Raw genomic sequence first — 144,179 nt, 5'->3', positions numbered from 1 at the left:
AATTTTACTTTTTACTTTCCAAATGTAAGGAAGTATTGTAAACGGGTCCGTCATCCGAGTCTCTACTTTTACGTTTTCTCGACCTTTTATGACCCATAGAGTACGAAAAAATGGATCTCCCGTTTCCGTGTGTGTGTCTGTCCGCCGTCCGTGACGATTTTTGTTAGACAGATAATCCCCGAAACTACTGGACCAATTTTTGTCAAATTTTATATGTAAGAATATTACGAATATCATGTTGATGGTAAAACGCTAACCGAACATTGTCAAGTCATCCGCACCAACAATGTGATGATGACCTCAAAATTGTACATAGTAAATGAATAGGTATTAAACTGTTTAGAATAATATAGTCGTACAGGTATAGTTTATGAACCCATGTTGAGTTTTTACCCGAAACGACCAGATTTTTGGAAGAAAAATCAAAATTATATAACAATTGTGTGTTGCAAGTTAAAAGTTACATTGCAAAATATACAATTTTAATTTTTTTTCCAAAAGTCTCGATGTCCAGTGTGAAACCGCAGTACGGTAATATTGTAAATTTTGGAATGTCAATCAGTCCATTGGTGGTGGGCATGATTAGTCAACTTTTGGTCAGCGTTTTACCATATACACGATATTCTTAACATAAGTATAAAATTTAATAACAATTCGTGCGGTCATTTCGAAGATTATAGTCTAATAAAAATTGACACAGACGATGGAAAGTCAGACCTCAGAGAGACGGAAGCGGGAGACCAAATTTTTCGTACTCTAGGCTTCATGAAACGTCAAGAAAACATGCAAGTAACAAGTCGCTTAATAAACTCAATTACTACACATGTGACTGTACTATAAGTGAAAGTAATTCTAAGTTCCGGAATTTAAGATTAGACTTTTCAAACAGTATGCTACTGTTCCTAAAAGCTAACTTCCATCGTTTGCAGGCTGTAAACTCACCTGAATTCTAATTCTAAGGCGATTTTGACACGTTTCGAACGCTATTACTGACAAAAACGTCTTATAACTTTTACTTCCCGAGCGTAAGCGAAAGAAGTATTGTAAGCGAGTCCGTCGACCGACTCTCTACTTTTACGTTTTTTCTAACTTTCATGACCCCTACAGTACGAAGAAATAGGTCTCCTGTTTCCGTCTGTCTGTCTGTCCGTTTGGCTGCCGTCCCGAATTTTTATTAGACAGATAATCTCCGAAAGTACTGGGCCAATTGTTGTCAAATTTTGTATTTATATTAGGAACGTCATGTAGATGGTAAAACGCTAACCCAAATTTGTTTAATCATCCTCACGAATAATGTGATGATAACATTTCACAATTGTACATAGTAAATGGGTTTTAAATTGTATAAAATAACATAGTCCTACACATGTAGTTTATGACGCCCTGTTAAGTTTTATCGAAACGTCCAGATTTTTGGGAAAAGAATCAAAATTATAAAACAACATTTTGCAATTTAATTTTGAATCTGCAAACCTGAATGCTTTGAAATCCTGCAGACGTTATAAAGTTATGATTATCATGATAAATTTTTAATCAAAATTATTTGTTTATCGCCTCCGAAAGATTGATGACGTCAGCTCAAAATTTTGCCGAATAAATCCTTTCGGAAAAGTCTAAAATATGATGAGTCTATATTTGGGAACAACAGTTCCCCCAAAAACAAGTAATCTACCTGAATACATGTCATATTTATGTAAATTTCTGTATAAATCCTATCCTTCCTCCTATCTTATCTTTCGTCTACCTGCCCTATGCTCCAACTTGCTCTTCCAGTTTCTAGAATTTTCTAAACTCTTTCTTTAAGTTCTTTCACCTCTCCAAAACCGTATCTATGTTTCGACAATTCAAACACCATTCCTTTTTCTTCCTCGAGCTCTCAACCCGTAAGCATCTAATAAAAATCTGAAAACCGTAACCGTCGCTATTTCTTAAAATCCCCAACGATACCCACAATTCCATTCATATTTTTTGGATTTGCATATACAGGGTGATTCAAAAAAATTAATGAATGTGCGAATTTATTTTCTTGATTTAATCAGGAACTACAAAACCAAATGCCTTCAAATCTTGGATATGTTTTAAAGTTATCATAGGCATGGGAAATTTTTAGTCAAAATGTATTTGCTCATTCCCCCTAAAAAAAATGATGACGTCACCTCAAAATTTTGCTGAATAAATCCTATCACAAATGTGTGTGTAAAATATGATGAGTCTGTAGTTGAGATTTATCATTCCAGTCATATTTTTTGATTTGCATATACAGGGTGACTAAAAAAATTAATGAAAGTATGAATTTATTTTACTGATTTAATCAGGAACTACACTCACCGGCAAAAAAAGCGAATCACCCAAAGTTTGTATTGAAAATGGTTCCTTTTTTAAACGTTTGGCTACAGTCAATATCAGTTTTGAAAAAGTCACACAAAATATACTAACACTAGGTTTTTGGTTCTTTTTTGTACATGATATGAACCTCAAATCTGAAGATGATAAGTTTTTTCCAACAATGAGATTTGCAGTTGTGACGTTTAGAGGGCATTAACAGACGGTTTGTCATTGATATTTGATGAAAACTGTGTTTTTGTCAATTAACATGAGTATTGTGGCCATTAATGCAGCACGAGCAATTGCTCTGATTCAGGATGGTTGAAGTTAACGGTACGTTGCCAATACGTTAGGGGTATCACAAGTGAGCATTCACAGAACTGTACGACGGTTTAATGAGACTGGATCATACAGCGGAAGACCTGATTCGGGTCGCCCAAAGAAAACATCGGCTCGGGATGACCGTTTTTTAACGCTGACCGTGTTCCGTAATAGCGATACGACCGCAGTTGAGGCCAGAAATCAACTTGAAGAAACACGAGGAGTTAGTGTAAGTGAAAGAACTGTAAGAAAAAGGTTAACTGCAGCTGAATTGAGGGCCCGTAGACCTGCAAGTGGCCCAGAACTTCTCCCACGACACAGAGTAGCCCGACTTGCATTTGCTCGAGAACACGTTAACTCGGATCTTGCCCAGTGGGGCCAAGTACTCTTTACAGATGAGTCGCGTTTTTGTCTACGTTCTCCTGACGGCCGTCAAAGAGTATGGCGAAGAAGAGACGAAAGGTAGGCTCAGTGCAATATTGTTTCCAGACTAAGTTTTCATGGAGGTTCAGTGATGGTCTGCGCAAGAATTTCTGCCGAGGCTCGCACGGAACTTGTAGTGGTGGATAGAGCCACAATGAATGCTGATCGATATGTAGCAAATATTCTTCAAGAGCATGTCGTACCTTTTGCTCCTTTTATTGGCGATAATTTTATTCTAATGCATGATAATGCTAGACCACATATCGCTAGAGTTGTACAAACCTACCTCGACGAATTCGGGATTTCACGTATGGAATGACCAGCACGCAGTCCCGACCTGAATCCAATTGAGCATGTGTGGGACATGTTAGGTAGACGTATCAGAGCACGTGTGCCGGCCATACAACACATAAGAGATCTTGCAAATGCGCTAGTTGAAGAATTTGACCAATTAGCCCAGGCTGAGATTAGACACCTCATAGAAGGCATGGGAAGACGTATGGCAACCGTAATGCAAGCTAAAGGCGGCAACAGTCGTTATTAATGATATGTTAAGTAGTCTTTTGTTGGTTTAATGTAATGGATTTTTTGGTATTTTTTAATAAACTCGTAATTGTTGCAACTTCAGCGAAGGTCCCGTTACCTTCTCATCTCCTTTGTCCTAGATAAACTAATTTGTCTTATAAATGTGACGCACACCAGAATTTATTGAAGATTTCTACAAAAATACTAATGATTCGATTTTTTTGCCGGTGAGTGTACAAAACCGAATGTTTTGAAATCTTGGAGATGTTTTAAATTTATCAGAAGCTTGTAAAATTTTGATCAAAATGTATTTACTCATCCCCCCTAAAAATTTGATGACGCCATCGCAAAATTTTGCTGAAAAAATGCTTGAATGTGTAAGGAATATACTTGTGATTTATCACTGCATTAATATTTTTTAGAATTGCTTATACAGGGTGTCTGAAAAAAATTAATGACTGAGTCAATTAACTTTATTGATTAAATCAAGAATTACAAAAATCTAATACGAAAAAAGACATAATAGGCTTGCAGTCGTCACGTTCCCGACAGCGAGAGAAGTACTGTCTAAACTCTTTAGGCCAATTTTTTAGCTTTGCTCATACAGGGTGACTCAAAAAAATTAATGAATCAGTCAATTTCTTTAATTGAATAAATCAAGAATAGCAAAACTGAATATTTTGAAATCTTGCAGCCGTTTTCAAGTTATTGAAGCATGGTAAATTGTTGATCAAAATATATCTGTTTAGGTCCCCCAAAAAACTAATGACGACATTTCAAAATTTTGTAGAATAAATTCCACCCAAAATGTGCAAATGTCTTCTTATTGGTGGTCGATCATTGCACTCATATTTTTTAGATTTTCTAAAACAGGGGACTCAAAAAATTAATGAATGGGTCAAATTTATTTTATTGATTAAATCAAGAACGCCTCACTCCATTTTCCCAGAAAATTTTGGGAATACAATACTGTTATTTTTAATATTTTACACTGCATCAATCCAAGTGATATACATGTATTTGTAAAAATGACGTCATCACAAAACGTTGCTTTTAGCAACAGTAGCAACTTAAATTCGAATTTGAAGACGATTTAAGCAACAATAGCGACTCGAATTATAATTTCAAGACGATTTTGAGACGATTCAAACACCATTAGTGACAGAATGTTTAATGAAACACAGGTTCAACACATAGAACTTTTATAAACACCTAATGACGTAAGTCAAAGAATTCGAGGATGCTGAAATTTTAAAAACAATAATCAGGGCTAACTGAGGAAATCGAGCTTGGAATCTCCTACATAAAAAAAGAATAAGAAAAAAGAAGGGCTCGGACTGTGTCCACAATGGAGGGCCATATCTCGAAAATCTTGTGTGGTTACTATAAACTAGCATCAAATCGGCTCTTTTCAGAACCAACAGTAATTTCGACAAATAAAGTAACAGTAAATTGGTTGGAGAAACATGTGCACTCTACACTAATGTTGGTTAGTGGTTACACAAAAACCTAAATTCTGCGATCCCATATTACATACGACTGCAAAAATTGTATAATCACAAATACATGTTTCAAATTAAAGCTGGTTAGCTGGTTGCTAATCTTATTATTACTGGTACAATGCCTCAACAGAGTGAAAACTCCAATTACACTAGTTTACAAGGTTTTATATCCAAAGACAAAAATAGTTGAATCTGAAGGATTTGGGTTCAGGAAAATCAAATCTGAAAGCAGAAAAAATCCATCACGTCAGGTTTTTGAGACATTTATATAAACATATCCCGTATTTCTCTTCTTTTATACAACTCTTGTTATTTTTTTGTTTTTAAATAGATATGAACATATAGTTCTTTAGCAAATTTGTTTCATTTTACAAGATCATCTACGTCAATAAATAACATGAGTGTCAATTTTTCAAGCTACTAGATTGTCATCAATATTTTATTTAAAATTTTTCAAGTATTTATTTTAGAATAATTGGTTGCTTTTGATTCCTCTACGGGACGTGATAATAAAAATGTGAGCTTGGTCTCAGAAAGATCTTTTAAAAGGATACAAATTTGCTCAAAGAAATACAGGTTTATCTTTAAAAATAAAGTAGTTACAGGGGTTGTATCAAATAAAAGCAACACCCAGTATATATTATAAACATTATGACTGAAAATTAAAAATGATTAACACTAGCGTTTCTTTTATTGACGGTACTGTCAGTTTTCCTTATAATAGACCAACAGTAACACATTTTCGTCCCAAAATCCTTAATACCTTCTTTTTAAGCATATTTGAACAGGTCTTCCCGCTTTAGGTACATATTATAATTTTACCACAAACGTAACAAAACTGATTTGCACTTACTTTGCACGATTTCAAAGACATGTTTTATGCCACAGTATTAACATGAATCAATTTAACCTAACGTGAAGGTAACAGCAAAGTTCATTATTTTGGATTTTTGAAAAAACCTGACGTGATAAGGATTAGTATCTATTTTTGGATTTGTTATCAGTAAGTAATTTAGAAGTAAAAAATATTTTTTTTATTTTTGGATATGAAGAAAAGTTTAAATTTGTAAATTAGTGTTATTCTTAGGCAAGGAGCATAAATATTAACAAGAAAGAGTGGAGTGAAATTAGCAAGTTTAAAATCCTAAGCACATAAATGAAACACAATGAATGCTAGACAACTTGATGGAATGTGCTGTACTGATGAGATCAAACAAGATAGAAACTGCAGGTTACAGTTTTCCAACACGTTGTCTAGCCTTCGGTGTGATTGCAAATTAATGTATTTTAAATTTGTCGCTAATTTGATGCCATTGGACGTAACAGTCGATACGTATGCGTATACCATGTTTTCTTCTACCATGCGTTGGACATATGTATGACGGCGACGTTGCCAAGTTTCAGAGGTCAGAACGTACAGTTTATATGCCGGAGGTAACAACATACTAGCAGTGTATAAAGGTAAGCGACGTCAGCGCCAACGGTCTACAGCTGAACTAAAATAAAAAGTTGCGACTATGGGATGCACGTTATGACCTCCAGACGAAAATTGAAAATCAAGCTCCTAGCGCCTCCTAGATGATTAAAAAATTATTTACAAGGCAAAACGTTTCTACCTCCGAAACCGGAGGTCAGAACGTTGTAGATGAGGTGACAACGTACTATACGTATATACGGTTTCGGAGGTAGAAACGTTTTGCCTTGTAAATAATTTTTTAATCATCTAGGGGGCGCTAGGAGCTTAAATTTCAATTTTCGTCTGGAGGTCATAACGTGCATCCCATAGTCGCAACTTTTTATTTTAGTTCAGCTGTAGACCGTTGGCGCTGGCGTCGCGTAGCTTTATACACTGCTAGTATGTTGTTACCTCCGGCATATAAACTGTACATTCTGACTTCTGAAACTTGGCAACGTCGCCGTCATACATATGTCCAACGCATGGTAGAAGGAAACATGGTATACGCATACGTATCGACTGTCACGTCCAGTGGCATCAAATTAGCGCTAAATTTAAAATACATTAATTTGCAATTACCCCGAAAACTAGACAACCTGTGGGAAAACTGTGGCCTGCAGTTTAGATCTTATTTGATCTCATCAGTACAGCACATTCCATCGAGTTATCTAGCATTCATTGTGTTTCGTTAATGTGCTTAAGATTTTAAACTTAACACTCTTTTTTGTTAATCTTTATACTCCTTGCCTAATAATTGGAGTTTTCACTCTGTTGAGGCATTGTATCAGTAATAATAAGATTAGTAACCAGCTAGAAAGCTTTAAATTGAAAATTGTATTTGTGATTATACAGTTGTTGCAGTCGTATGTCATATGGGATCGCAGAATTTACCTTTTTGTGTAACCACTAACCAACATTAGTGCAGAGTGCACATGCTTCTCCAAAATGTTGACCAGTACCAATTTACTGTTACTTTATTTGTCGAAATTACTGTTGGTTCTGAAAAGAGCCGATTTGATGTTAGTTTATAGTAACCACACAAGATTTTCGAGATCTGGCCCTCCATTCTGGATATAGTCACAGCCCTTCTTTTTTTATGTAGGACATTCCAAGCTCGATTACCTCAATTAGCCCTGATTATTGTATTTAAAATTTCGGCATTCTCGAATTCTTTGACTTTCGTAATTAGTTGTTTATAAAAGTTCTATGTTTTGAACTTGTGTTTCATTAAATATTCTCTCAATAATGGTGTTTGAATCGTCCCAAAATCGTCTTGAAATTAGAATTCGAGTCGATATTGTTGCTTAAATCGTCTTCAAATTCGAATTTAAGTTGCTACTGTTGCTAAAAGCAACGTTTTGCGATGACTTCATCAACATTTTTGTAAATACGTACACGTATATCAGCTTGGATTGATGCAGTGTAATACTAAAAATAACAGTACTGTATTCTCAAAATTTTATGGGAAAATGGAGTGAGGCGTTCCTGATTTAATCAATAAAATAAATTGACCCATTCATTATTTTTTTGAGTTCCATGTTTTAGAAAGTCTAAAAAATATGAGTGCAATGATCGATCACAAATAAGAACACATTGCACATTTTGGGTGGAATTTATTCTACAAAATTTTAAGATGTCGTCATCAGTTTTTTGGGGGGAGTAAACAGATATATTTTGATCAACAATTTACCATGCTTACAATAACTTTAAAACGTCTGCAAGATTTCAAAGTATTCAGTTTTGCTATTCTTGATTTATTCAATAAAATAAATTTATCGATTCATTAATTTTTTTGAGTCACCCTCTATGAGCAAAGCTAAAAAATTGGCCTAAAGAGTTTAGACAGTACTTCCCTCGCTGTCGGGAACGTGACGACTGCAAGCCTATTATGTCTTTTTTCGTATTACATTTTTGTAATTCTTGATTTAATCAATAAAATTAATTGACTCAGTCATTATTTTTTTTCAGACACCCTGTATAAGCAATTCTAAAAAATATTAATGCAGTGATAAATCACAAGTATATTCTTTACACATTCAAGCATTTTTTCAGCAAAATTTTGCGGTGGCGTCATCAAATTTTTAGGGGGATGAGCAAATACATTTTGATCAAAATTTTACCAGCTTCTGATAAATTTACAACATCTCCAAGATTTCAAAGCAATCGGTTTTGTAGTTCCTGATTAAATTAGTAAAATAAATTCATACTTTCATTAATTTTTTTAGTCATCCTGTATACGCAAATCCAAAAAATATGACTGGAATGATAAGTCTCAACTACAGACTCATCATATTTTGCACATACATTTATGATAAAATTTATTTAGCAAAATTTTGAGGTGACGTCATCATTTTTTTAGGGGGGATGAGCAAATACATTTTGACTAAAAATTTCCCATGCCTATGATAACTTTAAAACATATCCAAGATATCAAGGCATTTGGTTTTGTAGTTCCTGATTAAATCAAGAAAATAAATTCGCACATTCATTAATTTTTTTGAGTCACCCTGTATATGCAAATCCAAAAAATATGATGGAATTGTTGGTATCGTTGGGGATTTTAAGAAATAGCGACGGTTACGGTTTTCAGATTTTTATTAGATGCTTACGGGTTGATAGCTCGAGGAAGAAAAAGGAATGGTGTTTGAATTGTCGAAACATAGGTAGATTCGGTTTTGGAGACGGCATTTATTGTCCATTTTAAGACGTTTTTTATATTTTGATTTTTAGAAAAAAATATGCAATAAATAAAACGCTGAAATAATTTTATTTTTAATGACGTCAATAATTCGTTACAAAATGACGAATGAATCTAACGGATAATGGTAAAATGGTTGCATTGACAAAAACGTACAGCCTATCAGGAAAATCTCGTTGTCAATACTTTTTACAATGAAGCGAAATGTGTATGTGTAAATAGTAAGTTACCAAAAAGTATCGTAGTATTACAGGCATCTACCGGTATATAATATCCAATATTAATGTTATATATGTATATATGAATTCATTGTATTTTTTTTAGCTTACAAAGAAATCTGCTTGTTCTAATATGCAAACATAATCTTGTAATTCGTCAAAATTTGTTTAGGTGTGGTTTTGGCGGCATAATTTCTGTTTTTGTTTTCTTTTTCAGTTATCAGATTTGATGACGTTTCCATGTTGGAGATTTTTTCACTCGTTTCCTTTAGTATTTCTTTCGTTTCGCACATGTGTTTTGTATTTGTTTCAAATCTAAAATAAAATTATGTTCATTAGCATTAGTTCATAAAAAATTGCAGTAACATACCTTTGCAATATTTTATAGCGCCTCATTTTCAAAAACAATCACCGTATTTTCTTCATAATCAGTGGAAGTATCTTCAGTGATTAATGGTGGTCTTTCCAGCTTATCTGAAAAAACTACTTTTGTTATCTACATACAGTTATCAAAAATAACAGAAACACGTAAAAATTAATTTGATTACTTTATTAGATATTAACTTACCTACTATAAATAAGTAAAACCCACACTGAATGGCATAAATTTGCACAAAACTGCGTTAAAAATGAAGTGAGTAACGGATACACGAGAAAGTTTCGGTGGTTGAGAACCAACTGGAAATATTGGAATACTTCTCTGTGAAGTGCAATAAACATAAATACCGACAAAAGGGAAAGTCCGAATGCACACCCGAAACATCTGATGTATTGTATAGTAAATACGGATAAGAATAAATTTAATAAAACTGAATATTAATCACTCTCGAATTTTTTTGGTAACCGTCATCACTTTATAAACGTCTTTATAAAATCAAAATTCAACGAAGGAATTCTTCAAAACCTTGTCCCGTTTTAGGGACAATGGACAAATAATTTTTATGACTTTGTTTGTGCCGTAGGGTCTTTTCACTATTATACGCTCAACCCCGGATGTTCTATTTATAATTTGCCAAGCAGGTACTTGCAAAATAACACTTCCAGAGTAAACAAGTTTTCAGAAATAATTATTTTATTAGAAATTATTAGAATGAAAAACTTGTCTTTGGTGTATTTCTAATTAAGTCGTTGTATTTTTTGCTCTAAATATAATTAAGCATTATGAAGGCCACTTTTTAAAGAATACGACGACCCACGTCTAATTGATCATATAATCTATAAACAATGACGAAGAAAGGACGGCCTTTTGACGTCATTAATTGACGTTAGAAGTAAGTCATAAAAAGTAGTTATATAGTGGGGGTTCTAGACCAGGTCAAATGAGGTCAAACTGGTCCAGCTCCCCCATTACTTTTCATCGAGCGGTCATTGACTTTTCGTTTGTTGTCGACCTTGTCGGTGCACGTGGCTGACCTTGCCAGCTGGTCCAGCTCCCCCATTACTTTTCATCGGGCGATCATTGTCGCTGCACGACCTTGGGCGTTTATTGCCCTCGTTCATTTCGAGATGTATCCCCTCTTTTCGTTTAGGTCGGGGAGGGATCTCGGACGCAATCTCGCATCCCCACTTCTATTTTATACTGGTATAAAAGTCGATGGATTCGTCTGTAGGAATTAATTAGTTTTTTGAATTCAATTATTTAACACTTTGTAAAGTTGAAATGTCATCTTTCATTTCTACCTTGAATAAAGAGTCTCACTTGCAAGCTTTTGTGAGTGCGAAAACTTTAGAAGAAAATAAAAAAATTTTAACAAAAAATTTTAGTAAACTGTCTACAAAGTACGGTGACAAGATATTTGTGGAACTTGAAGAGTCTAGAACGATACTTCCACAGAGATTTACCGAAAAATTCACCGATTCAGTGATCAGCGATCTGAACCAGAAGATTGTGAAAATTATTTATTGTTATTTTTTTCTTGTTATTATTTAATGCTTGAGGGGATGAGCTTTTAAGTAAATTTTTATAATTTTTTGTTTAGTAAATCTTATGTAGGATTAGAATTTTTTATCATTAGGAGGATGTTATAATTGAAGATTTATTTTATTTATTTTATTTTTATTTTAAATTTTTACTAAAATATTGGTTTTAATTTTGTTTGATATGTAATAATGATTAAATTAGTATATATTTTGTGTGTGAGTAAATTTGTTTTTTTAGACGATAAAAAGGAACTCGGCAAATAGTTGTTTCCACCTGTTTATTAAAAACATGTCTTTTTGTTGTTGATTTAAGGTCAGGCCTGCCCAATGATTATTTAAATGGCCGCAGTACTTTGACTGTGCAAAGGTAGCATAATCATTAGTTTTTTAATTGGAAGCTGGTATGAAAGGTTTGATGAGAAATAAGCTGTCTCTTTATTGTAATTAGAACTTGATTTTTGAGTAAAAAAGCTTAAATTTTATATAAAGACGAGAAGACCCTATAGAGTTTTATAGATTTAGTGAGTATATGATAGGTTTTTAGTTTTTTATTAAATTTATTTTGTTGGGGTGATATAAAAATTAAATTAACTTTTTATTATTTTTACACTAGTTAGTGAGTATTTGATCCTTACTTTTGGATTATAAGATTAAATTACCTTAGGGATAACAGCGTAATTTTTTTTGAAAGTTCTTATTGATAAAAAAGTTTGCGACCTCGATGTTGGATTAAGGTTAATGAGTGGTGTAGCAGCTGCTTAATTAGGTCTGTTCGACCTTTAAAACTTTACATGATCTGAGTTTAGACCGGCGTCAGCCAGGTTAGTTTCTATCTTTTATGATTTTAAAATATTTTAGTACGAAAGGACCATTTATTTAAATTATATTTTTATTTTGAATTCTATTATTATTTTGGCAGATTAGTGCGATAGATTTAAAATCTTTTTATGTAATTTAAATTACAAATAATATTGGTTTTGAAGGATTTATTGTTGATTTTAATTTCTTTGGTTTTGTTAATTATCTGTGTTTTAGTAGGGGTTGCTTTTCTTACCTTGCTTGAGCGAAAGGTTTTGGGTTATATTCAAATTCGTAAGGGTCCTAATAAGGTTGGTTTTATTGGGTTGTTACAGCCGTTTGCTGATGCAATTAAGTTGTTTACTAAGGAACAAACTTTTCCTGTTATGTCAAATTTTAATATTTATTATTTTTGTCCTGTTGTTAATTTATTTATTTCTCTCTTTTTGTGAATGATAATACCTTTTTTAAGAGTGTGTTTAAATTTTAATTTATCTTTATTGTTTTTTTTTTGAGAGTTTCTAGATTAGGGGTTTATACTATTATAATGGCTGGCTGGTCTTCTAATTCTTCTTACTCGTTATTAGGAGGTTTACGTTCTGTTGCTCAGACTATTTCTTATGAGGTGAGGTTGGCTTTAATTATGATATCTTTTATTTTTTTGTCTTTGAGTTTTAATTTGCTTGATTATTATTATGTTCAGAATTATGGTTGATTTATTTTTTTGTGTTTGCCTCTAAGTTTAATATGATTGATTTCGGGATTGGCTGAAACTAATCGTACTCCTTTTGATTTTGCAGAAGGTGAATCTGAGTTGGTTTCTGGTTTTAATGTTGAAGAGGGGGTTTTGCGATAATTTTTCTTGCTGAATATGCAAGAATTCTTTTTATGAGAATAATCAGAGTTATACTTTTTTTAGGGGGTGATTTAAATTCTTTTATTTTTTTTGTTAAGTTGGTATTTGTATCATTTTTTTGGTTATGAGTTCGAGGTACTCTTCCTCGTTTTCGTTATGATAAGTTAATGTATTTAGCTTGGAAAAGTTTTCTTCCTTGTTCGTTAAATTATTTGTTTTTATTTTTTGGATTAAATTGATTCTTTCATATATTTTCAAAATATATACTTGTTCAAGTTCATTAGTTAGTTAATAATTTTGTCTCAAATTTTAAATGTTAGAGGATTAATAATGTAGTGTAGGAAGTATAGGACGGTAAGGGTTTGTCCTGTAATAATGTAAGGGTCTTCTACAGGTCGAGCCCCAATTCAAGTTAATAGAATTACTATTGATACTATTGATCAAAAAAGAGTTTTATTTAAGGGGTAAAATTGTCTTCTTGTAAATTTTTTTTTGTTTGTGAAAGGAAGGATGTAGAGGATAGCGATTGATATTGCTAAGGCGATTACTCCTCCTAGTTTGTTAGGAATTGACCGGAGAATTGCATAAGCAAATAAGAAATATCATTCTGGCTGAATATGGACGGGAGTAACAAGGGGGTTAGCTGGTGTGAAATTGTCTGGGTCTCCTAATATATAAGGATGAAGAAGTGAAAGTGCGGTTAGAGTTAATAATATGAGAAGAAATCCTATTACGTCCTTGTAAGAGAAATAGGGGTGGAATGGAATTTTGTCAATGTTTCTATTTAGTCCTAGAGGGTTATTGGATCCTGTTTGGTGAAGAAATAAGAGATGAATTATTACTATGGCTGCAATAATAAAAGGTAAAAGAAAGTGAAATGAGAAAAATCGTGTTAAGGTGGCATTGTCTACTGCAAATCCTCCTCACACCCATTGGACAATAGTGGATCCTAGGTAAGGAATTGCTGATAGAAGATTTGTAATTACGGTTGCTCCTCAGAATGATATTTGCCCTCATGGGAGTACATATCCTAGGAATGCAGTTGCTATTACTAAGAATAAAATCGTTACTCCTACTATTCAAGTGTGAAGTAGATTATATGAACCATAATATATTCCCCGTCCAACATGTATGTAAATACAGATAAAAAAGAAGGATGCTCCGTTAGCGTGAAGTGTTCGTATTAATCATCCTTGATTAACGTCTCGACAAATATGTGCTACTCTATTAAAAGCTATTTCGATATTAGGGCAATAATGTATTGCTAAAAATACACCTGTAATAATTTGGACTCCTAAACAAACTCCTAATAGGGATCCATAATTTCATAAAAGGGAAATATTAGAAGGAGTAGGAAGATCGATTAAGGAATTATTTACAATTTTGAAGAGGGGAGAATATTTACGTATTGCTTTTTTCATTAGTTTATTTGACGAATAGAACCTTGTTTGAAATTGGTAATTTTGACTGTGGCAATTAGAGCTAGTAGAAGGTAAAATATTATGAATAATAGAATTATTCTTAATGGAAAATTGATAAATTTATTGATTGTTAATATGAATTCGGTTTTTTGATTAAAAATCAGGAGTTCGTTGTTTGAAATTAATAATTTATTGATATAGGATGTTAATCAGGCAATAATGGGTAAAGGGGTAATAATTATTAAAATCTTAAGGTTTGTTTTAAATTTCTCGTTTGATGCAATTCTTGTTATATATATAAAAAGAATTAGTATTCCTCCAATTATAATTAAGAATAGAATGTAAGAAAATCATATATTTTGATTTATGAATCCTGTAGTTAGTCTGATTGTGATGGTTTGTAATAACAAAATTGATCCTATTGATAAGGGGTGTTTTATTATGATAAAAATAGAGGTTAAGATTATGTTTGTTGCGATAAGAATAGATAAAATTTCAAGAAATAGTTTATTAAAATATTAATTTTGGAGATTAAAGATGAGTGTATGTTCTTTCTTGATGTTTTTAAAGTTGAACTTATTTTTAGTTTACAAGACTAATATTTTATATTCAATTATAAAAACTAATGATAATTTTTAAGTTTACGAGATTTTTTATGTTTTTGGGGGGTTTACTAGTTTTTTCATTGAAACGAAAGCATTTACTTTTAATATTGTTAAGATTAGAGTTTATTATTTTATCTATTTATTTTTTAATGTTTTTTTATTTTAGATTTTTGGGTGGGGATTATTTTTTTAGTATGGTTTTTTTAACTTTTAGAGTTTGTGAAGGAGTTTTAGGGTTGTCTGTATTGGTTTCTTTAATTCGTACTCATGGAAATGATTATTTTCAAAGATTTAATGTTTTATGATAAAATTTTTATTTTCATTAGTTTTTATGATTCCTTTATCTTTTTTTTTTGATTTTTGATTGAATCAGGTAGTATGGTTTGTTGTTAGTTTATTTTTCTTGTTTGGATTTGTCTCTGTTGGTTTATTTTCTAGAGTCTCAGGTGAATTAGGAATTGATTTATTGTCTTATGTATTGATTTTGCTTAGTTTTTGAATTTGTATTTTAATGATTATGGCAAGAGAAAAAATTTATCTTAAAAATAATTGATATGGTTTATTTTTATTTGTTGTTTTAATTTTAATGATTTCATTATTTTTGACTTTCGGGTCTTTAAATGTTTTCTTATTTTATTTTATTTTTTTGAGGTTAGGCTAATTCCTACATTAATTTTAATTGTAGGATGGGGTTATCAGCCTGAGCGTTTACAGGCTGGGATTTATTTGTTGTTTTATACTCTTTTGGCGTCTTTGCCTATAATGGTTTCTTTATTTTTTTGTTATGATTGTTTCGGCTCTTTACATTATTATTTTTTTAATGATAATGTTGATAGGTTGATTATTTACTTACTTATTAATTTTGTTTTTTTTTATTAAGATTCCTATGTTTTTTGTTCACTTGTGACTACCAAAAGCTCATGTTGAAGCCCCAGTTTCGGGTTCAATGATTTTAGCTGGAATTATACTTAAATTAGGAGGTTATGGTATAATACGACTTATAATTATTTTTTCTTTAATTGGAATAAAGATTAATTTATTTTTTATTAGTTTGAGATTGGTTGGGGGTTTTTATGTGTCTTTGATTTGTTTACGTCAAAGAGATATAAAATCTTTGATTGCTTATTCTTCTGTTTCTCATATGGGATTAGTGTTGGCTGGAATTATAACTTTGAATTATTGAGGGTTAAGAGGGGCGTTAGCTATAATGGTGGCCCATGGTCTTTGTTCTTCTGGGCTTTTTTGTTTGGCTAATATTTGTTATGAACGTTTGATGAGACGGAGTTTATATATTAATAAGGGATTAATTAATGTTATACCTAGCTTGTCTTTACTTTGATTTTTACTTATTTCTTCAAATATGGCTGCTCCTCCTTCATTAAATTTGATGGGTGAGATTATGCTTATTAATAGAATTGTTGGTTTTAGAATATTTAATATATTTTTTTTAATATTAATTTCTTTTTTTGGGGCTGTTTATTCATTATTTTTATATTCTTATAGTCAACATGGGATGATTTATTCAGGTTTGTATTCGTTTTTTACTTGTAGCATTGATTAAATACATATAGATAGACCCATGCTATTGTTTGGAGCGAACAGGCCAACGGCCGGCGAACAAGAGATGGCGCACCAACAGTCGGCCGTCAAACGCCGGCGAAAAGCTTGGACACCAATCGCGCGCGTAGATAACCCAAATCGCAGCAACAATACATTTAATAAAGCTACCACTCGACAGAGGGCGACGAAAACAATGTGTAAAAATCTCTAGTAAGCATTTATATAATTTGCAACGTTGCCAGATGAGCCTAACACAACTTTGCCGTTATTTCTAGTCGATTAGATTTTATTTCGTTTGAAAGTTTCTGGTGAATAAATGGAATTATTATAATGAATAAACAATGCAAACAAATTATTACTTGTTATTTTAAATACTTGTTAGTGTTGATGAAAACATAAATGGTAATTAAAGTTATTCTAAATACGGTCCGGTCCGGTAGCTCAAATTTTACAGTACGAGTGATATGTTTCAGGACGAGTAGGTAGCCGAGTCTTTAATTTCGAAACGAGTACTGCGAAAAGAGTTACCGGACGTATGTTGTTATGTATTTTATTTCATACTGTCAACATACTTTTTTATTCGATAAAATTATTATTTTGAGAAAAAATCCAAATCGAGTCACTTTTTCTGACATTGTTAGCAACCGCTCTTTGGTAAATGTTTTAATTTGTTTATTCGTGCAAATCAGCATCATATGTTTAAACACATAGTACTTATAACACTTTACAGGACTTATTGTTTTGTATAATCCGACTCGATGGACGAATGTTTTGTGCAATCCGTCTCGAAGGACCAATGTTTGTGCAACTCGGCTCGTCCTACCAGTATTTTTTGAAATCTGGTTGATACGACAATGTGATACCGAATTGTACTTTGATATTGCTCCAAGGACCTTTGTTTTCTGGCGTGCGAGATAATAGACAGCGTTCGGTTTCGATGTTTAATACAGGACGGTTACAGAAGTACTAAATTTACATTTGTATTTACAATAACAGGTAAAGCAAAAGAGACCCAAAAGGGTCAGTGGCCGCTTCCGGAAATGTAAGACTTGTCCTTTTTGGCCACGGATTAGAAGAGTGTCTCTTCTACCTCCGTGTTTTTGGCTCAATTTTATCGGACTTGTCCGTTTTTTTGATTTTACCGGAATAGTTCGATCCAGTAAAACGTCAAACTTGACATAGTATGAAGTAAAATAAATAAATTTTATGATGTAAATACAATTAAGTGTATCGATAATTCGCTACTGAAAATTTATTGAAATATAATTTGTGTTAAAAAAAGATTTTTGTGGTTTTATGGTTTATTAAATGTAATTAAAATAAATAATATCAAGAACTTGTATTATATATCAAAAACATTCATTGTAAGTAAGGAAATTATGTAAATAAACCATAAAACCATACAAAATTTTCCTGCGACCTCTATTCAAAATCCCAGTTTACCAATAGGAATTAAGGCACAAAGATGTTTCACTAAATTTATTACCGATTTTTCAAGAAAAGTATGCTTATAAGCCTATAAGCGTCTAATGGGTTAAAACAACAAATAATAATCACAATTTATTTGTTTTATGTGTTCATTACAATAATCCCATTTATTTACCAGAAACTTCTAAATGAAATAATATCTGGTTGACGAGAAATATCCGCAAATTTGTGTTAGGCTCATCTGGCAACGTTTTCGGTAGGTAGGTATCAATGGAATAATGCGATTAGGTATACTGACCGTTTTAAGGAGTGCTCGTCCAATAGTGCGTAAACTAAAAGATTTGGTAATTTTCTTGGAAGAGTTTGTTTCTTCAATGAAAATTTATGGTTTTTAATTCTTCGGCCGCTTGAAAGTCTCGCCATGTGAAAATAGATTATTTGATAACCTGTTTCGTAATAATTGTAAATACGAACAAAAGCATATTTGCATATTCTAAACAACTGGCCATATCGATTCCAAACTTGTACAGATATGTTTTTTATTGTTTCTGTTTTCAATGAAATAAATTTTATTTGCAAATTACCTAATGTCTAACGACATATCACGCATACATACTACCCCATTTACTATATTTTCAATCTGTGCATTTTTCGCTTCATTCGTAGGAGCCAAGTAAGAAGTATCAGTGAGACCGGCGGACTTTCAATGGCTCGTAAATGAAAAGATTTAGTAAAGTTTCCTAGAACAGTCTGTCTCTTCATAAAAAAATTTAGACATTTTTACTATGAAATATAGGTACAATACGGTATATTCCACTGTTTGTTTTCTTTGAGATACGACTAGTTCTTGTGCCGAAGTGAAACACCAAAAAGTCTAAAGTCCGGAAATCAGAGTGAATTTTAAAACACATAAAACGACTTCTTTATTTATTTAAATATTGTCCTGTAACGTCCTGTGACGTGGAATGGAGTTTCTTAATGTACAAAAGTATGTTAGATAATAACCGAAAAATTTTCTTGATTAAAACTAAAGGAAACACAATTATTACTTGGAATAAAAATAAAGAATATCAAGAACTTGTGGTACGTATTAAAAATATTTAATTTCAAATAAGTAAATTATGTTAATAAACCATAAAACCACAAAAATCTTTTTTTAACACAAATTATATTTCAATAAATTTTCAGTAGCGAATTATCGATATACTTAATTGTATTTACATCATAATAGTTATTTATTATACAAGCGGTTAAAGTGAATGTTTAATGAGCGGCCAGTTTAAGGCGAGAGCGGCGTATGCCGCGAGCGCCTTAAGACCACGAGTTACACATTCATTTTAACCGCGAGTGTAATTTTTATTCAATTTTGACAACCCCAAGTCCCAAATTGTGAAAAAATTGGTGATTCAAAGTTCACATTCGAGAAAAGTCAGAATTGACAGCGACCAAATAAAAGTTTTATATGCGTAGAATTTAGGTTACAATATCAGGTGTGTGTGTGTAGTATGTGACTCTGGCGACGGTGTTTGTTTATTTTAAACAAACTAAAATTATCGAAAAATTGCAAAATCATGCAAGATTCCAACGGCAAAACTTGCTCCCAAAAAAGAGCAAATCAGAAAGTGTATCAAAAGTTCCTTAGATGGAAAGAGCAGCAAGGCATTGGAGAAATTACAGAAATGGTAACCATGGTTTTAAAACAGCAAAATAAAAATTTTATTTCGCTAGCGGTTTAAAAATTTTATGGTGCTACCGGATAAACCAAAGCTTTAGTGGCCTACTGACGGCAAAATAAACGTTTGTTTACATGTCAAAATTGAATAAAATTTATTTATTTTACTTTATACTATGTCAAGTTTGACGTTTTACTGGATCGAACGATTCCGGTAAAATCAAAAAAACGGACAAGTCCGATAAAATTGAGCCAAAAAGGACAAGTGTTCCATTTCCGGAAGCGGCCACTGACCCTTTTGGGTCTCTTTTGCTTTACCTGTTATTGTAAATACAAATGTAAATTTAGTATTTCTGTAACCGTCCTGTATTAAACATCGAAACCAAACGCTGTTTATTATCTCGCACGCAAGAAAACAAAGGTCCTTGGAGCAATATCAAAGTACAATTCGGTATCACATTGTCGTATCAACCAGATTACAAAAAATACTGGTAGGACGAGCCGAGTTGCACAAACATTGGTCCTTCGAGACGGATTGCACAAAACATTCGTCCATCGAGTCGGATTATACAAAACAATAAGTCCTGTAAAGTGTTATAAGTACTATGTGTTTGAACATATGATGCTGATTTGCACGAATAAACAAATTAAAACATTTACCAAAGAGCGGTTGCTAACGATGTCAGAAAAAGTGACTCGATTTGGATTTTTTCTCAAAATAATAATAATATTATCGAATAAAAAAGTATGTTGACAGTATGAAATAAAATACATAACAACATACGTCCGGTAACTCTTTTCACAGTACTCGTTTCGAAATTAAAGACTCGGCTACCTACTCGTCCTGAAACATATCACTCGTACTGTAAAATTTGAGCTACCGGACCGGACCGTATTTAGAATAACTTTAATTACCATTTATGTTTTCATCAACACTAACAAGTATTTAAAATAACAAGTAATAATTTGTTTGTATTGTTTATTCATTATAATAATTCCATTTATTCACCAGAAACTTTTAAACGAAATAAAATCTAATCGACTAGAAATAATGGCAAAGTTGTGTTAGGCTCATTTGGCAACGTTGCAAATTATATAAATGCTTACTATGAGATTTTTACACATTGTTTTCGTCGCCCTCTGTCGAGTGGTAGCTTTATTAAATGTATTGTTGCTGTGATTTGGGTTATCTACGCGCGCGATTGGTGTCCAAGCTTTTCGCCGGCGTTTGACGGCTGACTGTTGGTGCGCCATCTCTTGTTCGCCGGCCGTTGGCCTGTTCGCTCCAAACAATAGCATGGGTCTATCTATATGTATTTAATCAATGCTTGTAGGTTTCGAGAATTTTTATTGTTATCATTGCATTGAGTTCCATTAAATTTACTTGTTTTAGTTAGGGATTTTATGGTTTTATGGATTTATCTAGGTACTTTAAATAAAATTTTGATTTGTGGAATCAGAGATATACTATAGTATTTTAGATAATATTGAATATTTGTTTAATTTATTTTTATTTTATAACCGTATTTAGATTGATTTTGTTTTTTGTTAGAATTAATTTTATAATTTTGGATTTGACTTATTTTTTAGAATTTAATTTGGTTATGATTAATTCTTCGTCGTTTGTAATGACTTTTATTTTTGATTGAATGTCTCTTTTGTTTATGAGTTTTGTATTGTTTATTTCTGGTATGGTTATTTATTATATTCGTGAGTATATAAGAGGAGATTTATATTTAAATCGTTTTATTTTACTTGTAGTTATATTTGTAGTTTCAATAATGTTGCTTATTATTAGTCCTAAAAATTTAATTAGAATTTTATTGGGCTGGGATGGCCTAGGTTTGGTTTCTTATTGTTTAGTTATTTATTATCAAAATGTAAAATCATATAATGCCGGTATGTTAACTGCTTTAAGAAATCGAATTGGTGATGTTGCTTTATTAATGGCCATTGCCTGAATATTAAATTATGGTAGATGAAATTATGTTTTTTACTTAGAAGAATTGAAGGGTAGTTTTTATATATCTATAATTTCTTATTTGGTTTTGTTGGCTGCTATAACTAAGAGAGCTCAGATTCCATTTTCTTCTTGGTTACCTGCAGCTATGGCTGCTGCTACTACTGTTTCTTCTTTGGTTCATTCTTCTACACTGGTAACTGCGGGTGTGTATTTGTTGATTCGTTTTAATTTTGCTTTTAGAAGTTATTTGATGTATTTATTGCTTTTTATTGCTATGATGACGATGTTTATATCTGGGATTGGGGCTAGATTTGAATTTGATTTAAAAACAATTATTGCTTTATCAACTTTAAGTCAGTTAGGATTAATAATGAGTATTTTGGCGTTGGGTAGATATAAGTTGGCTTTTTTTCACTTGCTTACTCATGCTTTATTTAAAGCTTTATTGTTTATGTGTGCTGGTAATGTTATTCATAATTTAGGTAATTGTCAAGATATTCGTTTTATGGGCGGGTTAGTAAAATTTATGCCTCTTACTTGTGTGTATTTTAATATTTGTAGTTTATCTTTATGTGGTTTACCCTTTTTGAGAGGATTTTACTCTAAGGATTTAATTTTGGAGGTAATGTCAATAGGGTATTTAAATTTGTTTGTTTATTTAATTTTTTATTTATCTATTGGGTTTACAGTTTGTTATAGAGCTCGTCTTGTTTATTATAGATGGGTAGGTAATTGAAATTTTTTTTCTTTAGGAAGAGTTTCTGATAGAGGGGTTATTATACTTAGGTAAGGGAATAAGAGGTTTAATTTTACTTGTTGTTTTTATGGGTAGATTGTTGGGGTGAATTATGTTTCCTTTTCCTTATGTTATTATTTTACTTTTCTATATAAAGTTAATGGCTTTAATTATGGTTTTTTTAGGAGCTTGAATTGGATATGAAATGTCAAAGTTTAATTTAAGTTATAAAAATATTTTTGCGGATAACTATGGTGTTTCTTGATTTTTATCAGGTATGTGAAATATGCCAGTAATTTCTACTTTTGGAGTTAATTATTACCCTGTTGTAGGAGGTTCTGTTCTTTATAAGACATTTGATCAGGGTTGAACTGAATATTTTGGTGCTCAAAAAATTTATGGTCTATTAGTGAGGGGATCTTCATTTGTTCAAATTTTAATGTATAATAGAATTAAAATTTTCTTTGTTTTGATGTTGTTTTGAGTTATATTATTACTTATACTTTAACTTGGATAGCTTATATAGAGCATGATATTGAAGATATCACGGAAATTATTAAATTTTCAGGTATTTATAAATGTTAATTAATTTTACATTGAAAATGTAATGTTTTTTTTAAACTATATAAATAGAAATATAAACATGTTAATGCTTTTTATTAAGTTAGAAGCTTATTTTTGTATATTTCTTTAATTGGAACTTAGTTCAGTTTTATCATTAACAGTGATATACCTCTATTTTGGTTTCAATTAAAAATAACGATTATTAAAATCAAATTTTTAGGTCGAAACTAAATGCAATTCTTTGCTTCTTATTTAAGATAAATTGATTAAATCAATTATTTTTAAGTGCAAATTAAATGTTATTATTAACTATTATCCTAGTTTGTTCAGTTAAGGGCGCCTTGTTTTCATTCGTGAAATAGGCCAATTAATAAGATTGCAATGAAGACTGATGTTGTAATAAAATATGATATAAGAGAGTTTGATTTTAGAGTGATGATTATTGGTAATAATAGGGTGATTTCTACGTCGAAAATTAAGAAAATAATAGCAATGAGGAAAAAATGTAGTGAAAATGGTAGTCGAGAGGAAGATTTGGGGTCAAACCCACATTCAAAAGGAGATCTTTTTTCTCGGTCTGTAATGGTTTTTTTAGATGTTAGGTTTAGAACTATAATTAGGATGAGTGTGATTAATCTAATAACTGTGGCTATAATGAATAGAATTTGGATTATTTATACTATTTTCTAGATCTTTTGATTGGAAGTCAAAAATAATTTTTATACTATATAAATATCTACCTCATCAGTAAATTGAAATGTAAAGGAATAGTCATACTACGTCTACAAAATGTCAATATCAGGCTGCGGCTTCAAATCCAAAATGATGAATTTGTGAAAAATGATTGTTAATATGACGAATTAAACAGACTAGAAGAAAGGTGGTTCCAATAATTACATGAATTCCATGAAATCCTGTAGCGACAAAAAATGATGAACCATAAGCTGCATCTGAAATTGAAAATGAAGAATCATAATATTCGAATGCTTGAAGGGCTGTAAAATATAGTCCTAGTACTACTGTTAAGGTGAGACCTTGAGTTGTTTGTTTGAAATTATTTTCTATTAGTCTGTGATGAGCTCAAGTTACAGTTAGTCCTGATGTTAATAAAATTAATGTATTTAAAAGAGGGATTTGAGTAGGATTGAAAGGTGTGATTCCCTTAGGTGGTCAAAGTATACCAATTTCTACTGTTGGAGCTAGTCTGTTATGAAAAAATCCTCAAAAAAACGAAATGAAGAAAAAAACTTCTGATGTAATAAAAAGAATTATCCCTCACCGAAGACCTATTGTTACTACATATCTGTGGTGGCCTTGAAAAGTTGCCTCTCGTGTAATGTCTCGTCATCATTGATATATAATTAATAATATTGAGGCAAATCCAATAAATAAAAGTGAGTTGTTATAAAAATGGAATCATTTGATAATTCCTGATATAACAATTAGGGCTCTTAATGATCCTAAAATTGGTCAGGGTCTAGCTTCAACTAAATGAAATGGGTGGTTTTTGTGTGACATTAGTTTACTTCTCTTGAGTATAATGTTCTTAGAACGGCGAATACGTAGGATTGGATAATGGCTACTGCTGATTCTAGTACTAATAGTAAGATTTGGGTAATTAGAAGAAGATTAATTATGTAAATTGATATTAAGTTTCCGGTATTTCCTAGAAGGGTTATTAGTAAATGGCCAGCAATTATATTAGCAGATAGCCGAATAGCTAGAGTCCCAGGTCGAATAATGTTTCTGATAGTTTCAATACATACTATGAAAGGTATTAAAACGGGAGGTGTTCCTTGGGGAACTAAATGGGCAAATATATGAATTGTATTGTTAATTCATCCAAATAGTATGAAGGATAGCCATAAAGGAAGAGCTAGGGATAGGGTTAATGATATATGTCTTGTTCTTGTAAAAATGTAAGGAAATAATCCTAGGAAATTATTAAAAAGAATTAGTCTAAATAAAGAGATAAATATTAATGTTGCTCCCTTAATTTTTGGACCAATAAGAGTTTTAAATTCCTTATGCAAGGATGATGTAATTTTTATTCAAAGTATATTTAAACGTGAAGAAATTAATCAGAAAGAAGTAGGAATAATAAGAATTCCAATTAAAGTTCTTAATCAGTTAATAGAGGTGATATCTGAAAGAATAATAGTTTAATGTGTTAAATATAATTAAGATTGAGGAAAATCAAATTATTAGAGTTAATCAATTTAGGGGGGCTATTTGTGGAATTAAAAATTAATATTTTATATTTACTTTAACTTGACAAGTTAATGTTATTTATTAACTAAATTTTTCATTAGAAGTAGGTGTTAATTTACTATTAAGTGGTTTAAGAGACCATTGCTTACTTTCAGCCATCTAATGAGATTTCAATTATTTTGGAAATTCATTTAATAAAGTATGCGGGAGAAATTCTTTCTGCAACGATTGGTATAAAACTATGGTTTGGTCCACAAATTTCTGAACACTGTCCATAGAGAAGAGTAGATCGAGTGGAAGTAAATCTAGCTTGGTTTAGTCGTCCAGGGGTTGCATCTACCTTTACTCCTAAGGATGGGATTGTTCATGAGTGAATTACATCCGCTGCCGAAACGATTATTCGAATTTGTGATATAAAGGGAATTACTATTCGATTGTCAACATCTAATAGTCGAAAATTGAAGTTATTTATTTCTTGAGAGGGAATTATGTATGAATCGAATTCAACATTTTTGAAATCTGAGTATTCATATGATCAGTATCATTGATGACCAATGGTTTTGATTGAGATTGTGGGGTTGTTAGTTTCGTCTAGAATGTAGATTAGTCGTAAGGAGGGAAGTGCAATAAAAATTAATGTGATGGCAGGTAGGATGGTTCAGATAATTTCAATTAATTGTCCTTCGAGAAGAAATCGATGGGTTAATTTGTTGAAAAATAGGCCTGATATTATTTGTCCTACTAGAATTGTAATAATTACTAGAATTAGAAGGGTATGATCATGAAAGAATGATAGTTGTTCTATTAGGGGAGATGCTCTATCTTGTAACAATAATAATTTTCATGTTGCTATTTCTAAAAAAAGTTTAAACTTTATATATGGGGTTTAAGTCCATTGCACTAATCTGCCATATTAGAAAGATGAGGATAGTATAGGAAGTTCAGAATATCTATGCTCGGCAGGGGGATAGTCTTGGAATCATTCAATTGATGATGTTATGTTTAGGGGAATTAGGGTTTTTCGAGATGCTGAGAATGTTTCTCAAATAATAAAGATTAGGAATATCACTCCAATAAAAGAAATAATTGATCCGATAGAAGAAACAATATTTCACATGGTATAGGCATCAGGATAGTCCGAGTATCGGCGGGGTATACCTCTTAATCCTAGAAAATGTTGAGGAAAAAATGTAATGTTAACTCCTACAAATATAGTAATAAATTGAATTTTACATAGCTTAGGATTTAAGGTAGTTCCTGTAAATAGAGGGAATCAGTGAACCAAACCTCCCATAATTGCAAATACTGCTCCTATAGAAAGAACATAGTGGAAATGGGCTACAACGTAATATGTATCATGAAGTATAATATCAATGGATGAATTAGCTAGTACTACTCCAGTTAGTCCCCCCACTGTAAATAAAAATACGAAGCCTAGGGCTCATAATATTGAGGGGGAGTAATTAAGTTGTGTTCCGTGAAGGGTTGCTAATCAACTAAAAATTTTGATTCCTGTAGGAACAGCAATGATTATAGTAGCTGATGTGAAGTAGGCTCGAGTGTCAACGTCTATTCCTACTGTAAATATGTGATGAGCTCAAACTACAAATCCTAAAAGACCAATTGCTATTATAGCATAAATTATTCCTAGGGTACCAAAAGCTTCCTTTTTTCCTCTTTCTTGTCTAATAATGTGGGAAATTATACCGAATCCTGGTAGAATAAGAATATAAACTTCAGGGTGTCCAAAGAATCAAAATAGATGTTGGTATAAAATGGGATCTCCCCCTCCTGCTGGATCAAAGAAGGATGTATTAATGTTTCGGTCAGTGAGAAGTATAGTAATGGCACCTGCTAGTACTGGAAGTGAAAGAAGAAGAAGGACTGCAGTAATTACAACAGCTCAAACAAACAGGGGCATTCGATCAAAAGTTATTCCTTGTGGTCGTATATTAATAACTGTAGTAATGAAATTGGCGGCTCCTAAAATAGAAGAAATACCTGCTAAATGGAGGCTAAAAATTGCGAGATCAACTGATGCTCCTCCATGGGCGATATTGGATGATAGTGGGGGATAAACTGTTCATCCAGTTCCTGCCCCTCTTTCTACGATTCTTCTTATTAGAAGAAGAGTTAATGATGGGGGTAGGAGTCAGAATCTTATATTGTTTATTCGTGGAAATGCTATATCAGGGGCTCCTAGTATCAGAGGAACGAGTCAATTTCCGAATCCTCCAATTATAATAGGCATTACTATGAAAAAAATTATAATGAATGCATGGGCTGTAACAATAACGTTATAAATTTGGTCGTCACCAATTAGAGACCCTGGGTTTCCTAATTTTGCTCGAATCAGAAGTCTAAGAGAGGTTCCGACTATACCGGATCATGCACCAAAAATGAAGTAAAGTGTTCCAATATCTTTGTGGTTGGTAGAAAATAATCATTTATTCGGTAATATGGCTGAGATTAAGCGATAAATTGTAAATTTATTTACGGGTTTGAACTCTGTTACCAGTTTAAGAATAGAACTTAAACCCGTAAATAAATTTACAATTTTTTCGAAAGGTTTATGTTTCTGTTGTTTAAACTTATTTAAATATAAAATGTAATAATAACCGTATTTAAATATAATTCCTATTCTATAAAGCTTTTATTTGGTAGAGCTAGTGTTTTTTTTTTTCGTTTTGGTTTAATAGTCAATAATGATTTTAAATTGCAAATTTAAAGGTAAGTAATTTTTTAAACTTGAGTATCAAGGCTTAGAATGTTTATTCTATTGGTAACTTTGAAGGTTACGAGTTTAATTTAACTTAAATCCTTATAAGATATTAATGATAAGGGTTGATAAGATTAAACTAAGTAGGGTAATGATATTGATTGTTATCAGGTTTTTGTTGTTGAATTTAATTGTAGATGTTTTTGGTTCGTTGATACTAATAATTATGGAGGATATTATTACTCGAATGTAAATGAATAGCATGATTAGGGTAGTAACGATTATTAGGATAGTAAGAAGGATGAAGTTGTTTTCAGTTATTCAGTTGATTACGATTCATTTGGGAAGAAATCCAATAAAAGGGGGTAGTCCTCCGAGAGATATAAAGTTTATTATGATTGAGAATTTGGTTATTTTTCTATTGTTTATGATGTTGATAATTTGATTTAAATAAAAGGATTTAGTTGTAGCGAATACTGCAATGATATTAATATTTATGATTGAATAAATAATAAAATAAATTGATCATGTAGCTAGCGATATTATTGATGTAGATAATATTCATGCGATATGGTTAATTGAGGAGAATGCAAGAATTTTATGTAGGCTAATTTGATTGAACCCTCTAATTGTACTTGTTAAAAGTCTAATGATGATGATAGAAACAAGGAAAAGTTCATTTAGGTTAATATTTATAATTAGTATTATTGGGGCAATTTTTTGTCAAGTTAGCAGAATTAAGGAATTGGCTCAATTTAGGCCTTCAATTACTTCGGGAAATCAGAAATGGAAGGGGGCGGCTCCTAATTTTGTTATTAATGCGGTTGTAATTATTATTGAAAAATAAAAATTTATTAAGGGGTTAATAAATTCTTGAGTTGTCAATGTTATTATAACTGCTATTAAGAGAATTAAGGATGCCATTGCCTGTGTAATAAAATATTTTATTGATGATTCTGAGGAAAATATGTTTTTTCTGTCTGAAAATAGGGGAATTACCGAGAGTAAATTGATTTCTAGTCCTATCCACATTCTTAGTCATGAGTATGATGAAATTGCAATGAGAGTTCCTATGATTATGGAATTAATAAAAACAATTTTGTAAATTTTAATTAAAAAGGGAAAGGTTTTACTTTCATTGACAGGGTATGAACCTATAAGCTTACTTAGCTTACCTTTTTATATCTTAGTATAAGACGTATAAGGGTTTTTGATGCTCTAGGAAATAGTTTGATTCTATTAGATATAATGAAGGTATTTTTATACATAATTTATTCTATCAAAATAATTCTTTTATCAGGCACTTCATTGTTAAAACTTTGTTTATAAAAAAAAAGTTCAAGGGGAGAGTTAATTGGGGTGAATTTTTTCTTTTGTTATTATAAAATTGTTAGAAAAAAAAAATGTAATTTAAACGTTTTTTTTTCAGGGCCATTTTTCCTGATTTTTTATTAACAAGGTAATTATCATGATAATTCTAAAATTTTTTAAAAAAGTTTTGTTCAGGGGTGCTCAAATAATTAAAACTTATTAAATAGTAGAGAAGAGTTTACAATTATATATACATGACGTAAACTGATTATTATAATGAAAGTATATTTGTATGTAGGTGTATTTAATTATTATATAATACCAATTTATATATCATTCTTATTTAATAATAAAGACTCTAAAAAAAAGAGAGAGAAATTTAATAAAAATTAAATATTATCATTAGATACTTATATTATTATATAATAAATTATTTATATATATATATATAATTCAATTATAGAATAGTATCTTAAATAATAATAAATTTATCTAATGTTAATTGGATACTCATAAATTATTTATATAAAAAAAAACCTACTAGCTCTATTATAATTAAAGCTTTATAGAATAGGAATTATATTTAAATATGGTTATTATTACATTTTATATTTAAATAAGTAATTATAAATATAGAGTTAGAAATTTGTCGTTTATAATTAAAGAATTAAAGGGGGCGTGAAAAAAGTCTAGGGAGATAGTTCATTTAGGGTTAGACCTGGTCGGCGTGTAGTAAAAGTTTTATTTTGGCTTAGGGTTTTTCTTGAGGATTGGTATATATATAAGTTTTAGCTTAAATTGGTTTTAGATAGAGATTTGGGTTTAATTGGTAGTACATAATTTTAAATTTTCATTATTTTGAGATTTAGCAATTGTTCTTAACATAAACAAAATTTGTGCCAGCAGTAGCGGTTATACAAATTATGTAAGTAAAGTTTTTCGGGATTAGTTAAAAGTTAATTTTTTGGATTATAATTTTGATTTTTTAGGTGAAATTTAAAATTGAATTATTTTCTATATTAGTTTTTGAGGCTGTAAAATTTGTTTGTAGACTAGGATTAGATACCCTATTATTTCATATGTGAATTTTTGTTCTTTGATTATTAGTAGTTATGGTCTTTAAAATTAAAAAATTTGGCGGTATTTTAGTCTGTTCAGAGGAACCTGTTTTTTAATTGATGGTCCACGATAATTTTTACTTTAGTTTTTAATTTGCATATCGTCGTTTATAAAAATTTTAAGAGAATAATAATTTTTATGATTTTTGATTATAAAGTATTTCAGATCAAGGTGTAGTTTATATTAAAGTTAAAATGGGTTACAATGAAATAATTTTTGGCTTTTTCAATTAAAATTTAAATTAAATTGGATTTGATAGTAAGTTCTTTATTTATGGGAATTGATTTAGCTCTAAAATATGCACATATCGCCCGTCGCTTTCATTTTAAAGTGAAATAAGTCGTAACAAAGTAGGCTTATTGGAAAATGAGCCTGGAATGATCAAATTAGAGCTTGAGAGAAGCGTTTTATTTACACTAAAAAGTTAATTGTGAGATTCAATTTAATTTGAGTTTAGGGTGTTGTTTATTTTATTGTTGTTAAATTTTTATTGGAAATATATTAATTTTTATTATTTTTATTAGAAAAAATTTTGTTAACTATAGTTTATTGTATTGTAAGAGATTTTCTTTTAATTTTTATAAGTAGATTTAGTTTATTGTACCTTGTGTATCAGGGTTAATTAATTTAGTATTAAATATTTGGTTTTCCCGAATTTAGAAGAGCTATAAGTTAATTTATTTTGTTGTGGAATAACCATTTATAATTGATTTATAGTAGTGAAATGTTATTCGTTTCTAAATTTATCTGGTTTTTTAGGAAATTAATTTAATTATTTTAATATTAGGAAAATTATTTATTGTTATTTTTTTCTTGTTATTATTTAATGCTTGAGGGGATGAGCTTTTAAGTAAATTTTTATAATTTTTTGTTTAGTAAATCTTATGTAGGATTAGAATTTTTTATCATTAGGAGGATGTTATAATTGAAGATTTATTTTATTTATTTTATTTTTATTTTAAATTTTTACTAAAATATTGGTTTTAATTTTGTTTGCTATGTAATAATCCCCAAAATTTTATGGGAAAATGGAGTGAGGCGTTCCTGATTTAATCAATAAAATAAATTGACCCATTCATTATTTTTTTGAGTTCCATGTTTTAGAAAGTCTAAAAAATATGAGTGCAATGATCGATCACAAATAAGAACACATTGCACATTTTGGGTGGAATTTATTCTACAAAATTTTAAGATGTCGTCATCAGTTTTTTGGGGGGAGTAAACAGATATATTTTGATCAACAATTTACCATGCTTACAATAACTTTAAAACGTCTGCAAGATTTCAAAGTATTCAGTTTTGCTATTCTTGATTTATACAATAAAATAAATTTATCGATTCATTAATTTTTTTGAGTCACCCTCCATGAGCAAAGCTAAAAAATTGGCCTAAAGAGTTTAGACAGTACTTCCCTCGCTGTCGGGAACGTGACGACTGCAAGCCTATTATGTCTTTTTTCGTATTACATTTTTGTAATTCTTGATTTAATCAATAAAATTAATTGACTGAGTCATTAATTTTTTTCAGACACCCTGTATAAGCAATTCTAAAAAATATTAATGCAGTGATAAATCACAAGTATATTCTTTACACATTCAAACATTTTTTCAGCAAAATTTTGCGGTGGCGTCATCAAATTTTTAGGGGGATGAGCAAATACATTTTGATCAAAATTTTACCAGCTTCTGATAAATTTACAACATCTCCAAGATTTCAAAGCAATCGGTTTTGTAGTTCTTGATTAAATTAGTAAAATAAATTCATACTTTCATTAATTTTTTTAGTCATCCTGTATATGCAAATCCAAAAAATATGACTGGAATGATAAGTCTCAACTACAGACTCATCATATTTTGCACATACATTTATGATAAAATTTATTCAGCAAAATTTTGAGGTGACGTCATCATTTTTTTAGGGGGTATGAGCAAATACATTTTGACTAAAAATTTCCCATGCCTATGATAACTTTAAAACATATCCAAGATATCAAGGCATTTGGTTTTGTAGTTCCTGATTAAATCAAGAAAATAAATTCGCACATTCATTAATTTTTTTGAGTCACCCTGTATATGCAAATCCAAAAAATATGATGGAATTGTTGGTATCGTTGGGGATTTTAAGAAATAGCGACGGTTACGGTTTTCAGATTTTTATTAGATGCTTACGGGTTGAGAGCTCGAGGAAGAAAAAGGAATGGTGTTTGAATTGTCGAAACATAGGTAGATTCGGTTTTGGAGACGACATTTATTGTCCATTTTAAGACGTTTTTTATATTTTGATTTTTAGAAAAAAATATGCAATAAATAAAACGCTGAAATAATTTTATTTTTAATGACGTCAATAATTCGTTACAAAATGACGAATGAATCTAACGGATAATGGTAAAATGGTTGCATTGACAAAAACGTACAGCCTATCAGGAAAATCTCGTTGTCAATACTTTTTACAATGAAGCGAAATGTGTATGTGTAAATAGTAAGTTACCAAAAAGTATCGTAGTATTACAGGCATCTACCGGTATATAATATCCAATATTAATGTTATATATGTATATATGAATTCATTGTATTTTTTTTAACTTACAAAGAAATCTGCTTGTTCTAATATGCAAACATAATCTTGTAATTCGTCAAAATTTGTTTAGGTGTGGTTTTGGCGGCATAATTTCTGTTTTTGTTTTCTTTTTCAGTTATCAGATTTGATGACGTTTCCATGTTGGAGATTTTTTCACTCGTTTCCTTTAGCATTTCTTTCGTTTCGCACATGTGTTTTGTATTTGTTTCAAATCTAAAATAAAATTATGTTCATTAGCATTAGTTCATAAAAAATTGCAGTAACATACCTTTGCAATATTTTATAGTGCCTCATTTTCAAAAACAATCACCGTAAGTTCTTCATAATCAGTGGAAGTATCTTCAGTGATTAATGGTGGTCTTTCCAGCTTATCTGAAAAAACTACTTTTGTTATCTACATACAGTTATCAAAAATAACAGAAACACGTAAAAATTAATTTGATTACTTTATTAGATATTAACTTACCTACTATAAATAAGTAAAACCCACACTGAATGGCATAAATTTGCACAAAACTGCGTTAAAAATGAAGTGAGTAACGGATACACGAGAAAGTTTCGGTGGTTGAGAACCAACTGGAAATATTGGAATACTTCTCTGTGAAGTGCAATAAACATAAATACCGACAAAAGGGAAAGTCCGAATGCACACCCGAAACATCTGATGTATTGTATAGTAAATACGGATAAGAATAAATTTAATAAAACTGAATATTAATCACTCTCGAATTTTTTTGGTAACCGTCATCACTTTATAAACGTCTTTATAAAATCAAAATTCAACGAAGGAATTCTTCAAAACCTTGTCCCGTTTTAGGGACAATGGACAAATAATTTTTATGACTTTGTTTGTGCCGTAGGGTCTTTTCACTATTATACGCTCAACCCCGGATGTTCTATTTATAATTTGCCAAGCAGGTACTTGCAAAATAACACTTCCAGAGTAAACAAGTTTTCAGAAATAATTATTTTATTAGAAATTATTAGAATGAAAAAACTTGTCTTTGGTGTATTTCTAATTAAGCCGTTGTATTTTTTGCTCTAAATATAATTAAGCATTATGAAGGCCACTTTTTAAAGAATACGACGACCCACGTCTAATTGATCATATAATCTATAAACAATGACGAAGAAAGGACGGCCTTTTGACGTCATTAATTGACGTTAGAAGTAAGTCATAAAAAGTAGTTATATAGTGGGGGTTCTAGACCAGGTCAAATGAGGTCAAACTGGTCCAGCTCCCCCACTACTTTTCATCGAGCGGTCATTGACTTTTCGTTTGTTGTCGACCTTGTCGGTGCACGTGGCTGACCTTGCCAGCTGGTCCAGCTCCCCCATTACTTTTCATCGGGCGATCATTGTCGCTGCACGACCTTGGTCGTTTATTGCCCTCGTTCATCTCGAGATCTATCCCCTCTTTTCGTTTAGGTCGGGGAGGGATCTCGGACGCAATCTCGCATCCCCACTCCTATTTTATACTGGTATAAAAGTCGATGGATTCGTCTGTAGGAATTAATTAGTTTTTTGAATTCAATTATTTAACACTTTGTAAAGTTGAAATGTCATCTTTCATTTCTACCTTGAATAAAGAGTCTCACTTGCAAGCTTTTGTGAGTGCGAAAACTTTAGAAGAAAATAAAAAAATTTTAACAAAAAATTTTAGTAAACTGTCTACAAAGTACGGTGACAAGATATTTGTGGAACTTGAAGAGTCTAGAACGATACTTCCACAGAGATTTACCGAAAAATTCACCGATTCAGTGATCAGCGATCTGAACCAGAAGATTGTGAACGGCTTGAAATTGTACTTGGTAAATAGAGGTCCGATCGGTCGAACCATCAATATCGAATTTATCGATGAATGAAGAAGGCATTGGTTCATGTGGAAAACAAATCAAGTGCAGTTAGACTGCTTCGTCGTAGATTAGAATTACATTTAAAACGAATTAGTTATTTAAAAGAAGCAATTAAAATGTATGAAATAAGGACTAAATTGAACAATCTTAAGCTGTAATAGAAATTATAATAAATATTTAATTCGTTCGGTGTATTATTTTCCCCAGTCTCATGTAAAAAATATTTGATTGCAAACCGTCATGAATAACAGACGTGTTTGTTTCGACAAAGTTCCGGTTATTTTCTTAATAAATGATAAAGAAAGCCGAATTAATACTTGGTTATACGATGTTAAAAGATTTCAAATGAATGTGGAACGTTTCGAATTGCAAATAAAACCCTTAATCGAAAAAATTATGGAGAAGAAACGAAAATTTAGAGAAACAATCGAAAAATTGGATTCAGAATTGAAAATTATTCAGCAAAGAAAATCAGTTAAATAACTGTACATATTGCGGTTAAACCACTGCGTCCTAAATTAGATTTAAATTTAAAACTTATTAGTTTCTTAAAATGTATAAAGTACGAACTTGTTTGTGTATGTAATGGGTTGGTATGGGATTGATAACTAGACGTTACACTAACTGTAGTTTATTTATCACTTTTGGTCGTTTATAATAACGCGGTGAGAATGACTATGTCATTACAATGTACTTATTTTTATTGTTATTTTTACATTTTTGTAGTTCCTTTTTATACTTTTTGAAAATGCGTTTTTAATGGTAAAAGTATATACGTCACTGAACAGAAGGTGACAGAAGGTTACATTAATTGACTTTCACACTAAGTGGATCTTAATAGCTACTTACAAAATAATGAACAAAAATAATAAAACATAGATAATGAGGAGATAGGTACATTACACCTCCCCCCTTAAAGAAGAAATTAGTCAAGGATTGATTTCTTAATTAAATAGAGATTCGGGCTTTATTGTACTCGTATAGGTTCCCTTCAATTTGTCGTTTATTTGCCCAGCTTGGCGACGAATTACCGACGCTTCTGATGGTGCTGGACTCGGTGGACGACTGTTTCCAAGAATTGCAATGTACTCTGGAGCTGATGGGTTTGAATGCATCGGAACGCTTTCAGGAACTTGGATCGGTTTCCTTCTTTTCATCATACGTGGAAGGAACCTAACTTTCTGTCTTTTAACATATTTTAAATAGAGCTAATAAGTGGTCCTGACTACAACAAGCAAAATTAATATTTTGAATACAATGATAACAGTGTATGAAACCAAGTTGGGTACATTTGGTATTAGTGATTCGGATATGATTAAGTTATTGGTCTCCTGCTCTAACATTTTTAATTTATGACTTACTAGATTCAAATTTTCCGTGTTTAATTTATTTAACGTTAATGGTGTTACAGAAAATGTTTGGTTCAAAACGACATCTGGAAAAGTGAAGTTTCGAGTTTTTAGTTTCGGTAAAATATGAAGATAAATGTTTTTTGTGTTGGATTGTTGGGATTTTATATTAGTGTGATGAGTATATAATTTGCAATTTCGTTTACACTAGCACCAAATTTCGGTGTATTTTAGATTAAGAACGGTGGATGATGAATAGATTTGAAATTGTGGTTAGTTGTCTGAAAGGAAGATTTTTAATTAATTATAATTACAAAGTTAGTGTAAATTAATGAGTTTAGTATATTTTTTTTTGGGTTTATTGTATTAATTTTCGTATCCGTTAGGAAAATGATTATAAATTCTTAGTTTATTACCATGAACCTTTTGTTTTTTGTTACCGATGAGCAAGGTATAATTCACGGGTGAGTTTATTTCAATTATTTTGTATGGGCCTTTATAATTTGGAGTGAGTTTTTTTGATCTGTTGGGCTTAGATTGTTCATTTAATAGGTAGACCTTGTCACCAATTTTGAAATTTTGATTATTAGATTTTCTATCATAGCATTGCTTATTATTTTCCTTCGATTGTAAAATGTGTTTTCGAGCAATTTCGTGAGATTTCTGTAATTTTAAGGTTAAATTATCAATGTAGTCATCGTAAGTATATTTAAATTCTGGATTTTTCGTTATACTTGTTGGTAAATTAGCTTTGGTTCCATAAATTAATTCAAAGAGAGTGAACTTGGTTGTCGTATGAACAGTCGTATTATATGAAAACATCGCAAAATCTATCCATTGGTCCCAATTTGTTTGATCTTCATCGATATAAGGTTTCAGATAATCGGCCAATGTATGATGGCTTCGTTCTAAAGCTCCATTACTTTGTGGATGATAGGTAGTACAATTGATTTGTTTAATTTTGAATAATTTAGCGACTTGTTTCAATAAATTTGAAGTGAAATCTTTACCTTGATCTGTAACTATCATTGAAGGAATCCCATGCTTACAAATAAATTCGTGAACTAATCTTTGAGCAATTGTTTCGGCTTCATGATTGGGTATAGGATAAGCTTGAGAATACTTAGTTAAGTCATCTTGTAGAGTTAAACTGAATTTGTTTCCGTTTTCAGTTAATGGCAGAGGTCCGACAATATCTAAAAATATTTTTTCAAAAGGAGCTTCACTTGTTGTTGTAATGACCATGGGTTGCTTATTCTTTTTACGGACTAATTTATTTTTTTGACATGATTCGCAAGTTTTGACAAAATTTTGTTTCACGCGATGATAAGTACGGTGGAAACCTGAATGTTCTGAACTTGGGTTTGAATGATTTTCAATTAAAATGTGTTTAATCTCGTCTAGATTTCGGGGAGTGATTAAATTGTTAAAAAAAACTTTGATTCTAATATCGGTATTTTTAAAAACATATCTAATAATTGAACGCACCTTATGCCAATGTAATTTATCAAGGGTTAATATTGGTCTGGCTAGATTTATTGTATTAATATTGTCTTGAATTAGATTGTTTTTTAGTTTTGAAAATAGGTTAAAAAGAGTTTCATATGATGAATTTTCCCAATAGTACGATTTAGTAATCATATAATATTTTTTTTCATTTTCAGAGATTTTGATTATTTTATTTGATTCTAACTGCTGGCTCTGCAAGAGTTGTATGTGATTTGGATACTTTTTGATAAGTTCGATTTGATGAGGGTCTCTGAATTCTAAATCACTAGAAATAGTCAATGCAATATTATCAGAAAAATCTATAGGATCGCCGCTAATTTCTTCGAGATTATTATTACTTAAAATCGTGGTTTTTAGTTTATGTAAGAATTCTGAATATGTATCATTATTTTGCTTATCGTTTGCTGTTATCTAATTAATCGTTACTGTATTATCTTCAATGGGATTTCGGCTTAGGGCATCCGCGATTTGGTTTAGTTTTCCGGGTCTGTAAATTATTTCATAGTCATACTCTTCTAGAGCTAATCGCCATCTTATTAATCTTGATCCTGGATCTTTTACGTTAAACAACCATGTTAAGGGACGGTGGTCAGTAATAATTTTGAATTTTCTACCATAAAGATATGGACGGAAATGTTTAATACTCCAAACAATAGCTAAAAGTTCTTTCTCAGTTGTAGAGTAGTTTAATTCTGCTTTATTCAAGGTTCTACTTGCATATACGATGGGCAGATCGAGTGGAACATTACCTTGAGATAAAACTGAACCGATTGCAGTATTACTAGCATCCGTAGTTAGACAAAAAGGTTTGGAAAAATCTGGATATTGCAAAATAGGTTCATTAGACAAAGATGATTTTAATGTTTCGAAAGAATTTTGTTGTTCGCTTGTCCAATTGAAAATTTGATCCTTTTTTAATAACTTAGTTAATGGTTGAGCAATTTGTGAGAAATTTTTAATAAATCTGCGGTAATATCCGGCAAGTCCAAGAACGGCTTTAATGTCTTTTACGTTTTTAGGAGTCGGATAGTGTAGAACGGCTTTAACTTTGTCAGGATCTGGCTTAACACCATGATCGGTAATTTTGTGACCTAAATAAATGACTTCGCATCTTAGAAATTCGCATTTATCCGGTTGAATTTTTAGATTATGTTCGGCTAGTCGTTGAAATACTTCTTTTAATCTTTTATTATGTTCCTCTAACGAATGACCGTGAACAACGATATCGTCCAAATAAACAAAACATCGATAATTTTGAATTCCTGCTAGGACCGTGTTCATTAAACGCTGAAATGTTGCGGGCGCGTTTTTAAGACCGAAAGGCATCCGATTGAACTCAATTTGACCGTTAGCAGTTGAAAACCCTGTTTTTGGCGCATCTTTAGGGTCCATCAATATTTGATGAAAACCGGATGTTAAATCGATTATTGAAAAGTATTTGGAATGTCCCAGTTGATCCAATATATCAGAAATATTTGGCAAGGGATATGAATCACCGATTGTTACATCATTTAGTTTACGATAATCTATTACAATTCGCCATTTCCTTTGTCCGGACGCGTCTAATTTTTTCGGTACAACCCAGATGGGTGAATTCCACGGGGAAGTAGAAGGTTGTATAATATCTTGTTCTATCATTTTATCGATTTGCTTATTTACTTCATCTTTGTGAATTTCAGGAAAACGATAACTTTTTGTGTGAATAGGAGCTTCTGATGATGTGGGAATATTATGGTTAATTGAGTCCGTATGTGTTAATATGTCCCCATCAAGATGAAAAATGTGATTATATTGATAACATAATTTGGTTAATGAATCCTTTTCTTCTTTATTTAAATGGTTTGTTCTTAATAATGAGGAAATTTGGTTTAAACGTTCGGCCTTAGAATTTTGCTCGGGGGTATTGATGATATTTAATTCTGCGATTGTTTCATTAATTTCGGGTAATGGATCTAGAACGATGTCAATTGCCTTCACGTTAATAGTCTTGTCTGTCGTATTAAGAATTGTAGTGACGAATAGATTATTATCATCAACTTTTACTAAACTTGGGCAGATATGAACACCTTCTAATAGATCTAGTTTAGGACAAGTGCCTTCTTTGATTTCTCCATTCAATGCATAAGCTTTTACTATAGTTTCTGAACGTGGTGCTAACTGAAATTTGACATCAGGATTAAGAGAGTTAGGATTAGAATGTGCAATTGAATTTGACCTGGAGGATTGATTTAATTGTTTATTCTCTTCTATAAAAGGCTCAGTATGATGTAGTTTAAAAAATTTTCTTCCGACATAAAATCTGTCTCGTTCGTAGCCGATTAAGCAATTAAATGCCTTAAAGAAATCATTACCTAAAAGACCACTGAAAGGAACTTGGAAAGAATCAGGTACTACATAGAATATATGTTCGAATTTTGAATTTCCGATATAAATTTTAAGAATACAACGACCTATTGTTCTCATTGGTTTATTCGGATCTGAATCGATTCCCTTTAAAGTTACTGGGTCATCAGTATTGCACCAAACATCATCCCTAAGTTTAGATAATTTTACTAATGAAATATCAGCACCAGAATCTATGAGGAATTTATAATTATTATTTAGTAATTGGTTCGACTTCAAATAAACATAAGAGGTTGAAGAAAGATTTAATGTTGAGATTCGGCCTGAAGATGGGTGTGTTTCAGGGCGGCCGTTTGAGTCCCTGAAATACCCGTTAAGTTTAAAGACTGATTTTTAAATTGGTTATTGTTCTTATTTTGATTAGTGATAGTGAAATTTTGATTTCTTTGATTGTTAAATTGTCTTTTCCTACATTCATAAATTACATGACCTGTTTTTTTACAGTAATTACAAAATTTTGGTCCAGGAGGAAGAGAATTAAGTTTCTGATGATAGGAAAAATTGTTAGAACTTGATTCATTGGAAGTGTTTTTATAAATATGATGGATGTTTCGATCATTGTTCTTATTTCGACAATTTGTTAAAACATGTCCCGTTTTCCGACAATAAGTGCAATATTTATTATATGAATTACTTGCAAAGTTATTACATTGAAATTTCCGGATTTCGTTTTGAGATATTAGTTCTTGCTCTGCCCACACAGCCAAAGCTACTGCTTCTTTAAAACATGCTGGTTTTTGACATTTAACTAACAATTGCAGATTTTTGTTCAATCCGCTTAAAAATACATTTAAAGCTTGATCTTTTAAGAGTTGCACGTTGGCTTGTCGGGCTTCCCGAGTTAAATTTGAATCTAGGCAGTTTATTAATTTTACATAACAATTTTCTACTCTAGTAGAGAATTCGGCAGATGATTCATGATTCTCTTGACGACACGAATTTAGTTGGAGTTGCCACTGTCCCATTGTCCTTTTATCTCCGTATAGGTCAATTAAATAAGATTTTAACTCTTTCCAATTAGTAAACTCACGATTTCGCGTTAGGGCTCTGGCATTTCCAATTAATTTCATTTTGATTAATTTAAATAACTTATCGTGATACTCGTTCTGAATTAGTTCCATGGCTTGATCGCAGTTATCTATGAATTCGTAAAGTTGATCGGACGAACCGTCGAATTTACAAATCATACCGGCGAGAGATAAATATTCTGGATGCGACATTGTTACTGGAGGTTCTGGATCGCGAAGAGTTTCTGGATTACGAGGAGTTTCGATATTTTCTAAGTTGATTTCCGGAGTGTTGAAACTTACAGCAGTATATTGGCGTACTGGTATCCCATAATATAACCAAACACCACACAATTTGTTTTTGGAATCTTCTTTTTTTCGGTATCCCGCCGCTGCCACCAGTTTTTGTAATGGGTTGGTATAGGATTGATAACTAGACGTTACACTAACTGTAGTTTATTTATCACTGTTGGTACCACTGGTACCAACCCCATGTTTCTACCCCCACCCGTTTCACTGTTCAATTCAATGTATATTTCGAACGGACTACGAGTCTGTCTGCAACCACCCTCTAATAAACAACGCTACATAATTCAACGAATAGTATTTTTACTTCCCGAGCGTAAGCAAAGGAAGTATTGTAATCGAGTCCGTCGGCCGACTCTCTACTTTTACGTTTTCTCGATCTTTCATGACCCCTAGAAGACGAAGAAATAGGTCTCCCATTTCCGTCTGTCTGTCCGTCTGTCCGTCCGTCTGTCCGTCTGTCCGTCCGTCTGTCCGTCTGTCCGTCCGTCTGTCCGTCTGTCCGTCTGTCCGTCTGTTGTCCCGGATTTTTATTAGACAGATAATCTCCGAAAGTACTCGACCGATTGTTGTGCAATTTTGTACTTATATTAAGAATATCATGTAGATGGTAAAACGCTAACCAAAATTTGTCGAATCATCCCCACCACTAAAGCGATGACGTCACTTCAAAATTGTACATAGTAAATGGGTTTTCAATTGTATAAAATAACATAGTCCTACACATGTAGTTTACAACTCTGAATCGACTTTTCACCCGAAACGTCCAGATTTTTGGAAAAAAAATCAAAATTATAAAACAACATTTTGAAATTTAATTTTTAATCTGCTAACCAGAATGCTTTGAAATGTTGCAGATGTTTTAAGGCTATAAAGAGCATCATAAATCTTTAGTCAAAAAATATTTGCTTATCCCCTCCAAAAACTTGATGACGTCAGCTCAAAAGTTTGTGGAATAAATCATATCTAAAATGTACAAAATATGATGAGTCTGTACTTGTGATCTATCACTCCATTCATATTTTTTGGATTTGCATATACAGGGTGACTCAAAAAAATTAATGAATGCGTAAATATATTTTATTGATTTAATCAGGAACTACAAAACCGAATGCTCTGAAATCTTGCAGATGTTTTAAGGTCATAAAGAGCATAATAAATGTTTAGTCAAAATATATTTGCTTATCCCCTCCAAAAACTTGATGACGTCAGCTCGAAAGTTTGCCGAATAAATCATATCTAAAATGTACAAAATATGATGAGCCTGTACTTGTCATTTATCACTCCATTCATATTTTTTGGATTTGCATATACAGAGTGACTCAAAAAAATTAATGAATGCGTAAATTTATTTTATTGATTTAATCAGGAACTACAAAACCGAATGCTTTGAAATCTTGCAGATGTTTTAAGGTTATAAAGAGCATAATAAATTTTTAGTCAAAATATATTTGGTTATCTTCTACAAAAAACTGATGACGTCAGCTCAAAAGTTTTCCGAATAAATCGTATCTAAAATGTACAAAATATGATGAGTCTGTACTTGTGATTTATCATTCCATTCATATTTTTGGATTTGCATATGCAGGGTGACTCAAAAAAATTAATGAAGGCGTGAATTTATTTTATCGATTTAATCAGGAATTACAAAACCGAATGCTTTGAAATCTTGGGAATATTTTAAAGTTATTATAAGCATGGTAAACTTTTGTTCAAAATGTATCTGTTCATCCCTCCTAAAAAAATTGATGACGTCACCCTTAAATTTTGCTGAATAAATCCTATCTAAAATGCAAAAAATATGATGAGTTTGTACTTGTGATTTATCATTCCATTCATATTTTTTAGATTTTCTTAAGAGGTGGTTCAAAAGAATTAATGAAGTCAATTTATTTTATTGATTAAATTAAAGGCAAGACTTATTATTAGTATTACACCCCAACCAACCCAATTTGGTAGACACAAAATTTGTTAAAGGAAAAACTCGGTTGAAACATAAGGGTAGCACGCTTATTTACATCGACTTTAACATTACAGACCTGCATTTGTTTTATGCGTTCACTTGATTCCGCGAATGTGAAATAGACATGTTTATAATCAACCAATTGTGAATTTCACCGTCAAGAATTAAAATAAAACCCAATGTTTTATATAATAAGCGGAAGTCGAAGCAATAAAACCGACGGTCGTTTTGTTTACAGTTTCTGTGTTTGGCTCTCACGTATGCTGTTACGCCTGTCATCTTAAATTAACAATGTTTATACATACACGATTTTCAGTTGCCTCTGATACGTAGGTATACGTGAGTAAATTGTTTCGTTATTTTATTGATTATTACAAATCAATATTCAAACGACCCAATTCATTTTCCCGAAAATTTGAGAATATAATAATTTTATTCTTAGTATTACACTACATCTATCCCAACTGATATACGTGTCCTTGCAAAAATGTTGATGACGTCATCGCAATTTTTTTTTAAATTCCCACTACAAAAATGTAATGAGAAAAAAAACACAATAGGCATGCAGTCGTCAAGTTTCCGACAGCGAGGGAAGTACTGTCTAAACTCTTTAGACCAATTTTTTGGGATGTACCTTCGTACATTTTATGGTCCGTCGAGCCGGATACGATAACCAGTGCAGTTATTTGTAAAACTCGCGGCTAGTGTAGTAATTCGCAAAACTCGCGTTTAGTGCAGATAGTCGTAAAACTCGCGTTAGTTCAGTACACGCATCTTCAACGTTATACGATCACCATTGCAGTGGTCAAAACAAGAAATCAATCAACAATATACGATCACCGTTGCAGTGATTGCTTCAAGGCGAAAATTCATTCGAGGGAAGACCGAACCATCGAAATTCAGAGGACAGACGAAGCATCCACTTGGTTGTAAGGTCAGATCAATTCCTTTTTTCCTTTGTATGCCCCTCACATTATTCGTATTCAAACAAGTTTCGCCGTTGTATTCGGTACGATATTTTGGATACGTTTGCCTGCTACTCATTGCAAATCGTCGGCATTTTTGGCAGTTTTTATCCCACTATTAGCATGGCAAACAATTTAAAAGAGCTGAAAAATCAATGTAAAATCTTAAAAGGGATGATCACGCGAATTCAGAACAGTATCAGCGAACAAGACGATATTCAGGAACTGGAAATGCGGTTAAATAATCTTACGGACAGTTTACAGAAATATAATGATGTTCGAGCGCAGATTGAGGTGTTGCAACTCGAAGATATTAGTAAAGATGAAGAAACTTGGGACGTAGAAAATGATAGGGAACGTGCCCAGGTTGAGAATCAGTTTTATAAAACCGCAGGTCAAATTAAATCGTTAATAATGAAATATAAACCTAGTTCATCAAACCCGTCGCATAAAACAAACGCGACCGTTATTAATTTCAATAGTTCTAATTCCATGGATAGGTCAGAGTTAATTGCAAATTTAAAACCATTGCCGTTGCCGATATTCACAGGTAAGCACTGTGAATGGTTCACATTTTATGATTCATACAAGTCACTAGTTCACGATGATAATTGTATCTCTGATATCAGAAAATTCCATTATCTCCGCGGGTGTTTAAAGGACGAAGCGTTCAGAGCCATCGAATGTGTCGCAGTCTCAAGCGATAATTATGCTAGTGCAATTGAATTACTAAGGCAGAGGTTTGAAAATAAACGAATTATTGTCCAAGATCACATAAACAATATTTTGAATATTCCTAATATATTAAAACAATCATATTCAGATCTCCGTCAATTACTTGATACAGTTAATAATAACATCGCAGCGTTAAAGGTGTTAAACCAACCGGTAGAAACATGGGATTCGCTTTTAATCGCTATAATTACCGAAAAATTGGACTTCGCGACCAGGCGGGAATGGCAAATCGGCTTGGATAAGGATCTTCCTACTTATAAAAAATTCAATGAATTTTTAGAAAAGAGATATCAGGTATTAGAGGCTTTAAATGCAATGAAACATTCAAGTAACAATAGTGAACCAAAATTTAGTTCGACTCATTCTAAACAAGTGAAGCAACCGTTTAAATTTTCTCAAAGGCCAGTTCAAAATTTATTTTCAACAAATGTCGTGACAAAAATTATGTGCTTAATTTGCAAGAATCCGCATGGCATTTTCCAATGTACTGAATTTTTGGGTAAATCGGTGACAGATCGAATGAAACAAGTAGATGAATTAAAACTTTGTCATAACTGTTTTAGAACCAATCATAATGTAACACAATGCAATTCGCCAAAACTCTGTAAAACTTGCGGTCAAAAACACCATACTTTATTGCACATTAATAATTTCTACTTCCGCATTGCATGTATCGACACCTAGTCAAGTCCTTTTATCAACAGTACTTTTATTAATTAAAGATAATAACGGCAAACTGCATCCATGTCGTGCCTTACTCGATCAAGGTTCAGAAGCTAATGTGATAACTAAAAACTTGTGCAAAAAATTGAATCTAAATCCAAGGGGTATAAATACCTTCATATCGGGAATCAATGGCTCAATAAATTCTGTTACTGAGCGTGTTAATATAACTGTTAAGTCTCGAATTAATGAATTTGAAATCTCCTTTAATTGTTTAGTTATGCCTAAAATTACGGAACGCACACCAGCACTGTCATTTGATAAAAGTAAAATACGTATACCCCCAAATATCATTTTAGCGGATCCCGACTTCGAACAATCACGCGAAGTAGACTTACTTATCGATGCTGAAATATTTTGGAGCCTTTTGATTGGTAATCCAACTCGGTTCAAACCGAATCAACCATTTTTACAAGAAACTATTTTTGGGCATATAGTCAGCGGGAAGGTTTCTACAGTTGAAAATCGCAACCAAAAATTATCCTGTAATCTTTTATCATTATCTGCCGATTTACAACTAAATGAACAGGTAGCAAATTTTTGGCAACAAGAAAGTGTCGATGAACCCAACTTCGGCGAATCGTGTACAATAGAATCTCATTTCCTTGAAAATACCCATCGGGATGTACAGGGCAAATTTATGGTAAGGATGCCATTCAAAGACCAGGCTACTTTGGGTCATTCGCGCGGATTAGCACTCAAACAATTTTACAGTCTTGAAAGACGCCTGGCAAGGAATCCTTTACTCAAATTAAATTACCAAAATTTTATGAGGGAGTATTTGGCGTTAAACCACATGGAACTTGTCCCAACGAAAGAATTAGGAATTCCCAAAACCTTCTACCTGCCCCATCATCCGGTCTTTAAACAAACACCGGATGGTCCTCAAATAAGAGTGGTATTCAATGCGTCCATAAAATCCTCCAATAACTTAAGCTTAAATGATGTTTTAATGACGGGCACTACAATACAAGGGGACTTGTTTTCACTCCTTTGTCGGTTTTGAACTTACCAGTACGTCCTTTCCGGGGACATAACAAAAATGATACTTGTTGACGAACAGGACACAAATTATCAAAGGATATTTTGGAGAATTAGTAACGATGAACCAGTTCAAACATTTAGGTTGAAAACGTTAACATACGGTACAACCTGTGCACCATATTTAGCAGTACGTTGTCTGCAACAGCTAGCGGCGGAAGCCCAAAATACTTATCCTTTAGCCAGCGAAATAATAAATCGGGATTTTTATATGGACGACCTTCTAACAGGCAGTAATTCAGTAGAGCAAATTGTTCTAATCAGGGATCAACTTTCACATATTTTAATAAAGGGGGGATTTAAGCTTTGTAAATGGGCGTCAAATATACCGGCCCAATCAGTTGTGGCTGAATCGGAACCCTTAACATCAGTTAGTTGGAATAAAGAAAGCGAAGTTAAGGTTTTAGGATTTTTCTGGCATTGTCAAAATGACGAATTAAGATATCAAGTCAACATTCCACTAATTGAATCTGAACAAATTTCAAAACGGCACATATTGTCAAGCGTGGCTAAAATATTTGATCCTTTAGGGCTAGTTAATCCAGTAATTGTAAAGGCCAAAATTCTACTACAGGGTTTATGGAAATTAAAATTGAATTGGGACGAACCGGTACCGCCCACATTTCAAAATGATTGGACAAAATTCGTTAACGAGCTGAAGGATCTAAGGAATTATAACATAACACGCAAATTAATAATCTCCTATCCCTATATGGCTGTTGAAATCCACGGTTTTTCGGATGCTTCAACAAAGGCATATGGCGCAGCCATTTATATAAGGGTTATATATCAATCAGGTGACGTTTCAATTAGGTTGGCATGTGCAAAATCTCGCGTCGCACCATTAAACACAGTGACTTTACCTCGTTTAGAACTAAACGCCGCGGTATTATTAATTAAATTGTTTATCAAGGTAAATAGCATTTTGAATCTAAACATAGATCGTAGATATTTCTGGACTGACTCTACCATTGTCCTCGCATGGCTAGCAGAATCTCCAAATAATTGGAAACCATATGTTGCCAACAGAGTAGCGTACGTGAAAAAACATAGTTTAATCGCAGAATGGCATCATGTTTGTTCTAAGGATAACCCCGCCGATATGGTTTTTAGGGGTCTATTTCCACGGCAATTAAATCAATCTACTTTGTGGTGGCATGGGCCGACTTGGCTACGCCAAACATCAAATAATTGGCCTAGTCTTTCAGATAACGAATACGAAGAAGTTGCGCTTAACACAGAAAGGAAGTCGTTAGTTACTATTAATGTCGTTAATATAGATCCAGAGTTACCAGTTATATCCAAATATTCATTATTTGAAAAATTGCAACGGGTCATATCATACTACTTACGATTTATTAAAAATTGTAGGCAGCAAACTAAAATCAAAGGCGCATTGTCGGTAGAGGAATTAAACGAGGCTCAAACAATAATAAGACATATGCATGAGCGGGAATTGCACGCAGGTACCAGCGGGACGGTGACAGCGGTACGACAAAAATTCTGGCCATTGGGGGCTAGGGATACCACTAAGAAAATAATTCACCATTGTACGAAATGCAGTCGCGTCAATCCCAAGCCATTTACTCAGAAAATGGGCAATCTGCCGAGGCAAAGAGTACAATTACGCGCCCATTTCATGTGTCGGGCGTTGATTACGCCGGACCCTTTTTGATAAAGGAAGGTCGAACTCGCAACGCCAAAAAGGTTAAGGCATACATCGCTCTATTTATATGCTTCAGTACCAAGGCAGTACATTTGGTGCTGGTAGGAGATCTAACTAGCGAGGGTTTTTTAGCGGCCTTAAAACGGTTTACTTCGCGGCGAGGTAAGGTAGCGGAAATATTTTCCGATAACGGCACGAATTTTGTAGGAGCCGAGCGGCAGCTCTTTCGTGCCCAAGCCTTCCAAAACAAAATAACCGAGCGATTGACCTGCCAAAACATAAAATTTCATTTTATTCCTCCGCGGTCCCCACATTTCGGAGGTTTGTGGGAGAGAGCGGTCAGAAGTGTTAAACAGCATTTGCAAAGGGTAGTAGGTGACGCTAATTTAAATTAGGAGGAATTTTACACGGTTTTAACAGCAATCGAAGCTTGTTTGAATTCACGACCTATCACACCCATATCCTGTGACCCTAACGATCTCGACGCCTTAACGCCGGGTCAATTTTTAATTCGGGCACCCATTACGGCCCAAGCTGAGGAAGACCTCACAGTGATCCCAAGCAACCGATTATCTCGATGGAGAAGAGTTCAACAGCTACAGCAACATTTTTGGAAGCGTTGGCATAAGGAATATCTATCGCAGCTACAATGCCGACCAAAGGGTTAGCGAGGTCCAGCAACAGCCATCGACGTCGGCACATTGGTGGTGCTAATGGAGGAAAATCTACCGCCCATGCAATGGAAACTGGGACGAATTGCAGAACTTCATCCTGGTGAAGATAGTGTGGTGCGCGTAGTGACCGTAAAAACCGCGAATGGCCTGTTTAAGCGATCTGTGAAAAAGGTGTGTGCGATACCGCTGGAAACATAAGCGCGTCAGCACTATTATTTTCAAGGACTTTAATTTGATAATTTTGTTACGATTATTTTATTGTATTGTATATATATTTTTTATCGAAGAATTGGCTTCAACGTGGGGGAGCATGTTGGTACCACTGGTACCAACCCCATGTTTCTACCCCCACCCGTTTCACTGTTCAATTCAATGTATATTTCGAACGGACTACGAGTCTGTCTGCAACCACCCTCTAATAAACAACGCTACATAATTCAACGAATAGTATTTTTTGGGATGTACCTTCGTACAATCACTTTTGGTCGTTTATAATAACACGGTGAGAATGACTATGTCATTACAATGTACTTATTCTTATTGTTATTTTTACATTTTTGTAGTTCCTTTTTATACTTTTTGAAAATGCCTTTTTAATGGTAAAAGTATATACGTCACTGAACAGAAGGTGACAGAAGGTTACATTAATTGACTTTCACACTAAGTGGATCTTAATAGCTGCTTACAAAATAATGAACAAAAATAATAAAACATAGATAATGAGGAGATAGGTACATTACATGTAATCTTAAGTTGTAATTGAAATTATAATAAATATTGTTTATTTCGTTCGGTGTATTATTTTCCTCAGTCTCATATAAAATTATTTAATTGCGAATAACCGCAACGAATAAAAGCCGTGTTTGTTCCGACAAAATTCCGGTTATTTTCTTAATAAATAAATGTTCATCAGCAACTTTCCGCCGATTTAGGTAAGTTTCTTTGCACTCGAAATCTCGTACGTTAATACGTTACAATCAGTTCAACGTAAAAATAATTACTTATGCAAAACACGTCCGTGATTATTAGAATAAAATATCAAATGTCGGAAGGCGAGTGTGTGTTGTTTAAAATTAAAAAATGTTTGCTTACGACATTGAAAACAGGCAATTAAATTATCCGTTGTCCCTCGAAAACATTCATATACACGCACACATCACAGAAGCCACCATTTAGTGCAACAAAACCACCTTTTTCCCAAATCTTTTCACGGTAAAATTCATAAACCGAAACACGCCGCCCGTCATTATTACAACACAGAATTAAATAACGCGATGCTGTTTCAGCAAATTCTTACGGAACTGGACGCTTTTATCTCAATAGACAGGGACGTATTCGGAAATATTAAAAAAAAGAATTATCGCTTGAGGGTGCCAAAGGGCAGAAAGTTTGTTAAAAAAATAAAAATGCATCCCTATAAACTAATGACACATTTGTGTAAAAATAAATGTGGGTTAGAGGTGCAATAATTGTTTAAATATAAAAAAAAATGTTTTACTCGAAGACGGTAAGAGATATGAGGTTCGTGCAAAGAACAAAAAAGTTCCTAAAATACGAAACACATGCACCTGTGTCCGCGGTTTTTAGTTTGAGTTTAACATTTTGGAGAAAAGGGCAAAAGTTTGTAGCGCCAAAACCGTAAAACTTAAAAAAAATATTTTTGCAACAAAATATTTCTGAGTGAACAGTCTATAGGTCCACTTAGCAAAATAAATATTTTTTGCTACCGTTTAGTAGTAATAACGAAAAAACGTCATAGTTCGTAAGCGGTAAGAGGTAGCATGTCGGCTCAGGGGAACGGAGAAAAGCTAAAAAAATTAAGGCATACGTTGAACAAAAAAAATTTTGAAAAAAGTTGAAAATAAGGGAGAAAAGGGCAAAAGTTTGTAGTGTCCAAATGGTAAGAAATAGAATATCGGTTGTACCTATACATCAAAACCTTCTTCTGGAACGAACGCATAAGTTTGCTCAAAAAAATCGATTCTGTCCACGTCAACCTTGATACAGGAGCCATTTTTAGTTTTTTCGAGGTCGCTACGTAAAACTTTTTTCAGGTCGAAAAAAAGACCATCGAAAAAGGATTCGAATAAGCCCAACATGCAACACTTAAAAAAAAAAAAAAGCGAAATAGGTTGTTCTTTATATTTATTGTTATATGACTACTACCATCACAACTAAATATACTAAGACATTAAAAAAAAAATTTCAAGTTAACCAAAAACCGCTTTTTGTTGAATTTTATATGAAAACATCAAAAAATCATTAAAAAACGAAAATCAAAAACCTATAAACGATCATCAAAAATCACTGCTGTGGTGGTGGATCATGATGAGTCATATCGTGCTGCTGGACAAATAATTTAAAACATATTAAATAACTTATTGTAGTACTGATGCTGTTAAATAAATATGTTAAAGGACATTAAATAAAACTATTAATAGTAACTAATTGTTTTATTGAATCATACATTTGTTTGAGTATTGTATTTACTAAAATAACTGAAACAAATTAATACTAAATAAAGTAACAGACAAAATACGATTGCAAAAATAATTGCTCCTACTGAAGTAAATATCCATATCCATGGTTTTGCCAAACAATATTCTGTAACATTTGCACAGGTAGAATTCTTGTATCCACTATAATCGTTAATGATGGTGTAATTCGGTGACTTGCATCGAGTGTTGTCTTTGAAGACTAATTCTAGCCGATATTGCAGTTGGTTCGAGGAAGATACATTTTTTGAATAAAACATACGTAGTTGTTCATGCCCATTTTTAATTTCTAACATTTTTCTAACAGTACATTCTTTACTACTATCAATAGTTTGTAGATAGACATCAGTAACATTGCTATCAGTCAATAAATAAAATTCTTTCTGAATTAGAATGGTTGATAGAAAAAGTGTGCAGTTTAAGCCGAACATTGTTTGGATGAAATGAATAGTTTGTTGTTGCGGAATTCTATATATATAGCAACACCCATCACCAACACCATTAACGAGCAGCCAGGTCCCAACATCCCACTATTACAGTCATTATCGTGAATATGACAAAAAATGAAGCAAACCATACACGATCGTTTCTTAAACAAAAATCAATGACTTCCTTTGAACTGCGACTGTTCTTAGTATTTTCTATTATTAACCAATTGGAAAATTGGTGATTTTCTTCTTCTGTTTTTATCTTGTACGTCAAATGATTCTGCATTGTTATATTTTTCGCATAGAAGAGATGATAACTGGTTTCGATTAGATTGATCGGTGTCATTTTTTCCCAAAATTCTTTTTCGTACGTCTGAATTTACAGCAGACTTATATTTGAAGTGGTGTAGATATACAAGTTGTTTTCAACAAGCACACTTAATAGTATTAACACATTGCTAGGCAGAAACATCTTAGACTTATCTTCTTGTACACATCGTTGATATTTGTAGGGAAGAAGTTTTTAGAGGTGGTAAATGATGGTGTAGTAAATGATGGTGGTGGGGTGATAGCGATAGAAATAACAAATTATTGTTTCCTTATATATTTGTTAAATGTCGCATGGTAGGTGTTTAAGGCTGTTCTATCTAAAAACAGGGACCTATCTAACTTTGGGACATAGGTCCCTGAGAATTCGTTGTCCCAGTTTTCCACTTGCAGTGGTGTTGGCGGTGGTTGGCTGAACCACTTTGATGGTGGTGGGTGTGGCGTAGATGGTCTTGGAAGTGCAGTCTCCCAGAGTTTTCGCTCCCTTTCCCAGGCATTCCGGTGGCATTTGAAAATATGGTTTCTCAGCCTATTCTCTAAAAAGCCTGTGGCTGACATCATAGGGGCAGATAACAAATTTCTCTATACAGAAAAAAAAAAAAAAATTTCAGAACTTTAAATACTACAAAAAAAATATATATATAAGCTTACCCATTTCTGTCGTTAATTAATTATTATCATATGTACTTGCAGAACACTTATTAATCTGTTCTTTTGTGTGATTTTTAATTTATACACTATATTAATCCCCACCCCTACTTTTTTCCCTCCATTTTTATTACAGTACAGATTTTCTTAAGAACTTTAAAGTTGATGATTCAGTTGCTTTCCTCATGTTTCATTTTTCGCTGACTTGAATTTATTTTTTACGACCACGTTTTCAACTACGACTTGCAAGTTGTAACTTGCAAATTAATTCTCATATAAACAAGAAACTAGTCAACGGGAAATAGTAGTGTTTCTTTTTTTCTGCTGTGGTGAGCAAGTTTCACGACAAAAAATGAAATCACAAGAATCAGTGACGGCTATATGTAAAAACTCTCATAAGCTGATTCATGAATACATAAGTAAAATCAAAACAATCGAAGAAACTAAACATTTTTTAGTTTATATCAATACCAGTATTAGAATAATTAGAAAAAGCACTCAAATGTAAAATCCATCGAGAAAATATGTTGGAAAACGCAAATTCCTTAGAAACAAGTTTGGCGTATTTGAAATTTTATCGCCTAAAGCTTTTAAATAAGAAAAAACAATTATCTATAAAAACTGGTGAAGGCTATATTAAAACAGACAAATTTAAACCGGTGACTAATGTAACATGGCAGGATGTCGAATCCTGTTTTCAACAACGAATTCGTACAGGATTTATAAGTAACCACCACATTAAAGATCCTCTTCAGTTTTTTCAACAATCTTTTAAATGCTTTATGTTTAGAATTAAAAAAATTGGTCTAAAGAGTTTAGACAGTACTTCCCTCGCTGTCGGAAACTTGACGACTGCATGCCTATTGTGTTTTTTTTCTCATTACATTTTTGTAGTGGGAATTTAAAAAAAATTGCGATGACGTCATCAACATTTTCGCAAGGACACGTATATCAGTTGGGATAGATGTAGTGTAATACTAAGAATAAAATTATTATATTCTCAAATTTTCGGGAAAATGAATTGGGTCGTTTGAATATTGATTTGTAATAATCAATAAAATAACGAAACAATTTACTCACGTATACCTACGTATCAGAGGCAACTGAAAATCGTGTATGTATAAACATTGTTAATTTAAGATGACAGGCGTAACAGCATACGTGAGAGCCAAACACAGAAACTGTAAACAAAACGACCGTCGGTTTTATTGCTTCGACTTCCGCTTATTATATAAAACATTGGGTTTTATTTTAATTCTTGACGGTGAAATTCACAATTGGTTGATTATAAACATGTCTATTTCACATTCGCGGAATCAAGTGAACGCATAAAACAAATGCAGGTCTGTAATGTTAAAGTCGATGTAAATAAGCGTGCTACCCTTATGTTTCAACCGAGTTTTTCCTTTAACAAATTTTGTGTCTACCAAATTGGGTTGGTTGCGGTGTAATACTAATAATAAGTGTTGCCTTTAATTTAATCAATAAAATAAATTGACTTCATTAATTTTTTTGAACCACCTCTTAAGAAAATCTAAAAAATATGAATGGAATGATAAATCACAAGTACAAACTCATCATATTTTTTGCATTTTAGATAGGATTTATTCAGCAAAATTTAAGGGTGACGTCATCAATTTTTTTAGGAGGGATGAACAAATACATTTTGAACAAAAGTTTACCATGCTTATAATAACTTTAAAATATTCCCAAGATTTCAAAGCATTCGGTTTTGTAATTCCTGATTAAATCGATAAAATAAATTCACGCCTTCATTAATTTTTTTGAGTCACCCTGCATATGCAAATCCAAAAATATGAATGGAATGATAAATCACAAGTACAGACTCATCATATTTTGTACATTTTAGATACGATTTATTCGGAAAACTTTTGAGCTGACGTCATCAGTTTTTTGTAGAAGATAACCAAATATATTTTGACTAAAAATTTATTATGCTCTTTATAACCTTAAAACATCTGCAAGATTTCAAAGCATTCGGTTTTGTAGTTCCTGATTAAATCAATAAAATAAATTTACGCATTCATTAATTTTTTTGAGTCACTCTGTATATGCAAATCCAAAAAATATGAATGGAGTGATAAATGACAAGTACAGGCTCATCATATTTTGTACATTTTAGATATGATTTATTCGGCAAACTTTCGAGCTGACGTCATCAAGTTTTTGGAGGGGATAAGCAAATATATTTTGACTAAACATTTATTATGCTCTTTATGACCTTAAAACATCTGCAAGATTTCAGAGCATTCGGTTTTGTAGTTCCTGATTAAATCAATAAAATATATTTACGCATTCATTAATTTTTTTGAGTCACCCTGTATATGCAAATCCAAAAAATATTAATGGAGTGATAGTTCACAAGTACAGACTCATCATATTTTGTACATTTTAGATATGATTTATTCCACAAACTTTTGAGCTGACGTCATCAAGTTTTTGGAGGGGATAAGCAAATATTTTTTGACTAAAGATTTATGATGCTCTTTATAGCCTTAAAACATCTGCAACATTTCAAAGCATTCTGGTTAGCAGATTAAAAATTAAATTTCAAAATGTTGTTTTATAATTTTGATTTTTTTTCCAAAAATCTGGACGTTTCGGGTGAAAAGTCGATTCAGAGTTGTAAACTACATGTGTAGGACTATGTTATTTTATACAATTGAAAACCCATTTACTATGTACAATTTTGAAGTGACGTCATCGCTTTAGTGGTGGGGATGATTCGACAAATTTTGGTTAGCGTTTTACCATCTACATGATATTCTTAATATAAGTACAAAATTTCACAACAATCGGTCGAGTACTTTCGGAGATTATCTGTCTAATAAAAATCCGTGACAACAGACGGACAGACGGACAGACGGACAGACGGACGGACAGACGGACAGACGGACGGACAGACGGACAGACGGACAGACGGACAGACAGACGGAAATGGGAGACCTATTTCTTCGTCTTCTAGGGGTCATGAAAGATCGAGAAAACGTAAAAGTAGAGAGTCGGCCGACGGACTCGATTACAATACTTCCTTTGCTTACGCTCGGGAAGTAAAAGAACGGAAAAACTCAATGCTTAAGGTAAATGTAATTTTTTCGGCAAATTTTATTCAACCGCACTCTGGTGAAACAGACATTAAAACATTTTCAACAAAAAATCAACACATTGATCAATACACAAATTTAAAGGAATGGTACGAAGAAAACGTCATTTATAAAATTATGAAAAAATTAGAGGAATTTGCAGAAAAGGATTCCGGTTGGGCGTTGTATGAAATTTTAGGATTGAAAATTAACATAAATAAATACGACCCAATTAAATTCGGCTATTCAACTTTTGTATCCACACCAGATTTTATAAAAAAAAACATGCAGTAATTAATGTACAAAATAATGATGAATATTGTTTTCTTTGGGCCATAGTTTCGGCTTTATTCCCTATCGATAAACATTCAGACCGAAAATCATCGTATCCTCATTTCAAAAATGTGTTGAAATATGATAATTTAGACTTCCCAATCACAATTAAAGACATTTAAAAATTTGAGGAACTCAACAATCTTGCCATTAATTTATACTGCATCGAGAAGAAAAAAATTTTACCTTGTCGTTTAAGCACTAGATTTTCAAATTCTTATAAAGCAATTAATTTGCTTATGCTACCCGCTGAAAGACAAATACAAAATACTAATAACAGTAATGATAACTTTGAAGATCAACAATTGCTCTATCATTTCGTATGGATCAAAAATTTGTCAGCTCTTTTAGCTACGCAACTTTCCCTCCATAAATGTAAATTTCATATATGCGAAAGATGCTTAAACCATTTCACCACAGAGGAATTGCTCCAAAAACATAAAACTTCATGCCAGAGTATTAATAAATATTCCATGAGACTGCCAACAGAAAACGAAAATTACTTGTATTTTCAAAATTATAGACATCAAGAAAAAGTACCTTTTACTATTTATGCAGATCTCGAGAGTATTCTTCTTGATTGTACCAAACAGCATATGTCCACCACGAATAAGACCGAAACTTATCAAAAACATATTGCGCACAGCATTGCATACTATTTTCACTGCTCATATGATAATTCATTTTCTAAATTTCGTTTGTATCGAGGTAAAAATTGCATTCAATGGTTCGTTCAGGAGTTACATCGAATGGCTCATTTTTGCAACGATAAATTTCAGAACGTTATTTCTATGGAAACATTAACTACGGAAGAACGTGAGCAGTTTGAATCCTCCCAAATATGTCATATATGTAAAAAAGGATTTTCGGAAAATAACATAAAAGTACGCGATCGTAGTCATTTAACTGGAATGTATAGAGGCGCTGCCCATCAAAGTTGTAATTTTTAAATTATAAAGATATTTGTGTTATACCCGTGGTCTTTCATAATATGAGCGGATATGATGCCCATTTTTTTATTAAAGAACTTTCAAATTCAATAAAAGGTGATATTAAGTTACTTCCCATTAACAAAGAAAGATATATCTCGTTTACTAAATTTGTCGAAGACACGAAAGTTAGTTTACGGTTTATTGATTCTTTCAGATTTATGCCACATAGTTTAGACAAACTTTCCTCCAATTTAGATAATTCTCAGAAAATTATTACGTTGGCAAATTGTAATAATATGGAAGAATTTGATTTGTTAAACAGAAAGGGAGTGTTTCCTTACGATTATATAAACTCCTGGGAGAAACTACTTGAAACAAAATTGCCCGAAAAGGAGGATTTCTATAGTCGCTTATACGATGAAAATATTAAATATGAAAATTATTCCCATGCTACCAATGTCTGGAATACTTTTAATATTCATACATTAGGAAAATATTCTGATTTATATTTAAAAACTGATGTGCTTCTTCTAGCCGATGTATTTGAAGCTTTTCGAACTACTTGTTTAAATACTTATCAACTTGATCCGTTGCATTATTACACGGCTCCGGGCCTAACATTTGATGCTATGTTAAAAACAACAGAAATTAAACTAGAACTTTTAACGGATATAGATAAAGTTCTATTTGTAGAAAGAGGTATTAGAGGTGGAGTTTCGCAGTGTTCCAATAGATACGGTAAAGCTAATAACAAATACATGCCAAAAGAAGAATATGATCCTTCGAAAGATAGTACCTATTTAATGTATTTTGATGTTAACAACCTTTACGGAGCGGCAATGTCTCAATATTTACCGTATGGAGAATTTGAGTTTGTAGAAAATTTCAATATAGCTGATATCTTAGATACCCCAGAAAATTCGGCAATCGGTTATATTATTGAATGCGATTTAGATTATCCAATAGATTTACATGAAATACATAGTGATTTACCATTAGGTCCAGAGCATATGATACCGCCCATTTCAAGATCTAAACTTAAGAAGTTATTGTTGACTTTATATCTCAAGACATTATATTATTCATTATCGGAATTTAAAAATGTATACAAAATTTGGTATGAAAATAAAATGTGTACATCGTGTTATGAAATTCAAACAATCTGCGTGGTTAAAGGAATATATAGATTTAAATACAAAACTTAGGCAGCAAGCAAAGAACGATTTTGAAAAAGATTTTTTTTAAATTAATGATTAATGCTATTTATGGTAAATGCATGGAAAATGTAAGAAAACATCGCGATATTCGATTGATTAGTAAATGGGAGGGAAGATGGGGAGTTCGTCCTCTTATATCTAAACCAAATTTTCACAGTTCTGTTGTATTTGACGATGATTCAGCAATAATCGAAATGAGTAAATTAGAAGTATTTTTGAATAAACCAATTTATGTTGGTTTTTGCATTTTAGATATTTCTAAAACTTTTCTCTATGAATTTCATTATGACTATATTAAAAAAACATTTAAAAATAATGCTAAGTTACTTTATACCGACACTGACAGCCTAATTTATGAATTTCACGTAGACGATATATACAAATATATTAAAAAAGATTCACATCGATTTGATACTTCTGACTATGATTTATATAATATTTATGATATAGAACTGAAAAATAAGAAAGTACCAGGTTTAATGAAAGATGAAAATAACGGTAAGATTATGCTAGAAATTGTGGGTCTCAGATCTAAAATGTACGCATATAGAATTGCAAGTGACGATTTCAATAAAAAATTAGTTAAAAAATTCAAAGGTAGTACAAAAGCATCACTTAAAACAATAACGTTTGAAAATTACAAAGAATGTTTATTTAATAATCGAAGTTAGGAAAAATCACAAAGACTCATCAAGTCCAAACATCATACTGTTTACACAGTAAAACAAGAAAAAGTAGTTCTCAGCCCCAATGATGATAAAAGGATTGTCACAAGATTTGCAACGGATACGAAACCTTGGGGATATCATATTTCGCACGTAAGTTAAAAAAAAATTGGTCTAAAGAGTTTAGACAGTACTTCCCTCGCTGTCGGAAACGTGACGACTGCATGCCTATTATGTTTTTTTTTCGCAGTGGATTTCAAAGAATTCGGTTTTGTAGTTCCTGATTAAATCAATAAAATATATTTACGCATTCATTAATTTTTTTGAGTCACTCTGTATATGCAAATCCAAAAAATATAAATGGAGTGATAAATGACAAGTACAGACTCATCATATTTTGTACATTTTAGATATGATTTATTCGGCAAACTTTCGAGCTGACGTCATCAAGTTTTTGGAGGGGATAAGCAAATATATTTTGACTAGACATTTATTATGCTCTTTATGACCTTAAAACATCTGCAAGATTTCAGAGCATTCGGTTTTGTAGTTCCTGATTCAATCAATAAAATATATTTACGCATTCATTAATTTTTTTGAGTCACCCTGTATATGCAAATCCAAAAAATATGAATGGAGTGATAAATTACACGTACAGACTCATCATATTTTTACAGTTTAGATAGGATTTATTCGGCAAACTTTCGAGCTGACGTCATCAATTTTTTGAAGGGGATAAGCAAATATATTTTGACTAAACATTTATTATGCTCTTTAGAACCTTAAAACATCTGCAAGATTTCAAAGCATTCGGTTTTGTAGTTTCTGAGTAAATCAGTAAAATAAATTTACGCATTCATTAATTTTTTTGAGTCACCCTGTATATGCAAATCCAAAAAATATGAATGGAGTGATAGATCACAAGTACAGACTCATCATATTTTGTACATTTTAGATATGATTTATTCCACAAACTTTTGAGCTGACGTCATCAAGTTTTTGGAGGGGATAAGCAAATATTTTTTGACTAAAGATTTATGATGCTCTTTATAGCCTTAAAACATCTGCAACATTTCAAAGCATTCTGGTTAGCAGATTAAAAATTAAATTTCAAAATGTTGTTTTATAATTTTGATTTTTTTTCCAAAAATCTGGACGTTTCGGGTGAAAAGTCGATTCGGAGTTGTAAACTACATGTGTAGGACTATGTTATTTTATACAATTGAAAACCCATTTACTATGTACAATTTTGAAGTGACGTCATCGCATTAGTGGTGGGGATGATTAGACAAATTTTGGTTAGCGTTTTACCATCTACATGATATTCTTAATATAAGTACAAAATTTCACAACAATCGGTCGAGTACTTTCGGAGATTATCTGTCTAATAAAAATCCGGGACAACAGACGGACAGACGGACGGACAGACGGACAGACGGACGGACAGACGGACAGACGGACAGACGGACGGACAGACGGACAGACGGACAGACGGACAGACAGACGGAAATGGGAGACCTATTTCTTCGTCTTCTAGGGGTCATGAAAGATCGAGAAAACGTAAAAGTAGAGAGTCGGCCGACGGACTCGATTACAATACTTCCTTTGCTTACGCTCGGGAAGTAAAAAGTGGGGATTGCCATATATAAGCAATTAAATTTCACAGATGATTTATTCGATGTTGGTTATTTCATTATTACAACAATGTCTGACTTGAGACAATTTGTTGATCTACAAGCATTTTGTGCATCCGAAAGTGTGTTCAAAACATATCTTAAAGCCGCTGCGAGTGGTCGAACGAAATTAAATTTATTCCTTCATCTCATTGATAAAAAAGATTTTATTGTACCGGACGAAGTGTTTAAATGGATTGCCGAAAGTGAAAGTGATTTTTATACACTTGACATTTGTATTCTGCTACAAAGAAAGCAATGTGTCGATGGTTACATTGATGCATTTCTACATGTATGCGAAAGAGACCAAATTGAAAATTTAAATTATGCTGCTTTGGAGTTTTTGATGACCACCAACTATTTGGACAATACTCTAACGTATAAATGTTTTATTTATAAATTATTGAGTGATAATCGCTGGCAGAATCTTCGAGATATATTCTATCCTGTTGAGAATATCCGGAAAAATTATCGAAGCATCGACCAGTGCGTGGATGAATTTATGTGTCGGGCTGCGTATTTGGCAAACCATAAAGCGCTCAGTACTTTCTATGAGTCTTTAGCAATAATAAATTACGATTCTTTCGCATTTCAACCTTCTCAAAATCAGGAGCACCGAAGAATTTTCAACTGGATCAAAAAGAACATTGTCAAAGGAGAAGCCAATCCTGAAATACCATTAGGATGGACGGAGGGACCTGATTCAACTAAATGGCCCTCGATTAAGTTAGATGATTATAAGAAAACTTTACATGTAATTTCTGGTAGCCATGAATAAAACACACAGAAATGGGTTATATGTAGTTTTATTTACCCCCAAACATAATAATACAATAACAGGTTAAATTATTTACAACACTCTGACGACATCTTGTGCGGGGATGTATTTTACCATTCGGTCGTGAAGAATAAGACAGTAGGCTGTAGTGTCTGCAGGAATACCAGAGATCGTCTCAAACCACAAAGTGATTGTAACGGGGCCTCTCTTCAAAGCTTCCGTTTGTTTAGAACAGTCGATTACTATTATAGGCGTCTTTTCTTTAAATTCATCCTTATCGAATAATGGTTCGCTGGTTTGTTTGGATAAGAACGATGTCTGGAATTCTTTAAACATATCATAGAGAATTGCATACCGATTATTTGTGAAATCAACATTCAGGTTGTCGTAGGGATACATGGTATCATTAAGGTACAATTTTACATCTCTCAGATTACAATGATCAAACTGACTCAAAATTATATTAAAAACATCGTTGATACAGACGTTTACAACGAATATTTAAATGATTTTGATGAATTACCCAGAAAATATATTGACGAAATGCATCACGATGCAGAAAGTAAATTTTATCACAGAACAGGCGTAAGACATGACACTTTCTCAGAGAAATTTTATATTGGTTCGAAGGAAGTACAATTTATAGGTCCAGATATAAAAATAGACAATGAAATCTTTAAAGGGACTGCTGGAAGTTATGAACTTATTTTTAAAAAGAAGCCTGTTCATTTTACTACGGAAGACAAGGAAATTTACAAAAAAATTTTAGAAAAAACCAATGCATATCGAAGAAATTTCGATGAAAATGATCGAATATTGGGTACAAGTTCGATGAAATACAAAAATATTATAGGACCATTATTCTCAACTCTCACGAAGTATAAAAAACCGAAGAAAGGTGGTCAAGTACTATTTAAAGAAGTAAACACAAATAAAGTTGATTATGTGTATTGGGAAGATCCAAATGAATTAGTTGAAAGACTGAAGTTGTTAGTCGCTTCCCAGACAGCAGGCCATTCTAATGTGACTCGATCTTGAAATGTGTGGCAATTAGTAACTTTTATGAAATAGAAATATATCTGTGTCCTTGTTATGCTCCGTCTTTTCGACAGCAGGTATTTTTTGCTTCCAGTATGGCGATCCTGTTACTGTCATTTGGCCATCAATTGCCTTGGTGGTAACACGTCTTCCACGACTGTTTGCTGGTTACCGGTGACATTTTCTCGTTGAATAGGGCTGGAGTTACTTTGGGACTGGAATAGTGTTCTTTCCGGTCCTTTAATTCGATAATTCTAGTACAGTCTGTCGTAACCTCAAATCGTAAACACATCAAACGTTCGTTGACAGTTCCTACATTTGATAGCGAAAATTACTAGCCTCGCGCTATCTTTGTTTAACACATAGGTTAGGTTCCTCTCTGTCGAATCCCGACCACAGGCAGTTTGCCGTACTTTCTAAAAGTAATAGTAGATCTAGTGACTTTAGGCCATTCGGGTCATCAAAACGAAATCGTTTCTATAATAGAAGAACTACACGAAGCTAAAATTATTGCTTAATATGACTCTGGATAAATTCGGGCGTCATTTGTTAAAACATGCTAAACTTTCAGGTTCTATCGACAATGATATGATTACTATTTCAAACTATATGTTCTATAATCTGATATTTCGCATCGAATCCGATAAAACCGTGGAAAACACGTATGTATTAAATTCTAAAGAAACGCACTATACGTTTCCTTTAGAAATTGGAACCCTTACAAAATTAAATATTACCAGTAATGAAATAAATGTTTATGTAAATAACAAATTTTTTAGTAAAGAAGAATTGAAAGGATTTGTACTACGTAACGGTGATCGAATATCGTTCAAATATGCTGTAAATAAAACAGAAAATGTACCAAATTTGTTCGCAGAAATGATAATAAAATGTCCTGTTAATTTTGAAGAATCGTTAGTTAGTGCCGAGAAAGCACATTATATACATAAGACTGATAAAAATGAAACGCAAGAAGGTGTATGAGCCAACTCTCATTAAAAGAGATATTGTTGCAGAATTGCACAAACATGTAAGAATTAATTTTAAACGACGCAAGGTTATAATAAAAGGTATTAATGAAACATTACAAGCAGATCTAGTGGAAATGATACCGTATGCTAAGATAAACAGAGGATACAAATATATACTTGTTGTTATTGACTGTTTCTCAAAATACGTGTGGGCTGTCCCAGTAAAGTCAAAAGATGCTCAACAAATCGCCACTGCAATGGAAACAATTTTATCCAAAATCGTACGGTTACCCAAAAATTTACAAACAGATCAAGGAAAAGAATTCTACAACGTAAAGTTTCAAAATCTTATGACGACATCTTAAAATTTTGTAAAATAAATTCCACCCAAAATGTGCAATGTGTTCTTATTTGTGATCGATCATTGCACTCATATTTTTTAGACTTTCTAAAACATGGAACTCAAAAAAATAATGAATGGGTCAATTTATTTTATTGATTAAATCAGGAACGCCTCACTCCAGTTTCCCATAAAATTTTGGGAATACAGTACTGTTATTTTTAGTATTACACTGCATCAATCCAAGCTGATATACGTGTACGTATTTACAAAAATGTTGATGAAGTCATCGCAAAACGTTGCTTTTAGCAACAGTAGCAACTTAAATTCGAATTTGAAGACGATTTAAGCAACAATATCGACTCGAATTCTAATTTCAAGACGATTTTGGGACGATTCAAACACCATTATTGAGAGAATATTTAATGAAACACAAGTTCAAAACATAGAACTTTTATAAACAACTAATGACGAAAGTCAAAGAATTCGAGAATGCCGAAATTTTAAATACAATAATCAGGGCTAATTGAGGAAATCGAGCTTGGAATGTCCTACATAAAAAAAGAAGATAATCCCCGAAACTACTGGACCAATTTTTGTGAAATTTTATACTTTGTCAAGTCATCCGCACCAACAGTGTGATGATGACACCTCAAAATTGTACATAGTAAATGAATAGGTTTTAAACTGTGTAGAATAATATAGTCCTACAGGTATAGTTTATGAATCCATGTTGAGTTTTTACCCGAAACGACCAGATTTTTGGAAGAAAAATCAAAATTATATAACAATTGTGTGTTGCAAATTAAAAGTTACATTGCTAAATATACAATTTTAATTTTTTTTTCCAAAAATCTCGATGTCCAGTGTGAAACCGCAGTACGGATCATACACCACAAGTGCAGGAATATCGTATTTTATAAAATTAAAAAAAATATTGTAAATTTTGGAATGTCAATCAGCCCATTGGTGGTGGGCATGATTAATCAACTTTTGGTCAGCGTTTTGCCATATACACGATATTCTTAACATAAGTATAAAATTTAATAACAATTCGTGCGGTCATTTCGAAGATTATCAGTCTAAAAATTGGTCTAAAGAGTTTAGACAGTACTTCCCTCGCTGTCGGAAACTTGACGACTGCATGCCTATTGTGTTTTTTTTCTCATTACATTTTTGTAGTGGGAATTTAAAAAAAAATTGCGATGACGTCATCAACATTTTTGCAAGGACACGTATATCAGTTGGGATAGATGTAGTGCAATACTAAGAATAAAATTATTATATTCTCAAATTTTCGGGAAAATGAATTGGGTCGTTTGAATATTGATTTGTAATAATCAATAAAATAACGAAACAATTTACTCACGTATACCTACGTATCAGAGGCAACTAAAAATCGTGTATGTATAAACATTGTTAATTTAAGATGACAGGCGTAACAGCATACGTGAGAGCCAAACACAGAAACTGTAAACAAAACGACCGTCGGTTTTATTGCTTCGACTTCCGCTTATTATATAAAACATTGGGTTTTATTTTAATTCTTGACGGTGAAATTCACAATTGGTTGATTATAAACATGTCTATTTCGCATTCGCGGAACCAAGTGACCGCATAAAACAAATGCAGATCTGTAACGTTAAAGTCGATGTAAATAAGCGTGCTACCCTTATGTTTCAACCGAGTTTTTCCTTTAACAAATTTTGTGTCTACCAAATTGGGTTGGTTGGGGTGTAATACTAATAATAAGTGTTGCCTTTAATTTAATCAATAAAATAAATTGACTTCATTAATTTTTTTGAACCACCTCTTAAGAAAATCTAAAAAATATGAATGGAATGATAAATCACAAGTACAAACTCATCATATTTTTTGCATTTTAGATAGGATTTATTCAGGAAAATTTAAGGGTGACGTCATCAATTTTTTTAGGAGGGATGAACAAATACATTTTGAACAAAAGTTTACCATGCTTATAATAACTTTAAAATATTCCCAAGATTTCAAAGCATTCGGTTTTGTAATTCCTGATTAAATCGATAAAATAAATTCACGCCTTCATTAATTTTTTTCAGTCACCCTGCATATGCAAATCCAAAAATATGAATGGAATGATAAATCACAAGTACAGACTCATCATATTTTGTACATTTTAGATGCGATTTATTCGGAAAACTTTTGAGCTGACGTCATCAGTTTTTTGTAGAAGATAACCAAATATATTTTGACTAAAAATTTATTATGCTCTTTATAACCTTAAAACATCTGCAAGATTTCAAAGCATTCGGTTTTGTAGTTCCTGATTAAATCAATAAAATAAATTTACGCATTCATTAATTTTTTTGAGTCACCCTGTATATGCAAATCCAAAAAATATTAATGGAGTGATAGTTCACAAGTACAGACTCATCATATTTTGTACATTTTAGATATGATTTATTCCACAAACTTTTGAGCTGACGTCATCAAGTTTTTGGAGGGGATAAGCAAATATTTTTTGACTAAAGATTTATGATGCTCTTTATAGCCTTAAAACATCTGCAACATTTCAAAGCATTCTGGTTAGCAGATTAAAAATTAAATTTCAAAATGTTGTTTTATAATTTTGATTTTTTTTCCAAAAATCTGGACGTTTCGGGTGAAAAGTCGATTCAGAGTTGTAAACTACATGTGTAGGACTATGTTATTTTATACAATTGAAAACCCATTTACTATGTACAATTTTGAAGTGACGTCATCGCTTTAGTGGTGGGGATGATTCGACAAATTTTGGTTAGCGTTTTACCATCTACATGATATTCTTAATATAAGTACAAAATTTCACAACAATCGGTCGAGTACTTTCGGAGATTATCTGTCTAATAAAAATCCGTGACAACAGACGGACAGACGGACAGACGGACAGACGGACAGACGGACAGACGGACAGACGGACAGACGGACAGACGGACAGACAGACGGAAATGGGAGACCTATTTCTTCGTCTTCTAGGGGTCATGAAAGATCGAGAAAACGTAAAAGTAGCGAGTCGGCCGACGGACTCGATTACAATACTTCCTTTGCTTACGCTCGGGAAGTAATAAAAATTGACAGAGACGATGGAACGTCAGGCGTCAGAGAGATGGAACCGGGAGACCAAATTTTTTGTACTCTAGGCTTCATGAAACGTCAAGAAAACATGCAAGTAGCAAGTCGCAAGTCGCTTAATAAACTCAATTACTACACTTGTGACTGTACTATAAGTGAAAGTAATTCGAAGTTCTGGAATTTAAGACTAGACTTTTCAAACAGTATGCTACTGTTCCTAAAAGCTAACTTCCATCGTTTGCAGGCTGTAAACCAACCTGAATTCTAATTCTAAGACGATTTTGACACGTTTCGAACGCTATTACTGACAAAAACGTCTTATAATTTTTACTTCCCGAGCGTAAGCGAAGGAAGTATTGTAATCGAGTCCGTCGACCGACTCTCTACTTTTACGTTTTCTCTAACTTTCATGACCCCTACAGTACGAAGAAATAGGTCTCCTGTTTCCTGTCTGTCTGTCCGTTTGGCGGCCGTCCCGAATTTTTATTAGACAGATAATCTCCGAAAGTACTGGGCCAATTGTTGTCAAATTTTGTATTTATATTAGGAACGTCATGTAGATGGTAAAACGCTAACCCAAATTTGTTTAATCATCCTCACGAATAACGTGATGATAACATTTCACAATTGTACATAGTAAATGGGTTTTAAATTGTATAAAATAACATAGTCCTACACATGTAGTTTATGACGCCCTGTTAAGTTTTATCGAAATGTCCAGATTTTTGGGAAAAGAATCAAAATTATAAAACAACATTTTGCAATTTAATTTTGAATCTGCAAACCTGAATGCTTTGAAATCCTGCAGACGTTAAAAAGTTACGATTATCATGATAAATTTTTAATTAAAATCATTTGCTTATCTCCTCCGAAAGATTGATGACGTCAGCTCAAAATTTTGCTGAATTAATCCTTTTGGAAAAGTCTAAAATATGATGAGTCTAAATTTGGGAACAACAGTTCCCCCAAAAACATGTACAAATCCTATCCTTCCTCCTATCCTATCTTTCGTCTACCTGCCCTATGCTCCAACTTTCTCTTCCAGTTTCTAGAATTTTCTAAACTCTTTCACCTCTCCAAAACCGAACCTACGTGTCGACAATTTTTAAACACCATTCCTTTTTCTTCCTCGAGCTCTCAACCCGTAAGCATCTAATAAAAATCTGAAATCCGTAACCGTCGCTATTTCTTATTAAAATCCTCACCGATACCCACAATTCCATTCATATTTTTTGGATTTACTTATACAAGTTACGCAAAAAAATTATTGACTAAATCAAGAATTGCAAAGCTCAATACGTTGAAATCTTGAAGACGTTTTGATGTTATGAAAGAATGGTAAATTATTTATCAAAATATATCTGTTCATCAACTCCAAAAAATTGATGACGTCATATCAAAATTTTGCAGAATAAATCCTATCTAAAATGTGCAAAATATGATCAATCTATAATTGTAATTTATCACTGCATTCATATTTTTTTAGCTTTACTTATAGAGGGTGACTCAAAAAAATTAATGAATCAGTGAATTTATTTTATTGAATAAATTAAGAATAGCAAAACTGAATACTTTGAAATCTTGCAGCCGTTTTAAAGTTATTGAAGCATAGTAAATTATTGATCAAAATATATCTGTTTACTCCCCCAAAAAACTGATGACATCTCAAAATTTTGTAGTATATATACCACCCAAAATGTGCAAATGTGTTCTTATTTGTAATCCATCATTGCACTCACATTTTTTAGATTTTCTAAAGCAGGGGACTCAAAAAATTAATGAATAGGTCAATTTATTTTATTGATTAAATTAGGAACGCCTCCGTCCATTTTCCCAGAAAATTTTGGGAATACAATACTGTTATTTTTAGTATTATACTGCATCAATCCAAGTTGATATACGTGTATTTGCAAAATAATGTTGATGACGTCATCACAAAACGTTGCTTTTAGCAATAGTAGTAACTTAAATTCGAATTTGAAGACGATTTTGAGACGATTCAAACACCATTTGTGATAGAATGTTTAATGAAACACAGGTTTAACACATAGGACTTTTATAAACAACTAATGACGTAAGTCAAAGAATTCGAGGATACCGAAATTTTAAATACAATAATCAGGGCTAATTGAGGAAATCGAGCTTGGAATGTCCTACATAAAAAAAGAAGAAGAAAAAAGAAGGGCTCGGACTGTGTCCAGAATGGAGGGCCAGATCTCGAAAATCTTGTGTTGTTACTATAAACTAGCATCAAATCGGCTCTTTCAGAACCAACAGTAATTTCGACAAATAAAGTAACAGTAAATTGGTTGGAGAAACATGTGCACTCTACACTAATGTTGGTTAGTGGTTACACAAAAACCTAAATTTTGCGATCCCATATTACATACGACTGCAATAACTGTATAATCACAAATAAAATTTTCAATTTAAAGCTGTTTAGCTGGTTGCTAATCTTATTATTACTGATACAATGCCTCAACAGAGTGAAAACTCCAATTATTAGGCAAGGAGCATAAAGATTAACAAAAAAAGTGGTGTGAAATTAGCAAGTTTAAAATCAAGGGTTTTTTGAATGTGGGAAACATTTCCGGGGTCCCACTCATCACTACTTCCACCGCTGTATGGTTCGGATGATGGAGCTAAAATGTTAAGATTCAAAATATAGGCAGCTTATTAGTCTTATTAGCCTAAACTAGCGGAACTATGATTTAACAATTTTTTTTTCTTAAAAAATTACGTGAATAATTATTGCAATCTGTTAGGAATACAGAAACTAAAATTTTAAAAGTTAATTTCTACAAGTGAATCGGATTTATTACGGAATATATGTTGTCAATGTCCTTTTACGGAATAACTAAAATCCTGGTAAAATCAATTGTTTAATATTTTCTGAACCATCATAATGTTTTTAAAAGGTTTAAATACATATATTCGATGAAACGTTAAATTATAAAGTTTATAATGTTATAAAAATTGTTACATAACGCTTTCTGGTGCCAATATTCGTTAAGTGTCTGCAGAAAAGACTTTTCAATTTAGGATGAAACTAATACTTACAATAATTAAATTTTCTAACAACTTTTATTTTACTTTTTGGAGTCGTAAAAACTGGTTCCTGACTGGTACTTGGCGGAAGAGTTAAATTCCCAACTAAAAATATATAATTTAAAATTTGTCAATCATCGCAATCATTCATGTCATGGGGCGAATGGCTACTTTAATGTGTTCTCAACGTTTCATGACTGTATCGACTTTTATTATAACAGATGATCTCCAAAACATGCTGGAATGCCAACCAATCTAATTATCGCCACCAACAATGTGATGAGGTCACCCTTAAAACTGTGTATAGTAGGTGTTATTCAAATTTTATAAAGTAACATACTCCTAAATGTATACTTTTTGGATCCGCATTGTTTTTTAACCTTACAAACCCAAATTTTTAGAAAAAAAAACACAAAATTGTTTGTAACCAAATTCTCTAAAATCTTGCGAACGTCGAAATATTGAGTCTATACTTGTAATAATATTAATAATAATATAATATACTTTTCCCGACATGTACAAATATCCCGTCTGGGATGTAATGTATGAATAAAATTATTATTATTATTATTATACACTTTACACATATAGTAGCAAAACCTTTGATTAAGACATGTCCTGCGAATTGGTGGGAATGAATACAACATGTAATGAATATTGGTGTTACGGTTACTTTTCGCAAGCATGGACAATATTACGGTTACTGTGAGCGAACAATGATTATAATATTGTTACTTTTAACGAGCATTCATTTAAAACATTCTGTTTCATACCAAGGTTCCTTAATAGTGACTAGGTTAGTGCACACAGCGAGTTTGTGGACAGACCTGTTACAGAGGGAAGGGGGGGCCACCACTCGTGTAGCCGTGGTTACGTCCTGGCTACAAACGTTTTGTCAACACAATGCCAGTTTAAACAAAATCGCTCTTGGAAAAAGTGACTAGATTTAAAATTAATCGCGTAGGAGGGACTTTCAACGTCATCAACATGTCTCTTCAAGGTCATGATACACTCTAACCTAATCACTATAAAGGGACCTTGGTCACCTTGTTTTCATACTAAACTGTCAATTAAGGGAAAACTATGAGTTCGGTTTCTATACCGTAAAATTTTATTCTAAGATTTTGATTTATAACAGATTTGCCCTTTAGTTAAATTTTACAAATAAAATGGAATACAAATTTCAAACACATGTGACTTCGACACATTGTAGACTTGCAGCCTCTTTCGCTAACAGTGCTTGTATGTCTCTGATGTGAATCTAGTGTGAGTAACAAAAGCTGCCCACTCCACAAAGAAGGCAAGTCTACGTTACAAAACTGTCATTCTTTCTGGTGCTAAATTTAAATTGAACCGGGACACTACACATTTAAATTAGATGTCATTTTCATTCCCCCAGCTAGTAGATCATGTCTTAACAAAATGTTTCATTAATCGGCGCTCTCGTAAAGTAACTGTTTAATGACGAACTGAAGGTTATAAATTAAAAGTTTTACAGCATCTGCTCTGAGGTATCGTCATAAAACTGTCAATGAGGATGATTACAAAAAGTTTCGTTAGCTTTTTACCATCTACGTGATATACATTATACATATATACAATTTGACAACAATCGGTCCAGTAGTTTCGGAGATTATCTGTCTAACAAAAATTGATACAGACGGTGGACAGATAGACAGGTAGATAGACAGACAGTTAGACGGACAGACAGACGGAAACGGGAAACCTATTTTTTCGTACTCGTAAATATGAAAGTAGTCAGTCGCCCGATAGATTCGTTTACAATACTTTCTCAGCTTACGCTCGGGTAATAGAAATATAGAGATAATAAAATACTAGTCACAGCCCAACACATTGAGAAAAAAATAAACGGCTACGTTTGGCATTGAACAGATAAGTGCAGGGTCGCTTGCTCGTCTGAAGCTCACTCAGCCACAAAACTTGATATTTAACTTTACTCGTACGAGATTACTACACCTTGTAATTTTTTTTTGTAAAAATTTGTAGAACCTATTCTCCATTTTGTAAAACCCTTACGGGAAAAACTCAAAGCGGATTCGTACATCACAAGTATAGGAGTGAATATATTATTGTACAACAATTAAATCATTTTGAAGTAGAATTTTTTGAGATAATGTCATCAAATTGTTGATAGGAATGATTAGCCAAATTTTGATTAGCGATTTAACGTCTACATGATATTTCTGATATACATACAAAATTTTTCAAGAATCTGTTCAGGATTTTCGGAAATTATTGATCAAATAAAAATGGGCCCAGACAGATAGACAGACAAATGAAAACGGGAGACCACTTTTTCAAGAATATTTGGATGAAGTCTGAAAACAGAACAATTACTAGGTACTCACAACTAAGCTTTCTTGATACAAGCCAACTTTTGCCAATACTGCGGATCGACCAGAATAAGCTAAGGCTGTGATTCTTTTGCTTTTGGCCCAGGCTATGGCTGCGGTATAGCTCTCAAGCGCTTCTACATACCTATTCTGTTTGAAATGAACGTTGCCACGTTTTCGTATTTCTGTCGAATTTGAATCGTTTTTGTTGCTTGTCAGCACTGCCTCTTCGTACATTTCCCACTGGATATTCTGGTTGAGCAATAAGTTTACCCTTTGGAGGTTACATGTACACTTTTCGAAACTATATTTTACTTGTTGGAAGATAGTTTCCATCTCATCCATTTTGGGGGTAATGATAAATTCAACTATGGTTAATTATGGTCGTTTTGATCATGTGATGGAAAATTTACATAACAACGCGTTTTTTTTATAATGGTTTGAAATATTCCACAACTGTGGCTGTTAATTCTGATTATTTTCCAAAAGCAGGATCGCCAACAGTTGTCAACGTCAGACGTTAAAAAGAGGAGTAACAAAAAGGAAATTTTTGCGTGAAACCAGCATAAATGGGTAAGGTTAGACCGAGTTAGATACGGTTACGTAACATTGAGCTGTAATAGTATAACTGGAGAGGGAGAGGGAATAGCAAAGTCCCTACTCCCTTTAAACATAAGACGATATGGCAGCCATATATACTAATATATACTAATGCACATAATTACCATTTCATTGAAAGTTCAACTTACTACTTGGTAAAAAAAATTGGTCTAAAGAGTTTAGACAGTACTTCCCTCGCTTTTAGAACCGAGTCCTTATGTCTGTCATAGATTCTTCTCATTAGAGTTCTGTAATGAGATATTTCAATAAATTCGCTTTCACACTGGAAGTCACGGCTCGTTCGTAATTTGATCAATAATAACTTGACTGATTTATTTTTTTTTTGAGTCACCCTGTATAAGCAGATCTAAAAAAAATGAATGCAATGACAAATTACAAGTATAGTCTGATCATCTTTTGCACATTTTCGAAAGAATTTATTCAGCAAAATTCTGAGGTGACGTAACCAACTTTTTGGGGTTGATAAACAGATACATTTTGATTAAAAAGTTAAGATTCTTACAATAATTTCAAAACGTCTGCAAGATTTCAAGTATTCAGTTTTGCAACTCAATAAAATAAATTGACTCAGACATAATGACCAGAGACATTTTGGTTAGCGTTTTACCATCTACATGATATTCGGGCAGACAGACGGATAGACGGACAGACGTCCAGACAGACGGAAATGGGAGATCTATTTTTTCGTCTTCTAGGGGTCATGAAAGATACATAATTCGCATTATAAAGTGTTTTATTATATCTCACTATCACATAAATCACATTTTTAATGATAATATTCTTATATTAAAAAATTGGTTTAAAGAGTTTAGACAGTACTTCTCTCGCTGTCGGAAACTGGACGACTGCATGCCTATTGTGTTTTTTTTCTCATTACATTTTTGTAGTGGGAATTAAAAAAAAAATGCGATGACGTCATCAACATTTTTGCATGGACACGTATATCAGTTAGGATAGATGTAGTGTAATACTACGAACAAAATTTTCGGGAAAATGAATTGGGTCGTTTTGAATATTGATTTGTAATAATCAATAAAATAACAAAACAATTTACTCACGTATACGGCGCCGACGTGTACTAGGAGAGTCAACTGAAAATCGTTTATGTATAAGCATTCTTAATTTAAGACGACAAGCGTAACATATCATACGTGAGAGTCAAACAGAGAAACTGTAAACAAAACCGATAGTCGTCTAGTCTAGAGATTTTTATTGCTTCGACTTCCGCTTATTACATAAAACATTGGGTGTTATTTTAGTTTTTGACGGTGGAATTCACAATTGGTTGATTATAAACATGTCTTTATCACATTCGCGGAACCTAGTCAGCCCACAAAACAAATGCACGTCTGTAATGTTAAAGTAAATGTAAATAAGCCTGCTACACTTATGTTTCAACCGAGATTTTACTTTAAAAAATTTTGTGTCTACCAAATTGGGTTGGTCCAATGTAATACTAATAATAAATGTTGCCTTTAATTTAATCAATAAAATAAATTGACTTCATTAATTTTTTTGAGCCACCTCTTAAGAAAATCTAAAAAATATGAATGGAGTGATAAATCACAAGTACAGACTCATCATATTTTTACGCTTTAGATAGGATTTATTCGGCAAACTTTCGAGCTGACGTCATCAAATTTTTTGAAGGGGGATTAGCAAATACATTTTGATAAAAAAGTTAACGTGCTTATGATAACTTTAATACATCTCCTATGTTTCAAAGCATTCGGTTTTGTAGTTCCTGATTAACTCAATAAAATAAATTCACGCATTCATTAATTTTTTGAGTCACTCTGTATATGCAAATCGAAAAAATTTGAATGGAATGATAAATCACAACAAGAGACTCACCATATTTTGTACATTTTAGATAGGATTTATTCAGCAAAATTTTGTGGTGACGTCTTAAATTTTTTAGGAGGGGACGACCAAATACATTTTGATCAAAAATTTACCATGCTTATGATAATTTTAAAACATCTTCAAGATTTCAAAGCATTCGGTTTTGTAGTTCCTGAGTAAATCAGTAAAATAAATTTTGCGCATTCATTAATTTTTTGAGTCACCCTGTATATGCAAATCCAAAAAATATGAATGGAGTGATATATCACAAGTACAGACGCATCATATTTTGTACATTTTCGATAGGATTTATTCGGCAAACTTTTGAGCTGACGTCATCAAGTTTTTGGAGGGGATAACCAAATATATTTTGACTAAAGATTTATGATGCTCTTTATTGCCTTAAAACATCTGCAACATTTCAAAACATTTGGGTTAGCAGATTCAAAATTAAATTGCAAAATGTTGTTTTATAAGTTTGATTTTTTTTCCAAAAATCTGGACGTTTCGGGTAAAAACTGAATTCGGAGTCGTAAACTACATGTGTAGGACTATGTTATTTTATACAATTTAAGACCCATTTACTATGTACAATTTTGAATTGACGTCATCGCATTAGTGGTGGGGATGATTAGACAAATTTTGGTTAGCGTTTTACCATCTACATGATATTCCTAATATAAGTACAAAATTTCGCAACAATCGGTCCAGTACTTTCGGAAATTATCTGTCTAATAAAAATCCGGGACGGCAGACAGACGGACAGACGGACAGACGAACGGACAGACGGACAGACGGACAGACAGACGGAAATGGGAGACCTATTTCTTCGTCTTCTAGGGGTCATGAAAGATCGAGAAAACGTAAAAGTAGAGAGTCGGCCGACGGACTCGATTACAATACTTCCTTTGCTTACGCTCGGGAAGTAAAAAGGGACCTGGTGTTTAAAATTGTCTGTACTGTTTCGACACTTAAATACATGGGCTGATAGACATCCTTAAATTTGGGCTCGAACTTTACGACCTTGTTTTTACACACGAAAGCTGTATATTTTTGTAAATCGCACAAAATCACCTCAAATTCTACATCACGCGTCAGAGGCACAAACTCCGTTAGCTTCTTTAAAAACTCAGAAAATTCTTTTTGGTTAAACACCACGGAACTTGTAAATTGTGCATTAAACATTTTAACCACTGGTCCATAATCCGAAAACGGCTCGACGCCCACACTTATAAATTTGGACCCCGATTTAGTAAGAGGGAGCACTATATCATCCACAAGTCGGTACCTTTTATTTTTGTTATTCTGAAATTGGATTAATGTAATACCCCTACATAATTGTATGATTCCACAACTTTTAGGTAGAACACACCACGGTCACCTCATTTGCATATTTTCTCAACAAGGGTTTTAAATCCGTCTAATCTCTCACTAGTGGCCAACGCTATCATACATTCTTCAGGAAAGTGTATGATTTATGATAGGGTTGGTCACTATTGAGAGATTAGACGGATTTAAGACCCTTGTTGGGAAATTATGCAAATGAGATAACCGTGGTGTGTTCTACCTGAAGGTTGTGGAATCGTACAAATATGTAGGAGTATTATCTTAATCCAATTTCAGAATATCAAATAAACGATGGAGTTTGGATTTTCTACAAAACTGCCTAACTTGCTGCAGCAGTTATAAATAATTACTGCTAATCCCAAGTTATGAAAATGAATATGACTATGAAAAGAATGGATTAAACTTATGTCCAGAGCAAATTATGAAGATTATATAGATATTTAGATCGTGTGTATGTATTCAATTACTTATACTTATATCTTTATTTTATAAGCTCTTCTAAATTTATAAATGTAGATTGCGATAGAAATCTCTGTAATCCCTATTCAAACCAACCCAGATCCATTAGTCAGCATTCACTAATTCCAGTACCCCTCTTAGCTTATCAGGTAGGCAGAAACATCATATAAGATTTTGTACAGAAAAATATGATGTGATCACTTGTTATCTTCGTTTGACGAATAACTGACCGACTGGTCTGTTCTGTTCTGTGTGCTTTTAGTGAATAAGTTAGTGTGACAAATTAAATTTTACAAGTAGTAAGTAGTAGTTAGTAAGTTTTAGGTATATTTTAGGTAGGTTTTAGGTATAAATAATTATTTTTTTAATTAATTAGGTGGATTAAATATTACTTTTCTTAAAATGAATTTTCCATCAAACAATAAAAAATATCCTAGCATTAGCGTAAAACGGCGCTAAAGTAGAAAACAATTGATGAGAAATAGGGGAAGAAATTAAGAAAGTGATCAAAATGTGATAATGTTCAGTTAGTGAGTGTGGCGGACGACTTCACTTTCAACATAGTGTGACTTACAGGACGAGTGTTTTCTTTGCGGAGAATGAAAGCAGATGTACGCAAACTGTCAACAGTTATGTTCCTTCGGGACGTAGAATTGTTGACATAGGTCATTTATTGTTACCTTTGAAATCTATTAATCACAGTATGTCAGGTTGTACTTTCGCTAATCTGAATGAAAATCGTTATGGTTTTAAAAAAGTATATTTTCTTACAAATGTAATATGTGTGGCAGTGGCGGCTCGTGACTGTCTGATGTGGTGAGGCGATGATAGAAGTTTGACAATAATAGTAATATTACTTGGTCTTACTAGTTAGTAATGATAAAAGTCTTGCCTGAATACCGGTCATTCCCGGGTCAGTGGTAGGTCCTAATAATAATAATAATAATAATAATAACACCCATAACACATTGAATCAACAATGTTTTTACAAGTCAAAATTTTGTTGAAAGTAGCACTTTCTTGGAGGGATTCGGGAATAGTTGTTGTGTTCTTTTTCTAAACATTTTAAGCCCATGAAATTTTTAATATGTACTTTGGAACTTTCATGGAACTTCGCACTTCGGATGAAATTCGTTAAATCATTGTATCCCGGGATCAGTGAGTATAGAGTTAAAAGAGAGGCAACCTTATGAACAAGTGCGGGGCTAATGCTCCGTCTTACCCCTCACTTTACTTCATCCACAAACGTAATAGTGGATAGTGGCTCTCCCTCCTTTTTTCTTGTGAACTACGTTAACAGTAGTCTGGATGAACACCAACTCATCAGACTTGTGGCCAGTGCGATTACGTTAAAGCAAAATAGCCCATCCCCAAATGAACGGTGGACTGGTGAAAGGTTTTTGTCCAATTTTAACCAAATTTCTGCTTTTCTTTAATTATTATTGTTATGATAAGCACATGTTGACAACATGGCAGTAAATCCCAATTTTTGGAGGATGCCTGGTGTATGCGTTTAAATTCATCCTTTATTTAAATAAAAAAATGAACGGCCATTATAGTGGATATAGTTATTATGATATTTTTATTATTTTTCAGTTTTTCGACCGTTTTATATTTCGATTTCTCAATTTTTCAACTTCTCGATATTGTAATTTTTCATTTTTAAAATTCTAGATTTTTCGATTTCTCGAGTTCTCAGTTCTATATTTTAATTTTTTTATTTCCCCAATTTTTAAATTTTCGATTTTTCAATTTTTGAGATCTCGAATTATCAATTTTTCCATTTTTAACTTTTCGATTTGTCGATTTTGGCCTATTTCGGTTTCTCAATTTTTCGATTTTTCGACTTGTCGACTTTTCGACTACTCGATTTCTCCATCTTTTGATTTTTCGATTTCTCGATGTCTCAGTTTTTGAATTTTTCGATGTTTCGATTTGTCGGTTTTTGATTTTTACTTTTCGATTTTTCGGTTTTTCTGTGTTTAGATTTTTATATTATTCGATTTTTCAGTTTTCCAATTTTTTTAGTTTTCGAGTTTTGATTTCTCGATGTGTTGATTTTTTAGTTTTTCGATTTTTATATTTTAGATTTTTCAATTTTTATTTTTTTTTATTTTTTGATTTTTAGATTTCTCCATTTTTCAATTTTACGATATTTCAATTTTTCAATGTTTTAAATTTTAGGCTTTTCGATTTTTCAGTTCTTCAATATTTTTTAATTTTTCAAATTTTGACGTTTCAGAATTTTCAGATTTCCGATTCCTCAATTAATCTACTTTTTTCGACTTTGCTTTTTGAATTTTTGATTTCTCAATTTTTCAATTCTTTAACTTCCTAATTTTTGAATATTTTGTTCAATTTTGTGATTTTTCAGTTTTTCGACTTTTTACTGTTTGAATTTTCAATTTTTCGTTTTTTAAACTGTTAGTTTTCAGTTTTTAAAATATTAGGTTTTTCGATTTCTCGACTTTTCAGTTCTTCTATCTCAATTTTTCAATTTTTGGAATTTTTAAATTTCTGATTTTCCATTTTTTTTATTTTTCGATTTTCTATTTTTTTTTAATGTTTCCATTTTCCATTTTTTTTGTGGGTATCGTTGGTGATTTTTAGAAAAAGCGATGGTTACAGTTTTCAGATTTTATTTAGTTCCTTTTACTGTTTGAGAGTGCCAGGGAGAAGAAGATCGAAGGGTGTTTGAATGGTCGACAGGTAGGCTCGGTTTCAAATAGGTGGTAGTAGGTAAAGAAAGAGTTTAGAAAATTCTAGAAACGGAAAGAGAAAGTATGTAGGAGCGTAGGGCAGGTAGACGAAAGATAGGACGTATTTACATTTGTACATACAAAGATTATGAATGCGCTCAGGTAGAACACCTGATTTTGTGGGAACGGTTGTTCCTACATTTTAATTTTTCGATTTTCCACTTTTTTTTAATTTTTCAATTTTCCAATTTTTCGATGTTTCGAATTATTCAATTTCTGTTTTTAAATTTTAATTTTTTTTAATTCTTTATATTTAGACTTCTCGATTTTACAATTTTTTGATATTTGAATTTTTCAAGTTTTAATTTTGTCATCTTGGTTTTTCGATTTTAAAAATTTTTCGATTTATAGATTTTCCGATTTCTCAATTTTTTCAACATTATCAGTTTTGGGAACTTTTCAATTTCTTTTTTCAATTCTGAACGCTTAGAATCGACATGGCATGAGCGCGCTCTGGTCTGTGGATCAAACATGTTCCCAGGCGACGACTTATCAAAAATTGTTATCGCTAATTCCACTAGAAGTTTAATATTTTGTGCGAAAATGGAACACTCGAATGAAAATAATTGCCGAAATGTGTTTGCCGAATTTTATACAGACCGTATGCATTTAAAAAAAACTTTCACATTTAATCACTTTTTCCAAATGGGGATATCAAAAAGGACAAATTATAACTCTAGAGAATGGTAATTCGATAGAAAGATGGCCCAGAAGAGGAGAGAAGAGTCAGAACCACGGCAGTAACCATGTATTGGAACATTATAACTAGTAATTTAGTAATATAATAGTGTAAATAGTGTGTCCGATTTTTAACATCCATACTCACTAACCACGGTAAACTTGGAATGCCATTTAGAAATTTTGGACAGAAATTTAAAATCGGCAAAAAGTACGTTACTAAGGGAGAATAAAATCATATTTGCAAAGCGAAAATCAATTCCCGTAAATGTTCCGAACGTCCCTCAACTGCGACCAATTGAACGCTTTTGAAGAAATCTAAAGTGGAATTTGTGTGAAAAATGTAGGGTAGGAACCCTTCATACATATAGAATTAAGCAGTGTGTATTGCTGAAAATTTGGCAGAAAAAAATATTGGCTTTCACAAATTTAATGCGCCGCGCCGTGTTAAAACAAAAATTTGTGAAGCAAGTAGATATGTTGCAAATCGTACTCTATAAAGTTGTTTTATAAATGTTAACAGTTGCATTTTTAATTCGTCATTCAATAATAAAGTTATGCTAGTTTGGAACTTGCGCAGATTTTTGGTCCCCACACCCTTATTTGATTCGAATCGCAAAGTGTCAGTAATTTTCCGCGCCGTCCGACTTGTTAAATTTCAAACTAAAACGGCTGCAAGAGCGATTCACTTACAGTAGTTGTGTTGTACAAGCTCAGACAACAACCCGTAAAATGGTATTAGTAACAACCATTGAAGGTTAGAGGGCTTTTGTCGCATTTTGGGGCGCCATCTGACCGCCAATATTAACTCACTGGTACGCATAAAGATACGGGGTTGCCGGTCTTTTAAATATATAGTCACTGCCGGGATGTTGTGTAAATATTACGGCAGAGCCATTTATATGTTTGGTAGGTACCAAGTTGATTTAAATGACTTGGAGTACTGACGACTCTGTCGCTTATCAATGGAAGTTAAATGAATTAACGGTTTTGACTGCTCGATATTTAGCAAAATTTGCCGACGTTCTAGCTCGGTTCGCCGTGAAAACGGCGTTTCAAGAAGCAACATGACGATGTCGTACTCGGGATTCATTTTTCACTCACCTGTACCTATGAAAGAGACAATAACACAAAACACCAACACGTGGGTTTTTATTCACGTTCATGCTAATTACCCACGCACCCCGCAACCCTATCGTTCTGTAAAATAAATGGAAAAATGGTTTAATGAGTACGCCGAAATTGGCCGAGAAGCACCGAAGATATCGCCTCAGTTCCGAACGAACGCATGTATAGGAGTATAGGAGCTGAGTCATCGAAATCCGTGTCTGTGATTGGGCTTCGCTGGTTCAAGTGAACCGACGTTCTCGCCGCTTCAGTTAAAGAACTAGGGGCATAAATCGTACGGTATTCAACGGAAAATATCAGCAGGAAGCGTAAAAAATAAAAAATCATGTACAGATTTCCCATTTCAACATATTTTTGTAACTAATGCATTGAAAACTCTTTTTTAATTATAAATTAAGTCAATCTGTTCTTAAGATATTATGCTGTGAGGCGCCGCCTCACTTGCCTCATCTGACGAGCCGCCACTGATATTAGATAATTTTAGTACAGAAAGCGGTGATTTAAAAACAAATAATGTTAATAATGGGGCTGTTTGCGGAGTGATAGCAATGGGAACCGGTTACTCTAAACTTACAGAACTTTGTTCAGCCTTGGACATACCTCAAATATCTGAGAGAACATACACTAAAGCAGAGCGCAGGATTTTAAAAATTAGTCAGGAACTTTGTAAAGAAGAAATGGTAAAATCAGGCTAAGAAGAATATAATAATAATAATAATAATCTTTATTCATGTTATATGTACAAAGTACTTACACACGTCAAAACAGTACACACAATATATATGTATATATATATATATATACAGGGTGTCTCAGAAATAAGTACATTAATTTTAATCAGTTATAGAGCTCATTGAACTCAACAACTTTTTTTAGTAGAGTTTTGTCAAGAACTTTTTAATTATCAAGTTAAAAATTGTTAAAGTTATACCCCAATTAAGGTTACCCGCCCATGGATCCTCAGTCACCCATGGACACTAATAATTATTATAATTAATAATTTATGGTCAAAAACAGTTGCTAGGATACGTATTTTCCTAATCTTGTCAATGTGACAAACATTTAGAGAGAAATTGAAAATCCTGGTCTCTAATGGCGTACGGAATTTCATCGGCCCAAATGTGGGTGTTGAACACCTTCCCTCGTGTAACCGACCTCATCAGTTGATGGTATAAGAGATACAAAATTTGCTTGTTCGTTTATTTTTCTATTAACCCACTCACAAAAGTTTTGCCTACGTGGTAAGTCTGTAAGTTTCAATAACTGAACTTTCTGGTCCTGAAAGGGGTACATTTGTTCTCTGAGTATCCTCCAAATACTACTCTCCGATACATTACACTAGACAGTGATACGTGCTAGGGCCCGGTCAAGCTTCGACACTCTTCAAAACAGCCTCTTCAATATTAGCAATTCTATTACTACGTAACTTACCCCGATCCTGACGTGCAGGGTTAAAAGATCCGTACTCTCGAAAATGCTGCAACGTTCTTAAAATTGCGCACATTTGGCAGACGATTTGGGAGGTTTTCTGAAAAAATTCGTTGGGCGCGAGTGCCGTTTCCCCGAGCTTCACCGTACGTTAAAACGATATCGGTGCATTCCAGATTTGAAAACAAAGCCATTTCAACACATTTAGTTTACCTATAAATTAGAAATCTGTGCCAAACAAACTTTAAAGAGACAACGTTTAATAAAAACATTGACATAAAAATGATTGTCAGTGTCAAAACGGTTGCTACGGTACCTTCTTCATTGTTGTAGTGTTGCTATTATTTAAGTTATTATTTAAGGTGAACATAGACGGCTCGTGAATATATGGGTGGGAAAATTCGAAATTCGACTTGAGTTTTCGAAAAAATGCTAGATAAAAAAGTTGTTCCGCTTAACAAGTTCTGTTACTGGTTAAAATTAATGTACTTATTTCTGAGACACCCTGTATATATACGTATCCAACCGTCGTTACCAGACCCAACATATTAAACAGACGTTACCAAGCCCGGCTGTTTTTCCGAGTATAATATAATAAATTTAATGGTTTTTGCAATAACAAACTTAAAAAAAAGTAGAGGGGTAAAATTATCCCTTGAAAAATGTTAACACCATATTCATCCAACGTTACCAGACCCACTATGTTCAACAGCTTTCTCAGTCCCGTTTCAGTATAAATAGCACAGTAAACCGACGTTATCAATCCCGACATTGTTGCCACATTAAATTTATGGAAAATCGCTTCACATTGTATTGATCTGTAAAATTTCTTGTGTATCTTGAAAGTTGAATTTACAACCAGTGGATATGCAAAAGTGTCACAAAAGAAAATAATAAAAACCAAAAATATATCTTATCTGCCTGTCTTTTTTGACGCCAAGGCGATTTTTTTTATTAACAGATATGCAAGTTTGATAGACATTAGTAACATTTTCTTTTTACTAGTTGTACATGTCTATCGAGTTAGTTCAACCAAAATTTGGATACCTATTCCCACCTACAATTTTAAGAAAATTTATAAAATAACATAATTTTACACTTGGGATTTATTAATGCAATTTTTATTTGACTTTAGGCTTACAGATTTGTAAAAAAAATGTTAGCACAAAAATTTTCTAGTTTATTTCATAAAGTTTTTAAATGATATCTAAGCTTTTCTTACACAACATAAATCACAAATTAAGATTTTTTAATATTAAAATCCTAAAAAAATCGAAATTTTAACCACAAAATGGTACAATATGTGTTAGAAACTTTAAGATTGATTTATAGATCTAAAATTGCATATTTTTTAAGAGTAACTTTAATATTTCAAATTATTAATTAAAAAATTTAAGAACGCTAAACTAGTTATAAAAAGACCCTCTTCAAAAGAGTTACAATGCTCCATAGCAATTATTTAATCAATACTTGTTAATAAGGGCGGTTAATAATCGCCTATTAACAAACGAGTTGGTTGCAATACTTCTCCGGTGATTGCAATTTCATAGACGAAACTGCTGAAAATCAGTTTCAAATTTCATGATATTTAGAACATTTAAATAAAAAATTTCACACCAAGTGCGCGGGGGTATATCTGATTGCTGTATTAACCCATTAATATATATCTCGCTTATTAATAGCCGTAATTAATGAATGATTTCGAGACAGAATCACCAAAAAATGTTTTAAGCCTAGCTGGCAACTTTAGAAGCACAACAAAATGCTCTATAATTTTCTGTAATTTTAAGCTTGTCTCTGTCTATGTTGTTAAATAGAAAAAAATAATTTCACGAATTATCGGTAATCTTAGTGTCAAAACTCAATGCATAAAACGTTTGCAAATTTACAGGCCCTCGAAGGATCTAGATCCCTTAATAATACTTAGCCTGGCAAACGCTACAATGAAATTAGTGCATGTGAAGTCCATGTATCATTTTAGTTTTCGTGTACATATTTTGTCTGAACCATTTGAATTCTGCAAAATAATCCTTATGCTTGCTGAGACACATTTTAAGACTTTCATCTTTCTCTAGATTGTCTGTTTCCCATCTAAGTATACCGGGTGTCCCACGTAACAGTTTCGGGCGCAATAACTCAGGTATTTTTGAACGGATTGTTATGAAATTTGAAATGTAAGTATTTTGATAGGTGAGGATTAATTTGAACCGGTGAGAATAATCATTATCTTGAAAAAGTAAATTTTCCATGCCTTAATTTAATTTTGAAATAATTAAGTTTAATTAATTTGCATCACTTGATTAAACATGAAAAATAAATACTGTATGCAAAAATTCATCTCCGAAATACGTCTGGTTAGCCAAACCGATAAATTATTGCGAAAATAATTCCAAAATTATTAAAGGATAGGTAGCTATGGAACAAAAAACTGCTATCCTCGCATTTTACACACTCTTGCGGGTATTTGATACCTGTTTGCCAAGCGTTATTGTTTGAATTTTAAGAAAATACTAATTTTCAGTCATTAATTTTTTTGAGACAGCTGTATAACTAAATCTAAAAAATATTAATGTAGTGATAAATCACAAGTATAAAGTCATTATATTTTGCATATTTAAGATAGGATTTATTTAGCAAAATTTTGAGGTGATGTCACCAATTGTTTTTTAGGGTGGATGAGCAAATACATTCTGATCAAAGATTTACCATGTTTATGATAATCTTAAACATCTCCATGATTTTAAAACATTCGGTTTTGCAGTTCCTGATTAAATTAATAAAATAAATCACGCATTCAATATTTTTTTTGTGTCATCCTGTTTATGCAAATTCAAAAAATATGAATAAAATGCGGATTTATACCGCAAAATTTTGATGTTCATAATTTTGATTTTTTTCAAAAATTCTGCACTTTTCGGGTAAAACTCAATACGAAGTCATAAACTACATGTGTAGGACTATGTTATTTCATACAATTTAAAACCCATTTACTATGTGAAATTTTAAAGTGACGTCATCACATTGTTGGTGAGGACGATTAGACAAATTGTGGTTAGCGTTTTACCATCTACATGATATTCCTAATATACTCGTAAATACAAAATTTGACAACAATCGCCCCGTACTTTCGGAGATTATCTACCCAGTAAAAATCCGGGGCTGCAGACAGACGGACAGACGGAAATGGGAGACCTATTTCTTCGTCCTGTAGGGGTAATGAAAGGTCGAGAAAACGTAGAAGCAGAGAGTCGGCCGATGGACTTGATTACAATACTTCCTTTACTTACGCTCAGTAAGTAAAAAATCAACTAATTGCGAAATTCTAACGAACAGAAATAAATAAAACATTTACCGACAAATATATTCATTAAAAAAAATTGAATAAAAACTAAATGTTGCTTTAAAAAGATTGTTGTCGAAATCTACCAATAGATGTACAAATTAGATGTAGCTAAAAGAATGATCTCTTTCAATTAATATTAAGTGAGGATCAATTAATTTAGAATATAATCAAGTTCCTATCTTCAAATAAAAATTAAGTAAAATATGGATACGTAGATCATTATAGCGAATTTGAAAATAAGAGAGGATTAAAAAAAACTACACTTACAGAAGTATACAATTTTGCACTTTTCAAATTATATTCAGTTAAACGCTTTGGTGACCTGACCTGACCACGTTCATTATAACTGTAAGTGCTCATTCACAATGGGCATAAAGCATAAGGATGTCATAAGCATTAATGCATAAGAATTTATGTTTAGTGCTCTATGCTTCTATTCGTTTACAATGAGCATAATGCTTAGGACATCCTTATGCTTTATGCCTATTGTGAATGAGCACTTATGCTCATTGTGAACGAATACAATCATAGAGCACTAAACATAAATCCATATGCATTAATGCTTATGACATCCTTATGCTTTATGCCCATTGTGAATGAGCACTAAGGCATAATTATGCAAAATTTTGAGGAGTCGTTTTCTAATTTCTGAAATTAATTGTCAAATGTTGTATAATTTTTATAATTTTTCAAAAAATTTACATATATCGTCTACTAAATATAAATACAACGATCTGATTTAAAAAAAAATATTTTTTTAAATTTATTGTTTTTATCTACGACATGCAACTTTTGTTTTTTAAATTACACCAAACACCCTGAATATTTTTTTAAGATTCATGTAGAGATTTTTTCTAAATTTATTGATATATCATAGTGTACATAATACGTTAATATTTTCAAACATTAATAATTTAATACATCATATTTGCAATAAAATGTCTTGAGTTAATAATGTTTTCATATAGAAGTTTAATTTTCAAATTTAAAACTCCTATACATTAATAAGTGTTATAAACCGTGTTAAACTTGCTATGTAACAAAAATTTTGGTACATTTTTCAGTTACAGTTACCTTGCTATAAAAATTAAATTAATTTTTACCACAGCTTTTTAACAAAATGCGAAACATAGTACATCAATGTATTCAGAAAAAAACATCACAAGAATTAAAAAAAATATCTAGGATGTCATTTAAAAAACAAAAGTTGAATGTCATAGGCAAAAAAAAGAAAATTAAAAATCAGTTTTACAATTAAGATCGCAATACATTTAAAATGATTTAATTTTATCTATTCAAAGAAATAAGATAGCCACGGTCCCGGGCTATTTTTTTTTTCGAACATATGGTATATTTCAACTAAAAAACCTTATTTTTATTATTTTTATTAAACATAAGGCTGAATTATGTATTTAGTTAATAAGCATTTTACTCCCGTCTCCACGATAATCCTAAACTGTATCTTGAATTTCAAAATAATCTGTATAGTATATAATTTTGGAAATTGTCTCTAACAAGAACGGCGGACAAATGGCAATGAAAGACATAATTTTTCATATTCTCGGTCTAATAAGAGTTATGTAACATCGAGAAAACATGAAACTAGCCATTCCTCAAACGATTCATTGTAAAAATTCTTTATTAATTCAAATAACATATTTTTACTTCATGCAAGCAGTCAGATACAAGTAGAATACGAAAAGTACTCATGATTTTCTTAAATACTGAACTGATCTGCTAGAATGCAGTGTTGCAGATTTACGGATCTGGTAACGTTGGTCCGATGTGGACGATTTTATGCAGGCAGATATTATATACAGCTAAGCGACACGACGCCCTCTGCAGAAAAGGGGAATGAACTATTTCTGTATAAAATTTGACGTTCAACAGTTTTACCAGACCCACTTTTTTATTTCAATTTTTAATTGTACTGGGTCCAAGAAGGCGATATACATGGTTAAACGTTATCAGACCCGAACCCGGGTCTGGTAACGTCTCAAAAGGTCTGGTAACGTTTACTAGATATAGCGAGTCGGGACTGTGTAAGCGGTATAACAACTATATATATATATACAAAAAACGTATCAACGAAAAGACTGATGATTATCACACCTCAATACTGTCAATATTAAATTCAAGATATTCGGAAAAATGATAAAACGGATGGATTTTTAGAAACTTTGAAATAAACTTTTTAAACGATAGTGCATCTAACTTGCGTACATCAGCTGGCAAATGATTGAAAAATTTCACACAGAATTAATTTGATCCAGTTCGTGTTTTACTTATTCTATGATATCGAGCAACAATGTCATTATTTCCTCGTGTTTCATAACCATGATGTTCTTTCGGTACTGAAAAATCTGTCTCATTGTTTTTTATGTATAACAGACTCTGCAATATATATGCACTTGGTAGTGTAAGTACCCCTAGTTTCTGAAAAAATTTCCTACAATCTGCTCTATAGGGAATACCACAAATTATACGTAAAGCTCTCCGCTGCAATTTGAAGATTACATAACTGTGGTAAGAGTGGCCCCAAACCAATAACGCATATGTTATATGCGTGTGAACAAGTCCGTAGTACGCTGTAATAAGAATTTTTTGTGAGACTTTGTCATACATACTCCTGTGTAAGAAAATATTTTTTGAGAGTTTTGCTGCCAAAAAGTCAATATGGGATTCCCACGAAAGTTTTCTGTCAATATATACTCCCAAGAATTTTTCCGCTGTACTTAACGTGTCATCTTCATGATGTGGTCTTAAACTAAAAGTTAAACGTTTACATTTATCATGATTTAGAATTAATTGATTAGCTGTGCACCAAGTGTTTACATTGGATCGAGTAATAGAAGAATGTAACTTTAATTCCTGCAAGTTTGTGCTGGAGGTACTAATTGTCGTGTCATCTGCAAATAAAACAAATGAGCTTATATTTGAACATCGAGGCAAATCATTTATGTAACAAAGAAATAAAATCGGTCCTAATATTGAACCCTGCGGTACTCCTGCAGTGACTTTCCTTTTAGCCGATATTTTATTTTCAGTGACAACTACCTGTGACCTATTTGTTAAGTATGAAGTTATTAACTCAACACTTTTTGCATCTAAGCCATATTGTTTCATTTTTGCCAACTAATTCAGGAAAATCAACATCGAAATTTGAAATGTTCATGTCAAATGAACAAAAATGACGAAGATGCTAGTTCTGAAGAGGAAGAACAAGAAATACTAGGAATTCTAGAAACTTCCTCAGACACCATCATCGACACAACGATAAAAACAAATGATACCGAAAATAAAAACCATCAGCGTACGAATCGAAAGAAACGTAAATACAAATCGACATCGAACCAGTTAATGGATACGAATGACCGTAAGACAGATGGTATAAAAAATAGATTCATTGTGGGAAATGCAGAATGCAGTGAAGAAAATCCAGTAAACTTCAGTGCAGCTTTAAAGTGTGCGTGGGTACATGTAGGGAAGGTAAAAACTGGGACAACCATTGAGGATGTTAGGAGTTTCTTGCAATTGAAATACCCAGGGAATGATTTTGATATAGAAGCTATGCCACAAAGACCAAAGTCACGTAGTATGTCTTTTAAGGTAGGAGCTAATTTTGAATTACTAAGTGAGCTCTATAAACCGGAAAATTGGCCGGCTGCCGTAATTGTGAAGAAATTTCAATTCAGATTTTTTCGAAAAGACGGAGCAGGAGTCTTTAAGTAGCTTTGCAGAAACTCAACAGACTACTAACAAGGACGATGTACGAAAAATGCGGAAAAAGCGTTTGACGTTAAATAATAAGCGCAATAAACATAAAATTTTACCTAATAATTGTGATGTTGGATCAAACTTTTTATTATTACATCTAAATATTCAATCTTTACAAAAAAAAATTAACGAACTTGATGGATTTTTAATAGATAAAAATTGGTCTAAAGAGTTTAGACAGTACTTCCCTCGCTGTCGGAAACTTGACGACTGCATGCCTATTGTGTTTTTTTTCTCATTACATTTTTGTAGTGGGAATTTAAAAAAAAATTGCGATGACGTCATCAACATTTTTGCAAGGACACGTATATCAGTTGGGATAGATGTAGTGTAATATTAAGAATAAAATTATTATATTCTCAAATTTTCGGGAAAATGAATTGGGTCGTTTTGAATATTGATTTGTAATAATCAATAAAATAACGAAACAATTTACTCACGTATACGTATCAGAGGCAACTGAAAATCGTGTATGTATAAACATTCTTAATTTAAGATGACAGGCGTAACAGCATACGTGAGAGTCAAACAGAGAAACTGTAAACAAAACGACCATCGGTTTTATTGCTTCGACTTCCGCTTATTATATAAAACATTGGGTTTTATTTTAATTCTTGACGGTGAAATTCACAATTGGTTGATTATAAACATGTCTATTTCACATTCGCGGAACCAAGTGAACGCATAAAACAAATACAGGTCTGTAATGTTAAAGTCGATGTAAATAAGCGTGCTACCCTTATGTTTCAACCGAGTTTTTCCTTTAACAAATTTTGTGTCTACCAAATTGGGTTGGTTGTGGTGTAATACTAATAATAAGTGTTGCCTTTAATTTAATCAATAAAATAAATTGACCTCATTAATTTTTTTGAACCACCTCTTAAGAAAATCTAAAAAATATGAATGGAATGATAAATCACAAGTACAAACTCATCAAATTTTTTGCATTTTAGATAGGATTTATTCAGCAAAATTTAAGGGTGATGTCATCAATTTTTTTAGGAGGGATGAACAAATACATTTTGAACAAAAGTTTACCATGCTTATAATAACTTTAAAATATTCCCAAGATTTCAAAGCATTCGGTTTTGTAATTCCTGATTAAATCGATAAAATAAATTCACGCCTTCATTAATTTTTTTGAGTCACCCTGCATATGCAAATCCAAAAATATGAATGGAATGATAAATCACAAGTACAGACTCATCATATTTTGTACATTTTAGATACGATTTATTCGGCAAACTTTTGAGCTGACGTCATCAGTTTTTTGTAGAAGATAACCAAATATATTTTGACTAAAAATTTATTATGCTCTTTATAACCTTAAAATATCTGCAAGATTTCAAAGCATTCGGTTTTGTAGTTCCTGATTAAATCAATAAAATAAATTTACGCATTCATTAATTTTTTTGAGTCACCCTGTATATGCAAATCGAAAAAATTTGAATGGAATGATAAATCACAAGAAGAGACTCACCATATTTTGTACATTTTAGATAGGATTTATTCAGCAAAATTTTGTGGTGACGTCATAACTTTTTTAGGGGGGACGACCAAATACGTTTTGATAAAAAATTTACCATGCTTATGATAATTTTAAAATATCTTCAAGTTTTCGAAGCATTTGTACATTTTAGATATGATTTATTCGGCAAATTTTCTAGCTGACGTCATCAAGTTTTTGGAGGGGATAAGCAAATATATTTTGACTAAACATTTATTATGCTCTTTATAACCTTAAAACATCTGCAAGATGTCAGAGCATTCCGTTTCGTAGTTCATGATTAAATCAATAAAATATATTTACGCATTCATTAATTTTTTTGTGTCACTCTGTATATGCAAATCCAAAAAATATGAATGGAGTGATAAATGACAAGTACAGAATCATCATATTTTGTACATTTTAGATATGATTTATTCCACAAACTTTTGAGCTGACGTCATCAAGTTTTTGGAGGGGATAAGCAAATATTTTTTGACTAAAGATTTATGATGCTCTTTATAGCCTTAAAACATCTGCAACATTTCAAAGCATTCTGGTTAGCAGATTAAAAATTAAATTTCAAAATGTTGTTTTATATTTTTGATTTTTTTTCCAAAAATCTGGACGTTTCGGGTGAAAAGTCGATTCAGAGTTGTAAACTACATGTGTAGGACTATGTTATTTTATACAATTGAAAACCCATTTACTATGTACAATTTTGAAGTGACGTCATCGCATTAGTGGTGGGGATGATTAGACAAATTTTGGTTAGCGTTTTACCATCTACATGATATTCTTAATATAAGTACAAAATTTCACAACAATCGGTCGAGTACTTTCGGAGATTATCTGTCTAATAAAAATCCGGGGGCAGACGGACAGACGGTCAGACGGACGGACAGACGGACGGACAGACGGACGGACAGACGGACAGACAGACGGAAATGGGAGACCTATTTCTTCGTCTTCTAGGGGTCATGAAAGATCGAGAAAACGTAAAAGTAGAGAGTCGGCCGACGGACTCGATTACAATACTTCCTTTGCTTACGCTCGGGAAGTAAAAATGTAGATTTTATTTGCATTAATGAACATTGGCTCCATAATGATGAAATTTCAGCATATACATTTCAAAATTTTACGTTAAAATCCTTCTTTTGTAGATCTGTAACGTGCCATGGGGGTGTAGCCATATACTGTTGTAATGATAAAACAGAATATTTCAGCTCCGTCAACAACGTCTGTACATTATCTGTAGAAACCCACTGTAAAATTGCAGCTATTGAAGGCCTTATTTTTGTAATGATATCAGTCTATCGACCTCCCTCAGGTAATTTAAAAACATTTTATGAAACAGTGTCATCGTGTTTTGCAAATTTTAATGACAAAAAATAAATATATCCTAATTGCAGGTGATTTCAATGTTCATTTTCATGAACCTGATAAAAAAGCTCTAGAAATGTTAAATTTTTTTAGCTCCTATGGTTTAACAGCAACAAATAATAATAAAACTAGGAAAAACAGCTGCTTAGACAATATATTCACCAATTTTACAATTGCAAAAACTAAAACTTCAGTTATAAAAATTGGTTTTTCAGATCATGATTTTCTTTCTTTCAGTTTCAGTATACCTAGTCTTCCTCAAATAACAAAATATATAAACTATAGACCTATTACTTCTATCGGACTCTATAAGTTACATTCATACATGGAAGATCTAGACTCAAATTTGGTATTTCATCACAACAGTAATAGTATAGAGTTACAGTTTTATAATTTCATTAGGACTATTGTTTCCAACATAGAACGCTGTTTTCCACTGAGAACAAAAAAAATTAAAATAAACGATAAAAAATCGAAAATTCATTCGTTCAATCAAGACCTAAAAAATATGCGTGAAGTTCTTTGCACCATTGAAGAATTTAACAGAACGAATCCGTCGGAACAATTAAAAGCATTTATTAAAAAATATAGGCAATATTATCGTTCATAAATAATGAAATCAAAAAAAGAAGCACATGACAGATTCATTTCAGAATCGAATAATCCAATTAAAGCAATGTGGTCGCTTATTAATAATAATAACCAACGTGAACAAGTAAGTAACTGCAAAACATATATTTATACAAGTTTGGCAGAGAATATCGTAAAGAATCTTCCAAAATGTCATACAGATTATAGAAAATTTTTGAATAACAAAAAGGATTTAAACTTCTCTTTTAAAGAAGCTTCTTTTATTGAAATAAACGACATTATTACAGATTTAAAGAATACCAAAGGCAGAGATATCTATGGCATAAACAAAAAAATACTAGTAACCATTCGGTACCATATATTAAGACCTTTAACAAATTTAATTAACCTGTGCATTAGATGTAGCGTTTTTCCAGATTTTTTGAAAGTTGCAAAAATTGTTCCCCTTTATAAGAAGGGGAACAAAAATAATCCAGAAAATTTTGGACCTATTTCCATTCTTCCAATTTTTGCAAAAATTTTCGAACTAGTACTAAAAAGGCAATTGAATTTACATCTAGAAGAACATAATCTTTTTAACAATTCACAATTCGGTTTTAGATCTAAACGATCCACTACTTTAGCAATTAATGCCTTTAGTCGATAAAATAAATGAGAGTTTTGAAGCTAAAGAATTTGCGTGTACTGAATTTTTAGACCTCACGAAAGCCTTCGACTGTGTTTCCCACAGCATCTTAACCGAAAATGTAAAGAGAGAATATAGAGTTGCCGTTGAGGCAGGAGAAATAGATAGCGATGGGGTACCTTACAATCCGGTGATTGTTGATGGTGCATGGAGTAAGTCTCCCCTAGTCAAATTAAAATGCACTTTCAGGTGTTGGATTCATAATTGTGGTTAGCACCGAAAAAGTTAACTTACGAAAACCAAAAAATTGGTCTAAAGAGTTTAGACAGTACTTCCCTCGCTGTCGGAAACTTGACGACTGCATGCCTATTGTGTTTTTTTCTCATTACATTTTTGTAGTGGGAATTTAAAAAAAAATTGCGATGACGTCATCAACATTTTTGCAAGGACAAGTATATCAGTTGGGATAGATGTAGTGTAATACTAAGAATAAAATTATTGTATTCCCCAATTTTCGGAAAAATGAATTGGGTCGTTTTGAATATTGATTTGTTATAATCAATAAAATAACGAAACAATTTACTCACGTATACGGCGCCGGTGTGTAATATGAGAGGCAACTGAAAATCGTTTATGTATAAACATTCTTAATTTAAGATGACAAGCGTAACAGCATACGTGAGGGTCAAACAGAGAAACTGTAAACAAAACGACCATCGGTTTTATTGCTTCGACTTCCGCTTATTATATAAAACATTGGGTTTTATTTTAATTTTTGACGGTGAAATTCACAATTGGTTGATTATAAACATGTCTATTCCACATTTGCGGAACCTAGTCAGCGCATAAAACAAATGCACGTTTGTAATGTTAAAGTCGATGTAAATAAGCGTGCTACCCTTATGTTTCAACCGAGTTTTTACTTTAAAAAATTTTGTGTCTACCAAATTGCGTTGGTCCAATGTAATACTAATAATAAGTGTTGCCTTTAATTTAATCAATAAAATAAATTGACTTCATAAATTTTTTTGAGCCACCTCTTAAGAAAATTTTAAAAATATGAGTGGAATGATAAATCACAAGTACAAACTCATCATATTTTTTGCATTTTAGATAGGATTTATTCAGCAAAATTTAAGGATGACGTCATAAATTTTTTTAGGAGGGATGAACAAATACATTTTGAACAAAAGTTTACCATGCTTATAAGAACTTTAAAATATCTCCAAGATTTCAAAGCATTCGGTTTTGTAATTCCTGATTAAATCGATAAAATAAATTCACGCATTCATTAATTTTTTTGAGTCACCCTGTATATGCAAATCCAAAAATATGAATGTAGTGATAAATCACAAGTACCGACTCATCATATTTTGTACCTTTTTGGATAGGATTTATTCAGCAAAATTTTGGGGTGACGTCATCAATTTTTTAGGGGGGAAGAGCAAATACACTTTGATAAAAAATTTACCATGCTTATGATAACTTTAAAACATCTCCAAGATTTCAAAGCATTCGGTTCTGTAATTCCTGATTAAATCAATACTGGAACGTTTACAAAAATCAGCTTTTGACATAAAATGCTTGCAAATTTGGAACAGAATTGGAATGTTTCTTGACAATCATGCCTAATACATTTTTGACTTGTATCTTTTAAAAAGAATTATTTCCGAATTTATAGCTATTTACAATTTACGACTTACTTCAAGAATAAATTCCGTATTAGAATTTTACCTGATGTATGTTGTTAACTTATATAAGGTACCTTACATCGAAACGAGTAATTTGTTTTTTAATATGACATTGCCTTTCTTTATCATTCTATTTGTCTAACAATTATTGTTGTGCAATTATACGCGTGTAAATGAAAATAACTTTACAATAACTTATTTATGGGTAAATTTTTTTACCAATTAATTTAAGTTGATGGTTATATGTAATGGTAATAATAGCCGCGTAAAATTCACTCACTGTTTAGGTATACCAGATATCAAAAGCTATTAAATCCAAATGTTACTGTTTATTTTTTTTATGTCTCCAGCGTAAGCTAATGAAGTATTGTAATCAAGTTCATCGGGCGACTGGCTACTTTTATGGCTTGTCAACGTTTCATGACTCTTATCATACGAAAACATAGGTCTCTCGTTTCCGGTTGATAAAACGCTGACCAACATTTGTAATCATCCTCCTCATCATATAACGTCATCTCCAACTTTTACAGCAATAAATGTTATATAAATTAAAAAAAATAACATACTTTTTCATTTGTTGTTTATTGAGTTTTTACCCTAAGCATCCAGATTGAATTGAATTACCATAACCCTAACTTCTTGAGATTTTGGAAACAGGATATACTACATAAAGAAAGTTAAAAGAATCTGAAGTAATGTAATGATACTCTAGTAATGTAGTAGTGTAATAACCTCGTTCCCTACTGTATAGTATTGGAGTTTTCTTTTTTGGTTGTCATTATTTTTCGAAATGGGCACTGGTTTCAGGTCGTTTTCAAAAAAACATAAATTTTTTGATATTACACTCTTGGGCCAAATCTCTGGGTTGTAAATTTGGTCAAGTAAATCCACGTCGGTTCCAACTTTAAAAGCTAGACTTCGTGCTTCCTCATGCCTTGGTTGTGGTTCTATGACAAAAGATTTGTCGGGAAATTTTGAATTCAAGTGACGTTTTATTTGGTCAGCGTTTGTGTCTAAGGCCACTCTACCTACATATATCCACATTTTACGAGCCGCTGCGCTAAAAGTTTGGTCATCGCTGATACTTGTATCCAATGCGTTCGGCATTTTGGTTCCAATGATTTTATAATTCCCGGTATTAGTTTTTCTGCTACTATTTTGGTCTTTCCTTGGCATTTTTACATAGTTCTTATCGATGTCATTTTCATGATTGGTTTTTTGCAATATGTTAGTATCAGTTTCTGGATTTAGATACAGAGTGCCTTCACATTTCGCTTCATTACTCTTTAAGACCTGATTCTGGAGTAATTTACTTACTGCAGCTGTGGATTCACTAATTTCTTTCACCAGAACATTATTCGTGTCTCGAAGCATGGTAATCTCCCTTCGAAGAAGTGCCAGCTCTTGCGTCAATTAGCCAATAACACGTGACGTCATGTTGTGGCGGGAACTCAGCGTTTGACAAGCGCCGTGAAACTCCATAAGCGACAATGTTAACATTTTCGCATTTTATTTAAAAGTGTGGATATTTATTTAGAATATAAACACGTGAATAGCTTCTTTCATATCTTTTCTGTGTAGCAGGGTGCTTTTTTTGGCGATTTGAGTTTAGAAATACATAATAAAAATAAAAATACAGAACACTGTTTTGGTCTGAATTCCTCGTCATTCAAAATACATCCGTGTGTTTTAAGCGGGAAATTGAAAATTAATATTTTCGTTTGAGGTTACTGTGACGGGTTTAAGTGAAGGTGTGTGATTGGTTTTTAAAGTATGGATAATTTAAGTGATTATGCACCATGTCTTTCCGTCAAAGACAAAAACAGATATGTACAAAAGTTAAACAATTTAAACGGCGTAGATCCTTATACAATGAGTGCAAGTGATTTTAGTTTGTGTTTAGACGATGTCCCTACCATAACAATGAATACCATTCTAAACTTTTTTATTTTTAGAGTAAGTAAAATAACCCACAATAAAACTCGTGCCTTCAAAAGTCTAGAGACATTTATTCAATTTTCTCTTTTTTAAACAACTGTGTCTTTCAACATTACAAGTATTATGCGTGGATTTATTTTGATATCCTAAATTTTGTGATGGAACATAATCAGGATGGTCCACATCCGACAAATCTGCAGGTTTACCTAAAAGAGCACCAATGTAGTAATTTGTTAGAAACTGTAAATCTAATAGGTAGGTACTGTACCTAAAATAAAATGATCCGAACAAACATAGGAATACTTTACTTTGGCTTCGTTAAATCCACTCGTTTCAAGGCTTTTAACCAAAGCTTCCGCCTTTTTCCCCATCCTTTATATATTTACCATTATTGTTGCTAATTGCTGCGAAAGGACTATAAAATTTGTCCGCATTTCTGGTGCTTCGATTTGCGCAACCCACAACAGCACAAAATTCAGGCATTTTCTCCTAAAATACAAAATATTATAATATTAAGATGCTAGTGTATTTAAAAAACATTGATGTACATTAACAAAGAATTAATTTGCAAAACAAATAATATAAGATGCATCGAAGTTAACCTGTACATCACATTGGAAAACATTATTTTTTAAGCATATTCAAACGTTATGGTGCGTTTTACAAATATCTACACAGTCTAGAAACTGTAACAAACTTACCAAACTATAAAAACACAGTTGACACACTCTCAAATTTAAATGAATTCCGAAAATATTAGCATTGACTCTTATGAGAAAACCGGCTAGTTGTCAAACGCTGCCATCTTGATGACCTCGGATGACGTCAGTGTATTTGGCTAATTCCCGTGTTTTTTCTTGCACTATTTCCTCGATTAAATTTCGAAGTTCGTCGGTAACACTAGGCAACTGTTTAGCACTACGTGTACTACCACCCATAGTTTTAATGTGTTTAATTAATTAATGAAAATTATAGCGCAGTGTAAAAATCACGCGCCCACTTTTTGGCAGTTCAGCAGATATATATATATAATATATTTTTACTTTAGGTGAGTGTGTCTAGATAATTGGTGAATCGCACCTACAATTTCTCAAATATGGTATTTTCGGTTACAAGGTTAGATTTATAGTAAATATATCGCAATAAAACGTCGCAATAACTCGCCATCCTGAAGCAACAACATTTTGAATTCCAACTGTCTCAACGAAAATAAGTAAACAACTATTTGCACTGTTGGAACGTGTACACTTAATCGAAGGTATAATGTTGAAAATTCGTAAAAATTGTTAGAAGTGGTTAAATACATAAAATTACGTACACAGTCATGCTTATTGCGATTCAATTCGTATAATCTTATCATTTGTTTACTGTTTGCAGCTGTTGGCAAAACTTCATTATGACAACTCTGAGCGCATCTTCCACGAGGCAAATATTCTGCGCTGGTCATAAAGAACTTCAGAATCCGACATTCATTCAGATGCAAGGTTGGTATTGAGCAAATTAAAAAGTATAAGCATATTCACCATCAGGTTCGTTTAATTTTTAGCAGCAATATAGATTTCGTGATTTAGATTTTTACTTCCCGATTGTAAGGTAAGGAAGTATTGTAATTGAGTCCATCAGGCGACTGGCTCTTTTCATATTTTATGGATGCATCATGATATCTAGAGTACGAAAAAATGGGTTTCGCTTTCCATCTGTCTGTCTGTCAATATCTCTGCCGTCTGTGAATTTTTTAGACAGATAATCTCCGAAACTACCGAATCGGTTGAAGTCAAGTAAAGAATAAGACAACACACTAAACATCTGTAGACTGCAGACGCAGCCTTCTTAGGTTTCATCAGTACAGCATATTTCAATGGTTGTCTATTAATTAAAGTATATATTTAAGCTTAAGGGTCCCCAGTCGTCGCCCGCAAAATCGGTTTCAGTGAGAAGAATTATTTTTTGTAACTATGCAACCCAAAGTACCGATCCACGGCAGGTAGCGACCCAAGAGAGGAGAGATTATGGTCACTGTAGGGAGTCCGTCATAAAATGCAAATCGGTAAACAACACCAGATAAGCTTATTTATTTTCAAATGAAGGGCACAGGGAAATAACCATCGAAATCCATTTGTATGTGTTTTGAAAGAAATTGAGTTGAAAGTTTAAAATGCTGCGGAAAATAGATTGAGAAACCCACAAGGTTCAGTCGAACACAACTTTTTATTTTCTTTATAATGTTTTAAAAATATATAAAATAAACTGTTTATGTTCAAATATAACAGCAAAAAAAATTGGTGGAAAATTGTTTCGACAGAACTTTCCTCGCACCGAAAATACAATGAAACATATCCAGCATTTTCGAGTTAAATTTTTACTTTAGGAACACAATTTTGTGATGAAATCATCAACATTTTGCAAGGACACGTAAATCAATATACATTAGACTAAAAATAACAGTATTCCAAAAATTTGTGGGAAAATGGAGTGAGTCGAGACTGATCTAATCAATAGAATAAATTGACTCATTCATTAATTTTTTTGGGCCACCTAGGTATATAGGCAAATCTAAAAAAATATTAAAAAAATTGGTCTAAAGAGTTTAGACAGTACTTCCCTCGCTGTCGGAAACGTGACGACTGCATGCCTATTATGTTTTTTTTTCGCAGTGGATTTCAAAGAATTCGGTTTTGTAGTTCCTGATTAAATCAATAAAATATATTTACGCATTCATTAATTTTTTTGAGTCACTCTGTATATGCAAATCCAAAAAATATAAATGGAGTGATAAATGACAAGTACAGACTCATCATATTTTGTACATTTTAGATATGATTTATTCGGCAAACTTTCGAGCTGACGTCATCAAGTTTTTGGAGGGGATAAGCAAATATATTTTGACTAGACATTTATTATGCTCTTTATGACCTTAAAACATCTGCAAGATTTCAGAGCATTCGGTTTTGTAGTTCCTGATTAAATCAATAAAATATATTTACGCATTCATTATTTTTTTTGAGTCACCCTGTATATGCAAATCCAAAAAATATGAATGGACTGATAAATTACAAGTACAGACTCATCATATTTTTACAGTTTAGATAGGATTTATTCGGCAAACTTTCGAGCTGACGTCATCAATTTTTTGGAGGGGATAAGCAAATATATTTTGACTAAACATTTATTATGCTCTTTAGAACCTTAAAACATCTGCAAGATTTCAAAGCATTCGGTTTTGTAGTTTCTGAGTAAATCAGTAAAATAAATTTACGCATTCATTAATTTTTTTGAGTCACCCTGTATATGCAAATCCAAAAAATATGAATGGAGTGATAGATCACAAGTACAGACTCATCATATTTTGTACATTTTAGATATGATTTATTCCACAAACTTTTGAGCTGACGTCATCAAGTTTTTGGAGGGGATAAGCAAATATTTTTTGACTAAAGATTTATGATGCTCTTTATAGCCTTAAAACATCTGCAACATTTCAAAACATTCTGGTTAGCAGATTAAAAATTAAATTTCAAAATGTTGTTTTATAATTTTGATTTTTTTTCCAAAAATCTGGACGTTTCGGGTGAAAAGTCGATTCAGAGTTGTAAACTACATGTGTAGGACTATGTTATTTTATACAATTGAAAACCCATTTACTATGTACAATTTTGAAGTGACGTCATCGCATTAGTGGTGGGGATGATTAGACAAATTTTGGTTAGCGTTTTACCATCTACATGATATTCTTAATAGAAGTACAAAATTTCACAACAATCGGTCGAGTACTTTCGGAGATTATCTGTCTAATAAAAATCCGGGACAACAGACGGACAGACGGACGGACAGACGGACAGACGGACGGACAGACGGACAGACGGACAGACGGACGGACAGACGGACAGACGGACAGACGGACAGACAGACGTAAATGGGAGACCTATTTCTTCGTCTTCTAGGGGTCATGAAAGATCGAGAAAACGTAAAAGTAGAGAGTCGGCCGACGGACTCGATTACAATACTTCCTTTGCTTACGCTCGGGAAGTAAAAATTGGTCTAAAGAGTTTAGACAGTACTTCCCTCGCTGTCGGAAACGTGAAGACTGCATGCCTTTCATGTTTTTTTTTCGCAGTAGATTTCAAAGCATTCGGTTTTGTAGTTCCTGAGTAAACCAATAAAATAAATTTACGCATTCATTTTTTTTTTCTTGAGTCACCCGGTATTAAGAAATTCAAAAAATTTGAATGGAATGATAAATCACAAGAAGAGACTCATCATATTTTGTATATTCTAGATAGGATTTATTCGGCAAACTTTTGAGCTGACGTCATCAGTTTTTTGGAGAAGATAACCAAATATATTTTGACTAAAAATTTATTATGCTCTTTACAACCTTAAAACACCTGCAAGATTTCAAAACATTCAGTTCTGTAGTTCCTGATTAAATCAATAAAATACATTTACGCATTCATTAATTTTTTTTAGTCACCCTGTATATGCCAATCCAAAAAATATGAATGGGGTGATATATCACAAGCACAGACTCATCATATTTTGTACATTTTGCATAGGATTTATTCGGCAAACTTTTGAGCTGACGTCATCAAGTTTTTGGAGGGGATAACCAAATATATTTTGAGTAAAGACTTATGATGCTCTTTATACCCTTAAAACATCTGCAACATTTCAAAACATTCGGATTAGCAGATTCAAAATTAAATTGCAAAATGTTTTTATAATTTTGATTTTTTTTCCAAAAATCTGGACGTTTAGGGTAAAAACTCAATTCGGAGTCGTAAACTACATGTGTAGGACTATGTTATTTTATACAAATTAAGACCCATTTACTATGTACAATTTTGAAGTGACGTCATCGCATTAGTGGTGGGGATGACTAGACAAATTTTGGTTAGCGTTTTACCATCTACATGATATTCTTAATATAAGTACAAAATTTCACAACAATCGGTCGAGTACTTTCGGAGATTATCTGTCTAATAAAAATCCGGGACGGCAGACGGACAGACGGACGGACAGACGGACGGACAGACGGACAGACGGACAGACGGACAGACGGACAGACAGACGGAAATGGGAGACCTATTTCTTCGTCTTCTAGGGGTCATGAAAGATCGAGAAAACGTAAAAGTAGAGAGTCGGCCGACGGACTCGATTACAATACTTCCTTTGTTTACGCTCGGGAAGTAAAAATTGTACAATTAAAATTTTTTATTTGCATTCGCGGCATGTGTAATTCATATAAATCTTTTGCCCTTCTAATATAAACACACACAGGAATAAATAGTAATATTGGAATAAGTTTACTGGAGATATCACGTAAAAACGTGCCTATAATACTCTACCTCATAGGTGGTGCGGAAAAGAGTATCAAAAAATTGGTCTAAAGAGTTTAGACAGTACTTCCCTCGCTGTCGGAAACGTGACGACTGCATGTCTATTATGTTTTTTTTCGCAGTAGATTTGGTTTTTTTTTGAGTCACCCGGTATATGCAAATTCAAAAAATATGAATGCAATGATAAATTACAAGTACAGACTCATCATATTTTGTATATTCTAGATAGGATTTATTCGGCAAACTTTTGGGCTCACGTCATCAGTTTTTTGTAGAAGATAATCAAATATATTTTGACTAAAAATTTATTATGCTCTTTATAACCTTAAAACATTTGCAAGATTTCAAAACATTCGGTTCTAGAGTTCCTGAATAAATCAATAAAATACATTTACCCATTCATTAATTTTTTTGGGTCACCTGTATATGCAGATCCAAAAACTATGAATGGAATGATAAATCACAAGAAAAGACTCATCATATTTTGTACATTTTAGATAGGATTTATTTAGCAAAATTTTGTGGTGACGTCATAAATTTTTTAGAGGGGATAAGCAAATACATTTTGATCAAAAACTTACCATGCTTATGATAACTTTAAAACACCTTCAAGATTTCAAAGCATTCGGTTTTGTAGTTCCTGAGTAAATCAATAAAATAAATTTACGCATTCATTAATTTTTTTGAGTCACCCTGTATATGCAAATCCAAAAAATATGAATGGAGTGATAAATTACAAGTACAGACTCATCATATTTTGTACAGTTTAGATAGGATTTATTCGGCAAACTTTCGAGTTGACGTTATCAATTTTTTGGAGGGGATAAGCAAAAATAAGTAAAGATTTATGATGCTCTTTATAGCCTTAAAACATCTGCAACATTTCAAAAGATTGGGATTAGCAGATTCAAAATTAAATTGCAAAATGTTGTTTTCTAATTTTGATTTTTTTTCCAAAAATCTGGACGTTTCGGGTAAAAACTCAATTCGGAGCCGTAAACTACATGTTAGGACTATATTATTTTATACAATTTAAAACCCATTTACTGTGTACAATTTTGAAGTGACGTCATCACATTGGTGGTGGCGACGATTAGACAAATTTTGGTTAGCGTTTTACCATCTACATGATATTCCTAATATAACTACAAAATTTCACAACAATCGGTCCAGTACTTTCGGAGATTATCTGTCTAATAAAAATCCGGGACGCAGACAGACGGACAGACGGACGTACAGCACTGCTGGTGTTAATCCTGTATGGCCCCTTTGAATGAAGTCCAAATTTCCTCGTTCCCCTCTCTGCCTTCTCACACGGATTCATTCATCTGATTTTCATAAGCAGAACTTGGACTTGTCGCTGAAGACGACACTGTTTCATTCATGCTCCCAGTGCGGTCTATCGTTACACCATTATCGTCCAGTGTGATGTGTGATGATTATTGCAGGACAAATTAAACAGAATAAATACACAAATTGGTCCATTTATTGGTGCTGGGTGCAGCACGTGAATCCCTCCACAAAACTCCTGGTCGTAGTGCGCGACCCCGTCACACGAGTCATCTTCGACTACACTCAGGCCGTATCCAAGATCCCCGAGATGAATCCCTTCGAACAGCTCGTCTTCTTTAACACCTCCATCGGCAGCATCGTGTCAAGTCCTAGGGGCCCATCAAGCTAGGGATTTACTCGCGCTAATTGAAATGATTTTATTCAGTGTGATGATTATTATATTCATAGCACAAATTAAACGGAATAAATACGTAAATTGCGCAATATATTTTACGAGTCTTTTGCTGGTGTCGAGATTTTAGTAAGTTTTTATTACATCTTCTACTGAGATTAGATGACAAAGCGAGGGCATGCTTATTCTTCGATAATCAATTTAATCAGTAAGTAATAACTTTCATGACAATGTTGTAAAATGCATCTACATACGCATTTGTTCATTTTTCACGAGCAACAACTTCATAAAATATTTTTTTAGATTTGCATATACAGGGTGACTCAAAAAAATTAATGACTGCCTGAATATATTTTATTTATTTAATCAGAAACTACAAAACCGAATGTTTTGGAATCTTGGAGATCTTTTACAGTTATCATAAGCATGGCAAATTTTTAAATAAAATGTATTTGCCTATTTCCTCTATAAAATTGTCACCCCAAAATTTTGCTGAGTATCAAAAATGTACAAAATATGATGAGTCTGTACTTGTCAGTTATCATTCCATTCATATTTTTTAGATTTGCTTAACAGGTAGCTCAAAAAAATTAATGAATTTGTCAATTTATTTTATTGATTAAATTAGGAATAGTTCACTCCATTTTTCCGACATTGGAGATACAATACTGTTGTTATTAATATTACATTGCACCAACCTAATTTGGTTGGCACAAAATTTTGTAAAGTAAAAACTCGTTTGAAACATAGGCGTAGCACACTTATCTACATTTACTTTAACATTACAGACGTGCATTTGTTTTGTTGCGCTGACTAGGTTCCGTGAATGTGGTATAGACAAGTTATAATCAACGAATTGTGAATTATAAAAAAAAGGTCTGGGCGAGCATCGGTATAGTTTACAGTTTCTCTGTTTGACTTTTACGTGTATAATCTCAACAAGTGATACGGCTTGTTGTCTTAAATTAAGAATGCTTATCATAAATGATTTTGAGTCGCCTCTTCTAATACATGCAGCATACGACAGTAAACTGTTTCGTTATTTTAGTTATTATAAATCAATATTCAAGACGACCCAATTCATTTTCCCCAAAAATTTGGGAATACAGAACTTTTATTTTTAGTATTACACTACATCATGTCATCAATGTCATCGCAAATTTTTTTTAAATTGCCCCGCTACAAAAATGTCCTGTATTTGTTTTTTATTGATCAGATTAAGAACTTCATTTTCTAAAAAATGTGAGAATACCCTCGTTTTAATTAACCATGATTAAATACGAATGGCCTAATTATTCATTTTAGTCCTCTGTTTTCAGGACACCACTCATTCAAATCAAACAAATTTCTACGTGACAATCTTTCCATGTGTAAACATAAACAAACGAGGTTAAGCATGTACACTGATAAGATTTTTTCCGTTTGTTATTTGTTTTGAATATATTTCATTTTGTGCTTGGAATTTACAACCGCACGGCGCAAACGAGGTGTCATTTACACCACTGGCTTTTAGTGTATAAAAGTTATCAGAAAACAAAAATTTTGTATAATTTTTCAAAGAAGCGGGATTTGTTAGACTGTACTTTAAGGGCGAGGGAAGTTCTGTCGAAGTAACCTTGCACCAATTTTTTTTAAATAGCTTCAGAACCCCAAAGCTCTTTCTGTTCACAAGTAAATTGCTATACTGCGCTGCTAGTATTAACTTGCTTTATGGTAACGGCTTCTGTATAATTTATTTTGTTTTTTTTCCAGATCACCGCATAATTTGGTCCCAGAAGCCCCAAAATGTATTCAGCCGAATAAGAAATTTTCCTTTAATAGGATTAACTGGGAATTGTATTAGATACAAATATTTATCTTTAATAAATTAATGAAAATAAGTTTTTTGTTGTTGATTTCATGTGATTGTACAATTCTAATTTTTAAAGGAAGGCACTAGCTCACTAGAAAAAGTGTAAAATAATACTGTAGTTTTAGATTAATTGACGGAATACTTGAAAAAATGAGAAACAGTCTTACCAAAATTTTGATTTAAATTAAAGGGGTAGTGAAATGGTTAAGACATATTAACTTAAAAGATATTAAAAAATGTTGCTTTTTGAAATGTAAACGACTTGTTTCTAATTTTATAAATAACTTCGAAATCAAACAGAAAATGCGAGCACGGGGTGACGTCATTCGTGGTTGCATCTCGGGCGGTCTTATGCACATAAACGTGTTATTCATCGTGAATAGTGTATGATTGTCGCTTGTCGCTTAAAATAAAAAATACCTCAATGCTGTGCTTACGGATGAGAAGTTAGGTATATAATACGGCTTCTAGACCCAGCTCAAATGAGGTCAAACTGGTCCAGCAGCCCCATTGCTTTTTACCGTTAGACCATTGACCTCTGAGGTCTGCATGTGTCGTCCCGAAAAAATAATAAAAAAATTTTTATGATGTAGATTACGAAAAAAACGTAATTTTATAGAAGTAAAATTGACAACACTGCACACACCTAATGCGGGAATACTCCTGGCCTACTTTCTGGTTTCTTAGTAACGATGCTGGGTGAAATCCACCTTCATTTTTTATCAGGCAAACATTGTTATTACAAAACAACACACCATATTTTTGTGCATTCTAACTGAAATGGTAATTAAACATGGCCATGGGCGAGAGAAATACTAACTAAAAGTTTTATTACTAGTTATTGTGATAATGAATGTGTAGTTTAGTTGTTAACCGTAGCAAAAAAAAAACAATTTTAAAATAATTGTAACTCCACCAAAATATGAGAAGGAATTTTTTTACTATTTTTCCTAGACTCACCAGTTGATTGTCAAGAGGTAACCTAACTCCCGTCAGGTCCGACCATAAACTTAATCTCTAACCCGAATTCCCATCAACGCTATATTTTACCTGCGTAGGGTCGCATGAATTCCCGTCAGCATTCAGATCTTACGTATAGTAGCCCAAAAGCTATAAGGTTATATGATCATCATAAAAGTAGTTAACCGCAAATAAATACCCCCTTTGTGTGGTTTGCACTAAGTTTACGGGTTGGCAATAAATCGTCTTCTAAACATTTCTTGCTCACATTTTACAGGGCCAGCTTTCAAAGCGACTGGTTATTTTGGAACTCTTTGTGGCTGCAGGTAATAGTAGTGGGTAGTTAGATATTTAGTGAAAGTCACCCCTGAACGAACCAACAGCAGCCGGTCAGCTGGAGTGGACACGTTATTTACGACCTTAAAACCTTTTCTATTGTAAACAACTTAACTTCGACACAATGGGTTAATTTTATGATAGTCATATAATCTTATAGCTTTTGGAGTACTTTACATAGATTTGTACATAATGAACACACACAAAGAAGGTATACCTTTTACCTTAGTGACAAATTCGAAAGTTTTACCAAAATTGTAACGTTAATTTAAAATTGTTATTAATTAACTTTTTTAAATACTTATGTGTAATTATTTCTTTATTATACATATGTATAACAATTCATAAAGTGTGGCTTAAAATTCAACTTTAAATTGATTGTGGACGAATAATATATTTGTGTATAAGGGCATCAGAATTGAAAACTGGTACTGTGAATTTTTATCTAGTTTTTTTTATAAATTAAGTTATTTTATTCTTAGCTTTTTTTATACCAAATAAAAAATGTCGTATCCAAAGTTTTCAAAATTAATCCAGTCATTTTAGCATAAAAAAGGGATCAACCTCGGAATGAGAGATAATGAGCTGGATTTTTGTATACACCTTAATTTTGGCATTTAAAAATTGTCTCAAAAGTCTCATAAAATCTCGTGTCTGCGTCGTAAGTTATTCAAGGTCAAAGGTCAAGAAAAACAGTTTTTTGCGATTATCTCACTTTCTATTGCTCCAATGATGTTAACATTTAGCATCATAATTGTAGAGCACAAAATTTGGGACAAATTTTATTTGAAACATTTTTCCATGCGCTCAATCGTTTTTAAGATAGAGGGTAATGAGGGCTCGTCCATACGTACTGTAATGCAATCAACCGTGAATATCTGTGAATACTATACCTTGAGTTTTGAATAATTTGTATTTTTAATCAATTAATACATTGTATTTAATAACATTTTACATATTTTCAATATATTCATAGAATAATACTTACCTAATTTGTGTAATTAAAAACTCATTTAATGAAATATTTATTGTATATCTCAATTTATTTATATCTTTAAAATGTGTAAGTTTTTAAAGGGTCGTAATTAATTGTGCATTATTTTTAATACTTTGTGCATTAAATTTTATACTGTGCGCAATAACATTTGTGCATTAAATTTACTATGTTGCGCCATAAGTTTTTGCATTTTGTGCATTCTATTAAGTGCAAATTGGAATAATAAAATTATTGTTTTGGGCAATGATTTTCTGTACTGCGTGCATTATTGAAACTGTATTGAAAATAACAAACAAAAATAGACCTGCTGTATTAAAATGTGTTTTATGAATGCATACAAAATTAACAAAAACACAAGATATTCATAGCAAAAAAGTAGCTAAACAAATTAAAAGTTTGGAAAAAATTAAAAAAGAAACTTAAAAAAAATATTCTTTCATCAAAAAACTCAATTACTAAACATTATTAATTTATTGAATAATAATTAATGCTTTTTTGGCTTTAGAAGGGCGGATTCCTTCCCTGCCAAACTGGCGCGAAGTGAAGCACATGACACGTCCCTTAAAGAGTGGGAGTGTAATGTCCACTTTCCTGTGAACTAATGCACATTTTTAGTAATTTAGGGAACATTTGAAATGCTCGTTTATTTTTTCTCAAATACAAATTGATTTATTAAAGAAACAGTTATTTTAACGAATGATCAATTTAATTAAATAATTCTAAATTGCATTATTTATTGCACAAATAGAAAAAATACTCTGCCATTAGTTTATTTATTCCCCTTTCAGTTTTACAAATGCTGAAATAGTTTCTTCTGTGCTGAAAAGTTTTTAATAATGCTGTGACTTATTTCACACTTCATTAAAACTAATGCGCATTTAAATTGTTCTCGTTTTTAAATACTTATTTTTCTATCATGATTACAACTGGAAGGTCTGGAAACAACGATTCGGGGCACCGAAGATGATGACGATGAAACACAAATTCCCGAACGTCCAGAAGATGACGGTGAAGAAGAAGAAAATTAATACTTTTGTTCTTTAAATTATTTATTAAAGATTTATAGATTTTCACTGCTATTCAATTTCAGTCGTAAGAAATGTATAGCTGCTGAATAAAGATAAAATTAAAATATATTAACTCGTTTTACTTCCTTAAAATTTACTTTAAAAAAATTGGTTTAAAGAATTTATTTAGACAGTACTTCCCTCGATGTCGGAAACGTGACGACTGCATGCCTATTGTGTTTTCTTTTCGCAGTAGATTTCAAAGCATTGGGTTTTGTAGTTCCTGAGTAAATCAATAAAATAAATTTACGCATTCATTTTTTTTGAGTCATCCAGTATACGCAAATTGAAAAAATATTAATGGAATGATAAATTACAAGTACAGACTCATCATATTTTGTACATTCTAGATAGGATTTATTCGGCAAACTTTTGAGCTGACGTCATCAGTTTCTTGGAGAAGATAACCAAATATGTTTTAACTAAAAATTTATTATGCTCTTTATAACCTTAAAACATCTGCAAGATTTCAAAACATTCGATTCTGTAGTTCCTGATTAAATCAATACAATACATTCACGCATTAAATTTTTTTTTGGGTCACCCTGTATATGCAAATCGAAAAAATATGAACGGAATAATAAATCACAAGAAGAGACTCATCATATTTTGTACATTTTAGATAGAATTTATTCAGCAAAATTTTGTGGTGACCTCATAAATTTTTTAGGGGGGATGAGCAAATACATTTTGATCAAAAACATACCACGCTTATGATAACTTTAAAACATCTTCAAGATTTCAAAGCATTCGGTTTTGTAGTTCCTTAGTACATCAATAAAATAAATTTACGCATTCATTAATTTCTTTGAGTCACCCTGTATATGCAAATCCAAAAAATATGAATGGACTGATAAATCACAAAAAGAGACTCACCATATTTTGTACATTTTAGATTGGATTTATTCAGCAAAATTTTGTAGTGACGTCATATTTTTTTTAGGGGGGACGACCAAATACATTTTGATTAAAAATTTACCATGCTTATGATAATTTTAAAACATCTTCAAGATTTCAAAGCATTCGGTTTTGTAGTTCCTGAATAAATCAGTAAAATAAATTTACGCATTCATTAATTTTTTTGAGTCACCCTGTATATCCAAATCCAAAAAATATGACTTATTCGGCAAACTTTTGAGCTGACGTAATTAAATTTTTGGAGGGGATAACCAATTATATTTTATAAAGATTTATGATGCTCTTTATAGCCTTAAAATATCTGCAACATTTCAAGGCATTCGAGTTAGCGACGGACTCGATTACAATACTTCCTTTGCTTACGCTCGGGAAGCAAAAATTAATATAACTTTCAGATATATAATAATATAATAAGTATAATATATTATGTAATAATAATATCTAAAAACTTACACATTTGAAAGATAAAGTACTTAATTATTTTCTACTTAAAACCTACTTTCAATAAATTAAGATATACCTACCATGAATATTTCATTTAAAGAGTTTTTATTACACAAAGTAGGTAAGTATCATTAAATGAATGTATTGAAAATATGTAAAATGTTATTAAATGGAATGTATTAACTGATAAATAATACAAATTTTTCAAAATTCAAGGTAGTATTCACAGATATTCACGGTTGATTGCATCACAGTACGTACGGATGAGCGCTCAAAAACGATTGAGTGCATCAAAAAATGTTTCAAACAAAATTTGTCCCAAATTGTGTGCTCTACAATTATGATACTAGATGTTAACATCATTGGAGCAATAGAAACCGAAATAATCGCAAAAAAATGTTTTTCTTGACCTTTGACCTTAAATAACTTACGACGCAGACACGAGATTTTATGAGACTTTTGAGACAACTTTTAGAACGCTAAAATGAAGGTATATACGAAAATTCAGCTTATTATCTCTCATTCCGAGGTTGATCGCTAATTTAACTGGACTAAATTATTGGGATTTATGTGTGATTAGAAAAAAAGTTCTAAAACTGAGGGAGCAACAGTGAAGGAAACCAAGGAAACTGGAAAAAATTGGTCTAAAGAGTTTAACCAGTACTTTCTTCGGTGTCGGAAACGTGACGACTGCATGTCTATTATGTTTTTTTTTCGCAGTAGATTTCATTTTTTTTTTTTGAGTCACCCGGAATATGCAAATTCAAAAAAGATGAATGGATTGATAAATTACAAGTACAGACTCATCATATTTTGTAGATTCTAGATAGGATTTATTCGGCAAACTTTTGAGCTGACGTCATCAGTTTTTTGTAGAAGATAATCAAATATATTTTGACTAAAAATTTATTATCCTCTTTATAACCTTAAAACATTTGCAAGATTTCAAAACATTCGCTTCTGGAGTTCCTAATTAAATCAATAAAATACATTCACCCATTCATTAATTTTTTTGGGTCACCCTGTATATGCAAATCCAAAAACTATGAATGGAATGATAAATCACATGAAAAGACTCATCACATTCTGTACATTTTAGATAGGATTTATTTAGCAAAATTTTGTGGTGACGTCATAATTTTTTTAGGGGGGATGAGCAAATACATTTTAATCAAAAAGTTACCATGCTTATGATAACTTTAAAAAACCTTCAATATTTCCAAGCATTCGGTTTTGTAGTTCCTGAGTAAATCAATAAAATAAATTAACGCATTCATTAATTTTTTTGAGTCACCCGGTATATGCAAATCCAAAAAATTTGAATGGAGTGATAAATTACAAGTACAGACTCATCATGTTTTGTACAGTTTAGATAGGATTTATTCGGCAAACTTTTGAGCTGACGTCATCAAGTTTTTGGAGGGGATAAGCAAATATATTTTGACTAAACATTTATTATGCTCTTAATAACCTTAAAACATCTGCAAGATTTCAAAGCATTCGGTTTTGTAGTTCCTGATTAACTCAATAAAATAAATTCACGTATTCATTAATTTTTACTTCCCGAGCGTAAGCAAAGGAAGTATTGTAATCGAGTCCGTCGGCCGACTTTCAACTTTTACGTTTTCTCGATTTTTCATGACTCCTAGAATACGAAGAAATGGGTCTCCCATTTTCGTCTGTCTGTCCGTCTGTCCGTCCGTCTGACCGTCCGTCTGTCCGTCTGTCCGTCTGCCGTCCCGGATTTTTATTAGACAGATAATCTCCGAACCGATTGTTGTGAAATTTTGTACTTATATTAGGAATATCATGTAGATGGTAAAACGCTAACCAAAATTTGTCTAATCATCCCCACCACTAATGCGATGACGTCACTTCAAAATAGTTCATAGTAAATGGGTCTTAAATTGTATAAAATAACATAGTCCTACACATGTAGTTTACGACTCCGAATTCAGTTTTTACCCGAAACGTCCAGATTTTTAAAAAAAAAATAAAAATCATAAAACAACATTTTGCAATTTAATTTTGAATATATTTGGTTATCCCCTCCAAAAACTTGATGACGTCAGCTCAAAAGTTTGCCGAATAAATCCTATCTAAAATGTACAAAATATGATGCGTCTGTACTTGTGATAAATCACTCCATTCATATTTTTTGGGTTTTTGCATATACAGGGTGACTCAAAAAAATTAATGAATGCGCAAAATTTATTTTACTGATTTACTCAGGAACTACAAAACCGAATGCTTTGAAATCTTGAAGATGTTTTAAGGTTATAAAGAGCATAATAAATGTTTAGTCAAAATGTATTTGCTTATCCCCTCCAAAAAATTGGAGACGTCATAATGAATGCGTAAATTTATTTTATTGATTTATTCAAGAACTACAAAACCGAATGCTTTGAAATCTTGAAGATGTTTTAAAATTATCATAAGCATGGTAAATTTTTGATCAAAATGTCTTTGGTCGTCCCCCCTAAAAAATTTATGACGTCACCACAAAATTTTGCTGAATAAATCCTATCTAAAATGTACAAAATATGATGTGTCTCTTCTTGTGATTTATCATTCCATTCAAATTTTTTAGATTTGGATATACAGGGTAACTCAAAAAAATTGGTCTAAAGAGTTTAGACAGTACTTCCCTCGCTGTCGGAAACTTAACGACTGCATGCCTATTGTATTTTTTTCTCATTACATTTTTGTAGTGGGAATTTAAAAAAAAATGCGATGACGTCATCAACATTTTTGCAAGGACACGTATATCAGTTGGGATAAATGTAGTGTAATACTAAGAATAAAATTATTGTATTCCCAAATTTTCGGGAAAATGAATCGGGTCGTTTTGAATATTGATTTGTTATAATCAATAAAATAACGAAACAATTTACTCACGTATACGGCGCCGGTGTGTAATATGTAGAGAGCGGATTTCTGTCGGGCTGGGCAAGGCCAAACTCGGTACAGCTCGTACGGGATGCGAAGTCATTGCGGTTACCGACTGCACTTCGTTTATTTGAGATTAGAATAACGCTGTTTCGTTGCACTCTGCTGTTAATTCCCGTTCTCATTTACTTAGCCGTTTGATTAATAAATCGTTAATTATATTTATGGAATTAGTACCGATTAAATTCAGTGATTATCTTTCACCCGCTATTGAGTCCCGGCGATCCAGCGCGTCCCCACCCATAATCGTGACGTAGCCCGACAGAAATCCGCTGTCTAGTAATATGAGAGGCAACTGATAATCGTTTATGTATAAACATTCTTAATTTAAGATGACAAGCGTAACAGCATACGTGAGAGTCAAACAGAGAAACTGTAAACAAAACGACCATCGGTTTTATTGCTTCTACTTCCGCTTATTATGTAAAACATTGAGTTTTATTTTAATTTTTGACGGCAGAATTCACAATTGGTTGATTATAAACATGTCTATTCCACATTCGCGGAACCTAGACAGCGCACACGTCTGTAATGTTAAAGTCGATGTAAATAAGCGTGCCACCCTTATGTTTCAACCGAGTTTTTACTTTAAAAAATTTTGTGTCTACCAAGTTGGGTTGGTCCAATGTAGTACTAATAATAAGTGTTGCCTTTAATTTAATCAATAAAATAAATTAACTTCATTAATTTTTTTGAGCCACCTCTTAAGAAAATCTAAAAAATATGAATGAAGTGATAAATCACAAGTACTGACTCATCATATTTTTACGCTTTAGATAGGATTTATTCGGCAAACTTTCGAGCTGACGTCATCAAATTTTTTGAGGGGGGATTAGCAAATACATTTTGATAAAAAAGGTAATGTGCTTATGATAACTTTAATACATCTCCTATATTTCAAAGCATTCGGTTTTGTAGTTCCTGATTAACTCAATAAAATAAATTCACGCATTCATTAATTTTTTGAGTCACTCTGTATATGCAAATCGAAAAAATTTGAATGGAATGATAAATCACAAGTACAGACTCATCATATTTTGTTAATTTTAGATAAGATTTATTCAGCAAAATTTTGGGGTGACGTCATCAATTTTTTAGGGGAGCAAATACATTTTGATTAAAAATTTACCATGCTTATGATAACTTTAAAACATCTCCAAGATTTCAAAGCATTCGGTTTTGTAGTTCCTGAGTAAATCAGTAAAATAAATTTTGCGCATTCATTAATTTTTTTGAGTCACCCTGTATATGCAAATCCAAAAAATATGAATGGAGTGATATATCACAAGTACAGACGCATCATATTTTGTACATTTTAGATAGGATTTATTCGGCAAACTTTTGAGCTGACGTCATCAAGTTTTTGGAGGGGATAACCAAATATATTTTGACTAAAGATTTATGATGCTCTTTAGAGCCTTAAAACATCTGCAACATTTTAAAACATTCGGGTTAGCAGATTCAAAATTAAATTGCAAAATGTTGTTTTATGATTTTTATTTTTTTTCCAAAAATCTGGACGTTTCGGGTAAAAACTGAATTGGGAGTCTTAAACTACATGTGTAGGACTATGTTATTTTATACAATTTAAGACCCATTTACTATGTACTATTTTGAAGTGACGTCATCGCATTAGTGGTGGGAATGATTAGACAAATTTTGGTTAGCGTTTTACCATCTACATGATATTCCTAATATAAGTACAAAATTTCACAACAATCGGTTCGGAGATTATCTGTCTAATAAAAATCCGGGACGGCAGACGGACAGACGGACAGACGGTGCTTTGAAATCTTGAAGATGTTTTAAAATTATCATAAGCATGGTAAATTTTTAATCAAAATGTATTTGGTCGTCCCCCCTAAAAAAAATATGACGTCACTACAAAATTTTGCCGAATAAATCCTATCTAAAATGTACAAAATATGGTGAGTCTCTTTTTGTGATTTATCAGTCCATTCATATTTTTTGGATTTGCATATACAGGGTGACTCAAAAAAATTAATGAATGCGTAAATTTATTTTATTGATGTACTAAGGAACTACAAAACCGAATGCTTTGAAATCTTGAAGATGTTTTAAAGTTATCATAAGCGTGGTATGTTTTTGATCAAAATGTATTTGCTCATCCCCCCTAAAAAATGTATGAGGTCACCACAAAATTTTGCTGAATAAATTCTATCTAAAATGTACAAAATATGATGAGTCTCTTCTTGTGATTTATTATTCCGTTCATATTTTTTCGATTTGCATATACAGGGTGACCCAAAAAAAAATTTAATGCGTGAATGTATTATATTGATTTAATCAGGAACTACAGAATCGAATGTTTTGAAATCTTGCAGATGTTTTAAGGTTATAAAGAGCATAATAAATTTTTAGTTAAAATCTATTTGGTTATCTTCTCCAAGAAACTGCTGACGTCAGCTCAAAAGTTTGCCGAATAAATCCTATCTAGGATGTACAAAATATGATGAGTCTGTACTTGTAATTTATCATTCCATTAATATTTTTTCAATTTACGTATACTGGATGACTCAAAAAAAATGAATGCGTAAATTTATTTTATTGATTTACTCAGTAACTACAAAACCCAATGCTTTGAAATCTACTGCGAAAAGAAAACATAATAGGCATGCAGTCGTCACGTTTCCGACATCGAGGGAAGTACTGTCTAAATAAATTCTTTAGACCAATTTTTTTAAAGTAAATTTTAAGTAAAACGAGTTAATATATTTTAATTTTATCTTTATTCAGCAGCTATACATTTCTTACGACTGAAATTGAATAGCAGTGAAAATCTATAAATCTTTAATAATTTAAAGAACAAAAGTATTAATTTTCTTCTTCTTCACCGTCATCTTCTGGACGTTCGGGAATTTGTGTTTCATCGCCATCATCTTCGGTGCCCTGAATCGTTGTTTCCAGACCTTCCAGTTGTAATCATGATAGAAAAATAAGTATTTAAAAACGAGAACAATTTAAATGCGCACTAGTTTTAATGAAGTGTGAAATAAGTCACAGCATTATTAAAAACTTTTCAGCACAGAAGAAACTATTTCAGCATTTGTAAAACTGAAAGGGGAATAAAGAAACTATTGGCAGAGTATTTTTTCTATTTGTGCAATAAATAATGCAATTTAGAATTATTTAATTAAATTGATCATTCGTTAAAATAACTGTTTCTTTAATAAATCAATTTGTATTTGAGAAAAAATAAACGAGCATTTCAAATGTTCCCTAAATTTCTAAAATGTGCATTAGTTCGCAGTAAAGTGGACATTACACTCCCACTCTTTAAGGGACGTGTCATGTGCTTCATTTCGCGCCAGTTTGGCAGGGAAGGAATCCGCCCTTCTAAAGCCAAAAAAGCATTAATTATTATTCAATAAATTAATAATGTTTAGTAATTGAGTTTTTTGATGAAAGAATGTTTTTTTTAAGTTTCTTTTTTAATTTTTTCCAAACTTTTCATTTGTTTAGCTACTTTTTTGCTATGAATATCTTATGTTTTTGTTAATTTTGTATGCATTCATAAAACACATTTTAATACAGCAGGTCTATTTTTGTTTGTTATTTTCAATACAGTTTCAATAATGCACGCAGTACAGAAAATCATTGCCCAAAACAATAATTTTATTATTCCAATTTGCACTTAATAGAATGCACAAAATGCAAAAACTTATGGCGCAACATAGTAAATTTAATGCACAAATGTTATTGCGCACAGTATAAAATGTAATGCATAAAGTATTAAAAATAATGCACAATTAATTACGACCCTTTAAAAACTTACACATTTTAAAGATATAAATAAATTGAGATATACAATAAATATTTCATTAAATGAGTTTTTAATTACACAAATTAGGTAAGTATTATTCTATGAATATATTGAAAATATGTAAAATGTTATTAAATACAGTGTATTAATTGATTAAAAATACAAATTATTCAAAATTCAAGGTAGTATTCACAGATATTCACGGTTGATTGCATTACAGTACGTATGGACGAGCCCTAAGATAGAGGGTATCTTAAAAACGATTGAGCGCATGGAAAAATGTTTCAAATAAAATTTGTCCCAAATTTTGTGCTCTACAGTTATGATGCTAAATGTTAACATCATTGGAGCAATAGAAAGTGAGATAATCGCAAAAAACTGTTTTTCTTGACCTTTGACCTTGAATAACTTACGACGCAGACACGAGATTTTATGAGACTTTTGAGACAATTTTTAAATGCCAAAATTAAGGTGTATACAAAAATCCAGCTCATTATCTCTCATTCCGAGGTTGATCCCTTTTTTATGCTAAAATGACTGGACTAATTTTGAAAACTTTAGATACGACATTTTTTATTTGGTATAAAAAAAGCTAAGAATAAAATAACTTAATTTATAAAAAAAACTAGATAAAAATTTACAGTACCAGTTTTCAATTCTGATGCCCTTATACACAAATATATTATTCGTCCACAATCAATTTAAAGTTGAATTTTAAGCCACACTTTATGAATTGTTATACATATGTATAATAAAGAAATAATTACACATAAGTGTTTAAAAAAGTTAATTAAAACAATATTAAATTAACGTTACAATTTTGGTAAAACTTTCGAATTTGTCACTAAGGTAAAAGGTACACCTTCTTTGTGTGTGTTCATTATGTACAAATCTATGTAAAGTACTCCAAAAGCTATAAGATTATATGACTATCATAAAATTATCCCATTGTGTCGAAGTTAAGTTGTTTACAATAGAAAAGGTTTTAAGGTCGTAAATAACGTGTCCACTCCAGCTGACCGGCTGCTGTTGGTTCGTTCAGGGGTGACTTTCACTAAATATCTAACTACCTACTACTATTACCTGCAGCCACAAAGAGTTCCAAAATAACCAGTCGCTTTGAAAGCTGGCCCTGTAAAATGTGAGCAAGAAATGTTTAGAAGACGATTTATTGCCAACCCGTAAACTTAGTGCAAACCACACAAAGGGGGTATTTATTTGCGGTCAACTACTTTTATGATGATCATATAACCTTATAGCTTTTGGGCTACTATACGTAAGATCTGAATGCTGACGGGAATTCATGCGACCCTACGCAGGTAAAATATAGCGTTGACGGGAATTCGGGTTAGAGATTAAGGGTCCCCAGTAGCAGACCGAAAAATGAGCTAAATAGATTTTTATTTTACGGCGGTAATTTCAACATTGAAAAAAAGATCGACATTTCAATTGATAGATTATGTCTAAATCTCTGGGGAACACACAATATTTTTTAAAATAAGTGATTGTTTAGTGTTTAATTAATCGTTCATTCTTCGAAGGAATTTGCATTTTTAGACGAGGAGAAAGCATTTTTCGCTTCAGCTTTTATATCAGTGCAAAGACAACATTCAGCTCTATGGGGAAGACCCGGTCATTTTTGTTTAAAATTTATATTTATCAAAATATTTGCGTTTTAAAAAAATACTGACTAATGAAATCAAATTGAAACTAGGCAACTCTATTTACAAAGGATTCGTTTCCATAAATGGTTGAGTTTGACACAGCAGGTAATCCGTCCAGGTACTTTCATAAACCGTCATAAACAACGGAATTGTGTTTCATACGCTAGATCCAGTGCTGTCGCGGCGATACTTTGATTACAAATATATTTTTATTTTGGACTATATCAACATAATATAACATTTCAAGATCACAAATCTGTGGTCCTGTGTTTGAAAAATTAAACGGGGTATCAAGAATTATTTTTTTAAGTAATATAGTAATATAGAAGTAGTTTTTTAACAAGCTGTAAACACTCCTAGCGACGCACTGGCTACGACCTTGTGGACCAGATCAAAGCGTCCCCGCTACTCGCCGTAAAACACACCTTGCTTCAACTGGGGAATTGCATCCGTAAGATAAATTTCCGCCTACTGGTCATAAAACTCATAAATACTTTTAGCTTACGAACATTGTTGAAACTCTTTTACAAGTCGACTTCTTTCATTGCTAACATAATTTGAATTAAAAGTATGCAAATTTTTATAATTTTATACATTCTACTAAAACATTTTCTTACAAAAAATTATTCCAGTAGTTTTTACTAATCTGTCATTCTATATATAAATCTATACACAAAACTGGCAAGATTTAGATTCTCATCACTTCACTAACCACTTATTTACCTGAACAATCATATTTATTTAAATTAAATTTTTTGATACTCTTTTCCGCACCACCTATGAGGTAGAGTATTATAGGCACGTTTTTTACGTGATATCTCCAGTAAACCTATTCCAATATTACTATTTATTTCTGTGCGTGTTTATAGTAGAAGGGGAAAATATTTATATGAACTACACATGACGCGAATGCAAATAAAAAATTTTAATTGTACAATCTTTTCTTTACAATTTGTCTAATGGGTTGATTTGTTTAATAACGAGAATCTACTCTCTCCAGAAGTAAGGCATAAAATAAAATTTTTCTCTCTATCTATTTCGCTCTATCATATTATTTTCCCAAAATTTATCATCCCGTTGAATTAAGCATTATTTAAATTGGACATTTTATATATTTCTAAGATAGCGTTTTTGTTTATGAAGCCGTCTGGCGATGCCGCTAAAAATGTACAAACCGCATTGTCTTACTGTCAGTTTGGTGTTACTGCAAAATGCTTCAGTTGCTCTTGCTTCATTTTCTATGCAAAGATTTTGGGAGAGTACATGCTGAACTAGATTTGCAGGGATGTAAAATGTTTTTCACAGTACAGTAGGATTAGCCGTGTTACTTGTTCTCTCATTTTGCAAATTTTACCAAAATAACGTTCGGTTAGTCTAAAGGATTTTTCTGCGCACCATTCTGGATTATTGCGCTCGCAAATTGTGTTTTGTTCGATTAAAAAGACATCAAGGTTTGAAAGTTTTTTGAGAAATACTTTTTGCGCTGTGACATATCAGGTATTTCAACTGCCTCGTTATTAGATACATCGTCGCCCGAGAACTTGTATGATCCAGAGACCGGAGCGCGCTCAGGCCAATGTCGACTCTATAAGCCTCCATAAATTCTGCGGGAAATAGTTATTATTTAGATGCTTTTGTTTACACACGTCTCACATGTTTCACTCGACTTTGACACTCAACTATTTTTTTTTGTTTAACTAAGAATTAATACTTTCACTGCGTTTGATACTAACGTCCTAAATTAGCAATACTAGTGGAACAGTAATCAAGCAATGGATTTTTTTGGGAAAGTACAGTTAATTTTTATGTTTTAGCAGCAATGTGTTCTATTTTCTATTAATTTTTAGGTACATATTTTTAGTCACAATTTTGGTAGTTATTTTTTACTTTTATTTTTAGCAATAACAAATAGTCCAAACATGAAAAAATAAAAAAAAATTAAAATCGGAAAATCTAAAATTTAGAAATCGAGAAATTGAACAATCGTATAATTGAAAACTAGAAACATCGAAAAACTGGAAAATCGAAAAATTAAAAAAAAAATGGAAAATCAGAAATATAATGAATTCCGAAAATTCAAAATCTGAAATATGCATAGAAGAACTAAAAACTGGAGAAATCGAAAAATCTAGAATTTTAAAAATTGAAAAATTAAAATATCGAAAAGTTGAAAAATTGCGAAATCGTATCAGTGAAACATCGGACAATTGAGAAATCGAAAAATAAGAAAATGGAGAAATCGAAAATTTGAAAAATGGAAAAATTGAAAATGTTAAAAATTAAAATACTGAAAAATTGAAACATCAAAAGTTGAAAAATCGAAAAACCGAAAAGTCGAAAAATCTCAATAATTATCTCAGGATTATGCTACTAAAAAATTGATAACATCATCTCAAAATTTTGCTGAATAAATTCTACTAAAAATGTGCAAAATATGATGAGTTTGTAATTGTAATTTATCATTGCATTGCATATTTTTTTAGATTGGCTTATATACCTAGATGGCTCAAAAAATTAATGAATGAGTCAATTTATTCTATTGATTAAATCAGTCTCGACTCACTCCATTTTCCCATAAATTTTTGGAATACTGTTATTTTTAGTCTAATCCACATTGATTCGCAGAGTGAACACGTTATATTTGTTCGTTACATTAATTGTTGTATTCGTTATAATAAATTGTTATCTTAAATCGTCTAAATACACAACAGATTGGCGCAGTCGAGTCGGTAACGAACAGCTTCGCGAAACGGTGCACACGCAAAGCAAAGAGGGAAGGAAGAGCGAAAAAAGAAAATGGCTTCCAGAGGAACAATAGAAACGTTCGACCCTACGAATCCACAAGCGTGGACTACATACTAAGAACGGCTAGAATTTTACATGGAGGCGCAGAAAATTGTAGCAGAGGAAGAGAAAAGAGCCGTTTTTCTCAGCGTATGCGGCCCAGCCACATACGAGATCATAAAGGCCCAAGCAGCCCCGACCGCTGTGAGACAAAAGAAGTACGAAGAAATCATAAAGCTCCTGCGAGATTATTTCGTCCCCAAGACGTCATCGATAGTAAGCCGTTTTCAGTTTCATAGAAGAGAGCAGAGATCAGGGGAATCCATTTCCACATTCATTGGAGAATTACGGCAACTGGCTGAAAAGTGCAATTTTGAAGCCGGTACACTCAACGACATGTTACGAGATAGATTGGTGTGCGGCGTCAGAGATGAAAACCTACAGCGTCGCCTATTGGCAGAAGAAACGCTCACATTTGTAAGTGCCCAATCCATTGCAATCGCACACGAAGCAGCGCTGGCGCATGCATCTTTGTTAAAGGAACCTGTTTTACCCGCATCCCAGCAAACGTCATCTGTCAACAAGCTTTCCTATAATACCGACCAAAGACGGAAATTGACAGATGAACAAAAACAAAATGGACGCCATGGAAAAATGAACAAACCTTGTTTTCGTTGCGGAAAATCAAATCATTCGCTTGATCAGTGCACATTCAAAGGGGTGGAATGTCATTTTTGTAAGAAGGTAGGCCACATAGAGAGAGTTTGTTTATCTAAGAAGAGACAACAGAGACAACAATCTACAAGGATGAAACAGTCATCGACACATCAACAAACCAGCGTCAAAGTCGATGAGCGCAATGAATACAGCATGTACAACGTCCTCGACGAGTCAAGCAAGTCGTCACCGCATATAGTAACAATCGAACTAGAAGGAGTTCCATGCAAGTTTGAAATAGACTCAGGTGCTGCACATTCGGTAGTTGGGAAAAGTACTTTCGAACAAGTGAGGCGTACAGCAAACAGCCTACAGCTAAGACAACCAAATGTGATACTGAAAGATTACCAGAAACAAAACATTGATCTTTTAGGTGCCTGTGATGTAACCGTTAAGTTCAAGTCGAGATGTCAACGACTAACCCTCATAGTGACGGAACAAGATCATGCAAACCTCTTAGGTCGTAACTGGTTTGAGGCATTAGGCATAGCCGTGGTTGGTATAAATTTTCAGACAGCAAAGGTCACTGATTTATATCAAGAATTCGAAGATGTCTTTTCACATGAATTAGGCAAATTTAAGGGCCCTCCTGTATCCTTCAATCTAGATGAAAACATCAAACCGATTATTTGCAAGGCAAGAAAAGTGCCATATGCCATGAAGCCTCTCATTGAGAAAGAGTTAGAAAATTTGGAAAAACAAGGTGTGCTAGAACCTGTAAGCCACCCAAATTGGGCAACACCCATTGTAGCTGTAATGAAGTCACCCACAGAAGTGAGAATTTGTGGGGATTACAAATCCACATTGAACACGGTCCTCCACACAGACACCTATCCGATTCCATCAGTACAGTCAATGCTAGCAGTTCTAGCAGGGGGAAAATACTTTGCTCGACTGGATCTCCGACAAGCTTTCCAGCAACTGACCGTGACAGATGAGACTGTAGAAGCCCAAACCTTAATAACGCATAAAGGTGCTTTTAGAGTGAAGAGATTGCAATTTGGCATTAACATTGCTCCACATATTTTCCAAAGATTTATAGATCTTAGATTAGCGGGAATCCCTGGGGTTCTACCATATTTTGACGACATTTTGGTAGTAGCCTCCTCAATGGAAAATCTAGAAATGCGTCTGCGAGCAATATTATCAAGATTTAGAGAAGATGGGCTCCGGTTGAGAAAAGAAAAATGTATTTTGTTAACGAACAAAGTGAAATTCTTGGGGTACGAGATTACAGAAGAAGGTACTCGGCCCTCCGAAGAAAAGAAAAAAGCTATAATAGAAGCTCCGACTCCAAGAAATGTAGAAGAACTGGCAGCATTCCTGGGTATGCTCAACTTCTATAGTATTTTCCATAAGAATAAGGCAGAAATAGCCGAACCCCTACATAAGTTGTTACGAAAGGAAACAAAATGGAAATGGGACAACAAGCAGCAACAAGCTTTTGAAAAACTGAAACTTCTTCTGTCCTCGTCAGAAGTCTTAGCCCACTACAATGAGAAATTCGAGCTAATTTTGACTTGTGATTCCAGCGCTTATGGAGTAGGTACTGTCCTTAGTCAGAGAGATGACCAAGGTTTTGAAAGACCTATTGCCTTCCACAGCCGTACACTGTCTTCAACAGAGAGAAATTACTCACAGCTGGATAAAGAAGCCCTAGCAATCTTGGTGGGTGTCAGAAAGTTTCATGACTACTTGTATGGTCGCACATTCGAAGTAAGAACCGACCATAAACCGCTATTGGGAATTTTAAGTGAAAAGAAGCCGTCAGGAGAAATCCTGTCACCTAGAATGCTTCGATGGTCACTCATTCTGAGTGCATATGATTATAAATTATGCTACGTCCCTGGAAAACAAATCCCGCAAGCAGATGCGCTGAGTCGGCTTCCTCTAAACCATCCAGAGATCCAGATACCGGAAGAAGCCAGTGTATTGATGTTAGAAAGTATGCCAGAACCACTTTTCACTGCCAAGCAAGTCGCAGATCAAACAAATAGAGATCCGATACTCTCTAGAGTACTTCATTGGACATGGCATGGATGGCCAGACTCAAAAGAAATCCCTCAAGAGTTCAAGCCATTTCTAACCAGAAGAAATGAGATCTCAGCCTACAAGAATTGTTTATTAGTAGACAACAAGGTTATTATTCCACCAGGAGGGAGGGAAGAAGTCCTCGATCTTTTACATAGCGGCCACCCAGGTATTGTGAGAATGAAAGCACTAGCAAGGTCATACGTTTGGTGGCCGGGAATTGACCAGGCCATTGAAGAGAGAGTGAGCAAATGCCACGCGTGTCAAGAGTCCAGACATATGCCACCCAAGGCTCCCGTTTTTCCATGGGAATGGGCCAAAGCTCCGTGGACACGTCTACATATAGATTTTGCGGGTCCCTTTCAAGGTCATATCTTCCTCATAGTGGTATGCAGTTACAGCAAGTGGCTTGAAGTCAGAAAGGTCCCTTCAACATCCACAGAAGCAACTGTCCGAGTTCTTAGGGAATTGTTTGCAACCCACGGCATCCCTGAGGTCATAGTAAGTGACAACGACACAGCCTTCACTTCGGAGGAATTTCGAGTCTTTGTAGATAGAAACGAAATCAGACACACTCGCATTGCGTCGTATCACCCCAGCTCCAATGGGCAAGCAGAAAGACTAGTCCAAACCACCAAAGAGAGTTTGAAAAAGCTTGCCTCTGGAGACATTTATACAAAACGGAGTCGATTCCTCCTTCAGCACCACATAACCCCAAGCACTGTAACAGGGCGCAGTCCAGCAGAAATACTGATGGGACGAAGATTGAGAACAGTTTTGGATCGAACTCATCCAGAATCCATGCCACATCGTAACATGAAAGAACAATCCCCGTTGCCATCACGACAATTTAGACCTGGTGATAAAGTTTATTCGAAGAATTATAGACCCGGTCCAAAGTGGATACCAGCCACTGTTGATGAAGCGTTTGGTCCAGTTTCCTATAAAGTCGTAACATCCACTGGCCAGGTTGAGAGGAAACATGTGGACCAACTTCGTCTGAATAGAAGGGCTGTACCGCCTTCTACCTCTGCAAGTAGCTTGCCTTTGCCTTCCACGTCGACGTCGTCAAGTGATCAACGAGGGTCAATCATCGAAACCCCTGAAGCAGAGGCCGCGCCATCTTATGGGCAGTCCGAGAAGTCGCAGAGATATCCCCAACGTCAACGTCAACCCCCGAAGCGATTAAATGACTTTGTCCAGGAGGGAGGGATGTAGTGTACCGCCCTGATGCGCAGGTCCGCGGAGAAGCCGCGAGAGGGCAGGTCGATCGTAGCCATGGCAGAGTGAACACGTTATATTTGTTCGTTACATTAATTGTTGTATTCGTTATAATAAATTGTTATCTTAAATCGTCTAAATACACAACAATTTATATGTACTTACATATAACATAATTTTGGATATTATATACAGGTAGATGCCTGTAATACTATAACACTTTTTAGTCACCTACTAAACATGACACATTTCGCTTAACACGTTACATACATAGTGGGTTGCAGAAAAGTCTTATAGTGAAGCACCCTGTATGTTATACATACGCGGTGACTTCCAAATAGATTCGGAAAAAAAAACTTTTAATTGTCACACGGATTCAAAGTAATTAAATTGCTGCTCCAGTTTCAAGAAACAAATACGGAACATCTTGTTGAATGTAAATGATGCGGCAATGATTTATTCAGTTTCAATTGTGACTAAATTTTTTCTTTATTTTTGCTGTGTGTTGCTTAGATGAAAACAAATGGCACTGAATGAGGTGTAGATCTTGATATTTTTTCCCCTGAATTAGGACTAGATAAAAGAAATTACTTAAAATTTTCTCTACTTCGTGATGTTGTGGTTTTATTTTCCGAACTTATTTCAGAGTCACTCGATATATACACATAAAAATATTTTCTTCTTTTCTTATTTCAGGAACTGCTATCGTCCCAGATAGGTGGTAATGGGAAAAAGAACAATGTGGGGGGTATATTAAAAAAAAAAAAATTCAGTGAATTTGCTGTAGCTTGTTTGTTCGGTAGGAAAATTCCAAAATGGCTGGGACAAAAACAATGAATATTATGAAAGGTATTTTTTTTTTGCAATAAGTAGGTATAATTATTACAATTTTTATTTTTGAAGAAATTACAATGAAGACCCATTCCACAATAGAAAAAGAAGTAGAACAACGCTGCTCAGAGTGGCTACGGCATTCTAGTCAACGCCTGAAGAAAGAAAAAACAACGACAGTTTATAGTTTCTGTGTCTTTTTTTAAGTGTAAATTATATTGTATTATTTTCGAATTAGGAAATCATATATACATATATTTATTTATTTATATTATGAATTTATATTAATTTTTATATTTTATTACTTATTACATATTATATTTTTTCAAACATTGAATAAAATAATAATTTACTGTAAGCTCTAAATTTTACTCTCCATATCCATATCCCTAAATGGTAACTAGATTTTCTGAAATGCCTAATCATATCGCATAGATCATGTTAATAAAATATACTGAGTCATATGTTTACGATGTTGCGATATATACGTAACGTCTATGTCCATTTAATACGTTATATTGGCGTTTAAAATAAAACGTAACAGATACATACAATATAGAGAATCTAGCGACATACTAACACAACGTTATGATGATGTACCAGCGAGCACGTCTCTAGTCTGAAACAGTGTGGATGTCACCAGTATGTTACAAGCATGGGTCACTGTTGATTACATTACATAGCACAGGGAAAGCAAATGTACGCAGTTTGGGATGTAACAGCTAACAAGATCGTAGACAGAGTTAAGTGGCATTAACATCGTTACGACATAACTGTGTTTACTGGGTAATCAAAGGTTTTGCTACTATATGTGTAAAGTGTATAAAAATGGGCGAAACGCTCGAGAAACCTCTGTGCTGTTACTGCAGTAATCCTGCTGTAAAAAAATTGGTCTAAAGAGTTTAGACAGTACTTCCCTCGCTGTCGGAAATTTGACGACTGCATGCCTATTATATATCAACATTTTTGCAAGGACACGCATATCAGTTGGGATAGATGTAGTGTAATACTAAGAATAACGAAACAATTTACTCACGTATACGGCGCCGGTGTGTAATATGTAGAGAGCGGATTTCTGTCGGGCTAGGCAAGGCCAAACTCGGTACGGCTCGTACGGGATGCGAATTCATTGCGGTTACGGACTGCACTTCGTTTATTTGAAATTAGAATAACGCTGTTTCGTTGCACTCTGCTGTTAATTCCCGTTCTCATTAACTTAGCCGTTTGATTAATAAATCGTTAATTATATTTATGGAATTAGTATCGATTAAATTCAGTGATTATCTATCACCCGCTACTGAGTCTCGGCGATCCAGCGTGTCCCCACCTATAATCGTGACGTAGCCCGACAGAAATCCGCTGTCTAGTAATATGAGAGGCAACTGAAAATCGTTTATGTTTAAACATTCTTAATTTAAGATGACAAGCGTAACAGCATACGTGGGAGTCAAACAGAGAAACTGTAAACAAAACGACCATCGGTTTTATTGCTTCGACTCCCGCTTATTATATAAAACATTGGGTTTTATTTTAATTTTTGACGGTGGAATTCACAATTGGTTGATTATAAACATGTCTATTCCACATTCGCGGAACCTAGTGAGCGCATAAAACAAATGCAGGTCTGTAATGTTAAAGTCGATGTAAATAAGCGTGCTACCTTAATGTTTCAACCGAGTTTTTACTTTAAAAAATTTTGTGTCTACCAAACTGGGTTGGTCCAATGTAATACTAATAATAAGTGTTGCCTTTAATTTAATCAATAAAATAAATTGACTTCATTAATTTTTTTGAGCAACCTCTTAAGAAAATCTAAAAAATATGAATGGAATGATAAATCACAAGTACAAACTCATATTTTTTGCATTTTAGATAGGATTTATTCAGCAAAATTTAAGGGTGACGTCATCAATTTTTTTAGGAGGGATGCACAAAAATATGGTGTGTTGTTTTTGTAATAACAATGTTTGCCTGATAAAAAGCGAAGGTGGATTTCACCCAGCATCGTTACTAAGAAACCAGAAAGTAGGCCAGGAGTATTCCCGCATTAGGTGTGTGCAGTGTTGCCAATTTTACTTCTATAAAATTACGTTTTTTTCGTAATCTACATCATAAAAATTTTTTTATTATTTTTTCGGGACGACACATGCAGACCTCAGAGGTCAATGGTCTAACGGTAAAAAGCAATGGGGCTGCTGGACCAGTTTGACCTCATTTGAGCTGGGTCTAGAAGCCGTATTATATACCTAACTTCTCATCCGTAAGCACAGCATTGAGGTATTTTTTATTTTAAGCGACAAGCGACAATCATACACTATTCACGATGAATAACACGTTTATGTGCATAAGACCGCCCGAGATGCAACCACGAATGACGTCACCCCGTGCTCGCATTTTCTGTTTGATTTCGAAGTTATTTATAAAATTAGAAACAAGTCGTTTACATTTCAAAAAGCAACATTTTTTAATATCTTTTAAGTTAATATGTCTTAACCATTTCACTACCCCTTTAATTTAAATCAAAATTTTGGTAAGACTGTTTCTCATTTTTTCAAGTATTCCGTCAATTAATCTAAAACTACAGTATTATTTTACACTTTTTCTAGTGAGCTAGTGCCTTCCTTTAAAAATTAGAATTGTACAATCACATGAAATCAACAACAAAAAACTTATTTTCATTAATTTATTAAAGATAAATATTTGTATCTAATACAATTCCCAGTTAATCCTATTAAAGGAAAATTTCTTATTCGGCTGAATACATTTTGGGGCTTCTGGGACCAAATTATGCGGTGATCTGGAAAAAAAACAAAATAAATTATACAGAAGCCGTTACCATAAAGCAAGTTAATACTAGCAGCGCAGTATAGCAATTTACTTGTGAACAGAAAGAGCTTTGGGGTTCTGAAGCTATTTAAAAAAAATTGGTGCAAGGTTACTTCGACAGAACTTCCCTCGCCCTTAAAGTACAGTCTAACAAATCCCGCTTCTTTGAAAAATTATACAAAATTTTTGTTTTCTGATAACTTTTATACACTAAAAGCCAGTGGTGTAAATGACACCTCGTTTGCGCCGTGCGGTTGTAAATTCCAAGCACAAAATGAAATATATTCAAAACAAATAACAAACGGAAAAAATATTATCAGTGTACATGCTTAACCTCGTTTGTTTATGTTTACACATGGAAAGATTGTCACGTAGAAATTTGTTTGATTTGAATGAGTGGTGTCCTGAAAACAGAGGACTAAAATGAATAATTAGGCCATTCGTATTTAATCATGGTTAATTAAAACGAGGGTATTCTCACATTTTTTAGAAAATGAAGTTCTTAATCTGATCAATAAAAAACAAATACAGGACATTTTTGTAGCGGGGCAATTTAAAAAAAATTTGCGATGACATTGATGACATGATGTAGTGTAATACTAAAAATAAAAGTTCTGTATTCCCAAATTTTTGGGGAAAATGAATTGGGTCGTCTTGAATATTGATTTATAATAACTAAAATAACGAAACAGTTTACTGTCGTATGCTGCATGTATTAGCAGAGGCGACTCAAAATCATTTATGATAAGCATTCTTAATTTAAGACAACAAGCCGTATCACTTGTTGAGATTATACACGTAAAAGTCAAACAGAGAAACTGTAAACTATACCGATGCTCGCCCAGACCTTTTTTTTATAATTCACAATTCGTTGATTATAACTTGTCTATACCACATTCACGGAACCTAGTCAGCGCAACAAAACAAATGCACGTCTGTAATGTTAAAGTAAATGTAGATAAGTGTGCTACGCCTATGTTTCAAACGAGTTTTTACTTTACAAAATTTTGTGCCAACCAAATTGGGTTGGTGCAATGTAATATTAATAACAACAGTATTGTAATCATCCCCACCACTAATGTGATGACGTCATTTCAAAATTGTACACAGTAAATGGGTTTTAAATTGTATAAAATAATATAGTCCTAAACATGTAGTTTACGGCTCCGAATTGAGTTTTTACCCGAAACGTCCAGATTTTTGGAAAAAAAAATCAAAATTATAAAACAACATTTTGCAATTTAATTTTGAATCTGCTAATCCGAATCTTTTGAAATGTTGCAGATGTTTTAAGGCTATAAAGAGCATCATAAATCTTTACTTATTTTTGCTTATCCCCTCCAAAAAATTGATAACGTCAGCTCGAAAGTTTGCCGAATAAATCCTATCTAAACTGTACAAAATATGATGAGCCTGTACTTGTAATTTATCACTCCATTCATATTTTTTGGATTTGCATATACAGGGTGACTCAAAAAAATTAATGAATGCGTAAATTTATTTTATTGATTTACTCAGGAACTACAAAACCGAATGCTTTGAAATCTTGAAGGTGTTTTAAAGTTATCATAAGCATGGTAAGTTTTTGATCAAAATGTATTTGCTTATCCCCCCTAAAAAAATTATGAGGTCACCACAAAATTTTGCTAAATAAATCCTATCTAAAATGTACAAAATATGATGAGTCTTTCTTAATATATTTGTATATATCGTCTACGTGAAATTCATAAATTAGGCTGTCAGTGTCGGTATAAAGTAACTTAACATTATTTTTAAATGTTTTTTTAATATAGTCATAATGAAATTCATAGAGAAAAGTTTTAGAAATATCTAAAATGCAAAAACCAACATAAATTGGTTTATTCAAATATACTTCTAATTTACTCATTTCGATTATTGCTGAATCATCGTCAAATACAACAGAACTGTGAAAATTTGGTTTAGATATAAGAGAACGAACTCCCCATCTTCCCTCCCATTTACTAACCAATCGAATATCGCGATATTTTCTTACATTTTCCATGCATTTACCATAAATAGCATTAATCATTAATTTAAAAAAATCTTATTCAAAATCGTTCTTTGCTTGCTGCCTAAGTTTTGTATTTAAATCTATATATTCCTTTAACCACGCAGATTGTTTGAATTTCATAACACGATGTACACATTTTATTTTCATACCAAATTTTGTATACATTTTTAAATTCCGATAATGAATAATATAATTTTTCTTGGGATATAAAGTCAACAATAACTTCTTAAGTTTAGATCTTGAAATGGGCGGTATCATATGCTCTGGAGCTAATGGTAAATCACTATGAATTTCATGTAAATCTATTGGATAATCTAAATCGCATTCAATAATATAACCGATTGCTGAATTTTCTGGGGTATCTAAGATATCAGCTATATTGAAATTTTCTACAAACTCAAATTCTCCATACGGTAAATATTGAGACATTGCCGCTCCGTAAAGGTTGTTAACATCAAAATACATTAAATAGGTACTATCTTTCGAAGGATCATATTCTTCTTTTGGCATGTATTTGTTATTGGCTTTACCGTATCTATTGGAACACTGCGAAACTCCACCTCTAATACCTCTTTCTACAAATAGAACTTTATCTATATCCGTTAAAAGTTCTAGTTTAATTTCTGTTGTTTTTAACATAGCATCAAATGTTAGGCCCGGAGCAGTATAATCATGCAACGGATCAAGTTGATAAGTATTTAAACAAGTAGTTCGAAAAGCTTCAAATACATCGGCTAGAAGAAGCACATCAGTTTTTAAATATAAATCAGAATATTCTCCTAATGTATGAATATTAAAAGTATTCCATACATTGGTAGCATGGGAATAATCTTCATATTTAATATTTTCATCGTATAAGCGACTATAGAAATCCTCCTTTTCGGGCAATTTTGTTTCAAGTAGTTTCTCCCAAGAGTTTATATAATCGTAAGGAAACACTCCCTTTCTGTTTAACAAATCAAATTCTTCCAAATTATTACAATTTGCCAACGTAATAATTTTCTGAGAATTATCTAAATTGGAGGAAAGCTTGTCTAAACTATGTGGCATAAATCTGAAAGAATCAATAAACCGTAAACTAACTTTCGTGTCTTCGACAAATTTAGTAAACGAGATATATCTTTCTTTGTTAATGGGAAGTAACTTAATATCACCTTTTATTGAATTTGAAAGTTCTTTAATAAAAAAATGGGCGTCATATCCGCTCATATTATGAAAGACCATGGGTATAACACAAATATCTTTATAATTTAAATTACAACTTTGATGGGCAGCGCCTCTATACATTCCAGTTAAATGACTATGATCGCGTACTTTTATGTTATTTTCCGAAAATCCTTTTTTACATATATGACATATTTGGGAGGATTCAAACTGCTCACGTTCTTCCGTAGTTAATGTTTCCATAGAAATAACGTTCTGAAATTTATCGTTGCAAAAATGAGCCATTCGATGTAACTCCTGAACGAACCATTGAATGCAATTTTTACCTCGATACAAACGAAATTTAGAAAATGAATTATCATATGAGCAGTGAAAATAGTAAGCAATGCTGTGCGCAATATGTTTTTGATAAGTTTCGGTCTTATTCGTGGTGGACATATGCTGTTTGGTACAATCAAGAAGAATACTCTCGAGATCTGCATAAATAGTAAAAGGTACTTTTTCTTGATGTCTATAATTTTGAAAATACAAGTAATTTTCGTTTTCTGTTGGCAGTCTTATGGAATATTTATTAATACTCTGGCATGAAGTTTTATGTTTTTGGAGCAATTCCTCTGTGGCGAAATGATTTAAGCATCTTTCGCATATATGAAATTTACATTTATGGAGGGAAAGTTGCGTAGCTAAAAGAGCTGACAAATTTTTGATCCATACGAAATGATAGAGCAATTGTTGATCTTCAAAGTTATCATTACTGTTATTAGTATTTTGTATTTGTCTTTCAGCGGGTAGCATAAGCAAATTAATTGCTTTATAAGAATTTGAAAATCTAGTGCTTAAACGACAAGGTAAAATTTTTTTCTTCTCGATGCAGTATAAATTAATGGCAAGATTGTTGAGTTCCTCAAATTTTTGAATGTCTTTAATTGTGATTGGGAAGTCTAAATTATCATATTTCAACACATTTTTGAAATGAGGATACGATGATTTTCGGTCTGAATGTTTATCGGTAGGGAATAAAGCCGAAACTATGGCCCAAAGAAAACAATATTCATCATTATTTTGTACATTAATTATTGCATGTTTTTTTTTTATAAAATCTGGTGTGGATACAAAAGTTGAATAGCCGAATTTAATTGGGTCGTATTTATTTATGTTAATTTTCAATCCTAAAATTTCATACAACGCCCAACCGGAATCCTTTTCTGCAAATTCGTCTAATTTTTTCATGATTTTATCAATGACGTTTTCTTCGTACCATTCCTTTAAATTTGTGTATTGATCAATGTGTTGACTTTTTGTTACATTTACCTTAAGCATTGAGTTTTTCCGTTCTTTTTTAATTCTAAACATAAAGCATTTAAAAGATTGTTGAAAAAACTGAAGAGGATCTTTAATGTGGTGGTTACTTATAAATCCTGTACGAATTCGTTGTTGAAAACAGGATTCGTCATCCTGCCATGTTACATTAGTCACCGGTTTAAATTTGACTGTTTTAATATAGCCTTCACCAGTTTTTATAGATAATTGTTTTTTCTTATTTAAAAGCTTTAGGCGATAAAATTTCAAATACGCCAAACTTGTTTCTAAGGAATTTGCGTTTTCCAACATATTTTCTCGATGGATTTTACATTTGAGTGCTTTTCTAATTATTCTAATACTGGTATTGATATAAACTAAAAAATGTTTAGTTTCTTCGATTGTTTTGATTTTACTTATGTATTCATGAATTAGCTTAAGAGAGTTTTTACATATAGCCGTCACTGATTCTTGTGATTTCATTTTTTGTCGTGAAACTTGCTCACCACAGCAGAAAAAAAGAAACACTACTATTTCCCGTTGACTAGTTTCTTGTTTATATGAGAATTAATTTGCAAGTTACAACTTGCAAGTCGTAGTTGAAAACGTGGTCGTAAAAAATAAATTCAAGTCAGCGAAAAATGAAACATGAGGAAAGCAACTGAATCATCAACTTTAAAGTTCTCAAGAAAATCTGTACTGTAATAAAAATGGAGGGAAAAAAGTAGGGGTGGGGATTAATATAGTGTATAAATTAAAGATCACACAAAAGAACAGATTAATAAGTGTTCTGCAAGTACATATCATAAAAATTAATTAACGACAGAAATGGGTAAGCTTATATATATATTTTTTTTTGTAGTATTTAATTTTTTTTTTTTTTTGTATAGAGAAATTTGTTATCTGCCCCTATGATGTCAGCCACAGGCTTTTAGAGAATAGGCTGAGAAAGCATATTTTCAAATGCCACCGGGATGCCTGGGAAAGGGAGCGAAAACTCTGGGAGACTGCACTTCCAAGACCATCTACACCACCCCCACCACCATCAAAGTGGTTCAGCCAACCACCACCAACACCACCGCAAGTGGAAAACTGGGACAACGAATTCTCAGGGACCTATGTCCCAAAGTTAGATAGATCCCTGTTTTTAGATAGAACAGCCTTAAACGCCTACCATGCGACATTTAACAAATATATAAGAAAACAATAATTTGTTATTTCTATCGCTATCACCCCACCACCATCATTTACCACACCATCATTTACCACCTCTAAAAATTTCTTCCCTACAAATATCAACGACCACAACTAAGTATTTGTGTCTGTGTACAAGAAGATAAGTCTAAGATGTTTCTGCCTAGCAATGTGTTAATACTATTAAGTGTACTTGTTGAAAACAACTTGTATATCTACACCACTTCAAATATAAGTCTGCTGTATATTCAGACGTACGAAAAAGAATTTTGGGAAAAAGTGACACCGATCAATCTAATCGAAATCAGTTATCATCTCTTCTATGCGAAAAATATAACAATGCAGAATCATTTGACGTACAAGATAAAAACGGAAGAAGAAAATCGCCAATTTTCCAATTGGTTAATAATAGAAAATACTAAGAACAGTCGCAGTTCAAAGGAAGTCATTGATTTTTGTTTAAGAAACGATCGTGTATGGTTTGCTTCATTTTTTGTCATATTCACGATAATGACTGTAATAGTGGGATGTTGGGACCTGGCTGCTCGTTAATGGTGTTGGTGATGGGTGTTGCTATATATATAGAATTCCGCAACAACAAACTATTCATTTCATTCAAACAATGTTCGGCTTAAACTGCACACTTGTTCTATCAACCATTCTAATTCAGAAAGAATTTTATTTATTGACTGACAGCAATGTTACTGATGTCTGTCTACAAACTATTGATAGTAGTAAAGAATGTACTGTTAGAAAAATGTTAGAAAATAAAAATGTGCATGAACAACTACGTATGTTTTATTCAAAAAATGTATCTTCCTCGAACCAACTGCAATATCGGCTAGAATTAGTCTTCAAAGACAACACTCGATGCAAGTCACCGAATTACACCATCATTAACGATTATAGTGGATACAAGAATTCTACCGGTGCAAATGTTACAGAATATTGTTTGGCGAAACCATGGATATGGATATTTACTTCAGTAGGAGCAATTATTTTTGTAATCGTATTTTGTCTGTTACTTTATTTATTATTAATTTGTTTCAGTTATTTTAGTAAATACAATACTCAAACAAATGTATGATTCAATAAAACAATTAGTTACTATTAATAGTTTTATTTAATGTCCTTTAACATATTTATTTAACAGCATCAGTACTACGATTTAATACAACAATAAGTTACTTAATATGTTTTAAATTATTTGTCCAGCAGCACGATGTGACTCATCATGATCCACCACCACAGCAGTGATTTTTGATGATTGTTTATAGGTTTTTGATTTTCCTTTTTTAATGATTTTTTGTTGTTTTCATATAAAATTCAACAAAAAGCGGTTTTTGGTTAACTTGAATTTTTTTTTTAATGTCTTAGTATATTTAGTTGTGATGGTAGTAGTCATATAACAATAAATATAAAGAACAACCTATTTCGCTTTTTTTTTTTTAAGTGTTGCATGTTGGGCTTATTCGAATCCTTTTTCGATGGTCTTTTTTTCGACCTGAAAAAAGTTTTACGTAGCGACCTCGAAGAAACTAAAAATGGCTCCTGTATCAAGGTTGACGTGGACAGAATCAATTTTTTTGAGCAAACTTATCCGTTCGTTCCAGAAGAAGGTTTTGATGTATACAACCTATATTCTATCTCTTACCATTTGGACACTAGAAACTTTTGTCCTTTTCTCCCTTATTTTCAACTTTTTTCAAAATTTTTTTTGTTCAACATATGCCTTAATTTTTTTAGCTTTTCCCCGTTCCCCTGAACCGACATGCTACCTCTTACCGCTTACGAACTATGACGTTTTTTCGTTATTACTACTAAACGGTGGCAAAAAATATTTATTTTGCTAAGTGGACCTATAGACTGTTCACTCAGAAATATTTTGATGCAAAAATATTTTTTTTAAGTTTTGCCGTTTCGACGCTACAAACTTTTGTCCTTTTCACCGCTATGTCAGATGTTAGCTGAAAAACGTCGACGGCGATGTATATGATACGTTCATATGGATCTCTTTTGTCCTATACACGAACCTTCTATCTCTTACCGTTTTTGAGTAACAAAGTTTGTTTCTATTTGAACGGTAAACACACCTATGACTCATATTTATTTTTGGTTACGGTAAGCTAGTAGTTCATGAGGATGCATTTTTTTATGGAAAAACAAACTTTTCAAAATTTCGATAAATGTTTTTTGAGATTTTTTACTTTCAATTTTTCTCTATATCCTTTAGGTTTTTTTAACTTTTTTTTTCAGCAAAACTTCTAATTTGCTTCCCTACTGCTCAAGGAAAACTTTTTTTCGAATTTCGACAACCTTTTTTGACGAAAATTTTTTGACCCCAAACTCAAATTTTCACAAATTTAATTACATGGACCTATTGATTATTCATCCGAAAATATTTTGACACAAAAAACAAATTTTTAACTAGTTCCGTTTGGTCACCACAAACTTTTGCCCTTTTCTCCGAAATGCTAAACTCAAACTAAAAACCGTGGACACAGGTGCATGTGTTTCTTATTTTAGGAACTTTTTTGTTCTTTGCACGAACCTCATATCTCTTACCGTCTTCGAGTAAAACATTTTTTTTTTATATTTAAACAATTATTGCACCTCTAACCCACATTTATTTTTACACAAATGTGTCATTAGTTTATAGGGATGCATCTTTATTTTTTTAACAAACTTTCTGCCCTTTGGCACCCTCAAGCGATAATTCTTTTTTTTAATATTTCCGAATACGTCCCTGTCTATTGAGATAAAAGCGTCCAGTTCCGTAAGAATTTGCTGAAATAGCATCGCGTTATTTAATTCTGTGTTGTAATAATGACGGGCGGCGTGTTTCGGTTTATGAATTTTACCGTGAAAAGATTTGGGGAAAAGGTGGTTTTGTTGCACTAAATGGTGGCTTCTGTGATGTGTGCGTGTATATGAATGTTTTCGAGGGACAACGGATAATTTAATTTCCTGTTTTCAATGTGGTAAGCAAACATTTTTACTTCCCGAGCGTAAGCAAAGGAAGTATTGTACTAAGAAGACGAAGAAATAGGTCTCCCATTTCCGTCTGTCTGTCCGTCTGTCCGTCCGTCTGTCCGTCCGTCTGTCCGTCTGTCCGTCTGTCCGTCTGTCCGTCTGTCCGTCTGTCCGTCTGTCCGTCTGTCCGTCTGTCCGTCTGTCCGTCTGCCGTCCCGGATTTTTATTAGACAGATAATCTCCGAAAGTACTCGATCGATTGTTGTGAAATTTTGTACTTATATTAAGAATATTATGTAGATGGTAAAACGCTAACCAAAACTTGTCTAATCATCCCCACAACTAATGCGATGACGTCACTTCAAAATTGTACATAGTAAATGGGTTTTCAATTGTATAAAATAACATAGTCCTACACATGTAGTTTACAACTCCGAATTGACTTTTCACCCGAAACGTCCAGATTTTTGGAAAAAAAATCAAAATTATAAAACAACATTTTGAAATTTAATTTTTAATCTGCTAACCAGAATGTTTTGAAATGTTGCAGATGTTTTAAGGCTATAAAGAGCATCATAAATCTTTAGTCAAAAAATATTTGCTTGTCCCCTCCAAAAACTTGATGACGTCAGCTCAAAAGCTTGTGGAATAAATCATATCTAAAATGTACAAAATATGATGAGTCTGTACTTGTGATCTATCACTCCATTCATATTTTTTGGATTTGCATATACAGGGTGACTCAAAAAAATTAATGAATGCGTAAATTTATTTTACTGATTTACTCAGAAACTACAAAACCGAATGCTTTGAAATCTTGCAGATGTTTTAAGGTTATAAAGAGCATAATAAATGTTTAGTCAAAATATATTTGCTTATCCCCTCCAAAAAATTGATGACGTCAGCTCGAAAGTTTGCCGAATAAATCCTATCTAAACTGTAAAAATATGATGAGTCTGTACTTGTAATTTATCACTCCATTCATATTTTTTGGATTTGCATATACAGGGTGACTAAAAAAAATTAATGAATGCGTAAATATATTTTATTGATTTAATCAGGAACTACAAAACCGAATGCTCTGAAATCTTGCAGATGTTTTAAGGTCATAAAGAGCATAATAAATGTTTAGTCAAAATATATTTGCTTATCCCCTCCAAAAAATTGATGACGTCAGCTCAAAAGTTTGCCGAAAAAGTCTTATCTAAACTGTACAAAATATGATGAGTCTGTACTTGTAATTTATCACTCTTCATATTTTTTGGATTTGCATATACAGGGTGACTAAAAAAAATTAATGAATGCGTAAATTTATTTTTTTGATTTAATCATGAACTGCAAATCCGAATGCTTTGAAATCTTGCAGATGTTTTAAGGTTATAAAGAGCATAATAAATGTTTAGTCAAAATACATTTGCTTATCCCCTCCAAAAAATTGATGACGTCAGCTCGAAAGTTTGCCGAATAAATCCTATCTAAACTGTACAAAATATGATGAGTCTGTACTTGTGATTTATCACTCCATTGATTGTTTTTGGATTTGCATATACAGGGTGACTCAAAAAAATTAATGAATGCGTAGATTTATTTTATTGATTTACTCAGGAACTACAAAACCGAATTCTTTGAAATCCACTGCGAAAAAAAAACATAATAGGCATGCAGTCGTCACGTTTCCGACAGCGAGGGAAGTACTGTCGAAACTCTTTAGACCAATTTTTTAATTTTAAACAACACACACTCGCCTTCCGACATTTGATATTTTATTCTAATAATCACGGACGTGTTTTGCATAATTATTTTTACGTTGAACTGATCGTAACGTACGAGATTTCGAGTGCAAAGAAACTTAAATCGATGGAAAGTTGCTGATGAACATTTATTTATTAAGAAAATAACCGGAATTGTGTCGGAACAAACACGGCTTTTATTCGTTGCGGTTATTCGCAATTAAATAATTTTATATGAGACTGGGGAAAATAATACACCAAACGAAATAAACAATATTTATTATAATTTCAATTACAACTTAAGATTACACAAACAAGTTCGTACTTTATACATTTTAAGAAACTAATAAGTTTTAAATTTAAATCTAATTTAGGACGCAATAGTTTAACCGCAATGTGCACAGTTATTTAACTGATTTTCTTTGCTGAATAATTTTCAATTCTGAATCCAATTTTTCGATTGTTTCTCTAAATTTTCGTTTCTTCTCCATCATTTTTTCGATTAAGGGCTTTATTTGTAATTCGAAACGTTCCACATTCATTTGAAATCTTTTAACATCGTATAACCAAGTATTAATTCGGCTTTCTTTATCATTTATTAAGAATATAACCGGAACTTTGTCGAAACAAACACGTCTGTTATTCATGACGGTTTGCAATCAAATATTTTTTACATGAGACTGGGGAAAATAATACACCGAACGAATTAAATAATATTTATTATAATTTCTATTACAGCTTAAGATTGTTCAATTTAGTCCTTATTTCATACATTTTAATAGTTTCTTTTAAATAACTAATTCGTTTTAAATGTAATTCTAATCTATGACGAAGCAGTCTAACTGCACTTGATTTGTTTTCCACATGAACCAATGCCTTCTTCATTCTTCGATAAATTCGATATTGATGGTTCGACCGATCGGACCTCTATTTACCAAGTACAATTTCAAGCCGTTCACGATCTTCTGGTTCAGATCGCTGATCACTAAGTCGGTGAATTTTTCGGTAAATCTCTGTGGAAGTATCGTTCTAGACTCTTCAAGTTCCACAAATATCTTGTCACCGTACTTTGTAGACAGTTTACTAAAATTTTTTGTTAAAAACTTTTTATTTTCTTCTAAAGTTTTCGCACTCACAAAAGCTTGCAAGTGAGACTCTTTATTCAAGGTAGAAATGAAAGATGACATTTCAACTTTACAAAGTGTCAAATAATTGAATTCAAAAAACTAATTAATTCCTACAGACGAATCCATCGACTTTTATACAAGTATAAATCGGAAGTGGGGATGCGAGATTGCGTCCGAGATCCCTCCCCGACCTAAACGAAAAGAGGGGATAGATCTCGAGATGAACGAGTGCAATAAACGACCAAGGTCGTACAACGACTAGGTCAATGATCGCCCGATAAAAAGTAATGGGGGAGCTGGACCAGCTGGCAAGGTCAGCCACGTGCACCGACAAGGTCAACAACAAATGAAAGGTCAATGACCGCTCGATGAAAAGTAATGGGGGAGCTGGACCAGTTTGACCTCATTTGACCTGGTCTAAAACCCCCACTATATAACTACTTTTGCGATCCCATATTACATACGACTGCAATAACTGTATAATCACAAATAAAATTTTCAATTTAAAGCTGTTTAGCTGGTTGCTAATCTTATTATTACTGATACAATGCCTCAACAGAGTGAAAACTCCAATTATTAGGCAAGGAGCATAAAGATTAACCAAAAAAGTGGTGTGAAATTAGTAAGTTTAAAATCTTAAGCACAATGAATGCTAGACAACTCGATGGAATGTGCTGTACTGATGATATCAAACAAGATCGAAACTGCAGGCTACAGTTTTCCAACACGTTGTCTAGCCTTCGGGGTGATTGCAAATTAATGTATTTTAAATTTGCCGCTAATTTGATGCCATTGGACGTAACAGTCGATACGTATGCGTATACCATGTTTCCTTCTACCATGCGTTGGATATATGTATGAAGGCGACGTTGCCAAGTTTCAGAGGTCAGAACGTACAGTTTATATGCCGGAGGCACAGTAGATCAGTAACGAAACTTCAGCAATATTTGCGGAACGGGTGTGAATTTGGGAGCCCGTTCCCGGGAAACACGAAAATTCAAATATTTCGTAGCATTCGTATGTGATTCATATAATACTAATAATTGTACACAAAAATAAAAATGGGTGACATGTACTAGTGACATTGGCCATTTTTTTCTTTCTTATAAATTATTAATATATTCAAGCAAAACATTTTATTCAATTTTGACGTTTTAAACTGCGTTTATTAAATCCTTAACAAGTCTGACAAATAAATTGTTATCCCCAAGTGAATTGCAAAATTTTTATTTCACTCTTAATATTTTTAAATCACTCACAAAAAAATAAAAAACAACTTCAGTAACATAAACATTTTGCTTATTATTTTTAATAGTTTTCACAGAATACAATTTGTTTATAATTTTCACTAAAAGGTTGCTGCAACTAAATCAGTATTGTTTGACATATTTGTTTGGCTCTGTGAGACGTCAATTTGGGAACTGTATAAATCCCACACCAATACAATTCCAAAGTGTGTTTCGGAAACTATTTACTACAGATTATTTCGATACGAGTGCAAGAACCAACTGTGAAACACTATTTTATTTGAAATGAAAAATTTGCTAAGGTGTTCTTTTAAACAAACTTCCACAACACATCTCCCCTGTATTCCAGCCTCTTCAACAATCATTAAGTGATGTGAGTTACCTTAAACTCACCTTGAAAGAACACAACTGTTTATGGTATGTTTGTGGATACTCATCAATACGAAAATTCTTACACCACCACTTCTGCGAAGTTTGTTGTGAATTTTGCACATTCTTACGAAGTGGTACATCCTGTTTTAATTGTGTGACATTTTAAAGTCTTCAATGAAGATGTGATTTTTGGCGATTTAATGATGCCACCTAAACATTTTGCAGTTTATACTCCGGTAATGGATAATACATTTTGTGAGTTTTTCCCAATTTATGCACCGTAGTCGTTAACTGGTTTGCGGCTAAAAAACGAACCATACAAAAATACCATTCCACCACCCCTGCAAAGACTTTCCTCTTGATTACCTCGTTTCAGTTTTTATTAGTTAGAATTTTTTACACACTAAAATTTAAAAATAAATCTTGGACCGCTCAAACACGCACACATCGAAAATTAAACTATTTCGTTTAACCTGCAGTTTGTTGACCTCTTTAGCCTGGAATTTTCTAGTATTTTTATCATGTATCGTAAGTATCTATTACTTTGTTAAAACAAATTTTACGTTTGTTTTTAACCCCATAACCCAACATCCCGTATGATTCCGTAATTAATATGACATTTCTTGTTGACAAAACCAGACAAAACGTTCACCGAAAACCTTAAAATGAAAAAGAAACTATGTTCTTCAAGGTCGGAGCACCTTTAGTGACGCCAGTGACCTCTTTATGTCGTTCCGTAAGCTCCCCATGTATTGCTTATGGAATCAGCTGAGACTTTCATAGCCCTTCCGGAGGTAACAACATACTAGCAGTGTATAAAGGTAAGCGACGCCAGCGCCAACGGTCTACAGCTGAACTAAAATAAAAAGTTGCGACTATGGGATGCACGTTATGACCTCCAGACGAAAATTGAAAATCAAGCTCCTAGCGCCCCCTGGATGATTAATAAATTATTTACAAGGCAAAACGTTTCTA

At 32.6% G+C, this 144,179-nt stretch overlaps 6 protein-coding genes and 1 long non-coding RNA gene across 9 annotated transcripts; 4 read left to right on the top strand and 3 right to left on the bottom strand.

The window, feature by feature from the left end:
* Window positions 1-12,356: 12,356 nt before the first annotated feature.
* Window positions 12,357-13,207, top strand: LOC135119714 (NADH-ubiquinone oxidoreductase chain 1-like; the record flags this gene model as incomplete). The annotated part of the gene is given in 3 exon segments (XM_064044105.1): window positions 12,357-12,701; window positions 12,704-13,022; window positions 13,025-13,207. Coding segments are annotated over 3 exon segments (810 nt in total), but the record flags the coding sequence as incomplete, so codon positions are not given.
* A 138-nt stretch (window positions 13,208-13,345) lies between these two features.
* On the bottom strand, window positions 13,346-14,954 carry LOC135119706 (cytochrome b-like). Its single transcript, XM_064044098.1, is given in 1 exon segment — window positions 13,346-14,954. A coding segment is annotated over 1 exon segment (819 nt). The 5' UTR covers window positions 14,464-14,954; the 3' UTR covers window positions 13,346-13,644.
* Window positions 14,955-21,246: 6,292 nt separating this feature from the next.
* LOC135119704 (NADH-ubiquinone oxidoreductase chain 5-like) lies at window positions 21,247-22,925 on the top strand. Its single transcript, XM_064044096.1, has one exon. It carries the CDS (start codon window positions 21,837-21,839, stop codon window positions 22,425-22,427), a length of 591 nt encoding a protein of 196 aa, XP_063900166.1. The 5' UTR covers window positions 21,247-21,836; the 3' UTR covers window positions 22,428-22,925.
* A 2,442-nt stretch (window positions 22,926-25,367) lies between these two features.
* Window positions 25,368-26,061, bottom strand: LOC135119705 (cytochrome c oxidase subunit 2-like; the record flags this gene model as incomplete). Its single annotated transcript, XM_064044097.1, is given in 1 exon segment — window positions 25,368-26,061. A coding segment is annotated over 1 exon segment (672 nt), but the record flags the coding sequence as incomplete, so codon positions are not given.
* Window positions 25,368-26,952, bottom strand: LOC135119713 (cytochrome c oxidase subunit 1-like; the record flags this gene model as incomplete). The annotated part of the gene is given in 1 exon segment (XM_064044104.1): window positions 25,368-26,952. A coding segment is annotated over 1 exon segment (837 nt), but the record flags the coding sequence as incomplete, so codon positions are not given.
* A 23,013-nt stretch (window positions 26,953-49,965) lies between these two features.
* Window positions 49,966-106,565, top strand: LOC135119708 (uncharacterized). 3 transcript variants are annotated; one of them, XR_010278345.1, is made up of 3 exons: window positions 49,966-50,057; window positions 99,043-99,149; window positions 106,438-106,565. It is a non-coding gene; the product is annotated as an uncharacterized LOC135119708 (long non-coding RNA). The 3 variants fall into 3 exon arrangements; XR_010278342.1 differs by lacking the exon at window positions 49,966-50,057 and adding an exon at window positions 98,351-98,713; XR_010278343.1 differs by lacking the exon at window positions 49,966-50,057 and adding an exon at window positions 98,728-98,923.
* A 16,544-nt stretch (window positions 106,566-123,109) lies between these two features.
* LOC135119710 (uncharacterized protein K02A2.6-like) lies at window positions 123,110-126,540 on the top strand. The gene is made up of 2 exons (XM_064044102.1): window positions 123,110-123,176; window positions 123,230-126,540. The coding sequence occupies exon 2, from the start codon at window positions 123,248-123,250 to the stop codon at window positions 126,404-126,406; it is 3,159 nt and encodes a 1,052-aa protein (XP_063900172.1). The 5' UTR covers window positions 123,110-123,176; window positions 123,230-123,247; the 3' UTR covers window positions 126,407-126,540.
* The last annotated feature ends 17,639 nt before the right edge of the window (window positions 126,541-144,179 follow it).

Source organism: Zophobas morio, unplaced genomic scaffold (assembly GCF_036711695.1).
Source record: "Zophobas morio isolate AGI-343-1 ecotype UQ-CSIRO unplaced genomic scaffold, CSIRO_AGI_Zmor_V1 ptg000283l, whole genome shotgun sequence".
Taxonomy (NCBI): Eukaryota; Metazoa; Arthropoda; class Insecta; order Coleoptera; family Tenebrionidae; genus Zophobas; species Zophobas morio.
This window is presented reverse-complemented; position numbering and strand designations above follow the sequence as displayed.

Excerpts from the sequence above, each read along its gene's own strand:
- LOC135119704 (XM_064044096.1), top strand. The coding sequence starts at position 21,837 with ATGGCTGCTGCTACTACTGTTTCTTCTTTGGTTCATTCTTCTACACTG.
- LOC135119710 (XM_064044102.1), top strand. The coding sequence starts at position 123,248 with ATGAAACAGTCATCGACACATCAACAAACCAGCGTCAAAGTCGATGAG.